The following is a 144179-nucleotide window of genomic DNA, read 5'->3' on the forward strand; positions in this document are numbered from 1 at the left end:
GTATGGGTGCACATGTGCACCCTTGTACACTGGCACACTACGAAGGTGGGTGTGTGGAAGCCAGAGGACAACTTTTTTTGAGTTTGTTCTCTCCTTTGACCATGTGGGTCCTGGAGGTTAGTGGTTAGGCTTGTTGGCAACTGCCTGTAGTTACCGGACCATCCTTCCAGTCCTCAAAGCTCAAAAATATTATAAAAATATATATACTTATAGGCATATGTATATGTGTTATATGAACAGAGAAACAGAAAAAGAAAACGGTGTTGCTAGGTCCTTGAATGATAACATGACCCTTGTATTACTTCAAGTTTTTCACTGAAAGGATATGATTTTTCCACCTGGGAGAAATTAATTTTACATGTGGAGAGGAATGGAAAGCTAAGGTAATATAAACCCATCTAACACTGAAATATTCATGGAAGTCTAGAAAGAAGAAAAATAAAGATTTCGTGTTCTCTCTCGTACATGAGCTTGCCTGTGAGGTTTGTATGTATTTGTGGGTGTAAGTGTGGAGTGGATATAGACTCTGAGATCAGAAATAAAATGAAAAGCGAAAAGGTGTTGAGGGGAAGGGTGATTAGACACATGGGGCATGAAAATAGAAAGGAAGTTAGGTAGGAGGTGAGAGGAAAAGTTCAAAGTAGGGAGGGATGGGGAAGAGAGAGTCGATAGGAATGGCAACAAGAAACAAGTTTTGTTTGAATGTCCCATAATGAAACTTAATCAGGTATGCTAATTAAAAAACAAAAAGAACTTAATATGCATCCAGAATCTATTATGTGTTGGGTTTGTCTTAGATAAGAACTAGACATTTAACTGACTTCAGATAATGTGATGGTTTGAATAAAAATGGTCCCTATAGGCTTATAGAGAGCGGCATTATTTGAAAGCATTAGGACATGTGGCCTTGCTGTATTGAAGTGGCCTTGTTGGAGGAAGTGTGTCACTAGGGGTGGGCTTTGAGGTTTCAGAATTTCAAACCTAGGCCCAGTGGCTCTGGCTCTCTTCCTGCTGCCTGCTAACCCAGATGTACAGCTCTCAGCTCCTTCTCCAGCACCATGTCTGCCTGCATGCTGCCATGCTCCCTGCTGGGATGATCATAGACTAGACCTCTGAGCTGTCAGCCAGCTCCAATGAAATATTTTCCTTCATAAGAGTTGTCATGGTCATGGTGCCTCTCCACATCAACAGAAACTCTAACTAAGACAGATCAATTAAGATGTTCACATCTTTAGAAAATAGGATAAGAAGAAAATGTCTGATGGGATTACCAGAGGTCTACTGGGTCATCTGTGTGACCCCAGACCTGGAACGATCAACCTATGGCATGTGACCCACTTCCCTTGGTCCTGGACACCAGTGAATTCTGTTCTTTAGTGGAAACTGGCTATTTATGGAATTTCTCATCCTCTGAGCCCCCCTGCGCTGCAGCCCCCTCAGCCCAGCTTCCTCTCTGGCTCTGTTTTCCTCTCATTTCTCTCAGTGCCACAGGCGCTGGGGAGCTCTATTAGCACTGCTCTTAAGCATTTTTCCCAGCAGCCTTGGCTTTTACCCTCCTTTATCCATCCAGAAAATTCGTTCAATTTTCTGCCGTCATTCGTTCCCGAAGTCAGAGGTGGCAGAGGCGACCTATCTTGCCTCACTCATTTCACAAGGTTTATTTGATACATTTGACCTAATCAGATCCCGGATTGCTCTTCATTTCCCCTAAACTAATGCTGGCTGAGCCTTCACGGGCTGAACACTCTGCCCGGGGCAGGAGTGCAAAGATGAACAGCTCACCGTCTCCTGGAGACAAAGAAGACAGGTGCTCCTAGCCAGACGGTTCATCACTGGGACTTGTACGATACACGGTGTCCACAACTTAAAACTAGATTTAAGTGTTTGGAATTTAGTTATGTGTAAGCGTTACTCACTTTGGCTAAGTTGGGTTGTTTGTAACCTGACAGTATTCTGTTTTCCCTTCTGAACAAAAGAGTGGATTTTTTTTTAAAGCAAAAGCTGGGGTTAGAACCTGGAATAATCAACTCACCAAGTTCTAAGACTTCCCTCTTGGTGCCGCTCCTTCTGTAGAGTGACCCTTGCCCTTCCCTCTCCTGATTGGACTTTCCCCAGGGCACCTCTTCCTCTCAGTCTACCAGCCACCTCAATACCGGAGTAGGTTTTCTTTTTTCTTTTTCTTCCCAATAATCTTTTTATTGATTGTTTCGTAGTTTCCCATAATGCTCTCTGAACACATTCCCTTCCCATTCTTCCCAGGTTCACCCCTCTTCCCTTGTGACCTCAACCAAAGAAAAGCAGGAGAAAATAAAAATTAAAAAAAATTACAAAGTCCAATTTGTATTGCCAATATACTCAGTGGAGCATGCTCAAACCCTCAGTGGCCAGTCCCTTAGAGAAAACTGAGTTCTTCCCCATCCCCCGCCTCACCCCTGAAGCCATCAACTACATGGAGCTAACTTCAGAACCCCATCACAATTTTTAAGAGTACTCTTCAATGGCTTCCTGTCTAGACTGTTTCTCTTTGGGGAGATGGGGATGGTAGTGGTGGTTTATGTTGTCACCTGAGTCCATATCTCTATTGCTATGACCTCTAGAGATCTAGAGTCTATGACTTCTAGTGCTGCTAAGGGCCACGACGGTGTCTATGGTTCTTGCTGCAACCAAAGGCCATATTGATGTCTTTGGTCTGTACTGCCACCAAAGACCATGCTGGGGTCCATGGCTGATACCGGAGGTCATGTGGATATCCATGGTTCATACTGCCACCAGAAACCAAGTGGAAGTCCATGATCCATGCTGCCACTGACTGTAGAGGGGCAAGGGAGCTTCTTTGGCAGTGGTATTGATGACTTCAGACTCGCCGTGGAGAATGAGAGACAGAGTGGATTATCTTAACTGCAGTTCTCATGGTGGCTCCTACTATAGTGTACATTTGATTGGTGGCTACCCATTGGACTTCCTGTAAGCCTGACAGTTTAGAACACGATTTACAAGGCCCTGTGTGATATGGCTTTGCCACTCACAGTGGTTGTCTGTCACTCTGTGTTGATGCTCACTGGGTCAGCCACGCCTACACTGTTGCTGTACATCCTCTTAGGCCTGGGTCTTTTTCCAGGCATTTGCTGCGATCAGCTCACAGGCTGTCTTCCTTGACGGCATTCTTCTGTTGAATTCACCTCTGTCTTTCTGCTGTGTCCTATTTGAACATTCTCCTGAAGACCTCGTTATCCTTGATTCATTGTAAGCCCCCCATTTCTTTCCATCTCTTGCTCTCTGCCCCCTTTGTGTGTGTGAGGGTGTGTGTGTGTATGGGTGATTGTGTGTGTGTGTGTGTATATGTATGTGTGAGTGTATATGTGTGAATGTGTATGTGCACACACACACGTGTGTGCCTGTGGAGGGCAGAGGCTAAGATCAGGTATCTTCCTCAATTGCACTATGTCTTACTTTTTGAGACAGGGTCTCTCATTAGATACTCCTGATTTGGCTGGAGTGTCTAGTGAGCCCCAGAAGACCCTCCTATCTCCACCTCCCTTGCTTGTGATTACAGATATGTGTCACCATAACTGACTTTCTTACATGGGTGCTAGGAATCAAACTCAGGTCCCTGTGCTTGTGTAGTGAGCACTTTATCAGCTGAGCCATTTTCCCGTCTCTAATCATCTCCCTTTCATGTTTGACTGGAAGCTATCTGAGAGCATCTTTGACAATGAGTATCTGGTCATAGGCAATGAATAATTTTCTAATAAATAATTATTGAATAACAAAGTGCTACAGTTTTAGATAGTTATCTGAGAAAAATAATTAAGGAGCTGGGTCACTGTTTCTTGGGAGATGTTTGACATGTCTAAGAATCCATATATGTATTCCTTGGCATCAATGCAGCATCAATTAACTAACCAACTAACTAACCAATAAATTGATCTACATGTATTATTCTTCAAGACTTAATTAGAAATTCTCTGGCCTTAGGTAATTTTAGTGGCATTTTTTTAATATGCTAATGGAGAAGAGTCACACTCAGGTTCCTAGGGAATGGGCAGGCCTGATGCCTTTACTGCTGCTTTACTTCAGACACCAAAACAGTCTTGCTTTTGGAGCTGGTTGTCATGGAGAAGAAACACTAACATTAATTCAGTTCAAAGCTGTATGACTGTGTTTTATAAAGAATTATTAACTATCTTTCCTTCACTGAAGACTGCCAGAAGACAAAATGTCAGGTGCTGTCGTTGTGGTCTTCCTTTGGTCCAGCAGTCATTGTGTCTGACTCTGCGATTGTGTTCCTTGATGCTGTCTGGACAGAGTGGTCTGGTGCGTGGGGTGCTCATCTCTTCTGCTACTTCCTGTGTTGACTTCATGGGAGGCTCTGTACTGGCCCGCGACTCATAAAGCATTTATCGCCTAGTTCTTACGTGATTATAACAGTCACTGTTTTAGGCCCCTGTCTTTAAGAAGCCTATGTTACCTTTCCTTTCTCTGGGCTGTGAAATGAGCCCAGGGATGTGGTTGTAGTTATGGTGAAGCGAGAAGCTTGGTTCTCATGTCAGATCACATGAAAGGATGTGAAACCGAACTGGCAGTTTCGTGTTGTAGGTGACATCAGCACGAACCCAAACTGAAGTGATGGAGCCAGCACTGCTCTCTATGAGTCTGATACACAGACCAGGCCCTGGAGAGTAGGTCATGCATCTACTCCCACAGGACCTCAGTTAGGAAGACTCCATGGGCCACTAGAGATAGGTTAATGGGCAGGGTGGGAGGTGCTTGCTACTTACCACTGGAAAACATCTGTTCCTTTGGCATCTGTCACAGGAGACCATCTCGGGTCCCAAATTCTCAGTACTTAGATGGGACAGTTGAGATGCGCTGAAAAGGGCAGTGTGATTTTTGAGGAAAGTATGTTAGGTACAGCTGGAGGTGTGCCTAGAGCAAGCCCATTTTATATTCAAGAGAGAACTGAGGCTACTCCCTAGGTGGGCTGAAGTTTAGTGCCAGTTAATCTCAGGGGAGTTTTTACCCAACAAATGTACCAATTTCAGAGCAATAATTGCACTGGGGTAGCTTTTAGATTGCTTAGCATCACCGATCTCCTTTTCCAGTGGAAGCATTTTGCAGTCCAGAGGAATCCAGCAGCAGGAGACCTTCCAGATGCTTGTCAGCTCACCCTTCTTACTACAACCATCGCAGGAAGCAAAGATAGATATACGACATAATGTTTTGATTGCTTTGTGCCAGACGTTAGGCTAGGTACTAGACTTTGAGCGTAATATGTCTACAAGAACACTGGTTCTGCCTTGAAGTCTTGGGCAGAGGCTCAGCCTGACTGTCAGGAGCCAATTATGAGCCAAAGTATTTTTAGTAGGGCCATCATGGTTACTCAGGTTGTCCAAGGTCTACGCTGTAGGCGGTGAGGCTGAGTGTGATGTACTGTTAGTTTCAGCTAGAACAAAATGAGGCTTCGACAAAGGCAGCAGTAGTATAATTGTATACAGATGGATGGGAAGCTAACCAGACCCTGAGAGGCAACCTGGCCAGGGCAGTGAGGAGGCACATGTGTGGGATGGAAGAAAGGCCGCAGAAGTGACTCACAGTTCTGGGTTGGATCTCGGGTGGGCAGACTTACTATAACACACGTCCCTGTGAGCCACACGGAGTGATAAACCTTTACATCATGATACCAATTTCAGAGGCCTCAGTCATACATGCTGACAAGATTGGAGACTGAAGCAAAGTAGCACACAGATGAGCAAAAGACCTGGTCTGACCCACTAGTTCTAAGTGACCTGTGAGTTAGCCACAGAGGTGAGGTTCCTCATCTGTGAAACAGAGGGCAGAACGGGACATGCCAACAAGGACCTTGGGAGGTCATATATAGCAGCCATTCCAATGATGACAAAGAAAGACGAAGTTAAGATACGTAAAGAGCTTATTAATGGCCTTGTGAAGCCAGAGAAGTCTTCACATAGAAGTGGTGCTTGACGGGGTCTCAAAAGATTAGCTTCACCAGGAGAGGCAGTGGAAGGAAAGGCATTTACAGAGCTGAGTTGTCAAAGCACTTGAGATTCTTCAGGATATAGAAACAATTAGGGTTTTAGGAGAGAAAGGAGGTATTTGGTGGTATGACCAGAAGAGTCCCTAGGTTGGCGTTTCAATTGTAATTTAAAGATAGATTACTATAAATGAAATCTGTAACAAGCACGTGGCTCTGAGTTCTCACTCAGCAACACTCTAGTTTCCTTCAGGTAAATATCAACGGTAGACAAGAGAAACAGAAAGACAAGGAGTTACCGTTAGAACCAAAGACTGGTTAACTCGAAAGGTAGTAGGGATTACTGAAGCCAAGGGCCTGCTGGGCACCTGGGCGGCGAGCTGAAAAAAGCTTGTGTCTATGGCAGGTTCAGAAGGGGAGAGAAACAGTCAGTAAATGTGGGGCAAGTGGGATTTGTTCAATCACTGGTGACAGCGGCAAACAGAGGCTCCCTCTGTATGGAAAGGGCTGTGGATGGAGAAAAAAAAAAAGAACACATTTGGCCATTTTAGAGAGGAAGGAAATGCAGGCAGTCTCAAAACCAGGAACTAAAGAGGTTTGTCAACTGGCTGAGTAGCTGGGTATGCAAGATTCCTAACCAGGATTTCAAGAGATTGTAGGGCTAGCTTTCATTAAGGAGAGGCAATCTGAAGTCACCCGAGGGGAAGGAGAGAGATGCGGACATGAAGGAGGAGAAGGGGGAGGGGAATTTTACAAACATACTTTTTTTTTTTTTGGTTTTTCGAGACAGGGTTTCTCTGTGGCTTTGGAGCCTGTCCTGGAGCTAGCTCTTGTAGACCAGGCTGGTCTCTAACTCACAGAGATCCGCCTGCCTCTGCCTCCCGAGTGCTGGGATTAAAGGCGTGCGCCACCACCGCCCGGCTAAACATACATTTTTTTAATGGACAATATGTGTATATCCTCTCTCTGCCACATTTTCATGCCGAAGTCCCAGTCTAGTTCAAGATGGGATGCTGTTCAGAGATGTGCTGAGAGATTATAGGTCCTGAGGGTGGTGCCCTTATCAGCCCTTATCTGAGAAAGATGGATTTCTTATTGGCCGTGTGAGAATATATTAAGATCATGGCTGTCTGTAAGTCAGGAAGAGGTCATCACCATTGTTAGCAACTTGACCTTACCTATCCCAGGTTCTAGAACCAAATAACATTTTGTTTTATTTTTTTAAGTCACCCAGTCTGTGGTTTTCTGTTATAACAGTCCATGCTGAGTAAAGAAAAATTTCAAAACACATTTAAAATAATGCCAAGAAAGATAGGATCTGCAATAAAAATAGGAGATATACTTTTGAAATAAGAATTCTTTCTTTCTTTTTTCCTTTTTGGGTTTCTGAGACTGGGTTCTCTGTGTATCCTTGGCTTTCTTGGAACTTACTCTGTAGACCAGGCTGACCTCAAACTCACAGATATCTGCCTGCCTCTGCCTCCCAAGTGCTGGGATTAAAGGTGTGTGCCACCACCACCCAATGAGTTAGGAATTTTAAACTCTAATGAACAAATCAAGGATGGGGTACTAAGAATATTTTTTAATGTTTTGTAGTCTTTCAAAACCTTGATCCAAATGGAAAAGTAAATGGATCTTGAAATTATTTAGTAATATTAAAAAAAATAATTCTTGAAATAGAAAGCTTAATATATGAGATAAAGTCAATATTGAACTGTGTATGTGTGTGCGCTCGTGCGTGTGGAAGCCACCCTTGAGTGTTTGACCATAGGAATTGTCCAGGATATCCAATTGGCCTGGATCTCACCAAGTAGGCCTGCTTCATTATCAACAAGCCTCAGATACCTTTCTATCTCCCTCTCCACAGGACTGACGTGATAGGCACATGCTACCATGCCAGAGTTTTACATGGATGGTGTCAGTCAAGCTGAGGGTCCCATGCTTAGGAAGTAAACTTTTCATAGACTGAGTTCTCTCCTCATCCAAGCATTAGACACTTGCTACCAAACCCAACAATTGGAGTTTCGTTCCTGGAACCCACATGGTGGAGAAGAAAACTGACTCCTGCAAGTTGTCCTCGTTTACACACACACACACACACACACACACACACACACACACACACTAAATAAATAAACATACTAAGAAGTTTAAAAATTGTATGTTTCATGAGGTATTATAAATGGGCACTGAAAGCACTTTGAAAATAGCTAAATACTTGAAGAGACACCTGTCTATCGCCATGCAATTCCAGTTCATATTAATACTAAGCCCAGAGTAACATGCATGTATACCTACAATGTATATGCATACATTTACACAGAGTTGTTAATTGCCTATTTATAGCTGATAGCACAAACTGTCAAAGCATAAACACTCATTATTAAACAATTGGATAAAGAAATCACAGAACATTTTTAATTGCCACACTGTAAATGAAGTATAGCTACATGCATCAACATGGAAAAAATATTAGAGTGAAGTAAGGGGAAATGTCCACACTATTGCTATTGTATAACTATCACAGTCACTAACATGCAACATGAAAACATGCTCATGTTAGAGCAAGCTGGGGCGACGAAGAGAGAAATGGATTAGGGGAGGAACTTAGAGATACTGCAGTATTTATATTTTATTTTCTTCAAAATGGTCCAAAATAAGAAAAGGATAAAGAATAATATGACATTCAATACCTCAGGATACGGTGTAGCCCAAACACCTCAAACTGTCCTGCCAAAATCTGCTGTCAAGTGTGCATCATCCCCTGAGCACAATGAGTTTAGCTAGAAAGCTTGGCTTGAGAGAAAGCAGGTAGTTTTATCCATCACGACCTTGAGCTCGCTTGGTACTGTCCTGTCTCCTCTTTCCAGTCATCATCAATATTGTGCATCCTTCCTTAGTTCCCACTCATCCTAGAACCTGCTGGAATGTGTCTTGTAGCTCCAAACAGTATTAGGACTATGTAGCCAAGATTTCCGTGCTGGTCTAAATCTGAAAAGTCCCATACAGACTTGTGTGCTTGAACACATGGTCCCCAGCTGGTCACAGTTTGGTGAGGTTGTAGAATTCTTGAGGCCCAAGACCTACCCACTCTCAGTAGGCCACTAGGGGTTAACCCCGAGGGTGATGGCCTACTTCCTGTGGCAGATCTTTGTTTTCTGGCCTAAAGTGACAGTCTTAAGCTCCTGTTGCCCAAGACCTAGCTGTTGCATGTATGTTTCTCTGTCATGATGTATTTCCTGAAACTGTGTGAGCCCAAATAACCCCTCCTGGTTAAGTTCCTCTTATCAGATAGTGTGTCATGGTGGTGAGAAAAATAATAACACAGAAAAGCTCCAACAAACCTTCCCCTTTAAAGCAACAGAATTTGGTGGCTTGGACCAACGTTTCTCTGAAGTTTCTCCCTCCCTTTCATGATACTCTTTTCTTGAGTTTGACCCTGGGTATTCTTATTTAGTTTTCTTTAGGGGGACCTTTTCATCTTTTCTTTGCTTTGTCGTTTATGTACTGGTCTCTCTCTGAGTTCTTTTTTTTTTTGTTTGTTTGTTTTTTGAGACAGGGATTCCCTGTAGCTTTTGGAGTCTGTCCTGAACTAGCTCTTGTAGACCAAGCTGGCCTCAAGCTCACAGAGATCTGCGTGCCTCTGCCTCACGAGTGCTGGGATTAAAGGCATGTGCCACTGCTGCCCGGCTTCTCTGAGTTCTTATCTAAGGTTAAGTCCTTTGCCATTCTATAGCTTTTCCAAGAAATCATACCCCAGCTCAGACTCTCACTACCCATCCCCACTGTTCACTACCAGAGAGAGATTTTCATCCATATTTTGGTATTGCATGATGTCTAAGTAGTTAGTGTCCTGAAAAAGCTAAGCACAGTTTTAAGTGTATTATCACGGGTAAGTTTTTGTTGATCAAGTGCCTTACAATTACTTCTAAAAAGTTAAGTTTTGTTTTCCAACAATATAGAAAAATACTTGTGGAAATGTCAAGTATCTGTGCAGAATCCCCAGACTCCAAGGATTTGGTCGCTTAGTTAATAAGTAATGGTAGTTTATATTGCCGGGAAGGTAAGGAATATACCACCCAAAGTGGCAGATGTTGCAAGCCAGTGTGCCTGCAACTGAAGAACCACGTGTCTACTTCATTGCTTAGCTTTAACTGCCAACTTAATACAGTTATCTGGGAAGAGAATCTCAGTCAGGGATTGTCTACTTAGGGCAGGCCTGGAGCATGTATGTGGGGGATTGCCTTCAGTAAACTGATGTGGAAAAACCCAGCCCACCGTGGGCAGCACCATTCTCTAGGCTGGGTTCCTGATCTCTAGAAGAGTACGCTGAGCACAAGGAAGCAAGTGAGCATGTCTGCACTTATTTCTTTCTACTCTTGGCTGTAGATATGATGCGACCAACTGCTTTATGCTCCTGCAACTGCGACCTCCTTCACAGTGATGGCTTACACTTGAATTACAAGTTCAAATACACCCCTCTCCCTGAAGCTCCTTTTGACCATGTTGTTTTTACAACAGCAGACATGAAACTAGAATATCAACATATCACTATATAATTTTTTTTTTTTGCTAAAGACCAGGATCACTGAACATGCATGGGTGTATATGCATGTATATGTGCATAGATGTATAGGTGGAGGTCAGAGGTCAACTTCAGGTAGTATTCCTCCAGAAGAATACATCTTGTTATTTGAGTCTTTCATTGGCCTGAAACTCGCTGAGTAGGCTTAACCTGGTTGCTTAGCAAGCTCCAGAGATCTGCCTGTTTCTGCTTCCCTATAGCTGACATTATAAATACACCACCATACCTGGCTCTTTAACATGGTTTCTGGGCATCTAACTGAGGTCATTATGCTTGTACGGCAAGCACTTTTTTGACTGAGCCATCTACTTGGTCCTCAAATGAAACATTTGAGCCATCTTCCCAAAGCCAAAGGAAAAGTACACTTTTCTTCAATAAAAATTATCTATGTGATTTCAATCTTCCAAAGATTTTTTTTCCTCTGAAACATACCTATTATTATAATGTATTCAGTCTACCTAGATTCTTTCAATGTTCATAACTTTTAATAAAAATGTATACTCTTTAAAATCAAAAAAACTATGTATTTCCAACAAGAATCCCCCCCCCCAATTTTAGATCTATTTTAGGGAAAATTTATAGTTTTAAAATAAATGGTTAGTTTTCTCTATAACATCCAAACAGGAAGAAAATAAGTTGGGAGGAATTTCTTATTTAACTCTAAATGTCCGTGACGGTGGTTAGAATCGTCCCATAAAACACTCAAGCGGCTGTTAATGTTTTCACCTACTCAGTGAGAAAGCCACATGAAGGTCTTGAAACTGACTAGTTCATGGGTTCCACTTCCTGTTGTGAGGAGGAAAATGTGTCTTAGACTCAGTAATCTTCTCAGAGGTTGTTTTTATTCCTTCTTGTAGAGCAGTTGGGGTTTCAAACGCACATCTATCAAGTGAAACCGAAACCCTCGGTAATTTGTTATTTCTCTAATGTGCAGCCTGCTTCTGCCTAAGGGAAAACACTTGAACAGCCAGTTTGCTTGGTGGGAGGACTATCAGGGCAGGCTTGAATCACAAGGATCTTGATGGGAGGGATGGAACACTTTGCTGGGTGGAGGCTGTGTTGACCTGATATGGATTCCTAACTCTCAACCCAGGCTAGGCGCAAGAATCCAGCTGTAGATCTCAGGCTGGTCTTTGGAGAAATAAATACACATTTTGACTTGGGGATTTACCTGGAAGCCACTGTAGGCTTGGTGGCTTGATGGAGGAGATGAAGAGCTATCAGTGTGTGTGTGTGGGGGGGGGAGGGGGAGGTAACAAGTTCCCAGTGGAGAGGCTCAGTTCCCTGTTCCATGGCTAGGAGCCAAGGAATGAAAGTTGCTTCTGCCCTTCCCTTTTAGGACTGCATAACTGACCCCCGGGCATTGGCTCCCATTTTGTTGTTCTTTTTTAAGAGCTGTTGTTGTTTGAAGTGATGCAGTTTTATCTTGTTTACCTGGGGCTCCAGCCTTCTAGGAATAAGCTTGGACACCTCTGCTTTCTTCCCTTTCCGGTCCTCAGTTACTGCATTGTTCTTTGGGGTCCTAGATTTCCCAAACCTTACTATAAAACCTTTACTCTATCTTTAGCCCTAGCTCTCAATTTGAAGGGTATTATATAGCCAGTAGGTGCTAATTGGGTTTACTGATCTCAGGATTTTGGCATACAAAGAAAAAAAAGAAAGCCCAGAAACCAAGGAATAGTCAGGATCTTAGGCCAAGGAGCTGGCAGTGTGGAAAATATTTGGGAAATGGAGGGAGATGAGCTCCTTAATATAATAATGTTTAGACTTAACTAGTATGTCATGACTGACACATATTGAGTTTGCTTAAACATTATCCTCAGAGAGATCAATCAATGATCCAAGGGAAGAAAGGTTGATCATAAAATAAAAAGCCAGGTTAGGATTGCACTGGTTTTGTATCCCTGAAGAAAAACACAATTTAACCTTAACTCTCTCCTCCCTGCTGAGGGAAACACAAGTCATGCTTACTCTACAATGGGGAGTTTTATACATTGAGTGTTTGCTTATCTTTGCATATCTCCATGATGCACTGATATGTGATTATGCACAGAAACATGATTTTTTTTTCCCCAAATAAATCTTGGCAGATCTCCTTGAGTCTTATGGGATTACAATTCACACACACACATACACACACACACACACATATTAGAATTCACACACACACACACATATATATACACACACGCCTACACACATATGTATATCCACATATGTGCACACATGCACACACACATATTGCTCTATAGTCCTTTCCACCCTTAGTCAAGCGAGAATCCTCCTATCTCAGCCTCCTGAGGATTTTCTGTAAGTCTCTTGATTTTGCAAATGAAGAGGTAGGTCTAGAGTGACTTTCTTGGGTAATATAGCTCCTTGTTAATTCTGGACCTGTGGCTTTAAAAACTCTATCCTACTGTAGGTCGTATTCTCTGGCCAAACATACAGCAGAATTACATTTACTATTCACCAGTAGTTAGAGATGTGGACTCCAAGCGTGCTGCGTCTAGAGACCATAGAATTCACGAGATTACCTATCGGCTTTTAGGGCTACTTTTATTGCATGTTCAAATGTTAAAGTCTCTGCTTGCTAACAATAAATGAAAATGATCTAAACCTTAGATGCTGTAGAGAAAAATAAAATTTTTAAAACTAAAGTTCTCTGTAATATTTGCAGCAGAGAGAAACAGAGAGGAGAGAGAGAGAGAGAGAGAGAGAGAGAGAGAGAGAGAGAGAGAGGGGAGAGAGGAGAGAAAACAGAGAGAGACATTTGTAAGCATATTTTTTTCTTTGAGTTTTCCAGTTTTGTCTGGGAATCCGATTTTACATGACGGTGAAAATGTGTTGTAGAAAATGTGTGTATTTTATATGGATCATCATGTCTGATTTGAATATTTGAATATTTATTGTCTATAAAGCATGAGAAATATTCAGAGATAAAGATAGAATGAGATATGTAAATTTGGCTGTAAATAAGAAATTCCCAATCGGGAGGCTTAGAATCCCTGAGGTCACACAAGAAGAGAGAAGGAATTTCTTTTCCCAGGCTATTTAATTTTCGTGGTGTAGCTAGAACCCTCCATGAAATTAGTCTGATGTGAGCATTTAACAGCTTGAGATAGAAACAATTATTTAGAAATCAAGAGAGAAAAGAAATATTGTTTCTTCTTTCACAAAAATGTGTAGGTAAAGTATTTCATGATTTTCTAAAACTTCATCAAGCACGGTGCCGTGCCCTCACTAACGCAAGTAGTAGCGAGAGTTGCTTGTGGGAGGAAACAGGAAGCTTGACAGATAAATGCCCTGTTACCTTTTTCCAGGTTCACTCAATGCACATCGATTCTAATTAGCACATTCTGTGCCTCAGCTCGTAACTCCCCTTGAGCTCTGCTTGGAGAGTTTCTTTCTTTTCTTTCTTTCTTCTTTTTCTTTTTTTTAGAATCCACCCCGCTCATAAACACTGCCACCCCCTCCCTCCTTCTCTCTTTACAAATGTTACAACACAATCAGAAATTGCCTCTTTTCTTTCCTTCCTGCATTTCCAGCAGGTTCCCTTGCGTCAGAAGCCGAGGAAGAAAACTCAAGGTAATTAGATCCCTTTTGTTCCTTTATCCCTTTTCCCTGCCTGTGAGTGTGAATTTCTTATTTTTTCTTCCTTTCTACTGGATGCCTTCTTGGGGGTGGGGGGAGGATCAGAGTCTTGTCTGTCTGAATTTAATATCAGGAGATGGACGGCAGATTAAAATTTTGGCTGCTTTGGGATTGATTTTAAGAAAGAATGACATGCTGTTCATTTGGACCAGTCCCTCGTGCTTTGTCCTCAGAGCTTAGAGAAGCTGGCAGAGCCAGGAAGTCCCTGGTGTCCTAGGTGGGCTTTAACCCTTCCGTGTCTGTTGCATAACTGCCGCTGTTACTATGGGAAGGACCCGTGTGTCTGTCACAATGTGCTGGCTAGACCAGAGAGTCTACCGTTTTCAACTTACTCTTTTTGACTAAGGTTTTCCGACCCATGCTTGCATATCAGTCTCACTGTTTCTTTGCCTGGGTATTCTAGGCACCAAATGAATGTTTAAAAATAGAACAGATACATGGGAGTTTTCTTCTTTCTTTCTTTCTTTCTTTCTTTCTTTCTTTCTTTCTTTCTTATGGGGCTACTTCCTTCCTTACTGCAGTACGGACATTAATTCCTTCATTTCCTCTTTCTTTCTTTATTTCTTTCTTTATTTTTTCTTTCTTTAGTTATGTCCTCTCTCTCTCTCTCTCTCTCTCTCTCTCTCTCTCTTTCTCTTTCCCTTCCTTCCTTCCTTCCTTCCTTCCTTCCTTCCTTCCTTCCTTCCTTCCTTCCTTCTTTTACACTTACTTTGCATGAATGTAAATACCCAACCAATGCCGTGCAAACAACTAACCATTGCCTTTTGTTTTGTCCCCTGAGTTCGGAGCACACTTACCCGATCGTATCACTGTTGCAGGTTTTTTCACCATGAGTCGGAGGAGGATATCGTGTAAAGATCTGGGCCACGCTGACTGCCAGGGTTGGCTGTACAAGAAAAAGGAAAAGGGAACTTTTCTAAGCAACAAATGGAAAAAGTTCTGGGTGGTGCTGAAGGGGTCGTCGCTGTACTGGTACAGCAACCAAATGGTGAGTGGTCCCTCCTCCTGCCCCGGCCTTTTTTACCAGAGTGGCCTCCAGAGCACAGAGCAGGCGATCCTCCTGGGGAAGTTGATCCCCATCTCTGGGAGTTGGAGCAGAGCAAACCAGCAGATTTGATTGAGGGCTCATTTCTGCTCCAGGAACTATGTAGGTTAGCAAGCTGTGCTGCTCGGAGAAGCAGCCATCTGGCTTTACTATTCTGATTGGAGAGGAAGAAAAGGGGCCCCAATTATATCCTTGCTTAAGGAAGAAGCTGTTTGGGTTCTTCCGATGTCGTTTATTCTGTGAGATCCTAGTTGTTCCAGGATCTGTCTGGATTGCAATCGCTGTGGGAACTTTGCCTAGCTAAGGTCCTATTAAAAGTTGCCCTCTACTGAGGGCACAAATCCATCAGTTCAGAGACATGCTATCCATCCCTTCTCCCACTGTCTCCTCTCCTCCAGAACTTTGCCAGGTGGGTTGGTTTGGGATTGCTAACCCCTATAGCAGCCTTGTGTAGGGACTGGTGACATTGTTCCATGATGACATTAAATAAACACCCTGAGGACAACACTCACTGAAGTAGTTGGTGATTTTGTCCTTTGATGGCCACACTCTACTGTGGTCAGCTCCACGTTTTGACTGTGGGGAAAAAGAGCTGGAAATTAAATTATTGTATTGTCTTTTGTGGCTGGAGATACTTTGAGAGGGACATTGGTGTTGTTGAAAATAATTTGTAGAGATTTGCAGATAGATATTCTGCTGCTGACTCTGGGGAAATGATCTGGGGAGAACTGGGGTCCCTTTGTGCTGGAAAAAGGACCAATAGAGTCGATTTGTTTAATCATTTAAAGGAATAGCACTAAATTAAGCCAACCTGGGACTGGGTGGTTTCCCAAACAAACACAGCTTCCTTAAGGAGAGTTAATGCTCATTTAAGTACTTCATATTTTCTGTTTATTTTTAATTATTGAATTACATTTATTTATTCATTGTGTGTGTGTGTGTGTGTGTGTGTGTGTGTGTGCGCCTGTGTGTTTGGGTATATATGTGTCACCACTCATGTGTGGAAGTCAGAGTACAACTTACAAGAGGAATTGCTTCTTTCATTCCATCATGTGGGTTCCTGGGTTCTAACTCAAGTGGTCAGCCATGGCAACAAGCCCCTGACCAGCTGAGCCACCTCACCAGCTTCCATTTCCTATTATTTTAGGCTGTGGCATTTTGGCAATTATCACTGGTAATTGTCACCTGTATCTTTCTTAAGTTGAGCTGGTCTGAGTTACCCTATAAACAGTCCTGAGGAATTTCTTGATCCTGTTGGATAGACTGGGTATTGCTGGAACATGATACATCTATGGGATGCAGGAGGGCTCACAATTAAGCAGTCACTCATCTCCTCATTCGGCCAGAAGGTGCTGTCCCTGTCTTGGAATAATGGGAAAGAAGTTTCTGGAGTCACACAATTGCCATTTGGCTCATTTGGCCTCTCCAGCTTCTCTTTTGCTTAGGAGAATGGATTCGGTTACTTTTAGGCATCAGACCTTCCTATTTTTAGGCATCAGGAATCTCCCTCCTCTGCATGGAGCAGCCATGTTGGCTTGGCCTAGAGAGAGGAAAGGGTGGAGTCTTAAATGCCTGTAGGTTCCCCATCCCTGAGTGCTTTCATCAGAGACAGACTCGAGGATTTTAGAAGCAGTAAATTAGTAACATCAGTCTGAGAATAAGCTTGGTTGGGCAGGGAAGTAGAGGGTTACTTTTGTTCACAAAAGAAGAGTTTCCCACAGACGACTTCTCATGTCCCTTTGCTTTCTCTTTCCCACCCTCATTCCTGACACCCTAATTGTATGTTTGTTGTGGGTAGACCTCAAGGAAGATTTATTTAGCAGTCATATTCCTGCTATCTGTAAAGTAACAGTCAAACACGCCCTCACAGAGAAATATGCACTTACTGTCTCTACTTCAAGAATTTAGATTTAAGAGCTAAGGCGCCTAAGGCTTGACTAATTTCTTCTCCTTTCTCTATTCCTTTTTCTTCCTGATTTGTGTATAGCAGGATGGCCTACCCCATGGGACATCAGTTGTATGCCAAGGAATGTTCTAGGTACTCTGCACACAGGTTCTTACCTATTCTTCAAAACAACCTCTAGCTGGGTGTGTTGGCACAGGCTTATAGTCTTAGCCACTCAGGAGGCTGAGGCCGAAAGATCGCACTTTCAAAGCCTTTCTGGGCTAAAGAGTGAGTCTGAAGACAGTCTTGTCAACTCAGCGAATCACTGTCTCAAAATGAAAAAGAAATATAAAAGGTTGGAGGGCATTGCTTGGTGGTAGAGTGCTTGCCTAGCATGTATGAGGTCCAGGATTCAATCTCTGGAGGGAGCTAGAGACAGAGACAGACAGAGACAGACAGAGACAATAGACAGAGATGGAGGGCCTCAGACCTCTGAAGCATGTTTTTTTTTTTTTTTTTTGGTTTTTCGAGACAGGGTTTCCCTGTAGTTTCTAGAGCCTGTCCTGGAACTAGCTCTTGTAGACCAGGCTGGCCTCGAACTCAGAGATCCGCCTGCCTCTGCCTCCCGAGTGCTGGGATTAAAGGCGTGCGCCACCGCCGCCCGGCTGAAGCGTGTTTTAAAACTTGGAAAGATTTAGACTCAGAGTAAACTTCGCAGTCATACATGAATGACAAAAAGTGCTTCGCTCCCAGGCCGCTTTGATTCCTAAGTCCGTACTGATTGATATGCCATCCTGAAACTTCCTGGGGAGCAGATAAATGATACCATTATATTACATTGTTTCCAGAAGGAGACAGAGAGAACATCTCCAGAGGGGCGATTCTTCTGAGAATGTACAAGCTATCCCCTTAGACCCCTTTGCTCATTCCTGTTGCTGTCAGTATTGTCCGAGGACTTTGCCATCTTCTCCTCTTTGCCTGTCTGTTGTTGGTACCTGGCAACCGGTGAATGACTCACCTCGTTTCTGCTCACGTTGCTTCTCCCAGCACCACTACCCAGACTTCCTTAGGAAGTCATTTTTCAGGTAGCATTTCCTTGGTATGGAAGGTTCCAGCACAAGTAGCTTCATGCCACTTCTTACAGAACCATACATAAGCCATGAAATTAGTGAGTGAAAAATCTGGACTTAGACACTACCCTCTCACTTTCCTGTGCCCTGAGGATAATACTCAAACCCACCCCCTGGCTCAGGGCATCATCTTCACTGGTACCCTCTCTTTCTTCTCACTACTCCCCATCTTAACCCAACCTAAGCCTTGGCGATGGAGCTTTGATTCCTATTGATGTGTTCCAGCTCTCTGTGCACCCACCTTTGTCTAGATACATTCCCTGCTCAGAAAAGGCTGTTCCTAGAGCCTTTTCTCCTGCCCATTGCAGCAAGCCTCCCCCTCTTCGTAAGGTCACATTTGAATTTGATAGCACATTTTCTGTGTGGACTTACCATATCCTCCGAGCTAAACTTACCTACTCAGTCATCTTCCTTTTATATTATTTTATAATAGTTTGATTGTCACACACATCCTTCTTTTTGAATGCATGTCAGACTCCTGTCTTTCATAATTATTTCATCATTATGTCTACATAGAAAGATCATAGGTTTTTATTTTTAGTATTTTAGTGTCTGGTGTTTAATAAGTGCTCGATTAATATTTGTTGATTCCTCAAGTAAATGAGAAGGATGAATCATTGATGCTTGCTTTGCCTAGGGGATTCTGAGAATTGAAATCTTATTCAAGTATTTCTCTTGACAGGAAATAATTTCCCAGGAATGGGATTTCTACTTCTATGCTAAAAAATGCAATTAAATTTGGGGTTTACTAGAAAGGATCCCTATACTGTAATATATCCCACACAGCTGTTCCCAATTTTGCTTAGCACCTTTTTTGATGCTTTTGGGAGTAGAAGATAGGGGTTGGGTCAGCATCTGAGTCAGAGGTCAAATGTGAATGAAGGCTAGATAGTATGAGTGAGTGGAACCAGCATGGTACTGTAGAGATGATGTCTAATTTTCATATAACCACCCAACATTGATTTTACTACTCCCATTTTTTTTTCAAGTGAGTTTACTGAAAGCTAAGAGCTGAAGGAACAGGCTCAGAGCCTCTGAAGAGGTAAATGGCAGAGCTGGGATTAACCCCGAGATAGTCCAACACCAGAGCCGGGCTCTTTTCTGTAGACGGTGTGACTCCTCCTTTGATAGGTGGCCTGGGTCCAGTAAATAGGGAACTCAGACACACTGTTCACAAATGGGTAGGACTAGCAGTCAGGAGGGGACTAAAGCAGGGTCTCAGGTTGGTAGGGAGACGGACCTGTGATGATATGAACATAGCAGCAACGGACTGTGAAGGGGGTGTGTTGCTGAAGCCTGGTTAAGAGATGGTCAGAGAATGCAAGGGTTCCGATGTGGCCCCTGGCAGTGAGAACTGGAACACATCACACTGATGAAGAGGAGCAGCGCAGAGAGAATACGGGACATAGCGGTTGAGGCTAAGGTGAGACTGACCTCCAAGCCTTAGTGCCTGGGTAAATACCATGGAAACTGAGAAAGAATTTGTGGGTAAAATGTAGCGTTTTGTATCAACTCTTTGTCAGCTACGTGTTTGGTTTATTTTTGTGTTATCCATTATTTGTCTAAAACCTACTAGAGACCCGAGGGGGTTTGCTGTGTAAATAAACCGATATTGATGACATTAATGTTGCTGCAGCAACAGTTCAGGAGAGCTGCGGGGCTGCTGGGTAAACCATCTGACCTTGTTTCATGGCAATTTCAGGTCAGCTCATGCCTCCTGCAGGGCAGTGTCTGACTTAACATGCACCTTGCAGAGTTCTTGGTCCTTTGAGGCTCCTCCTTATCTCTGCAAACGTGACTGTGTTTCCTTCCATCGTCAACACAGTTGCATGACAATGCCTCGTGGTAACTGTGTCACTTGTGAACAAAATGTGACTCTCAGAGCAGCTTAAATGTGGACGGTGCTTTTCTTGGGAGCAGTTTGATGAGCAGCTTTCCTATTTAACCTTTAATCACTTGGTAGAACAGAATTGACCCTTCTAGAAAATCTTACTTGAAAGCCAGAATTTCTCTATTTATAAGAGAACTGTCTTGAGTGTTTCGGCAAAAATGGGGAGCCTTTCTTTCAGCTAAAGAGAGATGAAGAGGGGTTAGCTTCTCACCGGAAAGAAGGCGACTTCCTGGCCTTGAGTCCTGCACCTTTCATGAGCAATCTGATCTAAGCCTGAACTGTGAGAAAATAGCTTAGGGAATTTGTCATAGCTTGGTAATTTTTTTTTCATTGACACACTCTTTACTTATGTGGCTTGGTTTTTAAAAAAATATTTTTATTTGTTATTGTGTGCATGTGTATATGTATGTGTGTGTGTTTATGTGTGTGTGTATTGTGTGTGTGTGTTTATGTGTGTGTGTATGTGTGTGTGTGTAGTCTGGGTGCATGACACGGGACATGTGAAAGATGACAGCTGTGTGGAATTGGTTCTCTGCTTTTTTATAGGCTCCAGAGTTTGAATTCAAGTTGTCAGGATTTTGTGGCAAGCACCTTTACTGGATGAACCATCTTCTTTGTCCTTTTCTGTAATTTAAACTGTCTCTTTAGACTCTGGTAAAAGATACAGAGTAGATATCACTATTTTGGGGGGAAATCATTTAGTTTTTACTTTATGTTACTTATCAATGAGTCATAAATTTTTCTCACATCTTCACTGACAATATTTCATTTCAAGGAGAATTATATGTGTCTCATTTAGCAGAAGGCTGTATTTACTGTCTTAGCTGAAATCCCATTTCTGAATGTATCTCAAAGAGAACTCCAGTGTATGGGAGTGTTTCTAAAGGAAAGTAAGCAAGTGACATGAACCTGGTGGATTTTAGGCCAGCCTAGAATTTGTGTTTGAGTAGAGAAGAAGTAATGTCGATTGTCCGTGAAGGCGACATAGGACATGTTAGTGACCAGGTGACCTTACAATAATATATTTATAAATATTAATGTATATTAATGTATGCATCAGATTTATCAGCAGGGAGATCATTGAAGTAACTCTATGTGAATCCATTTTTTTTTCTGTTAATAAACAGACCAATAACAGTATCTGTACTTTGAGCTAATTGAGAGCTTTGAATGCAGATAAAAAGCACTGCACAGACACAAAAGGAGCACATACAGAGAATGACACTTTCATGCATTCCTTAGCAGACATACACTTGCTTGGGGATTGCGGATTTAGCATGCAGGACTCTGCTAAGGAGTTTTGGGCACCAGAAATAGTTCCTCATGGTGACTGCATCCTGTCCTGAAAAGACGCCTACTGACTCCCATGAAGGTTAATTCTAAGCCACTTGACTTGTGGGTAGAGTGGAAAACTCAGGTGTTCTTGCACAGGGTAACCTGTGGTTGGAGCGGGGAATGGATGTGGGCATAAGTGTGTTTCTTAGATGGCAGAAGTGACCTGTGGAAGCTGAACTTGTGCTCTGATGTGAGGATTCTTTACAAATCTTGCCTTGAAGATTTGTCAGGAGTCCCTTTAAGGAACAGGGCCAGCTGATTCCACAGACAGCCTTGCGGATAAGCTCATCAGTCATTGGGCTCTGTGTTTAATCTTCTGCACTGCATATTTCAGAAGGAAGCTATGCAAGGAAAAAAAAAGAACCTTAGATTGGATATATTTAAGGGATCAGAATTTCAGGAACACTATTTGAAGCAGTGTCTTCAGACAGGATGCAAGGAAGTAGGATGCTGGGGAAGAAGATGGCCCTGAGCTCAAAGTCAGGGGACAGGTCACACCATGATGCTGCACACAACCTCTCTGGGGGCTCAGCTCCTTCCTCTGCTACAGAGAAGCACAGGCAAGACCTGATCCCTGGTAAAGAGATAGGGAGATAGATAGTGTCCATCATCAGCCCATGGTCCTCTCTTGAGTTTCCCCACTCTGAGTCATTCTCTACTAAAGAATAATGAAGACTATAGAGTTATAAAAACAAATAAAGTCTTTAAAGAGACAGTAAAAGTAATATAAAAGAACACAGTCAGTCACATATTAAAAGAGTAAAGAAAAGCCATGTAAAGATGAAATATCACAGAGAGTCTGGATTATGTATATTATTGTGGTTTTTTTTAAAAATTTTTTGACTGTAAATGAGCTAAATACAGAGAGACATTTCATCGTATGGGCTGCTAAGGTAAACCAATACACACACACACACACACACACACACACACACACATATATTAAAGGTATATTGACTTCAAAATTTGAGTCTAAGGATATGTTGCTTTGATAAAGAGGTTCTTCTTTTGTTTTTACAAAAGATAAAAACCTGTGGATTCCTTCTAGGCTAATGTTTACAGGACCAAGACCCCCCAATAGGTCTCTGCAAACCCCCAAATAATTTGCCCAACAAAATGCAGAAAGCAGTTTGAAAAAAACTACACACAAATTTCCAAATGTTGCTTTAAAATGTTTGTTTCCATTCAAAGGGAGATATGCCATAGAGATTTGCATTGGTATGGATCTTGGTTTATTGATACAAATTTAAGGTAAATTTTGATATATGTATATTTCTGCTCTTGTTTAAGGTATTGTGTTTGTGCAGCTCATTTAAAAATGTAATGTATAATAAAAATACAGGTTAATAGAAAGTCAAATATAATAGTCAAGCTTATAGTCATGTTAGTTAGGTTTTCTACATATTTGGAGATATATTTCAATTAGATAGATTGTCTTCAACACTTTCAAAGACCTACAAAATATGGCATTTAAAATGTTTTAAGAACTTAGGACTTTTCGTGACAATGAGACACATCTACTCCTGGCAAAACCAATCTACTTGAAGAGGATGATGGACATTGAAGAGTCTCCTTCTGGAGTTTGTTAGCCATTTGGGCAAGAAACTGCTCTTGCCTAGACTGCTTAATGGGATTCTGTATGAACTGGACATGCAGGACTTACAGAAAAATGACTGCTAAACTTGCCTAAAGGTGAGATGGTTCTTCTCGGGGTTCCTGATTCATGAAAGAGTCTGGCAGACATTCTGCGGGACACAGAAAAAGTAACTGACAAACTGCCAATATAGGCAAAGCTGTCTTTAAAATTTCCTGCTTCGTGAAAAAGTCTGCTGAATACTATGGGCCTGTAGGCTAAAGATGGGTGTTCCAATGTAACAAAAATCTTTAGGTAACTGTCCAGGAAGCAAGACGTCTCTGTCAATTCTAGAGGTTTCAAAGTTGCTTACAATGCACTTCCTGTTTACTTAGGTTATATTATATCCTTCTGGAGTCTTTAATGGAGTTAAAAAATAGTTATAGCTTTCCTTAGTTATAATAAAAGATGAAGTAGGTATAAATATTATACCTGTAATTCTTGCTTTTTATCTATTTTGTTATATGTAATTTTACTATGTTAAAGTTAAATCTTCCTTTTCATTTAGACAGAGAGGGGAAATGGTGTGGGAAATCCTTCTGTATATGTGTTGCTTCTATTGGTTAATTAATAAAGCTTTCTCAGCCAGTGGCTTAGCAGACTATAGCAAGGCAGGAATTCCAAGCAGATAGAGGAAGAAAAAAGGCAGAGTCAGGGAGAAGCCATGTAGCCACCACATGAGACAGATGCACCGGAACCTTGCCGGTAAATCACGAGCCTTGTGGTGATACATAAATTAATAGAAATGGGTTAATTTAAGATATAAGAGCTAGCCAATAAAAAAAAAACTAGGGCTAATAGGTCAAGCAGTGGTTTAATTAATACAGTTTCTGTATGGTTATTTCAGGTCTGGCTGGCTGGGAATGAATGAACAGCCTCCACCTACATAAAATAGTGGGTATAAATCTTTAAAGTTATTGTTTTAAAGTATTAACTATACATGTATTTATATACATACAAACACAGACATAAAAGTTTCTTGAGTATTTTAAAGGGTGCATTTCTGTGGCATTAAATATATCCCCATTATTGTACAGCTGTCCCCACTTTTCACCTCCTGATCTCTTTTCATCTTACCAAATTAAAACTCGCCCCCACTACCCCACTCTGTGAATCCCTTCTCTGATTGTCCCTTGCGGCTACCAAACATTTTCTCTGTGTGTGAATTTGACTACTGCATATCTACCTAGTAAGTATAGTTATATTTATTCTTCTGTGGTTGGCTTGTTTCACAATGCACGACATCTTCAAGTTCAATTTCCATTCTTCTTAGGGACATCCTAGTGTATCCACATGTTGCATTTGGTTATCCAGTTATGTCCACTGATGAACACGCATGTTACTCTTACCTTTTGTCCACTGTCAAATGTTCCTAGTATAAGGACCTGCAAAGATTTCTTTGATGGTCTGCTTTGAATTCTGGGTATAGATGCAGAAGTGCAATTACAGGGTAACCATAATTTTAGTTGTTTCAGGAACGGTTTCCTATAGCAACTGCTCTCTTCCCTTCCTCTTGATGGTGCACAGGGCTTACAGCTTTTCTAGAACTCTCTCAGGATTTGCTTTCTGGTTTATTTTTGGTACTCACCCTCTTAATGAGTGTGAGGCGATAAGCATCTCATTCTGGTTAGGTTCCATTTCCGTAATGCCCAGTGACTATGAGCGCCCTTCCCTTGCACTTATTGGCCATTTGTGTATTGTCTTTAAAATGTTTATTCTATTTTCATTTAAAGCAGAGGTATTGTTCCTGCTGCTTGGCCTCCAATAGTATCTTAATGATATCTTAATGATGTTCATTCATGGAGCTCAGGGTAACAGTCTAGAGAGACTGGAAAGCTCCTTAAAGATTTAATATACATTGGGTTATGGCAGATTATGTGCTGTCTCCTAACTGTGCTATCTCAAGGATTTCCATTTATTATTATTACTTAATTTTTATTTCTCCTAAATCTCTAGCATTGACATATGTCATTTAAATCTCATATGTTGTTCCTTTTCTTCTTCTGCTATTCTTTCAAATGTGAACATGAATTCATTTAAATTTTATCTTTAGGTAATATTTGGATTAATTATTTGAGAATTGCATATATGCAAACAATATATATTGAACACATTTGTTCTCACTCCTCCTCCTAAATTTTTCATATATCATGCTCTCTTTTCCTAACTTTGTCTTAAATATATACATTTATAATTTATAAATATATAATTAATTAAATAAATTATAAATACATATATTATTAAATACATACACCAGTCCCATCAAGTCCAATTTATGTTAGCCACAGACTCATGGGTTTGTGGCTCACTCATCAGAGGCCACATCCTTAAAGAAAGCAGATTCTTCCTCCCCTAGAAGCCAGCAATTGTCAATAACTCCTCAGCTAGAAGCGAGATCTTCTGACTTTCTCCCTTGTCCAAGCTGCAGTAGTGACTGGATGTCTCTTCTGTGGGCAACTATGTCACTCTTCTTGCTTTAACTATGGACGGCACATCCAGTTTATTAGCTATCATGATCTATTATTCATTCTATAATAATGAAAGTCAATCAGATTTCTCTAAAACTTCCTTTTCATCTCTGTTTCTTTGCTTTTGTTGGGCTCTTCTGGTGAAGAAGTTGGGCAGCACTGATGAAAAGGAAAAGCCTCCCTGGGCTAAGAGGCTTCCAATAGAGTGCGTGAGGCTGGCCAGGAGGTAACTCATGCCAGGACACATGTGCTGAGATTGTTTCATTGTAGAGAAAAGTCACCAATCTTTTAAATAAGGAAGGCTCCATCTAAATGGTTTTGGGGGATAATGTTTCAGAAATGAGTCTCTTTGTAAGAGTAACATAATTTCACTTATTACACCACTCCATGGGAGAGAGTGTGTGTGAGCTAAGACTGGCCAGGAAAGCTGACTTACAGACATGGGACAGGACACCAGCTGTCTCATGGTCTCCTCTCCAGGAAGACCTGCTGTGGCAGTGAGGGGGCTGTGTCCCTGGGTATTTCTCAGGAGGTGATAATGAGGAAGGATTGTAAAGATAATTGTGTTTTCACAATCGGTCACTGTAAGTGAGAATTTTTTTCTCCCAGGTTAAAGACAGATTGGCTTAGGTTTCTCAGAAGTAGACTCCCAGAAGATTTGTCTGTGAATGGTTTATTTGAGAAGGTATGCAGGAAATGGTTTGTGAGGTGTTAGGTCCAGAACTCCCCATTTGAATGTAATCTATACACACCTTCCTTTATTCCTTAAATTATCTCTGCCTTACTTACAATATGAACATTAAGCAAGTTATTGCTACTGCACTGTCTTGAGAACAATGACGTGAACATTTTGTGTTTGCTTGGTAGAGACACCTTTGTGTGCATTTATCATTGGTGCTCTATTCAATCTGTGCTTGCAGCCCTTCAGAACTAGAGCTGCAACTATCTTGTGCAGCACCCCGCCCCCCCCCCCCCCCCCCCCCCCCCCCCGTCTGCACTCTATGCGCTAGAATCCAGTTCATAAGCTTCGGGTAAGGGGCTGGAGGTTGAGGAAACACACGCAGAGACAAACCGACACATGGGCCTCCAGTCGCTGGTACAAAAGCCCTTCTTTAATAGCACCATGGAGGCTTAAATACCCTGCAATCAATGGCCAACAGGTGAAAATCCCATCCTCTGATCCTCTAGGCAAAGCACAGCTTTTAGTCACTTCAATTAGAAGGCTCTAGACAGGGAAGAGCAGCTGAAGGCCAGGACTCAATTAGTCCCAACAATCTTGGAAGGATAATGACAGACGAGAAGGCAGAGAGAAGCTGCAGATAACTTAAGTTTAGGCAACCTGGGGAACTCAGTACTCTAGAAAAATACAAAATCCAGAGTGAGTATGCCAAGGGACAACGGCTGGATTATTTATGTATCAAACCTCAGTTATGTGCAGGAGCCCATTCTAGGGGCTTGATTTGCAAATCTCTTTGCAAGGCAGAAGTGTAGATTCAGGGCCCAGAAGACTTTTCTGGTGAAGAGATGCAGCTGCTGGCAGTAGGAAGTCTGGCTGGGGTTCCCTGAGTCACCAGCAGCACCAACTGCATGTATCTGCCAACCCCAGAGCTCTTGATCCTCTCTCTTGCTGGGGCCTCAGCATCCCAGAACTATGGTGGCTTTCTGGTACCACCTCAGTCCACATTTAGAATTATAATACATTGAGAATCTCTGGATCCTGTAAGAAATTGTGGCTTTTGTTTAATAGCCAAGACATCTACCAATTGTTTTCTGTATTCTGTATAGAATACATATTTCTAGGCACCTGTAAAAAGAAGCCCTCTAGGGATCAAAATCTAATTATATTTATAGGACAATATCATATAAACCGAAATGCAATAATACTTTTAATAAAACACATCCCAAATAATATACAGACAGATTATAAAGCTTGCAACCATAATTATGCTCTCAGTAATTTAATTTTTTTCCTCACAGCCATTAATCTGATGCAAAAATGACAAGGGAAAACTGGGACAGTCACAGCTGCTCCAGGTATCAGCAAAAGCTGCTCCAGGTATCAGATGGAGTCGAGAGGCTTGCTTGACATCAGTTTTCTCCTGCCAAGTTATTCTTTTTCCTTTCTTATGGATGAATGATAACAATCTCTTAACTCTCTATGTCCTGTACTATCTTACTGCGTTAGATATGCATGTTGATCTTATTTCTCTTGAAGACACTGGTTCCGTCTGCTTTTTCACTGGGAAATAGTGGTTTCAGGGTACTCCTCTGCTCTGCCTAAGATCAGTCAGTAAGTGGCTTGCAGGCAGGTGTCCTATTCAAGTCGGGATTCTTTCTCCTGGGCCATGTGTTAACTGGAGTCATCTCCTCTTTCTTTTAGCTCTCTTTGCAAGGCAGAGGAAACCCATCTGTCTCCTGTTAGAATGACTCGCTTCTGAGTCCTGTTCTTTGTTTCGGAAATTTATGAATGCTGTGCAATTTCTTCATGGGACAACAGCATCAGTTGGGTGTTGTGGGTTAAAAGTCACCTGCCTCGTCAGTTCTGATACTGAGAATAGGATTAATTTTACCCAAAAGGTAGAGAATGGTATTCTTCTTATGCTCAGTGCTCAGTCAGTGTTGGTGTTAGCTGTTTCTGTCAAGCACATTTCTGAGGTATCCCAGCCACACTCACTGTGAGAACTGCTTCTTATAACTAGAAGAACAAGGAGGGAGGATAGGGAAGAAGGGATAAAGGGGGAGGAGGTAGAAAGACGGACAACCAAGCCAAACACACGTTGTCTTGCATCCTGAAGTGCTTGCTGTCCCCCACGACTGGTCGATGCAGCTCTCTGCTCACCGACCCAGGTGAGGCTTGCAGACTGGAAGGTGCTTGGTGTGTCCATTTCTGTGTTCCTTTCTGAAAGAAAGGAGAGGATTAGTTACTCACGAGAACCAAACACCGTCATCAGCTTCACTGCAGGGAGAGAAGAGGGGAGGCTATAGAGTCTGCCATTTGCAGGCATGGGGACTATGTAAGTAACTGAAATGCAGCAGTCACATCATTGTGGAAAATGCTAGCACTGTCTCTTCGTAGACTAGATTTCACTATCAATAAATAAACTTCTATGTTACAGGTCTGGGGTCCCAACCTTAGGCTTAGGCTTAATGGGTGATGGAGTGGAGCAGGAGCCAAGAGATAAGCATAATGAAGCAACCCGGAATGAAGCGTGGTCTGTTCATCATTGTCCCCTCTTTCTGCTTCTGCATGTGGTCCCCAAGAAGTCTTTCTGACTGTCATAGCTGGAGAGGATTAATGAAGGTCTCAGGACATGGTCACCCATCATGGAGAGTCCTCCTCATGGGAGAGGTGTGTGTCGGGGGCCAGATCTTTTCTTGTAAAGATCTACTGTTTCTGGTATACGAAGTACCTGAAAGTTAGGTCAGCTTTATCTCTGTGCCTTCAGCCTTGAAGGGGGATGAGATTAGGTTAGGTGGACACTCCTTCAGCGATGACTATTCCAACCTGAAGAGGTAAGCAAGTTGCCTGTGATAAAGGAGACAGCAGCAGAATGGAGGTAGTGATGCCAAGCTTTCAGTGCGTTTCAGTTGTAGGCTTAAGTGAGGGGTCAGTGCTTTGTGGAAAAGAAGCTTCCAGGTGCCTGTTTCATGTGTGTTCTTTAAAATCATGTGTGAATATAAATTGTGCCACATGTTATCATATGAAGCCTCAGAGATGTACGTAGGACAGGCCCCAGGATTGGGGTTTCTGCTGAGAGGACACACTTCTGTAGTTCTGTCCTTTGGTCTGAATTTAATTTCCACTTTTGCGTGCAAAGGCCTCTGCACAGCTTGAATGTTCCAGGGCATCTTGTCTCATCTCTCCTCCAATCTTCGTACCCCTCTAGCTTATATTTTAGAAAAAGGGGTTCAGATTATAGTACTGGTCTCAAGTCGATGTGCTCTTTGAGATCCAGCCTCTATGTGTGCAGGGAGAATTTAACCTCCATGTGTGAGTTCTGTAGGAGAATCCAATCTCTTTGTGTGCTCTAGAATCTGGCCTCTGTGTGCTCTAGTAGAATCTGGCCTTCGGGTGTAGTCTAGGAGAATCAGCCTTCCATGTGTGTGTACTCTAGGAGAATCCAGTCTCTGTTGTTCTGTACTGCCTGGGAAGGGACAACTGGCTTCCCATATTCAGCTTCATTTCCAGTGTGTGTGGGGTATGTCAGGGCACAACTGAGAAAACAGAGGTGTCCTTGGAGAAACAGGGAGTTTTGCAGTCTCTTTAGACTGTGATGGGCACTGGGCAGCCTCACATGCATGGCTTAAAGTGAGTCAGAGACTTAGAAATTCATTTCTGCTCATGAACATGAATGTAGATTACAGAGAAATCTTTGCTTTCCTGAGCTATTTTTTTTTTTTTTTTGGTTTTTCGAGACAGGGTTTCTCTGCAGCTTTAGAGCCTGTCCTGGAGCTAGCTCTTGTAGACCAGGCTGGTCTCGAACTCACAGAGATCTGCCTGCCTCTGCCTCCCGAGTGCTAGGATTAAAGGCGTGCGCCACCACCACCCGGTTTCCTGAGCTATTTTCTTTAAAATCAGATTCTATTTAAGAGAACCATAATTTTTATTTTCCACTATGAAACTACACAATATCACCCTGTATCCCCTTTCATTTTCTTCTTGTTTGCTCACCCTTGACTTATGTAGTTGTAGAAGTTGGTTTTGTAGGTAGGGTTTCTATCTTTTTTAGTATTTCTTCTTTTGTTATGTTGTCTAATTTGGAAGGTACCTGACACTCATGTTTCCATCTAGAAGCTAAAATTAGATGTCTTTAATTTTTGTTACTGGGGATTGAGCATAGACAAGCACAGTACCACTAATCTGCACCCCATTCTTATCTTCTGCTTTGAGATAGGGTCTCACTATGTTGTCCAGGATGGCCTTGAGCTCACTCTTGCCCAACTACGCTTGACCTTAAAATCCTTCTGCATCAGCTTCTCATTGTTTTAGTTACTTCCCAGGCTTCATTTTAAGAGAATTTAGAGTGTTCTAGTAAAGAATGATTAGTGGGTTCACAGAGGTTTCCAGTTACTTCTGGCGTCTACACAGACACAGACACTCCTGCCCAGCCTTCTGCATCAACATTCTCAGTGGAGAGGCACGTTTGTTACAGTTGACAAATCTATCATGACGTGTCATTAGATGCATGGCCACAGAAGCTATAGTTAATATTAGTGTTGATTCTCAATAGTGCTGACCATATTGTGGATTAGAAATTTGTTCTCTATTATACAAATATAAATTATTTCACTGGCCCCCTCCCCGAAGCTTCTGTGGTCTTCAACTTAAATACCAGGATTTGATAACCTGTTTTGGTTAACTTTTAAAGTATGGCAAACTTTATGTAAAATATTTATATGTCAGATCCCTGCAATCCAAACTTGACTACATAGTTCACCTTTAATGCAGAGGGCATGGGCTCAGTATTGTGATAACATTTGAACCAGTTGTACTCAGTTCCAGTGGGTCCTCGGGGATCTTGGATTGCACCTTCTGAGTTTCATGCTAACCACATATGAGGGATTTTAGTCACAGTATGTAGACTCCAGACTTGTGCTCCATCTCATGTTTTTAACTTATTCGAGATGTGTTTATTATATCATAATACCCACTCCATTTACATCCACTCACTGATGCAACCATTATAACAAACTGATTTTAGGTCAGTTGTTTAGGACCAGAGTGACTCCTTGTGTCCATTTACCCTTAACCCTACATTCCCACCTCAAGCCAAGCCTTTCTACCTTCATGAACTTCATAAAAATGGAGACATAGAGTAACATATTGTCTCTTGTGTTGTCAATAAGTATGATGCTGCCAAGGCTTATGCACGGTTTAGCAGGAGGTGCTTGTTTCTTTCTAATGTTGATAGTCTTCTATCATGTGAGCAGGAATATATTATGCTCTTTAGTTACCCACCAATAGACATTTAGGTTGTTTCCTGCTTAAGATACTATGACTAATGTACCTATAAATATTTGCTTGCGACTCTTTTCATGGGTATGAGTTTTCAATGGCGGGGGTGGGTAGGTACCTAGGAGTGGAATTACTGGGTTGTGCAGAAATTACATGCTTGCAATCTTCAGAAAATGCTGAAATATTTTTCAAAATAGTTTCCACATCTTATTTTAACATTTTCTTTATTGTCAAAGGGAAAAAATGTTCCGTCACTCAGTCATTCATAACACATGTATAGCTTTTCCACGCAGAATGGACAATTGCCTTATAAATCAAAAATATATGAAATGAAACCGTTACTTCCTTCAAAATACTCTGGTCTGTAGGAGAGTCAGACCAACAACCAGGACACACCACCATGAGAGGACTGTCAAGGTAGCCCACTTCTTGCTCTGAAGACAAACAGGAGGGAGCCTGTCCCAGACTGGTAGAAACAGATTGTACCCATCATGACTCTTGGCAACTCACTTAAGAGGGTCAGGGAGAGGGGTTTAGTGTCACCAGGGAGCAGCAGGCATCCTGCCCTGCTTGTATACTCCAGCTCCGGTATGGTGCTCTCCTACTCAGCCTCGCATTACACGTCCACAAGATGCTGCCTAAGTCCATGGTTCATGTTGAGCTCATTGTCCCGTTTCTCTCAATAGGTGAGGTCTCTACTTTGTTCACTACTATGTTCTCACACCGGGGACACAGTAAGGACTTGACTGAATAAATGCATGGAAGCTTTTAGTGAGAGAGAAAAGAGAGTTTAAGGGAGAGATGAACACAGATGATTGACACGGGAGGAGCTTCACTCCTGTCCTTGATGTTTGAACTCTGCCAGTTTTGACATAGTAAGACTTTGGTTCTACCTAATCATAAGTTCTGCTGGGGGTGGAGGCAGGGAGTCAGAGGTGCCTGGGAAAGTGGGTTTGTAGTTACAGAACACCCTATGACTGAGGGCCCAGTGCTGTGGGCTGCTGCACTTAAGACTGGTGAGTTTGTACAGTGGCTGGAGGATACTTTTAAAGATCACGTTAGGGTTTCTGGAGGAATTATCAGATACCAATACATAACTGTCAAGTGACATTTTAGAAAGTTAGGAATCCTTAAAGGGAAGGATACCATTCAAGTCAGTTATTTTAGTTAATGGATCAGGCAGGGGCATATCTGAAAGGGTAGGAGGAGGAGGAGGAGAAGAAGAAAACTGTCATTCCATGAGAAGCTGCCCATTGTGAGTGCCACTTCTGTGGCTTTTTTTTGCAGGTTAAATAAGCAAGGTACATTTTTGACACAGCTGATGTGACTTTGAATGCAGCTCAGACGTATTTAGAATAATGACAAGAGCTGTTGTGTATGAAAAGGAGGGTTCCTAGGGAAACTTTTTGCAGTGGCTCTGCTCAGGTTTCTTTGGATCTCTAGTTGAAAGAGCTTCAGCCTTTTCAGTTTTGTGGAAAGGAAACCAGTGAAATAAACCCAGTGAACCAAAGATATGTAATTTATCTTTCATTCATTTAATAATTTGTATTGTTTATTGGGGGCATATCACAGTGTGCTGGTGGAGGCCGGAGGGCCAGTTTCAGGATTTCAGGTATCCATTCTTCCCTTGCACTACATTTTCGGTCCTAGGGATAGAGTTCAGATTGTCAGCCTTGGTGGCAAGCACCTTTACCTCCTGAACCAGCTGACCAAAGCAATTATTAATTATTTCTAAATGCATGCAAACACTAGTAAGAGTAACACTTGTATGTTTTGTTTTTGTGTGGTGGTGGTGGTGGTGGTGGTGGTGGTGGTGGTGGTGGTGGTGGTGGTGGTGTGTGTGTGTGTGTGTGTGTGTGTGTGTGTATGTGTGTGTATACATGCTTACAGTGGCTAGAGGTCAATGCTGGGCATCTTCCTCAATTGCTTCCCATCCTACTTTTTCCGAAAGGGTCTCCCAACAAACCTGGAATTCCCTGACCATGTTAGATGTGCTGGTCTGCAAGGCCCAGGGATCTTCCTGTCTCTGCTTTCCCAGTGCTTGGGTTATAGGTGTGAGTCATTTTGGTCAGCTCTTTTCATGGGTTCTTGGGATTGAACTTGAATACCTATGCTTATGTGGCAAGATCTTTACCAACTGAACCATTTTCTCGGTCTGTGTATGTTTCATTTTCAATTAATTTTTTATGTTATTGTCACATGAATGAGATTATGATACTGCAGAGAGGTGTATGTCATGACATGAATTGGGTGTCTAACTTAGCTCCAGAAGAACATGGTTTTCTTTGTTTTACAAATTTTTTCAGTTTGATTTTGGTTGAGCAGAGAACAGGAATACAGGAGAACGTGAAATTGTAGAATTCATTAGGGCTCAGCCATGAAGGGTGTTCTGCTGAGGTACTAAGGCTTCATCCAACAAGCACCTGGGAACCGTGCAGGGTTTTAATTAGAGGAGTGACATGAGACATGTTCATGATGGACAGAATTGCTATGGGATGTCATTTGGATGCTATATTGAGTTAAAGGAGAGAATTAGAAAGAGGGGAACTGGCTTTGGAGGATTTCTCAGTAATTTAACGAAAAGCTAATGGTGATAGACAGGACATGACTTGGTAGGAATAGATGAATGAACCATCTGTTAAAGATGCAACTATAACATAACTTTGTGTTTACCTGCATGAATGTTGGGAAGGGTTGTCTTAGTTCATTTTCTATAACAAAATACTGAAGGCTAGGTGGCTCAAAAAGAAGGTGGATGCTTATTTAGTTCAAATTCTGAAGGCTGGTGCTGGGACCTACTTAGTTTCCAGCAAGGACCACATATGGTTTATATGATGGAGAAGCGGGAGGCATAGTGATTGTGTGCAAAGAGGTCCCAGCATGTGAGGTGCCTTTTTACAACCACCTCTTCTCTCAGCAGGCAAATCAGCCTCCAGAATTCACTCTCGTGAGAAAAACCTTAGATTCCCACTGACCTATTTAACATATTCATTCAATTGTTCATCATGTGTTTGTGGTGAGTGGAGTCCCATATGAGTGCATGGAGACCAAAAGCATCATCTCTGCTGGCCTGCTTAGTCATCCTCCACTGTATTCTCTTGATTCAGGGTTTCTTCCAGAACCTAGGGCTGGGCTGACTGCCAGATAACCCCAGAGTACTAGTGTATAGGTATGCATGGCACTATGCCTACCATTTTATGTGTGTGTTTGAGATTTGAAATTATGTGGCCATGTTGGCACAGTAAATGTTCTTATCTGTTAAGCCATCTCTGTAACCATGACATACTTAGCATTTACTTAATTTTTTTAAAAAAGATCTGATTTTCTTTGAGAATACCATAAAATTTATTTTGATTATATTTACCTATACTCCTTCTCTCTCTCCTCTAAGATACATCCCCTATTTCACCATCCCCACACACTTCCTGCTCTCTTTTACTTATTCTTAATAACCCAAATTTTTTACAGTGCATATACTCAGGGTAAGAGACCATTCACTGGGGGAGTGGTTAACTGACTAGGGGACACACCCTTAGAGAAGACTGACTTTCCTTCCCAGATAAGCCATCAGTTATAAAAACTTTCCCAGTTAGGGGTGGGAGCTCACAAGGCCATCTCATCTCCATGCTATAATGCTGACTGGCTTCTTCTTGTACTGGTCTCGTGTAGGCAACCACAGCTCTGGGTGCATAAGTGAAGTTGCTCTGTCATGTTTGGAAGACACTTTTGCTGCAGTCCATGACCTCTGACTCTTACAGGCTTTCTGTTTGTTTTCTATGAGGATCTCCGAGTCATCTGTGTATGTGTGCATGTGTGTGTGTGTGTGCATATGATATAGATGTTTCATTTGTGATGCTTATTCACTTACTCTAACTTGCTCAACTGTAAATTTCTATTACACGTAGAGGCCTCTCTGACGAGGTTTGATGGCTGTATTAATCTATGGGTATAGAGGTTGCCTTAGTTAGGGTGTCTATTACTGTAATAAAACAGCATGACCAAAAACAGCTTATAAAAGTAGACATTTGATTGGGCTTCCAACTTTAGAATCTATGATGGGGTGGAGTATAGTGGCAAGAATAGCTGAGTGCTCACATCTTGAGTCACAAGTAGAAGGCAGAGGGAGAGAGAAAGCCTGGCATAGGGAGTCGAGTCCTTTAAAACTGCAAAGCCCACCCCCAGTGACACATCTACTCTAACAAGGCCACACCTCCCAACCCCTCCAAATAGTTCCGGCAGTTGGAAATCAAACATTCAAAACTGTGAGTCTGTTTGGGCCATTTTCATCCAGGCCACCCAGAGGTATTAATTTAGAGGTAGATTTGACACTGTTCATTTAGCAGACCAATTCACTTAAGTTTTAAAGACTTCAGTCTTTCTCATCATAGACCAAGCCTCAGCATGTATTTTTATGGTGACAGACAGTATCCACACAGGGATAGCTGGGGCAGGAGAACTAGAAATGTCTCTTTTGTCCACCATTCTCTCTTTCTTTATTCTTCTCTCTCTCCTTCTCTACCCTCCTTTTCTCTTATGAAGTCTTGATAGATAGTGTCCTCTTATTCACTGAAGCAGAGAACACAGAAGAGGAGAAGGCATAGAGTAAGATGATCTTAGTTTGGGTCATTCTTCAGGAGCTCATTATTCATCCATGTGAATAAAGATACTGGGCCATTATACATCTAGACAAGGAGCTCTCCAGGGATGAATCTCAATTCAAGTTATAGATTTTGAATGTGTGTGTGTGTGTGTGTGTGTGTGTGTGTAGTGATGATATGTGAATTTATGGGAATTTCACAGGTCACTCGTCCATAGTGCTGGAATGGAGAGAGTAAAGGTTTATGGATTGAACTCTGAGGTACTCTGATATTGGAGAGATAGCAGAAGACCTTGTGAAAACTTTAGAAGAGGAGGTAATGAGAGGGAAGCTAGGAGGCACACGGGTGGATCGGATTGGGCTAATGTTCACTAGAGTCTAACTCAGGATATATGGAAGAGTTGGATGGAATTTCTCAATGGAAGTATTTAGGCTTCTTAGAATATGGAACAGTTGGCATAGAAATGTATGTTAGGGAGACGTGGCAACAAATGCTTGATATAATGATTGTTTTTCTCAAAACTAGTTATGGGAATTTATATGAAAATGTCTTAATATAACAGTGATGTTACATATATATATTACATATACATTATATAGCTGCTCAATATGGCCATATTACATAAGATCAACCATTTTAAAGTGAGTACTTGAATAAAAATCTCATACATTCACAAAGCTGTACACTCATCTCTATCTAGTTTCAAAACATTTTCAAGACAAAACTTCACTTCCTTTAAGTAGTTATGCCCAATTCTTCCCCCAGGGCCTGGATCTGTGTTTTTTCTTTATGTATTTTTTATTCTGAATATTTCATATACATGGAACCAAATAGTGCATGATCTTTTGTGACTAAAATCTTTCATTTAGCATAGTATTCACAAAGTTTATCTATTTAGCATATGCCAGTCTTTCATGGAGTCTGTGATTTTACATATTTATCTATATGGATTTATCACAGTTTGTTTTTTGATGATCAGTTTGTGTTTTGGTCTGCTGCTGGTTGTGAACAGTGTACTGTTACCATACATATACACCTGAACATCTGTATTTGCTTTGGGTAGGTTTTTAGCAATGGACCTAGGTTTTCCAAAATTACATTTCTGCATATAATTGTAAATGAAAATCATAGGAAACATTGTGTGTTATAGAAAATATCAACTCATGTTGTAGGAGGCTGCTTGTTCATTCCTGGCTGCCCAGACTCAAAATAACCACACAGAAACAGTATTGATTAAACCACTGCTTGGACTATTAGTGCTAGCTTCTTATTGGCTAGCTCTTACATCTTAATTTAACCTATTTCTATTAATCTGTGTATCACCACGTGGCTGTGGCTTACTGGCAAGGTTCTGTCCAGTGTCTGTCTCTGGCGGGGCTCTATGGCTTCTCCTTGACTCTGCCTTCTTTCTCCCAACATTCAGTCTAGTTTTCCCTGCCTACCTCTATTCTGCCCTGCCAGGTCCCAGACAGATTCTTTATTAACCAATGGTATTCACAGCATGAAGAAGGGAATCCCACATCAAACTCATGTATACTTTATTTGTCTTTTGTGTTTAAAGATGAGATTGGTGAAACCACTGTGTGGTAACTAAAAAGCCTATAAATAAATGAGGTATCTATGTGTGCACTCAGTGTATATGTGTGTGTGTATGTGTGTGTGTGTGTGTGTGTGTGTGTGTGTGTGTGTGTGTGTATGTATTCTAGAAGGAGAAGTTCTCACTAGAATTGAGTTTTAATTCTTCCAAGGGAGAGCATGCAGGCACATACTTGCATGAACAGAGATATCTAGGAGATAGAGGCTGGGAATGGAGTTGACTAATTTTTTCTGAAGAAAAGATGAGTTGCTCTCTCAATGATATGAAAAAGAGACAGAATAATGAAGTCAACTAAGGTCATCCTGGAACAAATTTAACATCTAGCTGATTTTAAAATTAAGATTGTCTTTTCAAAATCAATTTTTAATTCATCTTTTAATATTGCCAATTCATTTACATTTTTAAAAAATGCATTTTTCTACTGAGGGATATGAAAGAAGGTGTGAGCTCTGTTTATGACAAATGACCCAACTTCTCTGTAGATCATTTTAGCTTTTATTTATACGTTATAGATCAACTGGTTCATAGAGAGGGGCACCTTGATTCTATTTCTTGTGAAGCTTTTATTGATTTAAAGCAACACTCATCCTGTGCTATCCACAGCATCATTCTTTCTTGGGGACTTTCTTTTACAAGTGTCAACCATGGCAGTAGGATTTTGCAAGATGTGACTCTGACCAAACACTCCAAACACTTCCTACAGCCTCAGGAACGAAGTGGTTATTGCTGAGTGTCTGTTAAGGGCTGTTAATCTGGGCTCTCTCCAGTCCTAACAGACAGCAAGATGTGTATCTGTGGGTTTGCCAACTTCAAGGCCTGGGTTCTGTCTACTGTCTCTAGGCTGCTAATGAGGTTTTGTCTCCTGTGCTTGTGGCTCGCCACAGTTGTCAGGGGAGAATGAGGCTGAGCATGCCTCTGGGTTCAGCAGGAAGCAGGACATAGATGGGTTAACTCTGTGGGTTTCATGAGGACAGAAGGAGAGCAGGGGCAGGCCCAGACAGAACCTGCTGTATACTTATCATCCCTAATCTGCATTATATCACATCTCTTTCTGTTGGAGGAAGGGTCACTTGTTAGTTCCCAGCTGCTCGGCTAGTTTAGACCCGAAATAATCACACAGAAACTGTATTAATTAAAACACTGTTTGGCCCATTAGCTCTAGCTTCTTATTGGCTAACTCTTACATATTAATTTAACCCATTTCTATTAATCTATGTATGGCCATGTGGCTGTGGCTTACTAGTTAAAGTCCCAGCATCTGTCTCCGGCGGGGCTACATGGCATCTCTCTGAGTCTGCCTTCTTTCTTCCAGCATGCCATTTAGTTCTCCCTGCCTAGCTAAGTTCTTCCCTGCTATAGATCCAAATCAGTTTCTTTATTCATTAATAGTAATCACAGCATATAGCGGTAAATCCCGTATCACCTCCCCTTTTCTGTTTAAATAAAAACAATGGTGTGGGAGGTCCCTCTGTCTATGTGTTTGTTGGTTAATGAATAAAGAAAACTGTCTTGGCCTATAGCATGGGAGGAGGAAGGCAGAGTTAGAGAGACACCATGGAACCCCTGCCAGAGTCAGACATGCCAAAACTTTGCCGGTAAGTCACTACCACATGATGATACACAGATTGGTAGAAATGGGTTAAATTAATATGTAAGAAATTAGCCAATAAGAAGCTAGAGCTAATGGGCTAAGCAGTGATTTAACTGGTATGGTTTCTGTGTGACTATTTTGGGTCTAAGCTAGCTGGGCAGCAAGGCACCAACAAGTGGCCCTTCTCCAACATCTATCTTTCTTTTTCTTCCTTCCTTCCTTTTTGAAGAAAGGGTTTCTCTGTGTAGCCCAGGCTGTCCTGGAACTCACTATATAGACCAGGCTGGCCTTGAACTCACAGAGGTTCTCCTGCCTCTGTTCCCCCCACCCACTGAGAACTGGGTTTAAAGGCATGAGCCACCACTGCCACTCTGCTCTCATGTCACTTCTTATGAAATGTTTCTGTTTCTGTTGTTAAGAATACTAATATCTTTTAAAAACAGTGTATCTAAGCCCATGGCTAGTTAATGCTGTTTCATGGACATTCCTGTCGTTCTGCCTCATTTAACTAATGTCCTCTCTAGTTCATGTTGTCAGTGTGTCAAAGCCTGGCAGCACAGCATTTATGACTATGTGTTTGTTTCAGGCAGAGAAAGCTGATGGATTTGTCAACCTGCCAGATTTCACAGTGGAAAGAGCCTCTGAATGCAAGAAAAAACAGTGAGTCTTTTTTCCATCCCCAAATCCATTTTCAATGTTCGCCAAGTGATGGGATGATTTAGAAGTGGAGGAAGATATGATTAAAATATCTGGGAATTTTGAGTGTTGTGAGTTGGCACTGTACAAATATACATTTCATAGAAAATGGACATAGAAATATTAACTTCTCATTTTCTGGTATTTCAACCCATGGGGTAGATGGGTATTAACTCTCCCATTCCCTGTGCCAAACACACACTCAGGCAAGGGAATCAATGACAAGGTTTTGACTTTGTAAAGAACAAATAGCAAAGCAGGGGTCACCACATAGAGTTGTAGACCTAACAGCAAGACCAGGTCATCTTAGTTCATGGTATTAGTGTCAGCCTTGCCATTCGATGCTCTGATGCATTTCGGTTGGGATTGTATTTTGCTATAGAATAAGAATGAACAGTGATAGGGTGAAGGAGGTTCTGCTAAGAAGGACAGAGCCTGGAGGGTCTGGGAACAGTCAAGAGCTCCCTAGAGAGCTGAGTATATACTCTGGTCACATGATCCTTTCAAGAGAACACCCTACTGTGACTTACTTTTATGTCATCTTTGTTCTTTCTCTTATTCTTTCTTCAACATCTTTTCCTTTATTATTTGAAAGGAACATTTTTTTTCATTGATAAGCAATGAATTCCTTTCTTGGGAACCAGTGTTAGCTTTTGTTATTTGCTATATTGGTATAATAGCTGTGTCTTGTTCTGTATTGATGCTTATGGCTTTTGATTGCTTATTAAAAAAATAACTCTGTCCTGTTCTGGTGTGATTGGTAAGTGGAAACATTTTACTTGCTATCACTGATGGGCAATAAACTTCCTTAAACTAATATCTAATTTGTTCCTTTTCCTTTACCAATACAGAGCCCCTTATCTATGGCTTCTGAAGAGTTATGTGGTGTTGAAGTGGCATACCTGATTATTTTCATATAACTCTACCGTATAGTTGACTGAATTTAAATAATACTGTGCTTGAATGAGTTGATCTGAATCCTGTAAAGTAACAACCCAGGGACTCTCAACTTGAATGTATTGTCTCTACACCTTTAAATAGTTAGCAGGTGGAAACAGCACACCTTTATAAATTTAAATGGAAGCTAGGGAGTGGCTAAGATGCAGTTCTGCAGGATAAAACTGAAATAGGGACCAGATAATAGGTGTTTAACAAAGTTACTTTAAAAACTCTAACACATGTGCTTTTCTCCTTTCCAGTGCATTTAAGATCAACCACCCAGAGATCAAAGCCTTCTACTTTGCAGCAGAGAATTTACAGGAAATGAACATGTAAGTAGAGACTGCTGCATCCAGCTCCTGAGAGAATGAACTTACTTAGGTCAGGCATCAGAGTTTTAAGCCAATGGTCATGTCACTTATTGTCCTATTTATTTTTGTTACTTAAGTTTGTTCTGTTAATTCCTTTAGCCATTATAAAAGCATCTCACTTTCTTCTCTAGCATGTGTAGTCATTTGTGGACATAAACTTGTCTTAATGACTGTTTTAGGGAGTAGTTGTAAGATTCTTCTGAAGGAGCCACTGAGAGGAGAGAGCAGACAGAAGGAGATGTGATGTGATGAGAATTCACACCACAAGGAGAAAGACCCATCGCCACTCAGGCTCTGCAGCCTCTAGCGTGTGCTGTGGGATTATCACAAAGGCTCACAGACTTATCGCCTGCTTTTCCTTGTATCACCCTGAACATTTACTTCTGGTGCACCCAACTTTAAAATATATCCTAGCGCTGTTTTCAGCTTGCTCTCTTAGGTCAATGCACTCAATTCCCACTTTGCTCCTGGTTTAGACAAACATGCACAGCACTAGCTATAATTTGAATGAAGCGGTCTGTGAGGTGCTGCCCCGAGGCACCAGAAGACAGCCTATTTACTTAGAAAGACTGTTCTTGATATCTGTAAGACCATCATATAATAATTTAGTATTTATGGAACATCTATAGTATGTCCCATTGACAAAGACCGTGGGCAGTAACAATCAAACCCTCCCACCCCACCCCCATTATTCTTCCATTCATAGAGTTTAACCTGAAATGCTACTATCTACTGGACATGGTAATTTCATTGCTTATCTTCCATACATATTCCATCTTTGCCTTCTTGTTTCAGAAAGCTAAATAAAATAGATGCTATCTTCCCTCATGTACCTCCACCCCCCTTCAGGTCACCTCTTCTGCAGCACAGTCTAGCTAGGAGCCTTCTTGTTTGCTACACACACTTAGCTTACCCTCACCTCATCTCTCCAGATGAGGACAAATCACTCACAGGGAGTTGGGAAACCATGGGTTAGCTGTCAGGGAAGCAACTGACAACAGTGTCTTCAAACATGTCTTTGATAGACAAAGAGAGTGTCTGTTTCACACACTTTCTGATTGTAGCTTTCGCTCCTCCCTTGCCTTTCTCAAGCACCTGAAGGGGAAATAAAGAACAGACACTTCAGAAGACAGGGTGTGTACCCTTCAAAGGTCAAAACTTGTCTCTGTATGGCACAGGTGACACAATCCAGCTCCTCTGCAGTCACATGCTTTGCAAGTGTTCAGAAGGTAGTGCTCTTGCCTAGAAGTAGTTAGAACCCAGAGATGGTGACTGCCAGTCTGCTGCTGAGCCACCATTGCGGTTCTCAGGGCTGCCTCTAGTCTGTAGTGGCAGGGAGGCAGGGTTGCCCACCATTCCACTCTGGTAGCTTCTCGAGCAGCATCGTGGGCATCGCATGTCTTTGGCTTTATCCCTGTTACCATCTTTCCCACCTATTTTGGGACTGATCCTTACAAAAAAGTTTTCATCTTCCCAACGAGGGCTTAGTGAAAGAAATAATTCTCTTGAGTGCCATGTTACTTAGTGAGTGTCTCCTACTCAGAAAAGCACATTTTCAGTCAAGAGGAGGTTAGACTCTTATGAAATTATTGGACTCCATTGTACTTCTGGCATTCTAACACACACATCCAGACTATGTAGCTAACTGTCCCTGGCTGCCACCAGCTCAGCCTTGGTTTCCATCTTCAGTCTTCAGAGTCAGGCTCTCTTTCCCATTTGCAGATTCCTCTTTAAGGGTAGGTCTTGTATGAGTTGTAGCTTAGATATCTTTTCCACTGTTGGCTATTAACACTTGTCACCACAGTCAAGGTTAAATCTTATTGCCACTCTGTGTTGTGAGGAACATTAACTTACTTGAAATTCTGCTAGTGTATCCTTTTCCAACTTATAAACAAGCTATAAATTGGAATTTGAATTTCCAGTGTCCTGGGCTCTGATTTTGAATCTCTCTAGTTATATTAATACTTCAAAGGATGATTTTAATCATGCTCCTTCAATTGGTCATCTTGCTATTCATGATTATGTAGCCCATTTTGCCTGTGCCTGGATACATGGCAATTTCTTCTATCTGTAATATCATTGCCCTAGTTTCATTTCTACTTCTGTCATAAAATGTCCTGACCAAAAGCAACTTAAGGAAGAATGTTTATTACACTTAAAATTCTAGGTTCCTGTCTGTTATTGTTGGGAAGTCAAAGCAGGAACTTCAAGCATCGTATCCATAGTCAAGAGCAGAGAAAAAACAAGTGCCTGGATCCTTGCTTGCTTGCTGTCTTATGCTAAGCTCTCTTTCCTCATTCTTATACAGTTCAGGACCCCAGCCAAGGGAATGGTACTTCCCACAATGGGATGGGTCTTCCTACATCAGTAATAATCAAGACAATGAGAAACATGTCCACAAGCCAACTTAATGTAGGCAGTGCCCTCACTGAGATACTCTGCTGCTCTGGTATTTCTAGGCTGTGCCAACTTCACAAAGCTAATCATCAGAACCATTCCTGAGTTTTCTTATTATGACAGTTCTTCCAGTAGCCTACAAAGGAGAACCTCTCTGGACTACCAAGTTTGTTCTTTCTCCTACAAGACTGTGCAGATGATACCTAGAGGTTTATTGACAAATGGCACCTGAAACTCTTTCTTTTTCTCTTGATGGAGCCTGTTTAAACTATTCAATAATGAATCTAGGAATAATTTAGGGGTGGGGAAGAAAGGGGAGGAAGAGGTAGACGTTTCAGTTTTCAGTCCAGTGATGCAACTCTTTGGCTAACTGTATTGTTTAGGGGGGTGACATTTCTCTCAAGGGTGACAAACAGAGAAGTCAGTTTAGTAGAAACCTCTCATACTTTGCCATGACTCTCAATTCCCAGATGTTGGAGCAAGTCATTAAGAGTAATGGAAGAGTCAGTTCTAAACAAAGATGGAGGCTTGTTGCTTTTCTCAGGTGGTGTTTGTGGGAAGAATGCTCTTGTTTGGGCATCTGTTTTCTAACACTTGTACTCATCCAACACACACATTCCTAACAAGTTAGTACACAATAGGCTCCCAGGAAACACCTGCCATCTTTCATTCTAGTATAAAGTCTATTGTGTACACATGTATTCAGTTGGAAATGGAGGTTCTCAGGTGTTCCATGAGGTTTACAGAAGGTTTTTAGTGAAGGAGGCGTAAGCAGAAGTAGAAACCATTGTTAGGTTATCACAGCTAGTAATTCACAAGGAAAGGAAGGGACTTGGGTTTTGGGGTTGGATGGAGTTTCCATTTTAATGTATGTTCACACTCTGGAATGGAGTTTAGAAAAGCCTTTGCTTGCTTCAGTTACTTTCAACTCAAAACTCTTCATTGTCTTTTTATCTCTTTGATATTTTACTTTTAGAGTCTTTTAGTTTGTGGAAGGGAAGGGCCAGCTTTATATACTTATAAAATCGGATATAAACTAAAAACTGTTTGTCCTTTTTAAAGTGAATGATGAAATAAATTTTATTTTATCTGATTTAGAAAATGTGCTTAAATTTTTGGGTGCCTTCCTCCGTTTGCTATGCCTTATTTTTTTAGACATTATTCATCACTGGACATGGAAATCATCATTTTGGCCAAATTTTCTAGCTGGCGGGACACATGGACACATCTGTCTCTGCCTACACCCTAGTGCTGAGGCTACAAATGAGTGTCACTGTCCACCTCTTTATGTGGGTACTGGGAATCCAAAATCAGGTCCTCAGGATTGTGTGGCAAGCTCTTTATCCACTGAACCATTCCCCAACTTCCTACTATATACTTTAAATGTTAGTTAAGTACTATATTAAACATCATGTAAAAATTAAATGACACAAAAATATAGAAAACACATGAGATTTCTGACTTCCCCCACCTTCCATTCAGCTCCCTAGGGGTTATCCACATCCTATAGAATAGTTCTTCTCCTTCTTCATGCACAGGTATAAATGTATCAGTTACACTATGCATACACTATACATATATCAGGACAGACAAAACCTATGGCTCTGTCCTTTTCTACTAACAGTATGCTGTAGGATTTTTTTCCTGAGTCATTACAAATCTGCTTGTGAATTTTTTTATTAGTTTCATTATAACATTGTATTCATATAATCTAGATCGTTATCTATCTGATTTCTTGTTAATGAACAATTACTAACTCAGGGTCTTTTTTTCTGCTGTCACAAGCATTGTTGACAACATTTTTCTACACACTTTTTTTTCCAAATTGATAGTAACAATTGCAATTATTGAGCAAAGAAAGGTGAGTGTTTAATTTTTTAAATAATTTAAGTAAATTGCTTGCTCAAAACTGACTATATCAATTTTCATGTTTGGCTCAACACTTGATTCAAATGCATATTTTTCTATTCTCACCACAGACACCAGTAGCATTTTCAGTGTTACCATCCATGGGTCTAGACGATGCAGTTCCCGAATGACCAGTATGCATGTTCCAAATTAGAGGATTTTTCCCCACATGTGCATTAGCTCTGTGTGTTCTGCCCCCATTCTTTTGACCCATTTGTCATGGTTCAGGGACTAGATGAACACGCCTGCTTCCTATAGCAGATACATCAATAGGAGAGAGAAACTCATTCATTTTTGCCTTTCATGAAGATTTTAAAAATTAAAAATTTCCACTTTTTAGGAATACCTTTTATGTTTTATTCAGCTCTTCTACTGAGTGGTGCAAAAATTTTTCTGGCTTAAAAATGAGTGGTATGGATTTTTTTTTTTCCTGAAACCAATTGACCTTATTAAAACAATAGAGGGTTGGAGAGGCTCAGTGGGAAAATAGCTTCCCAGGCAAGACTGATGCCCTGGAACCCCTGGATCCCATTTATAGGCACAAAGAGAGAACTGACTTCCCAAAGTTGTCTCCTGGTCTCCAAATGTATAATGCATGAGTATAAGGACAATAAATTTGAAAAATTTTTAAGAATGATATCTTTGATGGTCAAGTGACTGAATTCGATATGCTGTGATGGTGGCTAAAGGTTAAAATATTTAATTAATAAAGAAGACATATTTGTTCATCTAGTTAGAATATCTCATTTAGCTTCTTAGCCACTGGATAAAGCCTCCCCCTGCTCCTCTTAAAAGTGTAGACCCCTGGACAGCCAAGTATTGTGAAACCAGACATCTTAGGTCTCCATGTTTCAAACTCATGATGCTTTAGGAAATACTCAGGGTAAGTGAGGAGGTAGGACTGAACTTTATTGTAAAGCCTGAGACAGGAAGCAGGCTCAGGGTCTAAGGGGGAAAGTGAGTGGATGAGGGGCCCAGCTGTGTGGTCAGACAATGACTTTCCGTTTGAACCTTAGGTGGTTAAGCAAACTTGGATTTGCAGTAATCCACCAGGAGTCCACTACAAAGGATGAAGGTATGTTCTGCTTTCCATTTCTGAAACTTTAGCAAGAACATTAGAACCGAATGAGTCAGGAGGAAAAAAGAGACAATTGAGCTTCTATGTATAGGCTGATCCTGGGGAAAAGTGGTTTGACATTTGAAGTGATCTAAAAGGTACAGACAGCCGTCTTCACACAGACTCAGCATGGAGCCGAGCCTCCCTGCCAACTCGAAGCGACTTCACACTTCTCCCACACTTGAGCAGCTGCGGGCCCCACCAATACTCAAACAATTGCCAATGCAAATGTTTTAGTACCCTCCTTACAGAGTTCTTACTCATGGGCCTGAATGTGTCACGATCTAGTCAGATAACTTACATCCCACCATTTCCTCTGACAGTTTCACCTCTCTGCCAGGTGTGTGTTGGCATTCATTACCTTGAAATTGTTCTTGGAACCTGAAGATCGGGTTGGAGACACATCATGTTCAGGCCCCACAAAGTCATATTCATATCTTCATAATATTACTAACCTTTAGAGTGGGGAGCAGAGAACTGAATCAGATTGGTGCTGAAATGCTTAGATTATAGGACACTTGGGCACTGTAAGGAGAAAGATACACATTTGATTTTAAAATCTTAAGGTTAGAAATGGAAAAGTGTCAAGTGTGAACCAATAAGGGAATTCATTACAATGCTGTGAAGTCAGCATCTAACTACCATGTTGGTCCTCTTTTCTGTAAGGTAAGCACCCATTGGTTATTCACTAGGGAAAAGAAACGTGTAGGAGGACTGATCCTGGTGTTTAAGACCTTTTGTGATTTTGCTCCTAAACTTCTAAAGCCCATCTTCCAGGATCTCCCTTGGGGACCTCCAGTTTTGTAGCTTGACCCATTTGCTCAGCCTGGTTCCCTTCTTGCTGTTTTGGGGTACCAACCATGGCTGAGTTATCAGTCAGATGCAGCTCCCACAGCTCATTTGATTCCCATCTCCACCGCTGATGGTGTCATAACTATCACACATTTATTTATTTATTTATTTAAAAATTTCTGCCTCCTCCCTGCCATTTACCTCCGCCCCCTCCACTCCCCCCCTCCTGCCCGAAGAGCAGTAAGGGTTCCCTGCCCTGTGGGAAGTCCAAGTTCCTCCCCCCTCCATCCAGGTCTAGGAAGGTGAGCATCCAAACAGGCTAGCCCCCCCCCCCCCCCCACCAAAGCCAGTATGCGTAGTAGGATCCAAATCCAGTGCCATTGTCCTTGGCTTCTCAGCAGCCCTCATTGTCTGCCATGTTCAGGGAGTCCAGTTTTATCCTGACTATCACACATTTTTAAGGAATTCTTTCCTTTTTTTTTTTTCCTGAGTCACAATAGCCTCCATCTTGCATCTTAGATGCTCTCTGGCAGGAGAAACTGCCATGCGGGAACGCTTGTTTCTCCCATTCTTGAGTCTCTTTTCATCAGGGAGTGCCATAGATTTCTTGTTGTCTAATTCCCTCCCCCGCCCCCCTTTTGGATGCTTCCTTCTTAAATGAGATTGAAATCACAATGTGTGGATGGAGAAAAACCTTTGCTCATACATTATGGAATAACTGACGAGAGCCTGTTTCTTCCCATTACAGAATGTTACAGTGAGAGTGAGCAGGAAGATCCTGAAACAGCCTCAGAGACGCCACCCCCTCCGTATGCTTCCGCAACTTCCTCTCCTGTGGTACGTGTAGATGTGAGTAGTCTGTTGGTCACTAATCCTACTATGTGAGTATGTCACTCCTTCCCATTATACATAGACTACCATGGCCAATACCATTTTAGAATTGACTGAATTAAGGTGCTTCCCAAAGAGCAAGTGAAATTCTCAGGGTACTGACTCAGGATGCTGACTTAGAGCCTTCTCCATAGCAACCCACAGGGATGACAGTCTTGATGTGTTTGTTCATAGCCCACAGATGGACTGTATCACAATCTAAGGATGCATGGAAATGCAAAGCGTTTTTGAGTGGCGGGCCAATGCCTGCAGAGGTTCATTTTGCAGTGTGGCGTCTTATGCCCTAATTATTTTCTTTCTTTTTTTAAAAAAATATTTTATTTATTTATTATGTATACAATATTCTGTCTGTGTGTATGCCTGCAGGGCAGAAGAGGGCACCAGACCCCATTACAGATGGTTGTGAGTCACCATGTGGTTGCTGGGAATTGAACTCAGGACCTTTGGAAGAGCAGGCAATGGTCTTAACCTCTGAGCCATCTCTCCAGCCCTGCTCTACTTATTTTCTGAAGCAATGTCAAGTGCCTTGCCTAGGTGCATGTGATACAACAATGCAAAATGAATTTTAAAATGATATAAAAAGGGGAGCATGAAAAGAGAGACAGAGACAGCAGCTGGGGGTCATCCCATTAAGACTGCATATGGGCCAGTGTGGTGTGTTCCCAAAGAAGGGTCCAAGTTGCATCCTAAGCTTTGGAAGTCCAGGTCTTCATGGATGCTAAGACTTTGGAGAATTACTTCATGTTTGGATGTGGTCCCTAGCAAGGGTCACACTGGGGTCAGTTATTATTATTAGATCATCATCATCATCATCATCATCATTATTATTTTTGTTTTGGGGTATATGGTTTAAACTTAAGACCTCCTACATGCTAACACATGACCCACACCACTATCCAGATTTACAACTTTTATGTTTATCATGTTCCCAGATGCTGTAAATGCATAATCAATTAATCTTCCAACAACCCTGAAAAACAGTAGTATTTTATTTGCCCTTTACTGATCACACAAGGCCAAACCCCTTTCTATGGTTAGTGCCATTTGTATTTTCTATTGTGTCTGTTGGATGTTTTTAGCCTCTACCCCCTTTCCTATTCCTCTTCTTCATTCTTGTTGACTGATGGGATGTCTCAGCTTGTTCCACTCTATATTTGACATAGCATGTGTTTGTTGTGCGAGGTTGTCAGCTGTAAGTGAGCCATTCTCACTTATTATTTTTTTAAACACTTTCATGACTTCTTTTTATAAATGTCTGTGAGTTTAATGGCTGAGCTTTATCCATCACTTTTATTGAACTTAGTGCCCTTTAATTTTTCTGGTTTTAAAAAATTGCTTCCTCTCCCAAGGCCATGAGCACAACTGAGCTGCTGGTCCAGTCCTTAAATTTTCTTAAGTAGTTGTGAATCAGGTGGAGGTGGTGGCGCACGCCTTTAATCCCAGTACTCTAGAGACAGAGGCAAGAGGATCTCTAAATTCAAGGCCAGCCTGGTCTACAAAGCTAGTTCCAGAATAGCAAGGACTAGATAAAGAAACACTATCCGGTAAAACAAAAACAAAACAAACAAACAAAAGTTATAACTTACTCACTTTTAACAGATATTTTCTAAAGTAATACAAGATAAAATTGTCAGATAAATATCTTGTCAGTGTTTTGTCAATTTAAGACAAACTCCTCTTCTCTGAGAAGAGGATCCTCAAATCAGGAAAATACATCATATATCAGATTGTTTGAAGGCAATTTGGGGGGACATTTTGTCGATTAATGGTTGATGTCGGAGGGTCCAGCCCACCGTACCATCTCTAGGAAGGTAGCCTAGCTGGTATAAGAAAGCAGGCTGAGCAAGCCACAAGGAGAGCAAGCCAGTAAACGGTGCTCCTTTTTGGCCTCTGCCTCAGTTTCCACTTCTACGCTCTCGCCTTGAGTTTCTGCCTTGGCTTCCCCTGATGATGGGCTGTGACCTGTAAACCAAGCAAGTCACCCCCTCCCCGAATTGTTTTTGGTCATGGTGTTCATTACAGCAACAACAAACAAGGACAAATGTTGAATAGTTAGATTGTTTTTTTCCTTTTAGTAATAGAGTATGCTCCTTCTGCTCACATATTTCCCAGGCAGATTTTGTTTTTGTTTTCTCTTGTTTCTGGAAAAAAGAAAAAAAAAAACAGACATGTAAGACACTTGGTTAAAATAGCATTAGGCTTACTATTTAAACAGATGAAATGAAAGAAAAAAATCTGGGAAACTTTTATCCAGGGCATGAATCAAGTTATTGTTTCACTCAATATGAGATAGCCTAGCCATGAATCATATATTCAAGCCTAGGGTGAAAATAAATTTTTTCCTATTTTTTTTTTCTTTAGTAGTTGAGGGATGACTTCATTACATGAAGCTGAACCCAACAGAATAACATAATATTGTTCTGGAAAGTTGTCTCAAAAACTTGCAAGATTTGGAATAACTAACTCAATGTCTAGCCTTTTTTACTGCTGGAGAGTAGAGATAATCTCAGTTTTCATTGCTCAAGAGTTTGGACTTCAGCTTCTAGTGGGCTGAATCCCACAAGAGAATGTAGTGCCTTGTAGGGTCTTGAGCCAGTGAAGGCAAGTTCCTGGTTCTGGTCTTTCAAACTGTAAGACCTCATATGAATGACAGCGGGGGGACATCCACTTGTCCCTTTGTGTGCATATGTGTAGCACATGTCCATGTATATACTAAGGTCAACCCCAAATGCCATTCTTGAGGAGCCAGCCTCAGGATTCCTCATGGGAGTCTAGGACTCTCTGATACCCTAGAGTGGCTAACCAGGGAGCTCGACGGTCTCCCAGTGCTGGTGATATATGCGTTTGCTTGCCACTGTGCCCGGCATTTCATGTGGATGATCCTGGAACTTGAATGGCAAGCACTTTGTTCATCACACCATCTCAGCAGCCCCAACATGACCTGATTCTTAAAGAAACGATAGAGAGTTTTGTTTTCCCCAGGCTTATTATAAAAGTTTAAAATAGACGAGGGCTCTGTCCTTTTCATTTTGAAAGATAATTTGTAGATCTCATTGTTCAGATTTCTTCAAAGAGTATAAAAGGAACCAACTTCTCAAGTGTCAGAATGTCCTGAGTTACTAAGTGTTTTTAAGAACTATTAATAGCACTAAAGCTTTCACCACACATTTTCTTCTTCCAAGTTTAATTTTAAAGGCACTGCCTGATAACCTGGTCTGTTATGCTGATTCACTTAAATTATGAATCCTCTTCCTGTTCAAAGAGATGAACGCAGATGACCATCCTAGGCAGGAGGTCTACTATGGCAGAAGTAGAGAAGGATGGATGAGGAGACCAGGCGAGATGGGGATAGAGAGTAGGCTGTGGCAACCAATATGCGTGGATTGTTGAGATCTGAGCTTAGGTCTGTGGCGGCACTATGAGTCAGGGGGGAGACCCACTGCAAAGGAATTTCCCACCAGAGAAAACAGAGTCAAGGTCTCATTGGTGAGAAGTGAGGCCAAAATGTCCCTGGAGCAGGAGCTCATGAACCTGAATGAGACAGGATGTAAAGCCAGCATACCAGTAGCCATCCTATACAGGGCTTGTGGGCCAGCTAAGGCTTTTGATGCTCAATTCTGAGTGATTTGGGGAGCACTTGGAAGATATGAGTGGAAGGGTTGTGATGTCAATTTTGAATTTAGAAGGAGACCCAGGCTGGTCTATGGAAGCAACCCAGTGCATCAGGGAGAAGCACATTTTCACAGAAGGCAGCAAAGTGTGCATTGTTCCGTGGTGTGATGTAGTGGTGGGTTTTCCTGGACAGCTCTCAGGCCCTTCAAGAAGGGAGATGGCGGGGACTTGAGTGTGCTTGAGCAGAGACCATCGAGAGCTGGATCGGGTAGGAGAAGGGGGATGAATATTTACAACCCCAGCTTCATGCAGCTCAGCACATAATTCAGAGTATTATAACAGAAAGGTCCAGGCATCCTCACATTTCGATGCTTTTCAGGACACTTCCTTTTTGTCTCCGAGAATGTTGAAACAAGCCTTCTAAAGCAAACCAAAGCAGCAGGGAGTAAAAATAAACCCTGAAAAGAGGCTCACTGGCCGGGGATAGAGGAGGAAGTTGGAAACTGAAGAAACAAGGATAATTTTAGAAATATAGATTCATTTTAATAGGCGATGTCTTGAATAGCTGTCTCCCAAATGTCACTCGGTCATTCAACATCCATTCTACAAAGTGGTGTGGATGCTTGCAAGTGGGTAATTGTAGGAAGACTTACCACATGTGAACTTAGCGCATGATTCTGAACCTAGAAAATATATACATGCAGGAAATAGAGATAAGGAAAACTGCCTTTCTACTCAGGATATAAGAAATAATAAGCTTTATGTTTGGAAATTGAACTGATTTTCAAACTTTGCTATAACTTGGTGTTATGTATTTTTGTCTCTTGATTTAGCAGTTTCTTTCCACAGCCAGCTAGCATGGCGGCTGTCCCACCCTCCCTTCCTGCCTTCTGCTTCCGCTGGCCAACTCCCACCCCCTCATTAGTTCCTGCCTGAGTCATTGGAAAAACAGGCTCTTTCTTTCCCTGCTTCTAGTCTATCTTTCCTTTCAAAAGTCCCCGAAAAGGTGCTTTTAATAAGCTCAATTTGCCTAGAACTCACCATTTTTACCAGGTTGGCCTTGAACTCACAGAGCTCTGCCTACGTCTGCCTCCCAAGTGCTAAGATTAAAGGCACTACCACACCTGGCCCTACTCTTTAGTCTTTTATTCAAGGCTATTGAGTCACATTTGTCGCTACCTTTTTTCCACTAATCCCTCCTCTGGCATCAGCCCTGAAAACAAACAAACAAAAACAAACAAACAAACAAACAAACAAAACAAACAAAAACACCTGCTTTGCCCTGAGTCTTCCAAACTAGCTCTCTGCTTCTGCAGGAAGAAAGTTTCTTAACCTGTAGGAAACTCTGGTTCGAACGCCACCCCAGTTCTCATTCATGGCGTCTTTTCGTCTGCTTCAAGCATAAATTCCTCTGCTGAAGCCATTCCCGGTCTTCTAAGCCAGGGCAAATTTGCTGTTTTAGTTTTTTGTTTGTTTCTATTCATCCCTTTAGTTGGCAATCATGTATCCATAGTAATGGGTTTCACTGTTCTATTCTTTCTTTTATTAATATTTTATTTTATGTTTTATTCATTTTACATATGAACCACAGTTCCCCTCCGTCCTCTTTTCCCCTTTCCCCCACCTTCCTTCAACCCAGCTCCATCCACTCCTCAGAAAGGGTAAGGCCTTCCATGGGGCGTCAACAAAGTCTGGCACATTCAGTTGAGGCAGGACCAAGCCCACACCCCCTCCACCATCAAGGCTGAGCAATGCATTTCACCATATGGAATGGATTTCAAAGAGCCAGCTCATGCACTATGGATATAGATTCTGATCCCACTGCCAGGGGCCCATCACAGATTAGGCTATAAAACTGTCACCCACATGTAGAGGGCCTGGTTTGGTCCCATGCAGGATCCCCAGCTGTTGGTCTAGAGTCTGTAAGCTCTTCAAAGTTTGGGTCAACTGTCTCTGAGTTTCCCTGTCATGATCTTGACTCCCCTTGCACATGTAATCCTTCCTGCTTCTCTTTGAGTGGATTCCCACAGCTTGGCCTGGTCTTGGATGTGGATCACTGCATCTGCTTCCATCAGTTACTGGATGAAGGTTCTATGATGATACTTAGGGCAGTCACCAATCTGATTACAGGGAAGGCCAGTTTAGGTGTCCTCTTCACTGTTGCTAGGGTCTTAGTTTGGGTCATCCTTGTGGATTTCTGGGAACTTTCCTAGTGTCAGGTTTCTCCCTAACCCCACAATGGCTTCCTTTATTATAAAGATAACTTTCTTTGCTGTCCCACCTCATCCCTCCTCCAACTTGATCCTGTTCCCTCATGTCCTCATCCCCATCCTCTCCCATTGACCACCCCTACCGCCAGTTTACCCAGGAGATCTCATCTATTTCCCCTTCCCAGGGTGATCCATGGGTCCCTCTTAGGGTCCTCCTTGTTAATCTGTTCTGGTCTGGTTATCATTTGCTTTACATCTAGTATCCACTTATGAGTACATACTGTGTTTGTCTTTCTGGGTCTGGGTTACCTCACTCAGAATGATTATTTTCTAGTTCCATCCATTTGCCTGCAAATTTTATGATTATTTTCAATCTGTGTAATATGGTATTGTGTGAATGCACCACATTTTCTTTATCTATTCTTCAGGTGAGGGGCATCTAGGTTTTTTTTTTCAGGTTCTGCCTATTATGAATAATGCTGCTATGAACATAGCTTAGCAAGTGTTCTTGTGGTATAGTTGAGCATCCTTTGGGTATATGTCCAAGAGTGCTATTGCTGGGTCTTGAGGTAGATTGATTCCCAATTTTCTGAGAAACCACTATACTGATTTCCAAAGTGACTGGATAAGTTTGCACTCCCACCAGCAGTGGAGGAGTGTTCCCTTTACTCCATATCCTCTCCAACATGACCTGTCATCAGTGCTTTTGATCTTAGCCATCCTGACAGGTGTAAGATGCTATCTTAGGGTTGTTTTGATTTGCATTTACTTGATGACTAAGAATGTTGAGCAATTCCTTAAAAGTTGAGATTTAAGAAATTTGAGATTTCAGCCATTTGAGATTCTTCTGTTGATAATTATCTGTTTAGAGCTGTAACACCCCCCCCCATATTGGATTATTTGGTATTTTGATGTCTAGTTTCTTGAGTTCTTTATATATTTTGGAGATCAACCCTATGTCAGATGTAGAGTTACTGAAGACCTTTTCCTATTCTGTAGGCTGTTATTTTGTCTTATTTACTGTGTACTTTGCTTTAGAGAAGCTATCCAGCTTCAGGAGGTCTCATTTATTGATTGTTGCTCTCAGTTTTTGTGCTGCTAGTGTTTATGTAGAAAGTGGTCTCCTATGCCTCATTATGGTTAATTTTCATACATGTATATCATTCTTCTTTGTTCTTATTCTGAATTCTCTCTGCATTTCTGGAACACTTCTTAAAATGCCTTTTCATGCTGTTACTGTAATTGACCTTGTACTTGGAACTTTATATGTCTGTGTTATTGATATAATTACTATATCCATTTAAAAGTACATTTAAAATTCTTATGTGTATGTATGGGTGCCTGAGTGTGTGTATGCACAGCACATGCACAAAGTATCCTATGGAGGTTATATGGGTGCTGACAACCAAACCTGGGCTCTCTGTAAGAGAAGTTTAAACTCTCAACCTCTGAGCCATCTCTCTAGACCCCAATTACCAAATTATTTAAGCCAAAAGACACATTCAGTGTGTTTTGTTTTTGTTTATTGCTGATGTTTATAAGTGTCTAATTCATGTTTTAACTGAGTGCATGGGTAGGTAGAAAAGTGGATGGCTATTATGGCTTCATCCACACTCTCCGAGAATATTTCCGTAGGCAATTTAAAATTATGAAAATTATGGGCCAGGCATGGTGGTGCACACCTTTAATCTCAGTATCTAGGAGGCAGAAGCAAGTGGATCTCTGTGAGTTTAAGGTAAGCCTGGTCTTCAGAGTGAGTTTCAGGACAGCCAGAGCTACATAATAAAGAGACCTTGTCCCAAGAAAAAAATTTGAAAAAGAGATTTATTTGTACACATAAGTGGATTACTCTTGCAGACCAGAAGAGGGCATCTGATCTCCTGGAACTGGAGTTACAAGAGGTTGTGAGCCATCTGGTCTGAATGTTGGGAACCAAAGTCCATTCCTATGCAAGACCAATGCCTTCTCTTTCCTGCTGAGTCATTTCTCTATCACAGGGAATGGTTCTCCCTCCAGCACACGGAATGGTGTTCCCTTATGAAGAGATTCTACACATCCTTTAAGAAGGATAATTTCATCTGACTCTTAGGAAACCATTTAGTTTTACAGATGAGGAAACCAAGTTCCAAAGAAGTAAATCTGACTATATTGTAGGTAGAAATTTTCAGATGTTTATATTTTACCAAGAATATTGTTTCAGTCTAAGCATGGTGTCTCATACCCATAAGCCCAGCTGTCAGGCACAGAGGCAAGAGGACTCCAAGACTGAGGCCAATCTAGGCTACACAGAGAGATCATATCTTAGAAAAAAAAAAACAAATCAGCAGAAACATATTCCTTCATGTTGTATGGTTTGCTCCTATTGATGCACCTGCCAGTTGGGTGGCTGATGACATAATGTTGTGCACTTGTCACCTGCTAGGTCTTGTTGAGGACACTGTCCTGCTTCTTTGATCATCAGTATCATTAAGTGGTTTAAGAGGGAGAGCAAGCGGGGCGGTGGTGGCGCACGCCTTTAATCCCAGCACTCCGGAGGCAGAGGCAGACGGATCTCTGTGAGTTCGAGGCCAGCCTGGTCTACAAGAGCTAGTTCCAGGACAGGCTCCAAAGCCACAGAGAAACTCTGTCTCGAAAAACAAAAAAAACAAAAAAAAACAAAAACAAAAAAAAAGAGGGAGAGCAAATCAATAATTCAAACAATTGTATTCAAGTAGTGATAAATATCATAAAGACAAAACTGAAGTGCTCAGGAAAGTTGATGAGATTGGGGGCAGCTTAACTCGGATTCTAAATTCCTTCTTTCTTCCTTCCTTCCTTCCTTCCTTCCTTTCTTCCTTTCTTTCTTTTTTTTATAAAAAGGACTGTAGAGCTAAGTAGCATTCTCTTTAAAGTTTCTAGCAATAAAATATCCTACAGAGAAAATAAAAAAATCTATTTTAGTAGTTGAATTCAGTCATGTCAGCAATTAAAACTATAATCAGTGATCAGTGAGATGTCTCAGTAGGTTAAGGTGCTTGTCACCAAGTTTGATAACCTGAGCTTGATCCCAAAGACTCACATGGGAGGAAGATGGAGCTGTTTCCCTTTGAGCGCTGCTCTCTAACCTCTTCGTGTGTGTGTGTGTGTGTGTGTGTGTGTGTGTGTGTACTTAGGCCCACAGAGACACAAATAGGTATGTGTAATAGGTAAAAGCTGCAATCATTTATATGATTTCAATTTTCTCATTGAAAATATTTCCAACTCAAACATCTAGAAATGACTTAAATTACCTGCTGTCAACAATTCTCTCACTAAAGGAAGCCATGTTTTTGAGCTTGTCCATGCTCCATGGGTCTATCCTTTCTCTAGTAATTCTTTTCTATCTTGAAGTTAGCAGTTCCAGCCAGCAAGTTGCTGGAGATCTGAGGAAGCTCCTCAATAAGAGACCAAACTGCTGTGCTGAGATTGTCTTCACAGAGCTGGTTCTCTGCTCCATCCTTTCCTGGCAGTAATTTATTATCAACTCTGTGTTGGGCACAGATGCAAGAAAAAATGGAAGTGTAAAAACGACTAAAAAAAGCCTGTTCTCAAGTAGCTCACCAAAAAAGACTTAGCAGTCAATCAGCACTAGCAATATAAGTTGTCAAATAAAATGTTCTTCATCTGGTATGGTAGAGGAAGGCACCAGGTATTGTACCCTCACAGTCTGATGCTATCAGGGAGACTTCACACAGAACCAAGCATGTGAACTGGCTCTGAAGGAGCAAGGTTGGGGAGGAGAAAAGGGGACCTATACCCTGCCACCTTCATTTCCTTTGCTGTCTTGTGAGTATATGATAAAGATAGTTCACAGAAGGCCAGGATTCTATAGCTGCAGAATATTAGAAATAATAAACCACATTTTATTATTTGGCACTATGTCATTTACAAAAGAGAGTCCCAGATGGAATCTTCTGAAATGAACCCCAGTTCGATTTGTTCCACATGACTCACTTTCTAGTTCATTGATCTCCAGCATCTAACACCCTTGCTTTTTTTTTCCTCATTTTTTTCTCTTTCCCTAATTATTTTTATTTTTTTCCTTTCTACTTTATTAGTCACTTTCATTTTCTTTTTATTTTTAAAATAAAGTCCAGGGCAGGGGAGATGGCTCTGTTGGTAAAGTCCTTGGTTTGTAAGCATAAGGGCCTGAGTCTGATCCTCAGAACCATTTAAAAATCCTGGTGTAGCTGTGGTGGCACATGCCTTTAATCCCAACACTCGGGAGGCAGACAGGAAGGTGTCTGTGAGTTCGAAGCCAGCCTGGTCTACAAATTGAGTTCTAGGACAGGCTCCAAAGCTAAGAAGAACCCTGTTCTGAAAAACAAAGAAACAAACAAAAAACCCAACAAAATAAAACAAAACAAAAAAATAAATAAAAATCCTGATGTGGCAATGTGTTTATAATTCTGGCACTGGGAAGGCAGAGATGGGATTATCCCAGGGACTCCCGGGCAGCCAGTCTAGCCTCATTAGCTAGCTATAGCTCTAGGACATTGGCAGATCTTGTCTCTAAAAGCAAGGTGGTCTGTGTTTGTGGGAAAGATACTAGAGGTCATCAGCCAGTGCCCACCAGCACACACACACACGCACGCACACACACACACACACACACACACACACACACACATACATGCACGCATAGAGGCCATCAGCCAGTGCCCATCAGCACACACACACACACACACACACACACACACACACACACACACACACACACACGCACACACACACAGGCACTGAAAAGAAAAAAGATAAGTAAGAAATCAAGTCTACAAATGTTATGTGGTGTCTTGAGAACATGGACTAAAGCATTTTTGCTAAATAATAACCAACAAGAAAATACACTTCACAGATATGACCAGCGCTTACTTAAGAAGCCCTTCCCTAGTCCTTTAAGAAGAGTTTGGAGGATCAATAAATACAGGAAGTATAGCTCCTACTGAGTATACAGTCTTTTTCTCAAATATCCCATTTTCTCTAACCCAATTAAAGCCCCATGGCAGGAGTGACAGAACTCGGGCTCCGTCTCTGTAACAAAGGCAAGTTTCACCAGAGTAATTAATTGATAATAGGAGACTGTGCTAGGATTGGGGTGACATGTGTGTTTTTGTTAACAGTTATTTTGTAGCTATGTCTAATGAATAAAATATCCCTGCATTTATTTGGATACTGTGGAGCCTGTATATTCCTCTCCTGGAGAAGAACAACTTACAGATCTTGGATCTCTTAGTTGTTAATTGGTCTAGGTGACTTAAAGTGTCAAGCTATTTGACAGTTTGCTGAATGAAACGTTTTCATGCCTGGGGTCATTTCCTATCTTACTAGGCATGTTACTGTCAGGCTAATATTCAAAGTAGGTTTGTTTCTGGGCTGAAGAGAAGGATCCATGGTTACCATGTTTGCCATTAAAGTATGGAGACAAGAGTTTAGATCCCAGATCCCGAGTAAATGCTGTGTGGTCCTGGTGACTTGTAATTCCAGTTTTAGAAGGTGGAGACTGGTCATGTCACGGGGACTGACTGAGAGACCCTGTCTCAAAGATAAGGTGGAAGAGTGACTGAGGTAATTCCCAACATTACCCTTGGGCTCCCAGGAGGAGTACACACGGAAACACACATTACACGCATGCACAACACATACATATGAAAATGGGATTCAGTAGACTTATTGATCATTATACAGCCTTATTCGCTGAGCATCCAAGAAGACACATGTTAGTTAATTTCAGGTTTTCCCATTAAAAGTTCAGAGCACAGGGCCTTTAAAATTCATAGTGATGTATTGAGTTTGCACATAGGTAAGCATTCTGACTTGGGTTGCCATGTTTCTGAGGTTTTGAAGAGAATTCAAATGTTTTCTTCAGTTTTCTATTTTTAATAATCGCCATCATGCCACTTTTCCTAATTAATAGGATTAATCAAAAGGATGATGACATGAAACTGAACCATAAACTCCCTTCTCTGTCTTACCCCAGGCTAACCCAGAGAACAATGAGTCTATATGTTTGGATTTTTTTTTTTGCTGAATCATGTTAAAAATGGAATATGTTGCTAGATCTTTCATTTGATATGAACTTCATTCAAAATCTTAAACTCCCCTGAAATAAAGGCTTACATATTTTACCATTTGTCAAAATTCTCAAAATATTGCAACACTGAAATGTAACTTATAGAAAATCTCAGCATTAATAATGTCTGCCTCAAAAAAAGTACTTATTGGTGTTGTGGCCTTGGACTATGTCTGTGGATTGATGGCGTTTCCTTCAAGTTCCAACTTGCTCTTGGAGAACAGGCTAGGAAGCTGCTGTCAGAGGATCCAAAAAACTTGCCTGTTCCTATCAGTTGGGCAGCCTTGGCTTCTCTCACACAAATTCAGAGGCTATTAATATATTCCTTTTTCTTTTTTTTATTGATTTTATTGAGATACATTTTTCTCTGGTCCCCTCCCTTCTTTTCCCCTCCCCTTCAACCCTCTCCCATGATCCTCATGCTCCCAATTTGCTCAGGAGATATTTTCCTTTTCTACTTTCCATGTAGATTAGATCCATGTATGTCTCTCTTAGGTTCCTCATTATTGTCTAGTTCTCTGGGATTGTAAATTGTAGGCTGATTTTCTTTGCTTTATGTCTAAAAGCCACTTTTGAGTGAGTACATATGATATTTGTCTTTCTGGGTCTGGGTTACTTCACTTAATATGACACTTTCTAGATCCATCCATTTGCTGCACATTTCAAGATGTCATTATTTTTGCTGATGTGTAGTACTCCATTGTGTAAATGTACCACATTTTCCTTATCCATTCTTTATATAAAGGGGCATTTAGGTTGTTTTCATGTTCTGGCTATGACAAAAAAATGCTGATATGAACGTAGTTGAGAACATGTCCTTGTGGTACAATTGAGCATCCTTTGGGTATATACCTCAAAGTGGTATTACTGGGTCTTGAGGAAGGTTGTTTCCTAATTTTCTAAGAAATCACCACAGTGACATTCAAAGAAGCTGTATCAGCTTTTATTCCCACCAGCAATGCAGGAGTGTTCCCTTTATCCCACAATATCTCCTGCATAAGTTGTCATCAGTGTTTTTGATCTTGGCCATTCTTACAGATGTAAGATGCAATTTCAGAGTTGTTTTGATTTGTATTTCTCTGATGGTTAAGGATGTTGAACATTTCCTTAAGTGTCTTTCAGCTATTTTAAATTCCTCAGTTGAGAGTTCTCTGTTTAGGTCTGTACTCTGTTTTTTAATTGGATTATTTGTTCTTTTGATGACCAATTTCTTGAGTTCTTTGTCTATTTTGGAGATCAGACGTCTGTCTGATGTAGAGTTGGTGAAAATCTTTTCCCATTCTGTAGGCTGTCGTTTTGTCTTGTTGACTGTGTCCTTTGCTTTACAGAGGCTTTTCAGTTTCAGGAGGTCCCATTTGTTAATTGTTTCTCTCAGTGTCTGTGCTACTGGGTTATATTTAGGAAATGGTCTCCTGTGCCAATGCATTCAAGTGTACTTCCCACTTTCTCTTCTATGAGGTTCAGTGTGGTTGACTTTATGTTGAGGACTCTGATCCATTTGGACTTGAGTTTTGTGCATGGTGATAGATATGGGTCTATTTTCATTACATGTTGATATCCAGTTATGCCAGCAAAATTTGTTAACTGTTCTTCCTTTTTTGCATTTTATATTTTTTGCTTCTTTGTCAAAAATCAGGTGTTCATAGGTGTGTGGATTAATATCTGGGCCTTCAGTTTGGTTCCATTGGTTCTCCTGTCTGTTTCTATGCCAATGCCAGGCTGTTTTCAGTACTGTAGCTCTGTAGTAGAGTTTGAAGTCAGGGATTGTGATGAGAGGCTATTAACATATTCTTGTCTCACTCAGTGAAACTATGTTAAAATTTGAAAGTGATTGGGCCTGGCAAGATGGCTCCACAGGTGAGGATGCTTGCTGCTATGCCTGATGATCTGAGTTCCATACACGGAAGCTCCACGGAGGAAGGAGGGGATGGACCCCCTGACCGCTAACACATGCTGCGGCATCTGCTCTCCCCCTCAGTCATAAAATAATAGCATGAAAAATTGTAATTAAAATGTTTTTATGCCATTTATGTATAGGCTTTTTTAGCCTGGATAGTTATGGATAGATAGTTGATTGTGTGCTAAGGAATAGGTAACGGTTACTCAGAGGTCTCATACCTTGTTTGAAGTATGCTACTGGGCTACACCCCAGACCTTTGCTTTTTTTCTTTCAATTGCCTTCCTCAGTTGATTTTGCTCATTTCATTTTAAATTCAATAAGAGATGACAAGGTATCATTATACTGTAAGCATTCTAGAACAATTACTCTAAGAGAGTCTTTAAATGGTTGGAGAGGTTTAAGTTTTTGAGTCAAAATTTTTGATATGGAGATTTTTCAGATCTTATTTGGCAAATTCAAAATTACCCAAATCGTTTCTAGAGAATGTTCCCTGGTGGCTGCCATACAATAATAAGTATCATATATTTGTCCTTTGACTTTTTTTATTCCTGGCCATTTTTTCAAATAATTCCAGGAGAATTTTAATAAAAACAAAGTGAAGAGAATGATGATTTATTCACAATGTTTCCCCTCCTCTTCTTCCTCCTGATTTTATTTGTGGAATACAGGTTGCGCGGCGGGCGTCGTCTTCTTCACCTAAACTGAGAGACTCCTCGTGCTCTTTCTCCTCTCTGGAGACTGCAGGAAAGGCATCCAGCCGGGTTTCTTCCTCAGGATCTAAGGAAAGACAGTCCTGGCTCGACATAGTCAACAATGCGCCTGCTGCTGAAGATGTGGGACATCCCCTGACACTCACTGTACAGGTTCACACACCTTCAGAGGCAAGCAATTGCCCGGCCCCAGAAAACAGCTCCGTCACTTCAGAAAGTGGTTTTTTGAACTCTTTATCTAGTGATGACACGTCTTCCTTGAACAACAATCAAAACCATCTGACAGTTCCAGACAGAGCTGCCGGCTCGAGGATGGTGGACAGAGGTAAACCCTGAAACTGCTTGCCCTTCTTTACATGGTGAATATTTGTTGGGAGTATTAGGGAACTCTGATATAAATTTGTAACTAAAATGTTTAAACACATGAACAGCAATTTGATAATTAGTTACATGGGGCTTAGCCTCCAGCTCCTTCTGTAGGGCTTGCCGGTGGCAGCTCCTCTTGCTAGGTCATGAATTACCTGCTATAAGGTCAGTAATCAAATGCTTTAGACTGGTGGTTCTCAACCTTCCTAATGTCCCCGTCCTTTAATACAGTTCCGTATTTTGTGGAGATCTCAACCATAAAGTTTTTCTCGTTGCTGCTTCACAACTGTAATTTTGCTACTGTTATGAATCATAATGGAAACATCTGTGTTTTCCAGTGTCTTAGGCGACCCCTGTGAAAGGGTCCTTTGACCCACAAAGGGGTCATGACCCACGGGTTGAGAACCACTGCTTTAGACTATGAGGCAGGTAGTTATGTGACCATAATGCAACACTTTTCCATCAATTTGAGAATGACCTCCTCCTTTTTTGTTTGTTCTGTAGTTTGTGCTCTGTGGGTTTGTGGTAATGAAGCCCCAGGGATTTGTGGGATGGATTTATATTGCTTGGATATTGTCACATGGGTTTAGAGCAGCCATTGCAGAGGGCCAATGAGTTGTTTCCTAAGATTATCTGCGTGGTTAATAGAAGGCAAAATCTTCACATGCATTTTGGAGGGCAGCACCTTAATACAGAGGAGGCAGCAGCTTTTATTCCTGGAGAGCAACTTTCTCTTAACAAAGTTGTGTGTAGAAATCAATAATGTTTCTCTAAATATTCTGTGATAATACTCATTTTTGATTCATGACATTCATGACAAGTCTTTTCTAATTATGCCTCATTTATTCTGGTGTAAAACAAGCTTATCTGGTATGTCCGTGAGCCAGTGGAGAATGATGGATTTGCACCATAGGTTTTCAGTATACTGCTAAAAGTTAGCTTGCTAAATTCCAGCACGAACTTGCAGGAGTTGCCCAATGATATGAATGACAGCTCTTTCTCCCCTACTCTAAGGAGGGAGGTTGTCCTTAAGTTCTCGAATTTGGGGGCTGGAACAATGGCTCAGTAGTTTAGAGCAATTGTTGTTCCTTTGGGAGAAGAGTTCAGTTCCTAGAACCCACATTTGGTGGCTCACAATCTCCTGCACCTCCAGCCCAAGGGGTCTTATATTCTCCTCTGGCATCACACACACACACACACACACACACACACACCACACCACACAGAGAGGGGGGGGGGGATAGACGATAAAATCCATTCTTTAATGAAGAATCCATTTTTCAGATATACTCTACTAATTTAATTTTTCAAAGAGAATAATTTAGGCCAGGGATTACAGCTGTAGTCCAGGGTGTAAGTGTGTATGTGTTATTTTAATATATGTGAATTTGAGCATCCAGGCTAGTAGCTCATTCTCAAAGTCACCCCACTTGTTGCTCTCTAGAGATTTTTCTGTGGGTGTTTTACATTAAATAGTATTTTATGTTGATAACTCCAATCTGGGCCAACTACTCGCTTTTCATTAGGAAACCTTCACTAAAGAATGAAGTGATTGGCAAGCCAAACAATTTTTAGAGGTGGACAAGTAGGTAGGATAGGTAAGAGACAGGAAGCATTACCATTGAAAAAGAAGGCAGAGATGAGGATTGTTCTATGAGGGATGGAAGGAATGTGATCCATCTGCCCACAAATACATGAGGGGATTGTGTGCAAACAAAGTACTGGGCGTGACTGTTTCTCCCCAAGCTTATACAACAGAAGCCAGCAGTACAATCAAGTGTTCTGTAGTGAGCTGTGGGCTGCATTCCCGCCGCCCTGCTTTCGGCCTCCTGACTAGCTTATACCCTGAAATAACAACACACAAACTGTATTCTATTAAATACTGCCTGGCCCATTATTTTCAGCCTCTTACTCACATCTTGACTAACCCATATCGAATAATGTATGTAACACCACAAAGGGTGTCTTACCGGGAAAGATTCAGCACATCTGACCTGGTGGCTGGCTTCATCGCATCTGGCATCTCTCTGAGGAGAGGCACAGCGGTCTGCCTAACTTAGGAGAGGCGTAGCATCTGACTGATCCTTCTACCTCACTTCCTCTTCCTGTTCTGTCTACTCCACCCACCTAAGGGGCGGTCTATCAAATGGGCCAGGCAGTTTCTTTATTAGCCAATGAAATCAACTCAAACAGAAGACTCTCCCACATCATTTCCCCTTTTTCTGTTTAAACAATAAAAGAAAGGCTTTAACTTTAACATAGTAAAATTACATATAACAAAATAGTTATCAAGTAAGAATTAGTTACAATATTATATCCATTTTATCTTTTATCATAACAAAGGAAAACTTTAACTATCTATCCATTCTTCAACTCCATCAAAGACTCCAGAAAGATATAATACTACCTAAGTAAACAAGAAATAATCAAATTCCAAACTCTAGAAATCACAGAGACATCTTGCTACCTGGACAGTCACCCAAAGTTCTTTTGTACTGTTGGGGCATCCGTCTTCGGCCTACAGGCCCATAAGTATCCAGCAGACATTTCTATGCAGCAGAAAATTTCGAAGGCAATTCAGTCCCTATCTGCTGTGTCCTTCAGAATGTCTCGCAGACTCTTTCTTGAATCAGGAAACCCCAAAAGATCATCTCACATTTAGACAAGTTCAGCAGTTCTCTCTCTGTGGGTTCTTTGTGCCCAGTCAATGCATCTGTCCAGGCAAGAGCAGTTTCTTGCCCAAATGGCTATCAAACTCAATATGGAGCTTCTTCAATGCCCATCTTCCTTTTGAAGTAGTTTGGTGCTGCCAGGAGCAGACGTGTCTCATTGTCATGAAAAACCCTAAGTTATTAAGACATTTAAAATGCAATATTCTATAGTCTTTGGAAGATATGAAGTATGCCTATCTAACTGAAATATATCTCTATATATCTAGAAAATCTAACATAACTACAAGCTTGACTATTATCAATGATTATCCATTAACAACCTATATTTCCTAATTATACATTACATTTTAAAATGAACTACACATTCACAATACCTTAATCATTATTAGAAATACATACACATATAACAAAATTGTATCACTAAAGCAAAATCCATATCAATGCAAATTATTCATATCTATATCATATCCCCCTTTAAATGTAAAAGAACATTTATAAACAATATTTGGGAATATGGGTGCAGTTATTTCTCTCCAAACTGCTTCCTGCTGAATGGGGACGCTGTTAATCAGATCTTTCATGGTGTAACCTGTGTGCCAGGTTCATCTCAGTCATCAGTTGAGCGAAGTAATTTTTTGAGGGTGTTCATAGCAACCTTTCAGGAGGTCGTGGTCTATCATACCATATTGGGATAGAAGCAATCCAATGGGTCTCATTTTCTGTAAAAATAAAAGAAGAATCTCTTTTCCAAAGTATCATATCCTTAGATCCAAATTCTGAAGTCAAGGTATTTCCAAGATATCTTTCTTGGATTAGTTCAGCAGCATTTATAAACAAGTATCTTTTAGCAGCTGTTGCTCCTTCCTCAGCATTCAAACAATTCAAAGAGAGCATAATAGTATATAGTATCAAGATTCTCTGTGTATTTTCCATCTTTGTGCAGCTTTATTTTAACCTCTATTTCGTTTATTTTTACTTTTATTTTTTGAGACAGGTTCTCTGTATATCTTTGTCCTGGAATAACTCTGTAGACCAGGCTGTCCTTGAACTCTCAGAAATCCGTCTGTCTCTGCCTCCCCAGTGCTGGGGTTAAAGGTGTGTGCTACAACACCTTGAACTCACAGAGATCTTTCCGTCTCTGCCTCCCAGGCATTCGGATTAAAGGTGTGTCCTGCCACACTTTGAAGTCACAGAGGTCAATCTACCTCTGCCTCCCAAGTGTTGGGATTAAAGGTGTATACCACAACAAACTACTTCCTTTTTCTTTCTTTCTTTCTCTTTTTTTTAACTGTAAGAACTTTAACTTTTAGCCTGCATGTATTTTTAACTCACTGCAAACCATTTAGAGGTTTTCTTTGTCTTTGAATCTCTCTTTACTGTATATCTCTCTTTTTCTGACCACACGAGTCTTTAATTTACCAAGCAATATAGGTAGGATTAAAGCCGTGGCTTTGACAGCTAGATCCAGCCCATTCCTTAGCTTTCCTGCCTCATGGCAGAGGTACCGGCTATAGCCTTGTTTCTCACCACAACTCTGTGGCGGTTCAAGGTCCCTGCCAGCAAGCAAGCTGCAACAGTGTTAAACAACACTCAAAAGCTCCATAGTCAGGACCGCCTGCTTGAAAGAGTCAGAGTTTGCCCTGGTGGGACGGCCCAGAAAGCTGGCATTTTAAAATGGCACAGCTTTTTTCCTGCTACGGCTGAAAACCGAAAAACAAACGTTCAGCTTTTCATCAACACCATTTAAGTGTTTCATGGCAGGACCTCTTAAAAGAGCTGCAAGATTTTGCAGCTAAAGCTGAGTCAGGAAGCCTCTCTTAAATGAGAGTGCTTTCTTACCTCTAGCAAGCAAAGCCAAACCTGAGAAATAACTGCTACCAAGAAAACATGCTTTACTCTATTCTTTCCCAAGCTTTCTCAGGCTTTCTGTGGATTCAATTATCCACGTGGGCGCCATTCTGTAGTGAGCTGTGGGCTGCATTCCCGCCGCCCTGCTTTCGGCCTCCTGACTAGCTTATACCCTGAAATAACAACACACAAACTGTATTCTATTAAATACTGCCTGGCCCATTATTTTCAGCCTCTTACTCACATCTTGACTAACCCATATCGAATAATGTATGTAACACCACAAAGGGTGTCTTACCGGGAAAGATTCAGCACATCTGACCTGGTGGCTGGCTTCATCGCATCTGGCATCTCTCTGAGGAGAGGCACAGCGGTCTGCCTAACTTAGGAGAGGCGTAGCATCTGACTGATCCTTCTACCTCACTTCTTCTTCCTGTTCTGTCTACTCCACCCACCTAAGGGGCGGTCTATCAAATGGGCCAGGCAGTTTCTTTATTAGCCAATGAAATCAACTCAAACAGAAGACTCTCCCACATCACAAGTGGGATGTGTAAACATGAGTTAAGAAACATTTTTTTTGAAGTTATGAGCTGTTCAAAGTTAAGGTGACTTGTACCTGTGTGTCGTCATCATTTGAAGATGGCCATTTTCATTGAGAGTAGAGTGTGTATTATGGAGTGATAGCATTTTTGTTCTTGTGACAACACAAGAAATCTCCAAGAGTTGATCTTAAGTGACCTTTGGTTTGGTGCTTACAAGGTGCAGATATATGGCCTTGCATACAGCCAAGAATAAATGGGCAGCACAAATTAGATTAAAGGTTTGTTTGTTTTTAAAGGACATGAAGTTGGGAGGGTAGGGATGAGGATGTGGAGCTTGAAAGAGCTGTGGAAGAGGAAGTGAACATGATCAAAACACGGTACAAAGCTCTCATAAAAATAAATAAACAAATGTGAATAACTGTGAAAAAGAAGATACTGATGTTAAGAATGGGGAAACCAAGCCAACCGTTGTTTCCCCTTTAAGAATTTACTTATTTGATTAGGAAAAGAAGCAAAAAGAAGGGGTTGGCAAGATGGCCCAGCAGGTGAAGCACTTGCTATATAAGCTTAAGAACCCACGTTTGAGCCCCTGGCCAAACATAAAGGTAGAAGAAAAGAGTTGACTCTAAGAAGCTGTTCTTTTAATCTGCACATATATTGTGGCACATATGTGCACACCCACACCTCCTACGCATGCAATAATAGTAAATAAATAAGTTTAATAAGAGGTAGAAATAACCCTCTCCTCTTTGTGACAATCAAGACTTCCAAAACTTCAGAGATGCTAAAATTCCATTTACGTTCTTTCCCAAGAGATAACCCTACAGATTGAGTTTCCCTTTAGGATTAACAAACAGAGTCACGAGAAGATGCTTGTGTTTCTCTTCCCTGCCTAAGTGCCATCCTGGGAATTCATGTGCTGAGAAATCCAGCTGGGAGCCAACAGCTCTTTTAATCTAAGAATAAAGAGACCTGGTAGTAATCAGTTTTGAATTACACACAGAATGACCAACAAAATTTAGGTGATTTTTCAAACAGCTTGATGGAAAGGTATTTCTCCTGGTAGAGAGGAAGAGAAAATGAAGGTATTTTCCCTCACTAGTTTGATGGCAGTTGCCATATGTTAGAGAATTCTTGCTGCTGATTTTCTCCTGCTGCTGGGGATTTGGTTTCATTCCCAGAAGAGCTGAACCACATCAAGTCATCTCCATGGAAACGGCAGCCCAATCTTCCCCTGTGATTGCTGTGACTTGATGTTGAGTAATCAACTTGGGTGTTGCGCATGTCTGTGTTTGCCCGTTGGAGAAGAAGGTAGCTTTTTTGTGTGACTTCGAAAAATTGTTGTTTTACCTTTCCAGTGTGGGGAGAAGTCTCTGAAATTCTGGTGTCTAAAATGCTGTGCTGAGCAGAACGGTTTCAGAGCAGGCTTGGAGTTTCAGTGTCATCCATGAGAGGAGTTATAGTGTTAGAAGACTAGGATCTAGTCTTGAGACACATTTTCCGGGAAGGAGGCTTTTATCCTAGAAAAGAATCTTAAAGGTTAATAACCGAGTTCTGAAAAGAGCAGACAGCATGTATTATAGCCTTTCTTTTATCTAGACAATGGAAGAAATATTCTGCAGTTGGTATGCAATTAAAATTGTGGTTGCTAGAATTTTATTCTGAATTCAGATATCCTTTGAGCCATGTCTCTCTGTAGTGTAAGCCATTAGAAACAGGGGAGGGGATGTTAATGGCATGGGCTTGCCTTTGTCTACTGCAGCTTTCAGACTGCAACGACTCTAGGGATTCTCCACCAAGTCGTTCAACAAAGCCTAGCTGGAGAAAGGTGGTGGGGTTACTGGCATGCTCAACTCATCTCTGTTTTCCTATGGGCGCTTCCTTTCTTTGGGGGGTGACTTTCTGGCCATTGCTGTGAAATGTAAGATTTAAAAGTCGATTAAAAAGAAACTAAGTCTGCTACTGAACTCAACTGAATTTAGCGTTGCCGTTATGATTATGAAGATGGTTCTAACATGTACTCATGTACTAACACAACTCGAAAGTGTAAAGATGAGTGTGCTAAAACTCCTTCACATCTAAGTGGGGTGAGTGGGAGGATAAGACATGATTAACAAAAGAAAGCCAGGCAGAAAAGTGTCACAGAGGAGATATACAAGGCTTTACTAATACACAGAATATCATCCCATCCAAGGGAGTCTTGTGCATGGAGGTGGGACATGGGAAAGGGAGGAAGAGAGGCCATCGGGTCAATATTGAATGATGGGCGAGGCATCACTATTCAACAGATAATACATTTGTAATTGAGGTGATGATATACAGGGACCTGTAGTTTCAAACACTCCTTTAGTCTTAGACCAGAGGCTTTCATAGGATAAAGGGAAGCCGGAACTAAGGGGGTTAGGAAGCCTCTGAGGTGCTCAGGGTAAAGGTAGAGATTGGAAACAAAGGAGAGATGGAGGAGTCTGTGTTCTGTCTCATCTCAGTCACTGTGTGCTTAGAATTTCATTTAGTTCAGAGAGTATTTCCCAGTGATCTTATTTTGGAGTAGAATGAGAAATGATTTTAACGTGGTGATAAATATTTACTAATAGGAACATCTTGTATATGTGACAGTGGGCTGTCATGGCTTAGATCTCAAACATGGATAGCTGACTCACTATGTCTTTCATTGCTCCCCATTATGTGCCAAAGATCTCTCTCAATTACCATAAAACAAACTGACTAGGTTGTCTGCAAATCCACCCATGCCCTATAACTAGGTCGTCCGTGGTACTTATATTTTAGTTGGCTTTTTTATCCCTTCTTAGTTCTATACTTTCTACTGGGACTGAGGAAGTAGGAGTGGGAGGCTGTGCCAACTCACTGGAGCAGGAGTTCTGGAGCTGGTGACAGTGGAATCTAGATTCAAGGAGTAGGAATGGGTGACAGCTGGAAAGAAGTAGAAGCCAGAGTTAGAGGTCACAGCTCATGGTGGAAGATGGGCGTGCAAAGCGGAAAGCACGTATTCGGTGAAGGCGCAGGAGAATGCCCTGTGTTGAGAAGGGCATCTTCAGGGGAAGGTTTTTACATAAACACATTCATAAACTGAAAAAGTGCTTTAAAAGAAGTCTGCTCTGGGGGCCAACTACACCAGATACACCCCTGCACAAGGCTGTGACTCCTCAGATTAGAACACTCAGTTTGTTCTTGAGAGAAGAGAGGCCCCTGATGTGTGTCATTTTGGAAACTTCTCTGAAGGCCCTGCTACCAGGATTGTGCTTTATCAACTAGTCTTGAGCATTTCCTGTTTTCTTTTATATGCTTAGAGTTTAGAAGAACACACTGGAAGGAAAGTTAGGGGACATTTTGCTATCTGATGGTAGAGTCATTTCTGAGCTCACCGTTAGGCTATCAATTATGCAGAAGTTCGTATTGGCTCATCGTAAGGTCTAGTGGGTGGGAGCGGATTTGAGAATCACCACAATGGTCTTCAGTCATTTCCGTTTCTTTCTTATAACTCCTTTCTGTTTATAGATACGTGTTTGGTTTTTCTGGTTCTTTCCATGTCTGTCTGCACGTTTCGATCTTTAGTGTTTCTTTATGGAGGATAATTTGTTAGGGTGAAAAGCATCATTTGCATGGACTAACATCACACACACACACACACACACACACACACACACACACACACACAGAGTAGCCACCTTCCTAGCTTTCCTCTCCACCGTTGCTGAAATTTGTTCCTTTCCATTGCTTTCTGGCACTCCATTGTTTGACAACACCATGAGAAGCCTTATCTGTTGGTGAACACAGTCCCCACAGCTTTGGGCTACTGCGTGAAATGTTGATAGAAGCAAACACTTCAAATTCACAGGCTTAGCTTTTAAACAAGGCTGGACTTGTAGAGAGCCTGAGCAGCAAGCACTCTCTCCTCCCTGCCCCACAATATTTCACATGTGTGTGGTTCACTTCTCACAACCCGAAACAGATATGGAGGTATTCCTTCTGAGTAGCCTCCACTCCATCTCAAATTCATGGCCTCTTTTCTTTTAGTTATTCTTGTTGCACTTTATATATCCACACATATGTATATACACAGCATGTAAATACACACACACACACACACACACACACACACACGTCTATATACAACCTACTGAGTCCCTGGAGAAAATAGATTCTTTTTACCTTAGCAGCTATTGACTGTCTTCATCGAGGGATAGGGCCTTAAGACATCCATGCTGGCATGTCACTTGGTGTCATCTGTGCAAATCTTGTTTAGGCAACCATGTCGTTAAGATTTCATAGATACAGTTCCCTCCCCTATGTAAAGGACACTGTCTCGCCATAGACATCTTGGATCTCTCATGCTTGCAATCTTTGTCTTCCTTTTCTGGAGTGCGCTTTGGGCTGCAGGCATGGGGGTTGCATTGTAGATGTATCCACTGGGGCTGTGCACCCCACAGAAATACATATACGTTCTTATGGATTGAAGCCTGTAGTTGGGAGTTTCCTTTTGGCAGGAAAGCTTTGCGCATCTGATTATATGTGATGTCGTGTATCCCCAAACTAGTCTCATAGAAGTCTGCCGTGTTAGGCATGCCCTGTGCTTCTTCTTCGCCTGCTCCTCTCCAAGCATCAGACAACTACTAATCTTTTCCAAGAATGCTGGAATTACGGGCATGTGCCACAATTCCTGGCCAATCTTTTTACTATCTCTTTGTTGTTATCTTTTCTGATATCATGTGCCTTTTCAGATGGACATTTTTTTCCATCTGGTATAGAAACAAGATTTTCCCATGGCTTGATGCATTTATTTTATGGTTTTTTTGAGACAGAGTTTTTCTGTAGCTTTGGAACCTGTCCTGGAACTAGCTCTTATAGACGAGGTTGGCCTCAAACTCACAGAGATCTACCCGCCTCTGCCTCCCGAGTGTTGGGATTAAAGGCATGCGTCACCACCACCTGGCATGATACACATTTTTTAAACAATTACTGAACAGTATTACATTGGGTAAATTGATCTCATTTTGTCTGTTCAACTATGAATGACCTCAGAGCTATTTCTAAGTTTTTAGAATGAGAGTTAAGCCTTCAGGTGACCCCTATATGCAGCTGTGAATAGCTGCACGTTGCCAGCTCCTTTGGGTAAACACCAAGGTGGGCCATTGCTGAGTTGCATAAGAATGCATTTCACTTTGTAGGAAATCATAGGCTATTTTGCAACATCTCTGATGTTCTACACTCTCACTAGCAATGGCTTTGAGTTCCCACTGTTCCTCAGGCTCAGTACTGTTTGCTGTTGTCAGGCATCATGGTTTGGATATCTTTCCCCCAGAAACCTATGTGCTAAAGCTTAGTCTCCAGCCTGTGACAATACTGTGAGGTGTGGACCCTTGGAGATGAGGGCAGCTGGTGGGAGGAAATTGCTTACTGGGGGCCTATAGCACCTTAAAAGGACTTTTGATTAATACCACTTTTGCATCTTAAGTAAGAAACTCCTTCCCACACTGATTTTATGTGTTGGTGATATTTGTATGTGGTTTTATTATTCTCTCTCTCTTTCTATCTCTCTCATTCTCTCTCTGTGTGAATGTGCACATGCACTCATGTGTGCACATGTGTGAGGAAGCCAGAGTTTTATGTTCAGTCTCTCTTTTGAACTTTTGAAACAGAGCCCTTTCTTGAACCTGGATCTCTGCTTTCCTAGGCTGTCCCCTGACCAATGATCTTCAGTGATTCCCCCTCTCTCCACCCCATTCTGGGGTTATAGATGCTTGTCTTGCACTGCAGACCTAGCTTTTCATGTGGGTTCTGCCAGTCTAAACTTGGGTTTTCGTACTTGCTCATCTGGCACTTTACCTTCTGAATCGTCTCCACAGCTCTTGCACTGATCTTATGAGCCTATTGTTTCCTGCTGTATGAATGGTTTGAAGTCACTTCTCCATGCTTCATCAACAAGATGCAATCACGCCTGGCTTTATCTACAAGTGTAACCCCTTCCCTCGCCCCATATCTTCTATTTTAAACACACTCTTTCTCCTAGATGGTCTCCTAAATCCTCAGGGGCTTCTTTTCTTATCAGTCTATTTCTCCCAACCGTAGACATCCATCTCATCTAGTCAATAGTCTACTGTTTTTCTGCCCTGCCTCACACTATTCTTTAAGTTTTTATTAAAATCTTATTATCTAGGAAAGTATTTTTTTTTTTACCTTGTTCTATTTAAAGGGTGTTTGGTATGTTATTGATCATTTTAATTTCCAGATACTTTCTATACTTGTTTGTGGTTTGTGTACACACACATTCCAACACACATACACAGATACACAAACACACACATTCTTGGGTTTGGATTGCATTGTGTCTTTAGAATCAACCAGAGGGAAGTATAAATTGTTATGATTTAATATTTTTTCAATTTATAAAATTATTCTTTTAACCTGTTATAGTTTATCTGTTTTATTATATCTTGTAATAAAATTTTGTGATTTCTCGTCTTCTCTATAGAAGATCTATTTTGTTAATTTCTACAAGTTATATTTTAAATGCTACTTTAAGATATATATTTATTTTATTTGTAATATTTCATCACAGTAGTGTGAGCTGCGGGCAGGCCTGCTTTTCAACCTGCCCGGCTCCCGCATGGTTAGCTTTTTACCTGAAATAACAACACACAAACTGTATTCATTTAAACACTGCCTGGCCCATTAGTTTCAGCCTCTTATTGTCTAATTCTCACCTCCTGATTAACCCATTTCTAATAATCTGTGTAGCACCACAAAGTAGTGTCTTACCGGGAAAGATTTAGCATGTCTGACCTGGTGGCTGGCTTCAATGGCGACTGTCGCAGAGAGGAGAGGCAGGGCAATTGCCCGAGGCATCTGCCTCATTCCCAGCATCCTGTTCTGTCTACTCCACCCACCTATGTTCTGACCTATCAGGACAAGCAGTTTCTTTATTAAATAACCAATGAAATCATCATCAGATAGATAGAAGACACACCTACATCATTTATATACATATATGTACATATATATATATACCTATATATATATATATATATATATATATATGTATTTGGAATTAAGCTTTTGGTTTCCCTTGCTCATGTGTTGTCCTGCTAATGACTGAACCCAGAGCCTTTCATATTCTAACCAGGTGGCTGTCACTGAGGCACGCTCATCTGTGGTTATGTAAGTGCACTTGAAACGAAGTATATTTGTAAAAAATTTTAACTTTTTTCTTTAACTCTCATATATATTTATGTCTTTATAGATATATTTATAAATATATCACATATATTTATATCTTATATTATTTTAATATATTAATTAGTATATTTATATTTTATTATATGAATATATACATATATTCATGCCTCTGTAAATAAGGCAGTTTTGCTATTTTATCTCCAGGCAGTTTATGTCTTATTTATTTTTCATGTTTTGGGACAGCTATGCAGCCCATATGTCTATGAATGGTATAGCGGGCACTTTATAGTATGGTTGGTATCATAAACAATGTTTCTCCATCACCACAAAGCTAGAAAGAGATTTTTATTTTTACTTTCTCTTTATGAATGAAGAAAGCAGAATTTAAGATGATAGGGTAAATTGCTTCAAATCATAATGTAAGTATTTAAGGTGGGAATCCCCCAGGGAATGTACTTTTGTTTCAGCCTTGTTCTGAGCTCCGGGGTGTCCCCAGCAGTGTTTATACTGCATAGGACCCCAGGACTTTTGGAAGAAATGAAAGGTCAGAAGCTACAGGATAAGTGAAGAAAGGTGTTAGTGTGTCTAGCTAGACAGACTAAGGGTTGGAAAGAGGTGTATAAGGAACTTGATTCTCTGTGTCTGTAAAAAACACCTGAAATATCCTGGATCAAAATACCAAGCCAATCAGGAACAATTTTATGTCCATATTTATTGAGACTTTACATGTTGTCCAACCAAATAAGTGAGCTCTTAAACCACACGACTCTACTCTGGAAAGGCATTCAATGCTTGTGGCTGGGTGGTAACACTGGGGACCTGCTGCAATCCAGACCTTCACGTTTGGGCCTGAAAACGCAAAGTGACCGTTGGGATTATTCTCAGACATTTGAAAGGGGTCTACAACTTCCTGTGTAGGAATAAGCACAGTAGGAAATAAACACTAGAAACTTGAGCATCCTCATCCATCCCAGGGCTGCACCTGTAGGGAGGCCAGTGCTACCGCCCCCAGCTTACGTTACCAGGTGTGTACCCCCAGGGCTCTCTTTTCTACATGGTCTCAGGAGCCATCTCAGGTCCTCTCGCTTGTGAGACAAGCTCCTTGTTTACCAAGTCACTCGCTCAGCACTCTCGTTCCTATTTCTAACCACTCACGCCTTTATTATATTCATATCTCCTGCTCTCACACACAGGCTATGTACACAACTCACTCAACGGAGAATGGAAGGGCTTCCGTTATCTGTCTGGTTCAGACTGAGGGGTCCTAGATCTCTGGTCATCCTCTGATTTTCCCATCCTTTAAGCAGGAAACATGGGCACCTCAGCATGCCCAGCTCTGGGTAGACCCTTTGCAGAAGTAGCAAAAACAGGGATCTGAATAGTCAGCTGGTTGCTGCTGATACAGTATCTGTAGACTGTCGGGTTCAAGGGTCTCTGTTGAGCTTTATGAAAATTGAACTACACTGCCCAGACTGTATTCACAGGATATCATAATATAGGAATGATAACCTTGGGTATAAAACCCATGTTTGTACCATGTTGTGTTTATAGGATGTTGTAGCATAGGGAATGATAGCCTTCTGTTTATACCCTGTTTGTCTCTTCGTGCCTTTGTCAAGCTCTGTGATCTTCCATTATGTTGACATTCTTTTCTGGAAGCCAGTGCTGACGAGGCTCCCTTCCAGGACTGTGGGAAGATTTTGAAGGACTGATGGTAGATGCATCGCCCGACAAAGAAGGAAAAGAGCGCATGGCATCTGCTCCACTTGCAGTGGCAGAGTCTGGAGACTTGTCCATCGGCATGATGCTCTCCTTATGTGCTTGATCAGAAGTACTTTTAGATTCAAATTAGCTGTCTAGATTTGTTTTTATTTGAGGAATTGAAGTCTGCATAATTCAAGTCTTGCTGTGTTGTCGGATTGCCTAATTACCACATAAAGAATGAGTATAAGAGCCTTTTGATCTCTAGGCATCAGCTGTTATATATTAAATATTATTTTTTAGGATATGCAGTGTGTACATATCACCATTTTCTTGTTGGCCTTGTTGGTGACAGGTGTCTACTGTGGCTTTTCTTTTCTTGAGCACTGGAACATTGCATGTGAAACTTGTAGTGCTTTTTTTCTCCCTAGTACTTTCCAAATGTTTTACATTTGAAGATTAAAATGATCTCTCTTAGGATATTATTTGGACTTTTCAACTCTCTAAAAGGTTTCTTTTTCAAACCCGGGCATAAAATCTGGTGCATGAATTTATCTCCTGTCTTCTGAAGCCAGCTTTTATGTTTTAAATAGAAAACAAACAGCCACATTCTAGAAAGCACAAGCAAGACCAAAAATAAGATAGTGGGGGAGGCAGAGTTGAAAATACAGCATTTCAAGAGATAATCTGCATACAGTGTTCCCGACAGGCAAATTCTGGGCCTTGGGAGCTGTCCTGTCCTGCCAGAAGCAGACAATAGGATAGCACGTAGGAGGAGGAAGCCACACATTCACTTTGCACAGTCTTGGGAAGGAGAGAACTTCTAAGCATTAGTTAAAATGCTGGTATGTTTCCAATCTTGCTATAAGGGACCTATGTTGTAGTTACCTTTTTCTTTAGATCTATATACTTCATTTCATATGTATAAGTGTTTTGCATGCACGTATGTATGTGTGCCACATGTGCCTAGTGCTGCAGAGATCAGAAGGTTTTCTGGTACCGGAGAGCCTGTAACTGGAGTTCCAGATGGCTGGGTGTCACCATATGGGTGCTGGGAATTGAATCTAGGTCCTCTCTAAAAGCAACAAGTGCTCTTAACCACTGAGTGAACGCTCCAGCCCCAAGGACCTTGGGATATGCATTCTATCCCTTTTCCATTCTAACTGACTCAAATCTGGAGAAAGTTTACTAGTCTTTGACATATTCTGAGTTAGTCTAGCTGACGTCTAGTAAAAACAGTTATTTCAGGTTCCTTTCTATTCACCCTGTGGTGTAGTGGTGCTTACCAGCCCTGATTTGAGGTGTACTTCATTTGAATAGAGCTGGATTGCTTTCCTTTTCTCTTTGATTAGGGTATGTCCCAGAGACAGCCAGTGTGGCGTTGTGACTAGTCTCGGTTTTCTAGTTGTCATTCAAGTCCGTTTGCCCTCCTGAGAATCCAGTCCGGTTAATTTTACCAATAGGTGGTCCAACCCTGCTACTGAAAGTATATCAGTGGACCTATGAACTCACCAAAAATCTAGAAGGTCTAGAAGGGCTGTGGAAATAACTATGTAAATACAAAGACTTGGATTTGATCCCTAGTGTCCATGTGAACATCCGTTTGTCCTGGTTTGTTTGTAGTCCCGATGCTGAAGAGGTAGAGAGGCATCCTGGAATTCACCAGCCACCCTAGGCTACCCCATGAGTCTCAGATCCCTATGAGAGACTTGGAATCCAAAACCAATATGGATGTGGTCTGAGGAATGACAATCAAGATTGACACCAGGCCTCTACATGCAGGCATGCAAATGTGCATGTGCATCAGTTTATGCAGGAACATGCACATGTGTACACACATACACATATACACATGCATTCATCTACACACATGTTGCACATCCACATCCACTCATTCATACACATACATAGGCACACACTCTTGCACGCTGGTGTACATGCGTACACACACACACACACACACACACACACACACACACACACACACACACACGCTTAGATCAGCACCATCCCAGATGGACTTGAAGCAGAACCTGCATTTTCCTGAGTTCCCCGGGAGACTGTTGCCCTGTTCAAATTTGTGAAGAATGGTCTAGAAATACATGGGCCTCCACATAATGGAGCTTTTATTTTTAGTGCCCACCACTAATTGGCAGCAGAGGGAAAAAAAAAATCACTGACTGTTTTTCAAGACTCTACTTTCCCTGTCTATAAGATAACGCTTCCAACCTTGACAAACACCAGTCAGATGAAGGGCGATAGACCATCAGGCACCCGTGTATCGGTGGGAATTCAAGTCCTGTCCCACAGGGAAGACTGTGATACACACTTGGGAGGGAACACTTCACTGTCAGACAAAAGTCACTTGTTTTGTCTCGGGAGAAAAGGGAGGTGGGAATAACTCACATGGCTTCTGTTTCCAATGGGGGAGAGATGAGGGATCGCTCCTGCCAACCCTCTCATCTTTAACTTTGCAATCTGGTAAGACGAGAAAGATAAATTCGTGCTTTCTAGAATGAAATTATAATTCAGAAAAGAGCTGCATGTATACAAAAAGGGATGTTAAATTTATTTTACTACAAGGCTAACCTAGAGGGGCTGAGAGATGCTCGGTGGTTCAGAGTACCCCTTGTTGCTCTTGCAGAGGTCCTTGGTAGGCTTTCAGCATCAACATGGGGACTCACAACTGTCTGCAACTCCAGATCCAGAGGATCTGATGCCTCTTCTGACCTCCGCTGGCACCAGGCATACATGCACATGGTGCATATACAGACATGCAGGCAAAACACTCACATCCACAGAATAAAATAAATATTAGGAAGATATTGAAAGGCTAATTCAGAGAGGCTTACCTGGCAGGGCCTGAGCTCCTACAGCAACCCATCATGGTACAGCTGTGCTTGGAGAGGGTGACCCAGCAGCACTACAGCAGATACACCATTCAGAAGGACTCCTCTCTCCTCTACTTCATGGTCAGAGGCAAGCTGTATTGTCATACATATGTACCTGTGGATCCCCCTTTATCCAATGTTTCCATTATCACCTGCTTCTGTTATTACTAGATGTTCATGTTATGGTCCCGCAACGACCTAAGCACCAGCCACTAACAGCAGTAAAAACAATATATATCCCCTGTCTTGGTGTGGACGTGGATGAGTCACAGACAAGTCCCCTGGGTGTCTGGTAGCACGCCACACCTCTCCTAGAATAGGACTCAGTAGGAAGTCATTGAAGGCTTTTTCTTTACTCCTGACGGTACTGTCTGCTCTTTCATTTTCTATGAGTTTGTGGAGCATTTGAGAATTGTATTATTAGAGGTCTGACATTAGTTTTTCAGGTTCTGGTTTCTGCTGAGGGAGAAGAATCAGATGACTGATTTGTTTTTGTCAGTTGGTCTTTAACTGGACACACCCAGTCCTTGCCAGGATGGGATCTTGCTCCTGGATGGGCTGAAGCAAAAGTCCTTATCTTTCAAGCATTGCAGATGGCTTACAGAGAACTGAGTATTAACTTTTACACACGCACACACACACAAACACACACACACACATTCATACATACACATGCATGCACGTACATGCACACATGCCTTGTACATTTCAAGCATTGCAGACGGCTTACAGAGAACTGAGTATTAACTTTTACACACGCACACACACACAAACACACACACACACTCATACATACACATGCATGCACGTACATGCACACATGCCTTGTACACACACGTGCACACACACAGACATGCATACACACATGCACACTCACACGCTCACACATGCACATGCATGCACACACACTCACACACATGCCCATGCTCATACACACACACACACACAAAACATGTGTGCACACACATGCACACAGACATGCATGCACACACGCTAATTAATATCTTCATGACTAACAACCCAAAGTTTAAACTAGGTAAAGAGGAAACTGTGTATGTGTCAGTGAGGGAGTGTGCAGATATAACTTCTGATATTTTTAACATAAACATTATTAATTTTACATCAGTATATTACGCATAAAAAATTATCCAAAAGAAGAAATCCTATTCATTTTTTTTTAATTTGGAGAACATACTCTGTTCCTTCTCATCCCAAACCTCTAAGTTTATTTTTATCATGACTGATTTATTATCTGTTGAGCCAGATGAATTATGTTGCTATAGTTTTACCCTGGCATAATTATACATGTAATGTATTAGTGAAAAACAAATTACGCTTTTATCTCTGTCCTTAGTAACTACTGCTTGGTGAGCACGAGGCATCTCAGTGAAACAGTTCTTTATTTAGCTTTTTTCATACGTTTGCTTATTTCTTAAAGCTTGTTCTGCGGATGTTACTTATGAAATAAATACAGCAAGGGGTTTTTAGATATAGTGTTACATGGTTGACTATGAAAAAGAGAGCATCGTGGGTTCTGTGTCCTTGTGCTTGTGACAAGTTCTCAATGCTAATGGGTCTTTATGAGCTGTTTGTCTTTGCTTTTGTTTCTGTGAAATAAGATCTTCCACAGAGCCCCGGCTGACCTTGAACTGGATGGCTTCCTGTCTCTACTTCCCAACCACCCCCTAGGATCACAGGGTCTGGCTCCATTTGCTGTAGTTGCTTAAGAAAGACTATTCTAGGACTTGGGGTTTCTCTGTGAACATGGCACCTGCTATCATGATGCCTTCTAAGAACCCACTTTAGCTTTTTCGGCTGCAGTGACATACTTCACACAGCCTCAGATTTATTGTTGGTGGGCTGTAGTTTGCTCGCAGAGCTGGACAGCTATCACCACAGCATGATTCGAGAACATTCAGCCCCACAGAAAGAAAACCCTATGCATGGCAGGCATTCCTCACTTCCATCTGTGCCCTTGGCTTCCCAGGAGCTTTCTGTCTCCATGAGTTGGCTTGTTCTGGATATTTCATATGCTAGAACCTGCGGTCTTTTGTGACTGTTTTTTTTTTTTTTCCAATAATTATGATCCCAAGTTGAATCCAGGTTGTAACGTGGTGGGAGATTTAACACTTCATTAAGTTTTTGCTGAGGGCTCTAATGTGCATATATCACATTCCCTTCATCCACTTAAGCACTGATAAAAGATGTGTTCATCTCCTTTTTTCTTCTAAATTACGCTGTTATGAGTAGCTATGTACAACTGATGTGGGAACATGTTTCTCTTTCTCTTTAATATAAATGCAGAGTTGGAACTGCAGGGTGCTATTGTCATTGTAACTTCTTGCAGACCATCAACCTGCTTTCTGCAATGGTGGCTCGTTTTTCTTTTTTTTTGTATTCATTAGAATGGTTGTATTCTCATTTGATAATTTTATAATTAAATTGTATAAACTCAAGATTATTAGAATATCAATGAATATATATATTGTTATTATTATTTTTTTATTAAAAATTTCTGCCTCCTCCCCGCCTCCCATTGCCCTCCCTCTCCTCCCGCTCCCCTCCCCCTCCCTCTCCAGTCCGAAGAGCAGTAAGGGTTCCCTGCCCTGTGTGAAGTCCAAGGTCCTCCCCCGTCCATCCAGGTCTAGGAAGGTGAGCAACCAAACAGTCTAGGCTCCCCCCCCACCAAGCCAGTACATGCAGTAGGATCAAAACCCAGTGCCATTGTCCTTGGCTTCTCAGCAGCCCTCTTTGTCTGCCATGTTCAGGGAGTCCAGTTTTATCGCATGCTTTTTCAGTCCCAGTCCAGCTGGCCTTGGTGAGCTCCCATTAGATCAGCCCCACCATCTTGGTGGCTCGCTTTTCATTTCGACTGGTAGTAAAGGAGAGCCTCCATCTCTCCTCATCCCTGACTACACCTAATGACTGTTTGTCTTCGTTATATCAACCATCCAGACAAGTATGGCCCAGCATCCCTTAGGCTTTGGGTTTTCATTTTCCTAGTGATTAACAACGAGGATTTCTTTTCTTGAGTTGATTGACATAAGTTGACTTTTGATGGCTGCACAATGTACAAGGTCAAAGGTCTATTTTCAGATATATTTTTACACAGTTTCCTTCCTTTTTTGATACCATTTGATTAGGAGACAAAGTAGTTGCTTTGGGTCAGGAGTGGTGGTGCACACCTTTAATCTCAGTACTCAGAAGGTAGAAATAATCTGATCTCTGTGAGTTCTGGGACAGTCTGGTTGACATCAACATCGCCAGTTCCAGCTTGCTGAGGCTACACAGTGAGACATTGTCTCAAACAAAAGAAAAAAAATGCTGTTCTGGCTAACACTTTAAGCCAGCTGTTAGAAAGATTTTGTTTTGTATTGAGGCAAGTATTGAGCATAACTCATAATGACTCTCTGAGGTAAATGAGCAGAAACTCATTTTTAAGCATTTCTAATCACAGAAGAATAACTATGATGTGAGGCGAGTCCCTGTGTTCTGGTATTCCTCCACTGTCCTATGTATCTATCTCAGAGCCCATTTTGTTCAGTCTGGCTGTGTGATCATACTGTCCATATGGCTCTCTCTGAATCTTCTTTCTCAGCACAGGAGGGGAGACAAAAACATTGAGGGCTTCATGAGGGAAAGAAACCTCATTGTGTTTATTTCCCAAGATTGTTTTCAGGAAACAAAGGAACAAGGAATTGAAATGCTCTATGAGAAACAGAAGCCATGCAGAGTCAATATTTTCTTCAGGTGCTGCTGCTGTCATTTAAGGTCCCCATGGATACCTGTGATTGAAAGCCATACCCACTGTAGCCTCACAAGGGGAATATACTGGCTCCTTATGTCTAGAGGCTCCTAGAAGGCACTGGCTCCATTCTGATTCTTGGGACGACTCCTGGAAACTTTTAGCTCATATATTTACTTTTTTTTTTAAAGTAGAAAGCATCCCTGACACCCCCAAACAAATGTCTCAGGACTGAGTCTTTGTAGTGCCCACTCTATCCCTTAGTGGTCTGCAGAGGCACCTTGCTCTCTAGACTCTGGTGGGCTGAGGCAGATAGGTGTAGTTAAAAGGAGGGGGGCTACTGTAGTGTGGGGTGGCGTGAGAAATGATATCTACCACCAGCAAACAGGCAAACTTGTTCCTCAGAAAACTCTGGGAGGCACCAGGAAATAGGTGTTCAGACTTTGTGGTAAACGTTAGCTTGCAGGGCTTGCCTGTCAAACAATTTATCTACTTCACAGGTTCAGAAATGGACAGACGAACCCAGATAAATTATCTCCTAGCCTAACTCTTAGCCTGATTTGGATGTGAGATGGATCTTGGAGTCGCTATTCAAATGATTTAAGATTTTAGGAGGTATTGAAATCATTTGTGTGAGAGAAGGATATAAATTTTAAGGGGTTAGAAGTGGATTGAAATGTCTCCCACAAACTTTTGGAAAATTGAAGTACTATACCATACTCTCAAAGTCTCCAAGCAATAGGTCAGTGTGTGGCCTTACTAGGACATGCTATAGTTATGCATCAATAAGTGGTTCGTGGTTTCCTGAGTAGCAAAATAGCACGGTATGAGTGGCCAGACAACAGAGCATTACTGCTTTGCATGTCTGGAGACGGGCAATCTGAGAGGAAGGTCTGAACAGAACTGTTTGAGAAACACGCTCTCTGATGTCCATGCGTTGGTTTTAATTGGATTTGTGAACACTGTTCTGTTTTAAACAGAAGAAACAAAAGTGTCTGAAGATGATGAGATGGAGAAACTCTATAAATCGTTGGAGCAAGCTAGCCTGTCTCCTCTTGGGGACCGACGGCCTTCAACCAAGAAGGAACTGAGAAAGTCTTTTGTCAAGCGGTGCAAAAACCCATCCGTAAATGAGAAGCTCCACAAGATCAGAACCTTGAATAGCACATTAAAGGTAAGGCAGTCTCGAACTATGAAACCTGGGGGGCGGGAGGGAAGGTAGGCAGAGAATGGCTGGCTGCAGAGAGATTCATAGCCAGCTCAGAGTGCTTCCGTGGGAGGAGGAAAGAGCAGAGCAGGTAGCATCCTCATAGTGGGATGACTCTGGCCTTTGAGAAGCTCTGGGTCGCTCACACAGCAGCATCTGTACACAACAGGCTTCAGTTTTACATACAGTCTGATTCAGTGTTTGAATTCACAAATCCCAAATGGCAAGGACCGTGTGTAATTTGGTTCTGTAATTTTGTGTCTAGCACAATACTTGGCTTTAAAAACTTTTTATTGTTTGAGAATTTCATACATGCATGTAATATATTTTGATAAAAATCCACCCTTTTCCTTCCCTTCTTCCTCTCCCACCACCGCTTTCCCCACTCAACTTTGTGTGCTCTTTCTATCCCTTATTTTTAAACCCAGAAAGTGTACTTAGTGCTGCCTGTATGTGCATGGGGCAGGACTGGAGCATGGGTAGCTGCTCAGGGCCCATTTCCCTGAAGTAAACTTACTCTCCCTCCCCCCTCAGCAATCAGTCTTTTCAGCTAGGGATGGAATGTATGAGCCCCCTTATGAGTCCATAAAGGGATCTGGGCTGAGCTTGATCATGTTTGGGTCTTATGCATAGAGTTCAGTCACTGTTAGCTTATGTGTTCATGTTCAGAAAGTACTATTCCTCTGCAGACATCCACCATCACTGGCTCTTATAATCTTTTGCTGTTTAGCAACATAGAACATATTTAGCAAAAATAAACAGTAATAGAAATAAAGGTTTCCCCTGATTCCATGTGTGCTACTAGAGAATCTTCTTCTTCTTCTTCTTCTTCTTCTTCTTCTTCTTCTTCTTCTTCTTCTTCTTCTTCTTCTTCTTCTTCTTCTTCTTCTTCTTCTTCTTCTTCTTCTTCTTCTTCTTCTCCTCCTCCTCCTCCTCCTCCTCTTCCTCCTCCTCCTCCTTCTCCTCTTCCTCCTCTCTCTCTCTCTCTCTCTCTCTCTCTCTCTCTCTCTCTCTCTCTCTCTCCTCTCTTTCTCTCTTTTGTAACAGGTTTTCTCTGTGTAGCCCTGGCTATCCTGGAACTCATTCTATAAGACCAGACTGGCCTTGAACTCAGAGATTTGCCTGCCTCTGCCCCCCCCCTCCCACCCCAGTTCTGTGATTAAAGGCATGTGCCACCACTGCTTGGCCATGGGACTATTTACTAATTGCCAACTGTAGGCACTATAGCCAAGAAACATGGTGAAAACCAGGCAGTGGAAGGCACACATTCTGTGGTATTAAACCAACAGTTGTTGTCACGTGGGAATAGGGGACAGGATGCAGGATTGCACTGAAGCTATTTCCAGAGCTTTCCCTAACAAAGGCTTGCTCACAATAGGAGCATCTTACTTTTACATTTAGACTATAATATTGGCAGGCAGAGGGCAGGGCACTCTGTAGTCATCTTAAATTATCAGAAGATTCATAGGCTCTGAAAAGTCTCACTGGAGCCTGCGATTTAATTTTGAAGTGTGCATGTCTTTTCTTGTTAAAAATATTGAGTCCCTTTTCCAGGAAGAAATGTCACCAATCACAAGTATAATACTGAGATAGCTGAGTGGGTTATTGGTAGTCAGATGTCACAATTAGTCAAGAGAAAACCAAGCACCACAAAAGGCTGCAAAACATAATGCTCAAAAGGACAAGGAGAAGAATGTTTTAGTTCTACAAAGGAACACCTTGTTCAGAGAAATTCTCTGATAGTTAATGATGAAAAGCCTTCACTAGCCCTCATTTCATGGTGTGTGCAAAGCTGATGAATGTGTTGGGTTCTTCAGTGCAATCTGCGAGAGAAAGTTGGGATTTTACCATCTTGTAGGATGAATGACTTCATTATTGGAGAGTAATATTTCCTGAATTTTACTGTGTACCAGGTACGAGACTAGGTCACTGTGACCATGGAGTGGGATGCTCAGGACAATGGAGACAGGAAAACGGATGGCTAGAATACAGCACAATAAATAACGTTGTCGGTACAAGCTTTGAGGGCCTTCATAGCCCAGAGGATTGAATGGACTGAGCGTCTAGTGAATAGACTGAGTATTTAGCAGGCAGCTGGTCAATCAGTAAGAAGTTTAGAATATGGGGGAAATGAGGGAAAGACCTTCAGGAAGGTGACCATCTACTGAGGGATGATCTGTTTGGTTCAGGTTGGGACCAGCAGAAAGCAGAAGCCAGTGGGGTTATGGGTAGTTCAGGACATGATGGAAGAATATTGCAACTCCAGATTCCATAGAGCAACAGACTGAGGATTCTAGACTTTGACAATACACTGTGTGCTCTAACAAAAGCATCAAAGGCATTTACCAGCCTCTCTGGTTTTCCATGAATTCTTGCTCTTCATAGTTAGGCCATGCGATGGATGACCTCAGTGACTTCTTTTCTCCCAGTAGAATAGACCTCATGGTTAATGAATGGCCCTGAAGCTTGAGAGCTTCAAGCAAAAACCATTTATTCCATTAGAATTTCTGTGGATCTATGGTCTGCGCATGGCTTGGGTATGGGATTCTATCATTAACACTTGTGTAAGTGTGTGATCAAGGTGTCCTCTAGGCTGGTCATTTCTCCACTGGGGGATGTCTGCTTCTCAGTCCCCATGTTAGAATTTGGCAGCATCCAGTTCCTTACAGCCTATGGCTCTGAGCATGTCTGCTGCTGTCTGTCAGATGAGTGGAGGCTGACTGCAGGTTCTTGTTAAGAAGACTACATGGGGCAGCTCACAGCTGAGAAAGCTGACCTATACGAGCAAGTGTGAAGACAGTGACAGCGAGTGAGCAAAGTGAGCACTAACCCAGTCCCCATCGCTAAACCACCTTACTTCTGCGACGTTTCCTTCCACAGAAACAGGCTATCAGTCAGCCAATAATCTGGAAGAGGATTCCATAGACAGATGAATCTCAGGAAGCAGGGAATGGTAGGGGCCTTCTCAAGGGTTATCTCATGACCAATCTAATTGTTCTCTGCTCTGTAGAAATTCATTTCCATGGATCACCTAGGCCTCAGAGAAGTACAGTGCTGGCGACCCATGAACTGTAGCTCATGTTAGGATGTAGGATGCCCAGAGATCATCAGCAGGTGGCAAGCCTCTGTTATATGTAAACTCACCATGTTAAAGAATAACAACAAGGGCTAGGAAAATAACTCTATGGTAGAGTGTTTGTATAGCATGCAACAAAACTTTGAGTTTAAGCCCCTACTATTACAAAGCAAACAAAAATGACAACAAGAGCAACAACAAAAATACCATAGCTCCCTATAACAGGAAACAAAAATAAGTCATAAATTATTGAGTGGATAGTGTGTATATGTTTAGTCATGATCAAAGCTATCATAATTATTTCTTAGCTATTGGGAAGGCACACAAGAGGAGCTTACGAGGTGGGCACTGGACAAGGGTCTTTTCTTGACTTTGGAGTTGGTTATGAAAGTGTGTTCATTATGAGATAATTTCTCAAGAACAAACATTTTTGTTTGTGCAGTTTTCTTTACATATGCTGTACTTTGATGAAATGTTTACCTAGAAACACTTGAAATCTAGAGTGTGGACATCTAAAGGCATCAGGCAGTAAAATGACCTCGGGTTTACACCTGTTGTATTTGACTTGACAATTAGCTATTTAAGCAAAGCTAATGGTAAATTTAAATGAACAACTATGTTTCAGGAGGTATAAGTCTAGGATCATAAGCTTGTAGGAGTATGGAAGTAGAAGAGATTATAGCAGGTCACCAAGAGAGATAATACACAGAGAACATAGGCACAGACAAAGACAGGTACGTGAACACTGCAGTTTCAAGAGTTTGGGTAATGAGGAACCAGGGACAAGGGACAAGGAAAGTCAAGAAAGTGTCTTATAGAAGCAATCAGGTAGACACGTCCAAGGTGGGACAGTGGCCAGCAGTTTTAGGACTTGCATCGTAGAAGAAATAACATGGCGCATGAGCATCAGCGAGGATTGCCCCAGTGGAGAGGGGAGATTGCTGAGTCATAGGGGAGTGTCCTGAGTATGAGAGCAGAAGCCATGGTGCCCGAGGAGAGAGGGCAGCCTATTCTGGGAGATCTTTCATCTGCACAAACAGGAAGGAAGGCAGTGTGTGTTCTTGCTGGTGTGGGCAGTGGGTACGAGAAGTTTGGAAATGCTTTTCTGGTTGCTTTCATTTCTTCCAAAAGTACAGAACAAAGTTATCGGCAATGAGTGATGAGGAGGAGGTCTGAAATAGAATGAGAAGAGCTTTCTTCTTTTCTAATTGTTGTGTGTGAGAACATGTTTGTGTGTTTGAGTGTGAGCGTGTGTACAACAGTGCCTATGTAGAGGTCAGAGAACCTGTTTGAGACAGGTCTCTGCTCATTTTTGTCTCTTCTGGCTAGCTGGCCTGCTGGCTTCCGGGGACTCACTGTAGAATACCAATGTTATGGCTACATGCTCCCGTGTCTGGCCCTTTATGGGCCTCAGGGTCCAAACTCAGGTCCTAACGCTTTTGTGACTGGCACAGGTTTCCTTACACGCTGAGCCTTCTTCCAGCCCAAGGGAGTTTTAAATATTCATTTAGCAAGGTGGAAAGAGAAAGAAGGTGGAGTGTGATTCCTGGTTAACTCTTGGTGACTGTCCTTTCAATCCTTCTCTCCTTGGAGATTAGCAGTAGAGGTATGGAGGATAGCTTTATTATTATTAACACATATTAATTAACACCTCACGATTCTGTACTATGTTATATTCTTCACATCCAAACACTATGCATTCACCATGGATGTCCACCTTTCTATTCTTGTTTCCTGATGGCCTTCTGTTCCCAGTCCTTAGCAATTGTTTGTTGACTTTCATGTTGATTTCTTAAAGGTTTTTCCATCTGAGGGAGGTCATGGGATGGTTGTGTTTATTTGGTTTGTTCTCATTTAATCCAATGCCTTCGAGTCTTGTGCCTCAAATGACAGTATCCCATTCTTCATTATGGCCTGACATAGTCAGGCATTCCGTAAGTATTAAGAGAGTGTGTACTGTGTGCCAGTCATTCTCTCAGGCATGGGAGGTCAGTGGTCCTACCAGACAAACATGTTGGTCCTCATGGGGCTTTCAGTTCAGAAGAGGAAGACAGAGCGTGATCCCACTGACATTTTAGGATGAGAATGATGATTGGTGGTCTTGAACTTGAGATGAGAGCAGTGAGCATGACTGTGAGTGACATTTGAGCTGTGCATGCATATGCTTCCATGGGGGTGGGCAGAGATGGGTCCAGTGGTGGAAAGGTACTTACTGTCAACATGACGCTTGGCACTGTGTTATGAGCCAAGACTATACGAAGGGAGGAAATGTATTTTCGGTCATCTTTTTAAGGCTTCGTTAGTGAATTAACCAATTGTGTGTGTGTGTGTGTGTGTGTGTGTGTGTGTGTGTGTGTCTGTGCATGGTTCATGCATGTGAATATGTTGTCACTCATGCATATACATGTGGAGGCCAGAGGAAGAGGTGATATGTTCTTGTCTATCTGTTTCCAACATTTTGCCCCGAGTCTAGGCCATTCATTGAGTCCGAAGGGACCTTTCTGGGAGGCTGACTGTCCCAGGAGCCCTCTGGATCCTCCTGTCTCTGCCCCCACTGCAGTTCTGAAATTACAGGCACACGCAACTATCCTGGCCTTTTATGTGGGTGCTAGTGGTTCAGACTCAGAGTGTCCTAGTTAGGGTTACTATTGCTGTGATGCAACACTATGATATCGGTTGAGGCTCCCTCCTTTTCTGATAACTCTGCTTTGTATCACATTGTCACTAAACTAGCTAATGCACAAACCCTCAGGATTGCACAGCAAGGTGCCATTACCAGTGGCGCCATCTCTCCAGCCTCTTTTAGGCTTTGGGGACAGATGTCTGGGGGCACTGAATTCTGGGCTCTACATTGGATGGCAGGAGAGCATGAACATAAGACTGTGTGGTTCAAGCTGGGGGCTCACAGTTTTCCACTGAACATGCTAGCTGGCACTAAGTCTAAGCTAAGGAAGGTGCTCTGGAGTTGGAAGTGTGAACCAGCATTGTGTGGGTGAGCAAATTTGGGGCAGGCGCTGGGTCTGTGTGACTTATTGGACTGCACATGCTCAGTTAGCACCGTGGTTGCAGAGATGGAAAAAAGCCATTTGGGATCAAATTATTCTAAGAATGCAGTGTTAGGCCCAATCCTCTGCTCAGGCTTCTTCTTGCAGATACCGACAGACACTCTACCCAAACATTGTGAGGCCCTGGCTAATAGACAGGATATCTTACCTGAGAAATAAATTAACATTGAAGTGGGCGTTAGCAATACTGAGGGTATTGGTGCTGTACACATGCTATTAGCTACCCCTTCACTGCCTTCTGCCTGGGATTTAGACCTACAGCCTCCTGCTGAGAACTCCCCTGTCCTCAGAGAGCTACAAAAAGAGAATTCCACTTCTCCCACATAGGCTCTGGTTTCCTTCAGTGAACCCTCCAAACTGTCTCTGGTGGTGCCAGAATCCCTACAGTGCAGTCTGTCTGTCTGTCCATGGTATTGTAACTCTCCCAATAAACTCCCTAGTCCCTAGTAATCTGTCTCAGTGTCATCGTGAAACACCCAGACCCCGAGCAAACCTAACAATTGCCAGGGATGAGTGATCCACCTTTTTACTGATCCTGATTATATTTTGACTCTGTTCTCTTACTTAAAATGTGAATGAATGATCGCCAGTGAAATGAGGACCCCGCACTGATATTTTATCCTTGCACACATCCATGCACACATAGTGTTTTGGTGGAAGTTAGGCATCTCATCTTTGAATAAAAAAGGAAACCATATTTTTATATAAAATATGCATGTTAATAGAATATGACTTACTAAAATAATTTTAAAAAAATCTACAAAATTTAAAAACATATATCTTGTGACCTTATGCCTCAGGTAAACTGCTGTGTTCCAGTTTTACTTAGTGAAGTCGGGATGATCAGTGAAGAGCCAGTGTGTACAACTAACTAAACTTCAGGGTGTGCCAGCACCCGGTGAAACCTTAGCTGGAGTCACCTTCAGTGTGGAGTAACAGATGGGTCAGGGAGGACCAGCCTAGAAGACAGACTGTCTGGCTCTTTCACTAACTTGGTGGTGAATATATACAGCTTCTTGGTGGCTCCCATGGGCGAAGAGATATTGTGTCAGACCTCAGTTGTGTTGAGAGATTAGAATATTAATGGGCAAAACCACTTCAGTTGTGCTGCGGCACATAGGGCCATGTCTCTGTGAAAGGGCTGAGGAAGTTGACTCACCGAAGTTCAGATACGCATGTCCTCACTGATGCCCCTTTCCTTCCTGTTTTCTTCCTGGCCAGTGCAAAGAACATGATCTGGCCATGATTAACCAACTGCTGGATGATCCAAAGCTGACAGCCAGGAAGTACAGGGAGTGGAAGGTCATGAACACACTGCTGATCCAGGACATCTATCACCAGCAGCAGGTACCTCAGGACCCTGAAGACACCCCCCAGGAACTCAAGAACCCCAGCTCTTCTGACTGTGTTGAAAAGTCTCTTTGAGCAGAAGACAGGACTGCTTCCTTCCTTGTTCCTGTGCCATTCTACAAGACACTGCCAGGGCAGACATTTTGCTTACAAGGAAACCCCAAACCCAGTTCCTGAGGCATCCTCCCTCTCTTCTGAGGATGCGACCAGGGTGAAGCCAGTTCTGAAGCAGTGGGAGTCCTGGCTTCCGTGTGTTGCATCCATCGATATTGGAGTTACGGAGTTCATCTGAGCAGGCGTATCTTCTGTGCTCCTTCTGGGAGCTGCTAGGAACAAATGGCTCTAGGGGAGATGTGGAAGGGGTAACCCCTCTTTTGCTTTCAAGAGAATTGCAACCTACCATAAATAAGAGGCCCGATTTTACTATGGATAATAACTCATAGGGACATTCCGTTTACAAAGAAACGTGGAGGACCCCCTTTGGTGGGCAGCAAAATTTGAGTGGAGGGGTCTCTTCCGCAGTAGCTGCTGGAACTGGACATGTGTTGGCATTTGTGGAACACAAGGCTCTTCTTACCTTTGGTACAGAGAGCAGTGCCTTTTCGATTTGTTGAGTGCTTATTTGAAGAGTATGGCCTGGTGGGGTGGAGAGTGTGGAGCCCATAGAGAAAGCAAGCTTTCTGTTCCACTCAGAGGACAATTTCAAATGTTCATACTTTGCCTAGGGTGTGTGTGTGGGATCTGATTAAGGTGTCCCTTTCTCCCAAAGTCTAGGAGACAGACCATCACAAGACATTTGGAGACCTTTGTCCTTCACCCCCAGCTTCTTGGAACAGTGGCAGGAGACTGTAATACTCACTGCCAGGAATGTTATACTGTGTTCATCCCAGGCTGTGGTATGAATTTATATCCAGCTTTCCTGGGATCCAAATTTGCAAGATTATTTCTGAATTGTCCTGAACTTGGAAAAGAACTTAGACCCACAAAACAACAAGACAGTTAAGCAGGATTGCTTTATTTTTGTAAGGTTTTGTGTCATATAGTGTGAGATGTGAATAGCTATCTATGTTTCTTATTTAAATATATTTATAGAAGTGCAAGTCATAGTGTTTTAAAAGACTACTATTATGTGTTGTTCAATATATATATATATATATATATTCAAGAGGCATATCGTTTTTGCTTGAGAAAAATAGGCATACTAGTGACTTACTGAAGTTGTGTTGCACTTTGATTCGTGAGGAATGCTCAGGAAATCTCATGAGAAAACTATGGGAGCATGTATTGATATTCATTTCTGAATAATGAATATCATTTTCTGAATGCTTTCTTTCTATTACTGTCCCCCCAGCCAGCTCCAGAGCTCTTAAATTTCAATGTTTCTTACACATCATTTTCTTAACTTGCACCTTAGACTAGCTCATCTCCTCATAACGTTCAAGTTTTATGACATTTATGCCATACATTGCAGACACAAAGGAACATATCTCATGAAATCTTGACCCACATGAAATATAAGCAATACAATTACCAACTAAATATTAATAGAAATCAAGGTTTGTTGTTAAAGAAATCTCATGGAGGAACAATTTATTAGTCACAATGACATCTTCTCATAAAAATAACCATTATTTGAGTCCAGATATAAAATAAATAAATAAATTACATAACGTAACCACAGTTCACTAAGAACCCATCTAAGTCTCACCTGCCCTTTGCAAATTGTTGACAAACATATTACTATCATAGCACCAAATGTGGCTTGACAGATTCAAACAGAAGTGGTCACCCAATCTATATCCACAAATTAAATGTAAAGAATCATTTCATATTTCCCTGTAAATTATCAAGACTTTTTGTATACCAGAATGAAAAAAATAATCCTTGCCTCAAGGAAGGAAAAGTTAATCAAGAAGCAAAGAAGAGCTAGAAGATTCTCTAAGTTGTGAGACAAAGTCTCAGGATGAGATGGAAAAGGACACCCTGGGTCCTCCACCTGGATAATGTACAGAGAGGCCAATGCCTCAACCTTAGGGCACCACTGCTAATTCTTCCTGTGGCTAGCAGCTGTTAGGAGGGCAGTGCTTTGGGACTTGCAGTGTGTGGAGTCATCGAAGAAAAGCAAATGGAGCAAATGTTAACCTGGGAAAAATATTCATCCACGCCTTCTATTTACAACATTAATCTACACATTTTCATCCACCCCTGCTCCCCACCCCTGCCACAAGTTGAAGCTCCAAAACCTTTTTATCAGGGCTGATTGCCATATTAAATGCTTTACTTTGGCTTCTCATCAATATGTATTTAACTGACCTTTGAATGCAAATTCCTTTAGTAACATTCAGATCTAAAGGCAAAATTAGTCCATGAAGTCCCTTGACCAATCTGTAGGGTTGTTTTTCAAAGTAACTTCAAGAAGGCCAGAGGAGAAATTTCTGCTTTGATAGTTAACCCCGACCTGTAGAATGTTTCCCAGTCATTCTCAATTGTGTCCTGGTCTCCCAGACATGAATCAACCACTCCCTGTTTCTAATTTTGTAAATAAATACCTTTTCACTTTGTACTGGGTTAGTTAGAAAGTAGGGAATGTGTGCTTCTATGGGTACACAGTCTGAGCTGTGGTCAGGAGAGGAAGGTGAGGACAGAGGGAAGGAAGTAGAAGAGCCATGAATGATGCTTTGATGCTTCTAGAGGCCCCCCCCCCCCCAAGTGCAGAAGAAACCATGAGGAGCTCTCCCTTGGCTTCAAATCTCTTCTCTGGTTCAAGAGATTTGGGAAAAGCAGATCTCCTTCAGTTAATTGCTGGGAAATGGATTATAGATAGTTAATGGGGCCCCAGGGGAGGCTGTTGGTCTGTGTCCGTGGAATGTACCAGAATCATGGCTGCTCAGGACACCAGTGGTGGATCTTCGAGCACAAGTCTTTCCAAACCTGTAGCACTGGTTAAGGGTTAAGTTTCTCCAGAGGAGGAGGATTTTTCTCAGTCCTTTTCTGAAGATCCAGGCAAGAGCCTGGGGGGAAACTCTCACTAGTCGAGATGTTGCTAACATACATGGATCCCATATTTTTCCAGCATTTGGAGGATGCCCGTTGTTTAGAATAACTCTTAGTTTTGCCAGTAGCTTTAATCTGATACTGGAATCAGAGTCCCAGAAAGATCCCAGAGCAAACAATTGCTAGGATTCCGACGAGCTGGTTGAGAAAGAGGTCAGGTTCGGAGTCAGATGTGGTGTGAACCCAAGCCTTATGTTTACATAGCATTTTGTGGTTTGTAAATTGTGTGATCCAGACCCCCTTCCCCGCACCCTGCCACCCACCCCACAGGCTCATCAGGATGACTGTGAACTATGGGCAGAGTGAAATGCCTGGCTCAAAGCCTCACGTGGTACAGCCAGACTCTTGAGTTGGAACTCTGGCTCTGTCAGCCTTTACTGTTGAGGAAATCATTGTCAGAGCACAGCCTGCTGGGGAACAGCGGTCTGAGGAGGCTCCTGCGTCCATCACACCAGGCTAGGCACACACTGGCTCTGATGGCAATGGTGCAATGGCTTTTGCTGAATCCCCAGGGGCTCTGCTATGAGCACTCCCTCCCGAAAGGTCCTGTCGTCTTGCCTTTGGGTTCTCCAAGGATTGGGGATGACCTGACTGTTGTGCTTCTTTTATTCCCATCGACACTAGGTTACTACTGTGAGAACTTTAGAACCGGAGGAAAGAGGAATCTTTAAAGAGATAAAAAGGGCTTTATTTTTTATTTTTTATTTTTTTCCCTTTGAGCCCAATCATGTCAGCTATCAGGGAGTTAGTGTTTAGGAGTATGTCCCCTGTCTCAGTTCTCACTTTCTTCTCAGCTCTTGTATTATAGTGATGCTTATTTCCTCAGGGAGACTTCGATCATATTGTCATAGAGATGAAACAAATCAAAAGAAAAATATTTTTAAGTCTTTTGAGGAGAGGCCCTCTGTCAGTGAAAGCCATAGTTAATTTTATGGACACAGACTTCTCTGTAAAAAAAAAAAAGAAAATATTTTGATATAGCAATACAAATAATTTAGGCACAGAGGGTAGCTGTCCAAATGTCACATTATATTGAAGAGTTGCTGTATCCAAATGCACTTTTAGAATGTATTTTTGTTTCCGGCTAACAGAATGGGATATATGAAGGAGATTTCCAATTTATTTCCCCTCAAACACTTCTGTATATTCACCCCCAAGAGAAATTCAGTCCTAGATGTATGGACTGGCTACCTGCCTAAGGGTTTGTGACACATAACAGTAAAAGCCCCTTATACTAGATTTTTTTTTTTTTTTTTTTTTTTTTTTTTTTTTTTTTTTTTTTTTTTTTTTTGTCTCTGTGAAATGGGTAGGGGAGGGAATTCACAGAAAGCCAGGTCACACAAGGTCATGCAGTAGAGCACATTAAAATGGATTTTGCATTTAAAAAAGTTTTCCATATCTCCCATTGTGAAGAAACATAATTGCTCTGTGCTGTTGTCTCTTTAGCTTTAGTCCAAAGGGAAGCATGCCCCGTGGAGACATTTAACATCCTGTGATAAAAACCATGGTTGAGGTTACCACATGTTCTGATGTTTGCATGGTGGGGATGGGGTTCAACAGTGCATGGTTGTGGGGCCAGATGTTGATGTGGGGTTGATATCTTAACTGTCATTGTGCTTTTGGTCCTTGTCGTCAATCTGTTTTGACTAAACTGAGAACACAGGCATGCCTCATTTCTCCTGTCCCCGGCTCCCCGGGATAACTTGTAAGATAACGATAAAAGCAAACCGTCTAGTAAAATAGTATGGATCAAGACAAGCTGCACTACTGTTGTTGATTTTCTGCCGTGCATTATCGCCTCCTCTTTGAAAACTAAAAGAAAGTAAACAATCCCAAACCCACCAGACACACTAACAGCAATGCAGAATGCTACCCCCGAAGCTGGGCTTTGCTCTTCAACAAAGGTAATTGCGCCCTCTGGTGACCATGATAAAGATAACAGATTCCGGAGTTGATGGGATTTTAAAACGAAAGATAATTTTATGTTGGGGACTTATTTCTACATGAACGTTTGTGGTCTTTGTCAATGCCTTTCATTTTACAGGCCTATTAGTATAACTATTTAAAAATTTGTCACTGCCCATGAAATTTGGCTTGTCTATTCGATAACATTATTGACCATACACATTATTTAGAGAATTTTTTAAAACACAGATTTACAAGACTTACAAGCTTATTAAAATACAAACAAAGAACATATTGAAAATAGGACAGATTGAGTTCCCCTTTTCCCCACCGGCTCCAGGAAGCTGGCCTGCATTTCTGCCTGTTTCACACATCCACACATCCGGGGGTGCAGTGTCCACAGATGGTGTCGTTTCCCGTTTCACTTCCCCTCCTGCAGTTCTTTCCTTTTCCAGATGAGTTCCATTCTTCCTCAGCTCCATCCTAAGTATTTCTAAGCATTTTTTCCCCAGCCCCACACAACCAGAAACAGTAAAGTTATTTTTAGTTCAAAAGGACCTCTACTGGGGATGTAACTCACAGGTAGAGTGTTTGCTCATCAGGTGTGAGGGCCTGGGTCTGATTCCCCTGCATAAAGTGGGCATGAGGGGGGACACACATGATGATGGGAGGCTCAGGAGTTCTTTGCTATCCTTTGCGTTGGATTAGAGCCTCGATCACATGAAACCCCGGCTCCACGAAAAGAAAAAAAAAAAAGGTATTAGCAAAAGGCGTAGGAAAAGGATTAGCCAATGGCATAGTTACACTGATGCTTCTAGAACAACCTCTGAGTTTCCGATTGCCGCTGTAGCAGAGCGTCAGCATTAATGGCTCACACATGTTTGTTCCCTTACAGTTCTGAGGTTGGGACACTACCACGGGGATTCCTGGCTAACATCAGGCACTGGAAGGGTGGCACGTTTTATGGAGGCTGGCAGGAGTTATTCCCGACAACTTTCAGAAGTCACTCATGTCTGTTGCCTCGCTTTGTGCTTCCCCTGTCTTCAAAGTCAGCACTGTCCTATTTCCTTGTGCCTTTTAAACCACATCTGCCTCAGCCTGACATTTGTCAGTTGCCGTGTGGTCCCAGTGGATCTTTTGGAATCACCCAGGACAGCCTGTCTATACATCTTGCTCATTTGTCTTGAGTTCCCCGTATAGCCTGCTCACAGGTTCCAGATCATGGCGCTTCCCACAAATGTCCATTTCAAATATCTGGTGGAGTACCCCATACGTCATCAATATCAGCCAGAAAGTCTGGGGTTTCAAAGCTGTTAACAAGCTTGAAAGTCCTTTGCTAGGATCTGAATTTGATTTCATCAGAATGTGTTCCTGGTTGGGAATACCCCTGGCTTTACCATCGCAGGTATACAGATGCAAAGGCAAAACCCTGCTCAGTAACCATATCAGGTGTTCACAGTGTCTGCAAGCAAGGACAGGAAGGTCAGCATGGCTGGCTTTTGACAGGTGTGAATGGGGAGTAGCAGCTGAGTGCCCCTGGGTGCCATTGATGCACTGCAGAGAGAAACAGGCCTGAGTTCATTCACAGTTTACTGTGAAGCCTTAGAGTAAGGTTGTTTTGCAGTCTTCAAGGAAACAGAGGGCAGGAGGAGTTGAAAGCCAGGCTCAGGACTATTGGAAGCATGACAGAACTTCAAAGAAGACAAAAATCTTCCCAGAGAAGGAACAAGATCCCACAACTTGAGGTAAGGATGCGCAAGGTTTTCAGAAGCATAGGGCTCTGCAGGAAGTGTCTGCTCCCTTGGTGGTTGGTAGAAACCCCCGCTCTTTACATCAAAGACTTTTCAGATTATGTTTTTACACGAGGCAGGTGCCACATAGGGCAATGGTGTCCTTCCTGGAAGGAGATGGCAAGGGAATTGCTAGGCCCTTTGAAACTGCTGGAGGTCGGAACTGTCCCCAGAGGCTGCCACAAAGCAAATGCACTGTTTAGTAGCAGTGTGGAGGATAGGCCTCCAGAACAGTAGGGGAGGTCAGATGGCCACATTTAACAATCTAAGCAATAAGTCGGAATTGCTGTAATGGCAACCGGGTTGGAAACGGTGGCCAGGGTCAAGGTGGTCATGGATTGTGGTCTTGCGAAACTGCCAGGACAATAGGGGATGGTGGGACCCAAGGGACTCTAGCCATCAGGATGAGAATGTAGAGACTAAGATTAGGCACCTCACCTCAGAGAATGAGTGCTGTGAAAATTCAGGAGTCCATTAATTATGTGAAACATTTGAGTCCAGTGCAATGGGGCAAGTTAGGATCTGTCACTCCAAGTAAGGGACAAATTTTACTGCACCTTGCATTTCTGCTAGGAAGAATGAAGCACGATGCTTGGTGAAGCCTGTCAAAGCTTTCATGGAAGCGTATTTCATACTGGAGAGCTTTCTGACTTTGTTAGACAGTATGAAAAGATTCTACTTCTGAACAGGAATGAGCTGTGCGGCAGGCGCAAGCCATGGATGTCTCAGATCATCTAGTAGGGTGGTGTGGGACAATTCTATATTCTGCCAATTATATTTTAAATAAACACTGATTGGCCGATAGCCAGGCAAAAAGTATAGGTGGGAAAACGAGGCAGGAAGTAGAGGTGCGGCAATGAGAACAGGAGTATTCTGGGAAGAAGGAAGCTCTTTCCCCAGTCCTGCCCAGATCACGAAAGAAACAAGATGTGACCTGCCCTGCTGAAAAATGTATCTAGCCATGTGGCTAACATAGATAAGAATAATGGGTTAATATACGTTATAAGAGCTAATACGAAGCCTGAGCTAATGGGCCAATCAGTTTATAACTTATGGAGACCTCTGTGTGATTTTCTTTGGGGCTAAATGGCTGCAGGAACTGGGCAGGACAGAAACCCCGACAAGCCGGCCCTCATGTTACAGTAGGGGAGATATACACAGTATAGGAAGCCACAGTGTGGATTCTCTGGAAGTCCGGCTTAAAAATGAGAGCCACAACACACATAGCTAAGGTTGTCGAGTGAGATGACATCATCCAGAAAGAAAGGGCAACCACTAAAAAATATTTCTGGCCTGTTACTTAGTCCTGGTCCAGTGTCCAGTCACAGGTGCCAGTCACTCTGCAGCCAGAAACCTCAAGCTTTAAGTTCTATTCAACAGTAATCTGAGGTAGCCCAGAAGCTTTAAGTTCTATTCAACAGTAATCTGAGGTAGCCCAGAAGCTCTAAGTTCTATTCAACTGTAATTTGAGGTGGCCCAGAAGCCATTCCTTGTGAAGTGAAAATGGCCCATTCAGTATTGGCTTAGGTATCTAAGAGGGCACAAGGAAATTGGGTGAACATGTGGCCCAGGCATCTCTGTGACTCACGACTCCTGCACACTCACCTCTAATTCAGTTTATGTGTATGACTTCATAGGGCACTTCTCGGGAACACATTCTTTTCAGGACTGCCAGCGTACAAGTAATGGCATGGGGTCTTTTTATTAATTATGAAAACCTGGCATTTAGCTTAGCCTTATTTCTAACTAGCTCTTATAACTTAATCAACCCATGTTTATAAGTCGACATTCTGCCACGTGGCTTGGCTGCCTCTCCTCATTATGGAACATCTGACTTGCTCTCCGTCTGCTGGCAAACAAATCCCCACCCTGTTCCTTCCCAGGGCTCTCTGCCTCTCTCTGGAAATCCTGCCTATTCTCTCTGTCTAGCTATCAGCCATTTAGCTCTTTCTTAAACCAATCACAGTGACACATCTTCAAAAAGGGTAAACAAATATTCTGCAACATTTCTCAGTGTTTGGCAGATGAAGAAAATGCTAATGCTCGATTCTCTAATGGCTGGCTTGCTGTATGATGGGTGAGTATTGCCTTACAGACTTCTCTATGGACTTGAAAGTCGGTGGTAGAAGACAACCTCCCAGGGGGAATAGAGCCTTGAGTACCACATCTGACCATCCTTTCTCTATGGAAAAAGAAGTGGGCCAAGGGACACTGGCATTCTAAGGGGAGAGACTTAAGCATGAATCTGTGGCCATGGTACCATGCGTAAGGAACCCATCTGAGTGCTTTGCATTCCAGAAGAAGACACCAGACAGTGTGCATTCCAGAAGAAGTGCTCAGAAGTCAAGTGCTCAGAAGGAGTCAGCCTAGGAAGGTCTCTTAGCTTGAGTAGATGACCACCTCAGAGCCTGGGCATCATGCTCATGAACAGAGGGACCTCAGCAGTAGAGAGAGAGTCTCCCATATATGTCCCCAAGCATGTACATGCCAGCAGGGGCAGAAAAGTCCTGTAACTGCTGCACCTCATCTGCATGGAACAATTACAAAATGTCTGAGCTCCAGTAGTGTATTTTATTTTTGGGAAAAAAAAATCTGCCATTTGCCCCAAGTTGATTAGAAAGGCACCTCTTATCTAAAAAAAAGAGGCAGGATTTTACTTGACAAGTAGAATCCTGACTTTGTGTAAGTCCTTTCTTTGAGTAGTGTCTCAGTCAATACCGCTGTTGAAAGGCTTGCAGGACTTCTGGTTCACGCACGGAATTCCATGCAATGTCAGTTTGGACCAGCAGCCTAGAGCAGGGCAAGAAAGTGAGGCCTAGAGCACACGTCTGTCCATGAGAACCAGGCACATTTCTGTACTATTCTGGAATTGCTGGCCTGGAAGAGCCCGGCAAAGGTCTCTTAAGGTCCAGCAGAAGGATTTTCACTGGATGATCTTTAACGCTGATGGAGCTCCATCCTTCAAGACAGATTTTATTTTATTTTTAAAATTGCTATTTGCTTTTTACTTCTTCTTATGTGTATGGGAATGTCTGTTCAAGTGGTTTGGGCACTCATGTGATTGTGGGAGCGTGTGCAAAAATGATTTTGTTGAGCTCAGAGGTCAGCCATGGATAGCTGTCTTCAGGTGCTGTCTGCTTTGTTTCTTTGAGAGTGCCTTTCATTGGCTCAGAACTCTGTGATTTGGCTAGGCTGCCTGGCCAGTGAGCTCAGAGGATCTGCCTGTTTTCTCCCCAGCTGTGGGATTACAAGCATGTGTCACACCAGGGTACTGGGGATTGAACTCAAGTCCTTGGTCTTGCACAGAAAGCAGTCTATCAACTGAGCTGCCTCTTCAGCCCCAAATAGAGAATGTTTAACAAGTGGCCACTATAGGCTATCCTGTTCACAAAGGCTGACTTGCGCAGTTTAAGTAACTGAAAGGTGCACATGGGACTAGCTCAGTTTGCCAGTACTCCACAGAATCCACTTAAGGATTTATGACTTCTCTCCTCAAAAATTTAGACCCTATGCACTCACACGGATCCTGCTTCTACCACAGGATACGGTAAGAATCTTTATTAATCTAAAGTGAAGTCTACTATCTAGGCAGTTGGGTTCCTCAAACTAGGAGAACAGGAGACACCAAAAGTAGGTACCTTAAGAATGACATTGATGCTAATGGTAGCAAGAAGGGAGCATGGCTGCTTCCTTGCAGAAGAGTGGCCAATGTGACAGATTTTCTGGGGAATCTCTTGGTGCTCTCAGGCCCTGTCATAACTATTTATCCAGTTAAAGAGAAGCACAGTCACCAGGCTGGTAAGTAATGATAACCAGGGGCTTAGTTGTGCCAGGGTGAAGGTCTGAGACCCAAAGGGAAGCCAGCGTGTGTGGAAGTAGAGGGAGATGATGTGCCTTCAATGCCTTAAGATCAGTTAAACAGCAAGGGTGCCCTGTCATCCCTCACTTGCCCCTTGTGGTTGTTCAGAGGTTGTGATTGTGGGCAAACGGCTTGCACTTGTACAGCAAACTCGATATGAGAAGGTAAGAGGACGTAAGGTAGCTCCACTGGATGTGAGTGTTCTGTATGGGTCTCTTTATTCAGGCAGATGGACCAAATGCCCAGCAAACGATGCCTACAAACAGCACACCCCCTTTCCTTTAGTCTAGAGCTTTGCCTGTGGCTGAGGAACAGGTGCCTTTCTGGAAATGGCACCCATCATCTCTCCTAGCCCATTCTACCTCCAGCAGTAGGTGACCGGAAATTGATTCCTGTAGGGTGTTTTCTTTGCCTTAGGATTGAACCAGTTCAGAGACTAAGTGCCCTACCTGAACTCCAGTGCGTCCTAGAGATCTCATTTGAAGGTGGTTTCTGTCTATCTCGCCCTGTCAGTTTTGCTTTCTTCCTCTGTGCTGTCCTGTGTATCCTCTGCCCATTCCTCAAACCCCCACACCTGACCTAGGACAGTTAAATGCCTTTGCATGGCTCTTCCATGCAGGGGATCCTTTCTGTCCCATGTTTTATGAATGTGCCTCGGGAATAACGGCACAATGAAGGTGACGTCACATTCCTTCTTGTTCCATAGTTTTTCAGCCCTGAAAATGAAATCATGGTGCAGACTCTCCCTTTTCCCAGCTTATCCTGTGAATGATCCTGTGAGTGAATTTCAGAGTCTCTGCCCAACAATTAGATGCACACTGTAACATTTATTTTAGATATCATGTACAAAATGCTTGATTAAGCACTCAGAGGCTTTTTGTCAGAATTGAAGACACTCAAGTTAAGCAAACACCTCTCCAAAGAGTCGCTGGCTTGCAGGAATGCTGCTTTTAATAGTTAACTCGACACAAGTAAGGGTAATCTGTGAAGAAGGAGCCTTAATTGAGGGATTGCATCCATCTGTTTGACCTGTAGGTATGTCTGTGCAGTCATTTTCTTTATTAATGATTATGTGGGAGGTCCCAGGCCATGATGGGTAGTGCCACTCCTGGGAAGGTGGTCCTAGGTGGTATGAGAAAACAGACCAAGCAGGCTGGGCAAGCCATGTGGAGCCAGGCTATAAGCATTGTTTCTCAGCAGTGTCTGCTTCGGCTCCTGCCTCCCGGTTGGTTCTTGCCTTGAGCTCCTCTCCCGACTTCCGACTTCCGGCCGTGATGGACTGGGATGCGCAACTCAAATGAACTTTTCCTTCCACTAAGTTGGTTTTGGTCAGAGCTTATTACAGCAACAGAGAAAGCAAACTAGGACCCCGGAGAAGAGGGGATTTCATTTGAGGAGAACAGTTGAGCAAGTCTGAGGAAGCAAGCCTTTCTCCATGCCCTCTGCTTCAGTTCCTGTCTTGGGCTCCCTCCAGGATCCACTAGCACCAGTAAAATGAAAAAAAGAAAAACATCCTCCCTTACCCCTAAGCTGCTTCTGGTCAATGTTTTGTAATGGTAACAGAGAAACAAACTAGAGCACCTATCCTAACACTGTCTTGGAATAGGTGATTTTATCAAGGGACGTGCAATGTTCCATGTAAGGTGTGACGTTCCTGGCTATTACGACTCATGGTTCTTGTTCTTATGCACGTGAATGGCCAATCACTCCAATGTCGTTTGTTGACAATGCTCACCTTTCTCACTGAGTCTCCTTTGAGCCTTTGTCAAAAACAAGGCCGGCTTGCTGGTGAGTCTGTTTCTGGTTTTCTATTCCAGTCATTTGATCCACAGTGCTATTTATTTGTTTGTCACTACCAGAATCTTTGATGGTTGAAGCTATCTATATAAATAATTGTCAAAATAAGTCAATTGCTTCCTCTCACATTTTTCTTCCTTTTCAAAAGGCCTTAGCTATTTCACTCCCTTGTGTTTAAATGTGTAGTTTAGAAAACTCTCTTCTATATTTATTTATAAAGCAGACCTTGCTGAGAGTTTGACGGGAACAACATAACAACTATTTTAGGGAGATCTGACGTCTTCAATATATTGGGTCTATAAACAAATATGTCTTTCAAGTTGTTCAGGGCTCTTTGACTTTTGTCATAAATGATTTATATTTTAAGCATATATGGTCTATGTATTTTTGGTATATTAATGTTGAAACATATTTTTGAGCTGCTAAATAGAATTGTATATTTAATTTTGGTATCTGCATGTCCATTGCAAATATCTAGAAATACAATCATCTGGGGAATATTTTATCTAGAGTCAGTCTTTGATTTTTTTAAAAAAAGACTCTTATCAATGATAGGATACTATTTTTTTAATTATAAAAATTTTCTACACAGCTGTCTAATTTACAAATAGGGGAGTTAACTTTTTTCTTATCTAAGCTGATGCCTTTTAGACCTAGCCACTTGTTTTGTCCTGCTGCCTTGGCTATCATTTCCAACACCTGTTTAGTCAGAGTGTTTAGCGTGGACTTCTGCTGCTCCCAGTCCTAGAAATAAAATGCTCAGCTTTTCAGCAGTAAGTGAAAAGGCAGGGATGGACATTTGGCGAATATTTCTTATCAAGTTGAATAATTTTCTTCTTTTCTTATTATTTTGAACATTCTAGTTATGAGCCGATATTGAACTTGGTAAAATGAAATTTTAGTATCAAAAGGTATAGTCATAACTTTTCTTTGGCTGCTGATATGATGGATTTTTTTTTTTTTAGAATTTGGTTTTGAATATCATACTTACTTTGGTCTTGGTGTAATGATTGTGTTATGTATTGCTTATCTAATTGGCTAATATGTTGTTAAAAATTTTAACTTCTACATTCATGAGAGGTGTTGGTTGGTGATTTTATTTTGTCTATGTTTGTCTGGTTTTGTCATTGATATAAGAGTTACTTTAGGAAATTGAGGTCTCTTCTCTCGGTTCTTGGAAAGACTGTGTAGAATTGATTTGATTCCTTAACTATGTGGTAGAATTCCATAGTAAAAAATCTGGTATGATAATACCTGTTTTGGAGAAGATTTAAATAAGAAATCTTACTTATTTAGGATATTTGTATTATCTATTTTACATTTTCTAATTTGTGATACTTTATGATCTTTTATAGTCAGTGATAGTTTTAATATAAAAACAAGAAAGCAAATATTAATGATATACAATAAGTAATATGAATGAAAGCTGATGAATAAGTGCAAAACAATACAATGCGAGACCGTCATGACTTTTTGTCAAATATTAACACGAATAAATATGTAGTATTAGATCCTACCACTTCATTTTCTTCTGAGATATCAGAATTCAGTTCAATAATAAAAAAGATGACTGCATATTAAAATCAGAATAACTTTCACTTACAGATTAAAATGATTTTTCATTTGGAATAATTTGGAAGGATTTCTTTTTCTTGACAATTTCAAAGCTATTGGTACTTTTACACATGCAGCTGTCATGAACCATTCCCAGATCCAGCCCATGACCCTTGTCACCATGACTGTTAGTTTTGGTAACATGTAAATCAAGAAATTGAGAGGCTCTAAAATGAGACACAAATGTCATTGTACCCTGCCATCAACATATGGCTTGTCAGTTTTGAACATGAAGCTTGTGAGCATGTGTCCATCCATACAGTATAACCACAGGGGACGGATCAATCACCTTCTAAAGAGAGGTTTAATGGGGCAGGGGCTGAAATGGCAGAAGTACTTCACATTTCAGGTCTGACAAGCTTGTCTCTCAGAGAAGGTGGCTTGGGAATCCATTGGTCTGTGGATGAGCTTAAGCTGAGGTGTGATGGTGTTAATGAGGATGGCCTCCATAGGCGCATGCATTTGAATGGGATATTTAATGATCTTTAAGGAGTTTTCCCAGTTCACTGAAGTTGTGACATTTAAGTTTGTTTTTTTTTTATGTAATTATGATGTTTTTATGTCTGTGGGATCTGTAGTGGCAAACCTTGTTTAATCACAGATTTCAGGAATGAGTGTCTTTATTCTTCTCTCTTCTTTTCAGTCTTGCTAGAGACCAGCAGATTACTGTTAACACTACAACCCTTTTATGTTCATTGATTTTATATATTGTGTTTGTTCTCAGCTTTTAGTTGCATTTTGTGGGAGAATGAGGGAAAAGCAGTATATCTGTGTCATCTTCCCAGGAACAGAGTTTTCTGAGACTTTATTTTGCTCAAATAACTTTATTATGCACAACTCTTTCTGCTTTCAAGGATCCAAAATTGTGGGGAGTAACTCTCTAGAAAGGAAACTTCTAATTTATTGTGCTAAGTGTCATGCTTGGAAAAAGTATAGGATGCTTTGGGGGAACATGAGGCAGGGCCTAATATCTTGGAGTGGTATCTAGAGGTGATAATACCATGCTTACATATATGAAAAAGACATTTGAGAGCAGGAAACACATGGCATGTGAGAAAAATAACAAGTAATTTTTGTGGCCGAAGCAAATAGTCTGTGCTGTAAGATGATAAGGAGTGGGTTTGTGGCTTTAATCAGGGACCAGACAATGAAAAACACCACAGGTCGTGTGAAAGAGTCTGAATTAAAGGGCCAAAGTGGGAACCACTGAGCTTTTGAGCTGAAGAACAGCAGATTTAATGATCACAAGCCTTGAAGCAGGGAAGCAGTTTAAAGGTCTTGGTAATGGTCTTATAGACATAGCGATGGGTGTGTGGCAGAGATAATGGGGTGGACAGTGCTGGGTGAATTTAAGCACCTCAAAGTCATGGGAGCTGTACTGGGTGAGTTTGTGTGACAACTTGACACAAGCTAGAGTCATCAGAGGACTCACCTGAGGAAATGCCTCCTTGAGATCCAACCATATTGCAATTTCTCAATTAGTGATCAATGGCAGAGGACCCAGCCCATGGTGGGTGGTGCCATCCCTGGGCTGGTGGTCCAGGTTCTATAAGAAGGTAGGCTAAGGAAGCCATGAAAAGCAAACCAATAAGTAGCACCACTCCATGGTCTTTGCAGCCGCTCCTGCATCCAGGATCCTGCCCTGTCTGAGTTCCTGCCCTGACTTCCTTCAGCGATGAACAGCAATGCTGAAGTGTAAGCCAAAGAAACCCTTACCTCCACAACTTGCTCGTTGATCATTGAGTTTCATCACAGCAAGAGAAGCCCTAACTAAGACAGAAACCTTAGAATCTGGTGAGTATTATATACATGGAGGGGGAGAACTCAAGAACTTTGTGGGTAGTCTATACAACAGGGCAAAGTGGATTTATTGATTATGAAAACAGAGGAGAAAGTTTTAAGCAGAGTTTGGTTTGGGAAAACATGCCCTGGGGAGGAGGTGTGTGTGTGTGTGGTGTGTGTGTGTGTGTGTGTGTGTGTGTGTGTGATTATCTGGACCACAGGCTGTGAGTCAGCTTCCTGAGTCAGATTCTCCTCTTCCATTTTAATGCTAGGTGATCTAAAAAAGTCATTTAACTTTGCTGTGTGTAAGACTTCATCAAAACGACCATTGTGTTGTTGGGGAAAATAAGTTGGCATCTACTTTCAGAGAGAAGGGGGAGGCAGGTGATTGCTATGAGTGCTATTTTGACTGGTTTATAAATGACCGAGGTTGCTTTATCAGATAAATAAGGATTAAAGACGATTTGTGAGATTTTTAAAGCCAATGTAAGATTTATTTAATCTAGAGATTGTTTAGAGATAGTATAAGAAATGTTTCTTTCAAAGCCACCTTGTGGCAGAGTAGAGTAAAACCACGAATGCCCAACTTCTAATTATCATCCCATTGTATTGATTTTACACTCAGACTATGTGCCCTGTGGTTGTATGGTAGAGTGAAGCTGAGACCCTAATTCTTTTCTCTACTGTAGTGTAATTGCTTCACTGTAAGAGGAATATGTTCAGCACCTTGGTATGGGCATTGGCCATATGGCTTACTTCAATGTATGGCAGAGAAACCATGCCTCATGTTCTTTCTTCCTCTGGCTAGTTAGTTAGCAGGTGCAAGTAGGTTTGCTATGTAGCAGAGGTGATGGGTAGACCTGCAGTAAGAAGCAGAACCAACCAGCGCACAGAATCCCAGTCTACCTGCACCTCTGTAAATGCACCAATAGAACTGTAGGCTACTGAGAGCCTCGTATTTGTTGAGCAGCATTATGGTGGAACTAGCTGATACAAACATCTGATAGGACATGCTTATTCTTAATGAACAGCTTGCCTTTCCAAGAGACTCCTGATCTATTGATATTCTTCTAGGAGTGGGAAACCACACACACACACACACACACACACACACACACACAAACACATACACACACAGATCATTATGCTAAGTTCTCTCAGACTCAACTGTCAATCACCTATCTGTTTAAAAAGAAATTCTTATTATATTAGTCCATTGTGTTGCTACAACAAAAAAAGCACAGAGTGGGCAATTTATAATAAATGGAAATTTATTGCCTCACTATTCTGGAGCATTAGAAGTCCAGGATGAGGATGCTGGATCTGGAGAAGTTCTAGCGATAGAACAAGGTCTGGACTTGCTCTTTTGCTGTGACACTGAGCCTACCCACAAGGCAGGAGTCCTCACAGCTCTATCATCTTCTAGGAGCCCCATTTCCCAGCACTGCTACAATATAACTTAGACCTAAACTTGAGTTTTGGAGGGAAGACAGTCAAACCATAGAACCCCACACTCTTCCCATTCTTCTTCCCCATAACTTATGTGGGAGTGTGATTTATGCTCTTATGTGGCTACCTACACTTTTATTACTCTTTCCTGATCATTTCTCATGTTGTGGAAAAGGCAAATTCATTTATCAAACTAAATCACCAACATTTGAAATATATACAGATGAAGAAAACTGTGTGTTGGAGGGGGTAGTTAAGGAAGGCTTCATGGAAGAGAGATCTAAGTTGGGCTTTGAGATGTTGATAGAGATGCAGGAAGAAGGAGAAAAGAATGATACAATGGAAAGAGAGGAGGCCAACTCAGGAAAGTACAGGAGGGGCTCCTCCTCATGACCTCATCTCATCCTACGTGACCCCCAGTGTGGTTCCACCTTAGAGTATCACTGACATGCCACATGATATGGGGGATGAGGTTTCTGACACATGAACTTTGAGGAGACATATTAAAAATATAGCAGTACAGAATACTGGACTAAGAAAAATAAATATTCATCAAGAAAAACATAAACAGGTTGACTTTGCATGGGAATTGATTGAAATGATGTCAAGCATGTTTTACTGACCATATTTTGTATCCGTGCAATCGTGTGCATATGAGTGTTTTTCCATGCATGATTTTATTTCTGATTTATGATGAGATGCTTTTAATTTGGCTCCAATTTATCTACTCTGGGTAGAGAATGGTCAAGGAATTCAAGCCAATATCAGACTGTCAAAGAACCTAGGAAAGAAAGACCTGGTGCATGGTGCGAGTTCAGAGCTAGAGAAGCAACAGAGTGTGGGTTATAAGACCGGAAGTCCCTAGAGACGGCTACAAGTTGAGAGAGGCAGATCACAGGGGCAAAACAACAGCAAGTAAGGAGGAACACTAGCATTTCCCCTGTGTTTTCAATGCCTGAACATGCTGCAAAGAAGAGAAGGTTAGTATTTCAGATGCCACAGTTTACATGGCTTCCTTCAAGGTCCTGGAGCTTGGCTGAGGGAAGGTAGCAAGGGATCAGCAGGCTTGGAAAACTCTGTGATGCTCTGGACAGACACCAGATTACAGGGTTGCCTGGAATGCCACTCTCACCGAGGCCCACCAAAAGGCAATAATTCGGGTGGGAATGTATAGAAAAAGCTGGACTTTTGTACACTAAGGATCTGGGGAAAGAACACTAAGACTTAATGGTAAGGGTATTTTACTACCGGCTGACAAAGAGCAGACTGAGCTCTTAACTTCTAACTCCTGTATGTGTTGCCCATGTATCATTATGTGCAAGGGAGCACGCTTTCTGGACACAATCTCTATTTCACGTGAGGTATAATTTTTATGATTTTGTCAAATAAGAAAGCTGAACTAAGTCTCAGATTGAGTTCTTTACTTCCACCAGCATTGAAGATAGATGTGGCTAGGGTTACACTGTACTAGATTGATTGTGTCCTAATCAGGAGACTGGGAACTGCCTTGGGCTGCCTTCCTCAGTTTGTGGACAAACTGAAAGCCTATGGCTGAAGAGAGTCAGGTCCATGGGCAGATGATTTCTATGAGTATCTGGTACGGGTTCATATCTGGCACCTGGCAAGTAATCATCACATTGGATTTGATCACTTGAAAATGCAGTCTGCATAGCGAAGGAAGGAAGCTTGCAGGAAGGGTGCTGTCATGGTGAGCTTTTATTGACACAAACTAGGAGCATTTGGGAAGAGTACCTCAGTGAAGAATTGTTGACGTCGGGTTGGCCTATGAGCATATCTGTGGGACATTCTCTAAAAAATGTGTGATGACTCCATCCACGGTGGGCAGCCCCCTTCCTTAGTCAGGGGTTCTGAGCTGTATTGGTGGAGAAATCAAGCAGCACAGAGCAAGCAGGGCAGTTAACAAGCAAGTATGCCTTCATGAATCATGTTTTCCTTTTCTCTTGATTGTGGATATAGTGTGATGAACTGTTCAAAGTTCCCACTTTGACTTTTCCCCAGGGACGGACTGCAACCCTTCCTCTTCTAGGTTACTTTTCCTCAGAGTATTTTTTTAAAAGATTTATTTATTTAATATGCCACAACAACAGAAATGAAACTATAACAGGTACCCGCCTAGGAGTGAGCCCATGGGAGTGGTGTCGCCTGGCGCCCTCTGTGGGCAGTTGACTCAGTGCCTCTATGTTCCCTAGTCTCTGCCAACACTCTGAGCTCCATGGGAATCTTGGGAGGTGCACCTGCAAGCAGCTCCTCAAATAGAAATGGCTGAACTTTATATTATTTTTAAGGTTGATGATGAAATAAATCATAGGTCTGGGAAGTGTGTGAGCCCGAAAGTTGAGGAGTTCTTAAAGTCTTCCTTCCTCGGAGAGGATAAAAGCTGTAGTTCTTTTGTGTGATAATGACAGACTGTCAGCGTCTGTCTGTTTGCCTGACTCCCAGTCACTGAATAAATGCTGGTAATTGCTAATTGCCTGGAGAAGAAAACTGACTCACAGCCCCAAAGTGCCTTGCATCTTGAGCTGGTTTTATGTCTAAATCAGGGCATGGCTTGCTGGAGTCTGCTTCCTCAACTGTTTTGGGGTTAGATTAATTCAAGTTTGAATTTCTGTCAATGACACCTCACTGGGAACTTAGAGGAATCCTATACCTTTACCTTTCTTTGTAAATACAATAAAGAAGCAAAAAGAATTTGATGAAATTTCTTGCAAGTTGGTTGCATGCTTGGTAGTGGTTGACTGACGTGACTATTACTCACACTTGCCAGAGTCCTTTAAGTGTCTTGTACTCTGATTGCTTCTCTGAAAATATATGAACTATCATGGATTTGTGGCTGCATAAATAGCAACCACAACATTTCCTTTTTACCATAAAGATAATTGTGAACTTTATATGGAACCCTCAGGGTCCACATATCAGAGGGTCACTTGAGTGAGGATGGGAGTGTGACCAAGGTGCCACTCAGTAAGCCACTGATATTGATTATTCAGCTTCTGTGATATGACTGTAGATTTTCTGGATATCAGCGTGTTCCAGGTTATAATAAAGTTTAAAAGGAAAGAGATTTTAAGGAGATGATTCAGAGTTTGAGATGCAGCATAGAGGGGAACCATTTTCAAATATCCAAAGGGAAAGAATGCAGCTCTCCTTGGGACCTCTCCAATGTCTGCTAAATGTCTGACATCCATTTGATATTTTCTGTTGGGGCCATAAGCCAGCAATAAGCGCCTGGAGTCACTAGTTCTGTGAGGCCCAGTGTGATTGTCCTCCTCTCTCCAAGGTTACTAAGTACGTCTACATGAAAACCAAAGGGCATGAGGGGGTCATCCAACAGCCTTGATAATAAGGTCCTGTCTCCAGAGGCTTAAATGATAATCGTTATCTAGAGCAGGGCTTAGGCAATAGTACTTTGTATTTTAAAGTAATTGGGTGGCTTTAATAAGTAGCAGGGATGAGAACCCCTTCTGTACAAAGGCTTATCATTAGCAAAATCTCTGTAAGCTCTTTTTGACTGAAATATTTAATAGTAGTGCTTGATTCAATCCACATGCTGATTATTAGTGTTTTTGCAGTGGTAGAAATATGCTCTGAAAGGTTCAAAATATCCTGGAAGGTAAAAATAAGGGTGAGTTCCAGGTGTCTTAGTTACTTTTCTATTGCTATACAATACACCATGACCAAAAACTAAGTTGGGAAGGAAAGGGTTTATTTGGCTTACATTTTCATATTGCTGTTCATCATTGAAAGAAGTCAGGACAGAAATTCAAGCAGGGGCAAGATCCTGGAGACAGGAGACCACGAAGGGGAGCTACTTACTGGCTTCCTTTTCAAGGCTTGCTCAGCCACCTTCTTATAGAACACAGGACCAGCTGCCCAAGGATGGCAACATTCACCAAGAACTGGGCCCTCTCCCATTGATCACTAAATGAGAAAATGCCTTAGAGTTGAATCTCATGGAGATAGTTCTTCAACTGAGGCTCCTTCCTCTGATGACTCTAACTTGTTTCAAGTTGACATGTAAAACCAGTTAGTATACAACTTAGAAAATATTAATTCCACTTATGTAGTAGGAGGCCGCTTGTTTGTTTCCTGGCCACCTGGACTCCCAAAATAACCACACAGAAGCTGTATTAGTTAAATTACTGCTTAACCCATTAGCTCTAGCTTCTTATTGGCTAACTCTTACATCTTAATCTAACCCATTTCTATTCATCTGTGTATTGCCATGTGGCTGTTGCTTACCAGGTAAAGTTCCAGCGTCTATGTCTCTGGCTGAGCTACATGGCCTCTCTTCACTCTGCCTTCCTTCTCCTAGCAGTCAGTTTTCCCCACCTAACTCTATTCTTTTTCCCTATCACAGGCCAAGACAGTTTCTTTATTAACCAATGGCAATCACAGCATACAGCACTTCCCCTTTTCCATTTAAATAAAAAGGAAGGTTTTAACTTTAACACAGAAAAATTACATATGGCAAAACATTATCAAGCAAGAATTACAGTTACAATTTTATATCTACTTTATATTTATAATAACTAAGGAAAACTATAACTATAAGTATCTATTCTTCAACTCCATCAGAGACTCCAGAAGGATATACTATTACCTAAGTACACAGGAAGTGCATTATAAAACACTTCCAAAACTCTGGAGTTGATAGAGACTTCTTACTGCCTGGAAAATCACTCAAAGTTCTGCTGTACTGCTGGGGCATCCATCTTCAACCTACAGGGCCATAGTATCCAGCAAACTTTTCCACAAAGCAGAAAATTTCAAAGCAGTTAGCTTCACTTATATTGGCAGTTTGTCAGTCCTGCAGAATGTCTTGCAGACTCTTGCATGTAGCAGGAACCCTAAAGGACCATCTCACCTTCTTTATGCAACTTCATCAGTCATTTTTCCGTGGGTACTGCATGTCCAGTTCACATAGCATACCATCAAGCAGTACAGGCAAGAACAATGTTTTGCCCATATGGCTAACCAACTCATAAGGAGTCTTTTCATTTCCTGCCATCCTCTTGAAGTAGATTGGTGCTGCCAGGAGCAGATGTGTCTCATTGTCATGAAAAATCCTTAGTTATTAAAAAATTTTAAATGCCATATTCTGTAGTCTTTGAAAGGTTTGAAAAACGCCTATCCATCTGAAATATATCTCTGTATCTAGAAAATCTAACATAACTATAAGCTTGATGATTATCTTTTAACCTATATTTCTTAATTATACATTACAGTTTTTAAATGAGCTGCACAAACACAATACCTTAATCAAGAGCAGAAATATATATATAACAAAACTGACCTCAAATTTGTATCAATATAGCAAGATCTATACCAATGCAAACATCTATATAATATCCCACTTTAAATGTAAACAAACATTTATAGACAATATTTGGAAATATGAGCATAATTCTCTACAAACTGCTTCCTGATTTTTGTTGGCTGAAGTATTTCTGGGGGTGTTCATGGCAGCCTTTCAGGGGGTCTTGGTCCATACAACACATGTATGGTTTCAAAGGGTTGAAGTCTATGATGGCTGAGCAAAGGTATGGCAGCAGGAACATCTGAGAGCTCATTATTTGTTCCACAAATAGGAGGCAGAAAAGACTAACACAAATGGCATGAGTCTTTTGAAACCTTAAAGACTACCTACAGAGATATCTTTCTGCAAGGCCACATGTCCTAATCCTTCCCAAACAGTTCCACCAACTGGGACCAAGTGCTCAAACATATGAGCCTGTGGGACCCATTTTTATTCAAACCTCTACATTCTACTTCTAGGCCCTATAGACTTGTGATCATATTATAATGCAAAATTCATTTAGTCCAGCTTCAGAACTCCCTACATTCTTTCACAGTCTCAGCACCATGTTAAAGTTCAAAGTTCAAAATCTCTTCTGAGACTCAAAACAAACTTTTGTTTTGGTTGTAATCACCTGTAAAATCAAAAAGCACTTACACACTTCCAACATACATTGACACAGACTATCCATTATCATTTTTAAATGGAGAAGTTGGGGTATAGTGAGTAACTATTGGACCAAAGCAAGACTGAAACTTGGCAGTGAAATCTCTAAATCTTGTAGTTCCATGTCTAGTATCAGAGGGCTCAAATGGACCCATCCTTCCAGCTTTGGAAAACTGCAATGTACTTCTATCTCTTGGGCTAGTTCCACTTCCTGTGTGCAGCTCTCCTTGGTAGATATCCCATGGTTCTGGGACATCTAGCATCTTGGGTTCTCCAACACAATTCTGTTTTCATTTTTATAGCTTCTTGTAATGGCCTTTCAGGGTCTCCACACTCCTTGTCACAGTGGCTTTCCTTAAGCACAGAGAAAGATTCTACAGCCCCTTTATATGTAAATCCTTCATGACTAAAGCCTGGACTACGTGGAGGACATGGCCAAGTTTGACTACCAACTTGGAGTGAACCCTGGCACCCTTGAATCACATTTGTAGCAGCTTTTATTTGTTGTTGCTTTTTGAGAGAATAAAGTTCATCAGGTCTTTGCTTTTCACAGGTTGGAAGATTATCTAGGCAGGGTTGTAACTGGAGGCTGTACTTTTGTGTCCTGGCTGCCCAGTCCCAAGTAAGCACACAGAAACTTACATTAATTACAAACTCTTTGGCCAATGGTTCAGGTGTATCCCTAGCTAGCTTTTATATCTTAAATTAACACATTTCTATTAGTTTATATTTTATCACAAGGCTCATGGGCTTATGTCTTGTTACCTCACATCTTGCTTTCCTGACAGTTTGTGGCCTTTCTCTCCAACCCAACCTTCTTTCTCTATCTCTGCTTGAATTTCCCACCTAGCTATATTCTGCCTAGCTATTGGCTAAATCAGTTTCTTTGTTAACCAATGATAATAAGACATATTCACAGCATACAGAAGAACATCCCATATAATATGATCTTTCACTAAGGGTGCCCTTCCCATTATCCTTTTATGTAGATCAGGGTCCTTGATCCTCTTATCTTTTCAGCACAAACTTTGGCTCCAACATTAAGTTCCCTGGTGATTTTCATCTCTTAAAAATGTACATTTGTATTTCTTTTTTCTCCCCTTGTTCTTTTTCATTAGAGACCTGCATAAGAATGGTTACTAATAACTATGTGATAGAGTCAATCTTAGGCTGTCTTGAAGTCTCTTCCACCAAAGAAATTCTTCTATTACTTTTATATTTAGCTTCAGGCAAATTCTTAAGACAAGGGCAGAAGGCAGCCATATTTTTGCCAAAATATTACAAGAATAGTCTCTAGTACAGTTGACAATATCATTTCCCTCTACAATCTCTTGATTTAGGCTTCCATAATCTGTATAGTTCTTAGCACTACTATCTTCCAAGATCATGCTAAGATGATCTTTTAAGTTCTGCTTTCAGTATTCAACTGTGTTCCTAGCCCATAGTCCCAAGATCTTTCACATTTCCCCCCCAAACCACTGGGTCAGGCCTGTCACAACAATACCCTACTCCGGTTACCAAATTCTGTCTTAGTTACTTTCCTATTGTTGTGACAGAATACCATGACCAAAGCAATTTATTAAAGAAAACATTTATTGGACTTACATTTTCCGAGGGTTAGAGTCTGTGATGTCTGAGCAAAGGCATGACAGCAAGAACAACTGAGAGATCATATCTTGACCCACAAATATAAGGCAGAGAGGACTAACTCAAAATAGCATGAATATTTTTAAAACTCAAAGTTCACCTTCAGTGACATACTTCCTTTAGTAAGGTCATTCCTCCTAATCCTTTCTAAACAGTTCTACCAACTGGAGACCAAGCATTTAAACAAATGAACCTATAAGGGCCATTATCATTCAAAGCACCATACCAGGTCAATGTGAGTATAAAGCTCAGAATTTTAACCCTTGTTGATCTTGTTTGTGATTTTATGTTGGGCTCTGAACTCCTTAAAGAAGAAGATCATGTGTTTTTTTTAAACTTTGTTTTTCATGCTTATCATCATATCTCTAATGAAAATGAATAAATACTGAACATTTTTGAATATAAGGATCTCCTCCTCCAGTAGAGAGTTAGGTTTCAGTTTGAGTTCTGTATCTTCTACTCCTCCTGTTTCCAACTCAGGTAAGAGCTTCTTCCTCTTTGTCCTTCTTATTCTTATCCAATGAACTCCACTTTTATTTACTTATTTCACTTGTGAATTTTTCTATTTTAACTTTCACCATTATTATTCGTTGACATCTTATGTTCATAAAAGATTATAATTATTATGTATACACATATATGTAACACACATATATATTTTATATATATGTATATTGAACTTGAATAGATCTCTATCACCTTTTTGTTTTATATTAAGGACCATTTTCATGCGAATCTGTTATAATTACTTGGAGCAAAATTGGAATATGATCACTATCTTTGATTTTAAAATTTCAGTTTTTGCCAGTATGGCTACCAGTATAGAATATTTACAATTAAATTGATGTTTAATTTATTGTGTCCAAACTATATTTATAGTTTATGAATGAAATTAGCATCAAAAGAATTTAGTATATAACTCTTACATAATTCAATTTGAAAAACAGAAAGGTATTTATATTTTGTGATTTTTTTTATACTTTGAGAATATCAGGGACAATTCTGATGTATTATTTATTTTTCTGAAGCAGGAGAAAATAAAGGTAACAATTAATAATTAAGAAAAATCATTTGTTGCCCATGTATTAGGCATGAGTAGACAACAAGCAAAGTCAGAGAAATGGAGGAAGATATAAAACTTACCCTTTTGGTTGTGTACTATACCACCAGCTGGCCTCTAGATTTATTTCTCCAATTATGTACTGCTGTTGTATTGCAGTGACATATCACCCTTTGTTGTGTAGCAGTTTCCTCGCAGACAAAGCCTTACATCATGGATGGAAGCTCATCAAGGTGTAGGGTGTTCTTACTGGAGATAAAACATCCCATCTTTGCATGGAAGCCTATTTGCATTGAACTCAAGAAGTAAACACCAAACTGACCGGATTCACTGGAGGCTCTCCCTCTCCAAGTTTATATAAGTTGTAAAAACTGCTGAGAGCCACTCTCCCATCAGCCTCGTGGCTTGGAAGAGGCAGGGACCAGACTGAAGAAGGAAGCTTAAAAGAAATCCCACATTAACCCAGAATTGAGTATAATAGAGGGTTATTTATTTAGGAATAGACTCACGGATCACAGTCCTCTGCTGGAATAAGGAACAACAACTGAATCCCACAGCTGAAAAAGAGGTTGGATTATACATCAGCATAATAGTATAAGAGGCCACGCCCAGGTGGGTGGGTAACTTAAAGGATACTGGCCATAGGAATTCCTACAGCACCAGGCAAGCTGCCTGGAAGAGGCTCAGACAATGCACAACTCAGTCACTTGGAAAATATCCTTTGCAACCTGTTGAACTGCCTGCAGGCTGTGTGGTGTGCTTTATGTTTACAGCTTTTGTAAGATGTCACCCATGCTGGCCTGAGCTTTGTTGATGTAACTGTTGTTGAATCATTTCAGCCCTCAAAACCCCCATGCATGTTCTTGTAAGAAACCCCAATAAAACTCACTCTTTCACTAAGTTTGACCTTGGTGGTATCTTTACTTTGGTCTGTTGTTAGTTCTGGGATGAGTAGACACTTTTCTTTCCACATCTCTCCTGAAATACGGTTACACAGCACCTTGTATGCTTTGGAAATGATTTTATTAAAAGTGCTACCAATCTCAGCCTTGACTTCTTTGTATGTAAAATGGGATTCTAGTAGTGTCACCTGACAAAGTTGTGAAGATTGGATGAAATAATAACCATAAAGAACCTAGGGGTAGACTGCAGATGGCTCACAATTGACACACACTTACAGGATTAGTACTGTTATTAAGTGGGCCATTAAGTGTGCTGTGAAGGTACTTTGTATTCTCAAATGGTAATAGGGGAGCTTTCCTTTGGCAGGCAGAGTGAGCATCTACTTATTTTTTGCTTGGTTCCCTCTTCTACCCTTCCATACAAGCAGCGTATTGGAATCCTTTCTAATCAACAGCCCTACCCACACTTTATGATACAGTATAGAAGGCAGCCTTAGACGCTATCTCCAACCAGTATGTTCATATTATGGCTTTAGAGAACATTTAATATCATGTTCTTTTAATTTTTTTCCTTTGTATTGAAGTGTTAGATTACTTGCTTTGAGTTTTCTCTTAGAAAACTTGTACTTCTTTTCAATAAGAAACAGCAATAAGTGCCAGGCTCCAATGGGGAAGTTTTGAGTGGTGTCCCCATCTGCTGACTTCATTCTTCGAGGACTCCAGGTCTCTGGAGGGTTGGGAAAGGTCTATACTTCAGAACCTCAGTCTTAAGTAGATGAGAGAGGCCAGTTGGGACTGCTCAGTTCTGGTTAAGGATTCTGTAACTTGGGTGAAGATAAAAGTAATAACAGCTAACGTTGCTCTGTACGTAGACAGAAATTAAGTGTATCAGTATTTACAGGCATGGGTATCCAGCCTTACTAATAGGAGGGATACTGTGGCTCTCTTATGCATTCTATTATTCTAACTTATTTTGTCTTTTCAAAAGACATCTCCAGTTAATTGTATGCATTGATAAAGGAAGCAGTGAACCAAAGGTCTTATCAAGTCCAGGGTTTAGTTGACCACCAGCCTGCCCCCGGGAGTCCTATGACCCCATTAAAAGTGTTGGATAAATAAAAAGCTCATGTTCTCTTCCCAACATGAGCTCTCATTTCAATAAGCCATTTCTGTCACCTATTTTTGATAACTGGGTTAGCTATTCTTCTCATTTTCACTTCTTGAATAGCATTTCTCTTTGACTCTACCCTGAAAATGCATATAAATTTTTAAATAAGCTCCTCAGCTGGCCAGTTTCTGGAAGGGGATGTTTCTGCAGGATGACCTGATTACTCCTGCTATCTGGGTCAGCAGAATAGGGAGGGAGCTTCTGAATCATGGCTGACATCTAACATGTTGCTGTCCTGAATGCAATTTGTCATTCTTGGTGCAGTGCTGGGTGTGTTTCATCTCCAGCATTTTCAGTGCCTAGGGTGTTACCTTTCTCAGCGACTCCTTGAGGGAGCAGGAGAGTTCCAGTGGCTGAGGGTAAGTTATTCAGGGACATTATATCTGCTGCCATTATCATACATACCTTACAGATCTGAGCTCTTTCCATCTGGATAGCACTCACACACAAAGGCTTGGGTTGAATGTTGGTGCCTTAGAAACCATGTTGACAGTATTGACTCTATTCCATGAGGCTCTTCCCAGATCCTTTGGATGAAACAACTCAGCTTCATGCCTCAAAGGGTAGCTCATTCCTAGTCTCTGGGTAACAACAGAACTCTACATTTTCAATAGATATCTGAGTAGAATTAAGTGATGTATCCCTATTCTGCACCTACACATGTGCACAGTTATATATCCAAGTGTGTATTTGTGTATATCTCCAGTGAAGGATTTGTATTCAGAAAAGATAAAGAACTATAACCCAATTGAGTGTAATGTATAACCTAATAAAGAATAGATAGAATAAAGAATAATTTGTACAGGCATATTATAAAAGGAAGTATCCAAATGTCTTTAAGGGAATGATAAGATACTTATCATCACTTCTTTACTGTATAAGTTATCATTACATAACACCAAAGGCTAAGACTGCTAAAAAGCTGGCTCTCTCCAATGCTGACCTGAATAAAGTGCACCAGGACTCTCCCAGATTGCAGGAGGAGAGGGAAAGCAGTGCAGTCACTTAGAGAACCATTGGGAATTACATACGCAATTGGTCTGTACTGAGATTTACACCTATGATCTCTGGGGAAAGTAGGGCATCCGATGCTATGTCTCTGAAATACACTTCCCCATCCCTAAGGTTCTTGTCAAGTAAAGAACTATGAGAACAGACCGAGACTGGAATATGCAGATAAAAGTCCACCTACTCCTTACACATACCAGGAATCAGGGCATCAGCTTTGTCTGCAAAGGCGATACGCTTTCCTGCACCTATGCTTGGCTTGGAAGCTGTGGTACAAGGACAAAGTGAGCAAATGATGCACTGTTCAGGCGTTCTAGCTTATGAAGCCCCTTCCTCTATAGTAAACAGTCCAGCACTGAGCATTATGGGGAGGAGAGGTGCTTTTTGTCCAGCTTGCCCCAACTGGTGGAGTTTTTGAAGTGTTCCATTGGCCACATACAATCTTCATGGACCTAGTGAATAGCAGCACTGTTATCCCATTGTAGTGGCCTTTCGCTTGTATTTTAGTAAATAAAGCTTGCCTGAAGATCAGAAAAGTAAGACAACCACGCTGACCAGCCTTACAGACCAGGCAGCAATGACACCTTTAATGACACCTTTAATCCCAGTAGTCACCCTAGCTTACCAGAGAAACCAGGTAGTAGTTGTGCATGTCCTTAATCCCAGAACTAGAGAGAAATATAATATGGGAGGAGACAGTTCTCAGTCTCAGTCTCCTTCTGAGGTTTCCTGGAGGCAGGATCACCATTTTTGGACTGAGGTCAAGGTAAGAGCCAGTGGCTGGCTGCTTTGCTTTTCTGGAGAAGCAAGCAAATATTAAAATACAAGTGAAATGCCACGATAGCCCAGGCATGTGCTTCTTGGGTTCTCCTTGTTAGTAAGCTTCCCTTGTTTCCCACCAGGTCTTAGCATGTTGTTTTCAGTGTCTACAACCCCTCTGACTGCTCTATCACACTATGGACATAACACTACTCAGGGAAAGCGTTGTATCATGTGAACCGGATGTGTACATATGGAAACTGCTTATGGTACTAAGATGAGGAACAGCCTATATGCCTATCGTTGTATATTTTCTATAAATATGAAGAGCATTGGAGGTCATGGGACAAGATTGGTCCTTAACTGTGAGCGAATGGAAGACCATTAAGGGACTGGACAGTAATGACTGCCTGTGTCAGGAAGCTGCATTTGGTGGTAGTCTATAGAATTCACACAGGAGCATTTAACAGTCTCTTTAAATAAAAAATACAAAGCTATCCAGATACTGAAGTAGGTTTTATTTCTCATTAAATGTATGAATGAAATGGTGAGGCATTGTCCCACTCAAAATAATACCTAACCAGTAAATGTGCTCTGTACCTCACCTGTTGAAACCTTTATTTCTTAAAAAGAATTTCATCACTTAAAGACAATCAATAGTATGCTTATCTTTGGAAAGTTTGTTAGCAATAACTGGAGTGATTCATATTTTCAACTCTGTAGCTTGCAACAGAGAAATTTTGTTGCTGTTTTGCTGTTTGGCTTGGCTGACCAATTAAGCCAATAAAACTAAACTTGCTGAGGTTTGGGGTTAGTTTGATTCTAAAATTAGAAACTGGAAAGAGAAAAGCCTCTTTCTTTCATTCTTATTGAATTACTACTTATTGAGTACCAGAGTTAATATTATTTTTATTTTTAGATAATTAATTGGTATATGATTATTATAACCCTTTAGCTTACAACATTTATCTGGAGAATATACAATATATCATTTGTGTGTGTGTGTACATGTTTGCCTGTATACAGGTACATGTGTATATGTAGATACGAATGCACATGGAGGCCAGAAGTCAACTTGGTTATAATTCCTCAGATGCTATCTACCTTATTTTTTAAGACATGATCTCTTACTAGGAACTAGAGCTTATGGATTAGGGTAGGAGGACTGGCTAGTGATCTGTGGGGATCCATCTGTCTTTACTTCCCTAACTGGGATTGCAAGTACATGCCACCATATTTGACATTTATTTATTTATTTATTTATTTATTTATTTATTTATTTATTTGCTTTAACATGGGTGCTGGAGAAAGAACTCAGGTCCTCGTGAGACTAATAACTTCAAACAGATGTAATAAGTGACAATAGAAAAACAAACTATATTTGCTTTACTAGTAGGTTTTCTTTATTAGTCATAGATAATCATACATCACATGCAAGAAAATCACAATACAGCCCAAAATGTTTATGGATTCTGGCACAACAACAGTAACACAATGCAAGAGTTTACATGTTGTTTTTTACATACAACTTCCATAAACGAGTCGAATAGAAATGCTGCAAAAAGAATTCAGCAACGTTCTTAATGCTCGGTATACTAGTCAATACTTTGATCTGTGTAAGAGTCATTATCATACAACAGATAATTGTTGGAAAAGCTACATTTGATCATCTTTTCCTACCTGGAAGTGTGCACAATATAGAATGATAGCTTAGTCTTTTCTGCAAGCAAGGGTGTTTGTTTCTGTAATAATAACATTATTGTAGGGCCAACATAATAAGTAAACAAATGACCAAACATTAAAGGAAGGACTCTCAGGAAAGAATGCTGTGTGCTTTGGACCATTCTCTGTGAATCATCACAACAAGCCAGAAAAATATTTTTGAAAGATGTGTGCATGCGCACACTTGTGTGTGTGTTTGTGTTAGGAAAGTTGTGAAAAATAACCTTGCTAGGCAGCATGCTGTGTTCATTGCTATGCCTGTGGATTTTACACACAGTTTTGGAAGATATGGTTGTGGTTTTATTTACATGGATATAAAAATCTGCAAAGCATGAACTATGTCACACTTCATTTATTCTTATTTTTTATATGCTACTTAATGGCATTTCTCCATCAATTAAAATGTTCTACTGTTATAGAATCTGACGTAATATGCTGACAAGCATGATTCCAGATTGACTTCACCCCTGAATTTTGAGGAAAGGGGCCAGTTTCAGTCTTCTCTCCTAGCCCAGAATGCAAGGAAGAGATGATTGGGTGGGAGGCTCGATGCTCTACTTAGAGTAGACTCAGTGCTATGGTCCAAAGAAGGACACTTCTGCCTCCTCTTCTGCAGCTGGAGAGAAACGCAACTCCCAGGCAATGGTCCACTTAAAACACTTGAACTTAACTACGTGAGAATCTAACCAGAATCATTACTATAGTTTGATTTTTTTTCTTCGCTGAAGCATTATGGGTTGTTTTTAAACAGTGTCATTGGTTAACAGATTTTCAGATGTAATTAAAACTGTGAAAGTGCATCTTTTTTTCCCTATTTTTCTAGCAGAACTTTTCTGGACATCAAGAGTGCATTGTTGGTGTTATGAAATATTTAATGACAAGCCTGATGCTTAGACTTATGCTTTTCCTTAAAAAAAAAAAAGAACACTTGTTTACTTTTTCCATTGGCTAGATGTTGTTCAATGTATTTTGGGAAGCTCCATTTGCAAACTCATTTGCTTGCATTTCGTGTATGAGATGAAAGCAAGACCACTGCACATTGAAAACTGTAACTATTAATTAGGTGAAAAGCTCAGGGAATGTCTTGCTAAGTGGAAACTGTCAGTTTATCTGATTTTAATTAAATTGAAATATCATTACCTACCTGTTCATATATTTTTTTCATATTGGTATGTGTGTTCCTAAAGGCATATAGAGTGACATATAATGGCACTGATAACATTATGATCTCTATATAATTGCCATGTAACAGGGATGTGTGTTAATGCTTTTGACAGTTCTGACTAGTTTTGTGATTGATTTTTCTCAAACTGTGTACTAAAATTCTAACTTTATTTCAATGTGTGGGGCTCTCCAACATTACTTGATGCTGACATGATGTTGCTTTGCTATAAAGTATTATGAAAGTGGAACTAGGTCTAAGCCCCTATGCTCTTTTATCATGGCAGAGTCAAACTGACTTTTCCATATAGAGCCAACCTATGATCATTTTCCTAAGTTTCTCTACAAATACTGAGCAAATGAGAGCCAGAATGATCACTTCTGATTGAAAATTTATATCCGAAATAGCCCAGTCATTCTCTGGCAGTTCCCACTCACTGGATTTCTCTTTTTCTTTCCTTTGATTCTGTAGTTAGCTCTTTTCTTCACGGTGTCGGTGGTTGATGGCTTCCAGCTGTCTCCTAGAAGCCAGGCTAGTTAGAGAACAGCCAGCAGGATGCTTCCTCTGTCTTCCAAATCAATAAGAAAACAGTAACGGAATTGATCTCTTAATGGTAGTGAGGCTTCAGTCTCACCGTTAGGAAATCAGCGCTCGAAAAGAGATACTGTGAGTTTATAAACACAGACATGCTGTCTTTCCCTGCAGATCACCACAGTGGGCGGTCCCAGTGCCTGGATTTTACTGGAATTTGTTGTATTGTACATTGTAGGGGATGGAGCATCTATGACTGGGAATTATTGTGTATAATTTAGTTTGTAGGTTATTTAAAATATTTGATTCATCATGAACGTGAGTAGGCATGTATCATTGGGATTAATGCCATTTCTGTTTGGTTCCTTCAATAAATGGATAGAGTTTATAAAAACAGTTGGAAACAGCCTGGTAGGGTAGCTCTTGACCATAACCCTGTCACGAGACTGAGGCAGAAAGATTGACAAGGGTTCAAGGTTAGCCATGGATACAGAGCGAGTGTCAGAATAACCTGGAATACAGAGTGAGACCCTATCTCAAAAAACATACAGAACAAAATAGCACCACCACCAACAGCAGCAGCAGCAACAACAACGAAACAAACAAAACCTCTCCGAAACAATGAACAAAACCTAACGAACGAAACCTAAAGCCCCTGACAGTTCTTCAGGCTAGCTCAGAATTTTCTTATTTTGCCCCATTCATGTCTAAGTTGAGTGACTGAGTCACAGACAAAGGGGACTCTGAGAACACTTGGCAGGTTACTATCAGCAGGGCTGGGATTATAAATCCCTAAAATAACTTGTCACTTGAATCTAATTTGTATAGATTCGGTAGCTGGCATGGAAAGAACCAGCTGGGTAGGAGGCTGTTGAGTTTCTCTATTCCCTTGAGAAATAAAGGCCCAGAATTTCCATAGAGCAAATGAGTTGTGAGTTAATTTAGCCCGATCAGTAGCAGTGCCCCACTGAGTAGGAGTAGGGGTGAGACTAGGGGCAGAAGGGAACAAATTGTATCATAGCGAAAGAGAGTAACCAGGGGCCTTGTTATGTTCTGGTTTTCTGTACAGACCCCTGCGGAGGCACGAGCAGGCAATGGGAATCAGGTTTGCCACCTGCAGAGATACAGGAGAACAAGAACCAGCTGATTGTGTTTCTTGGGTTGGTAGGATGGGCATTGGACATTAAATGCTAAATGGCTCTGTATTTAAAATGGTAAGAGCACAGCAAGCCATTAATAGACATGGATGGTGAAGGGGAGTGGCCAGCCAAGAAGTCAGGCTGGGAGCTCAGGTCTGTCAGTAGGAAGTGCGGATAGGGGCATTACAAAGGGAAACCCATTTAGGACAGAAGGCAGAGGGGGAGATGGTGGGTGTTGTTCTATGGAGAATGCATCTGTGCATTGACACAGGTTTCAGAGGGAAATGAAAGACCCTGAACACAACAAAAGATGAGCAATGACATGCAACATATCCCCCAATCAGAAAGCAAGCAAGCAAATAACAGTAGCCCAAGCTTCTTAGAAAGTAGGCAAAGGAAGACCCAGGCTTCACACACACCTGTGGGCTATTTTGCCCACATTTGCTCTCAATAGGACCTTCTCTCTTTTGAAAGTGTCTGGTAGACTCCTACGGGGATAAAATCCACTCATTTTGAAGTAGGAATGAAATTTTATCCACAGCAAAGGAAGAGCCACATATTTTGCGCTATATTTCAGCCCTGTGCTATGGAAAGAAAACCAATGCAAATGGCATATTCTTGATTGAGGAGCGTAAGCATTCTGCTGTCACTCAAGCTCCAACAGGATTCGTAGACTCACCTCTGCCTGGAGATCTTTGGAGAGTGTACTGAGAGCTGGCCGCCTGCACTGAGCTTTCCCGAGGACCCTGGCAGCTGAATCCATCCTATCTAGGCGCACCTGCAGCCTAGAGGAGAGAAGGCCCTGAATTTGAGACTTGGTTGTTTGGCTGCCACACGAAATGGTGACATTGCCACTGTACCAGATCTACAAAGTATTTCTGCAGACGAGGTGCCTGTCTCCAGAGGGAGCCAGGGCTTGGAAAGCAGCAGACACTGGATTCAAGCATCGTGAGGAATTGTGGTCCTTCTGCTCTCCTTGAAGTGGAGAAAATCCCAGAGTCCTCTACTTTGACATGTGTGAGAAATCATATCCCCAAAGTCAAGCAAACACAACCTTTGCCCTCTCTCTGGTATGTGTTAGGTAGCATGGTTTTAATGTGCTTAGATTACGCAGCTCACTGCTGCTGCTCCAGGTATGTGCCTCCGTTCAGTTCCCAGCAGAGTCTTAGGGAAACTACCACCGTCTCTATTTCTTCCCTTTCTCTGCTTGCATCTTCCGTAGCATAGACTCCTTCTCTTTGCGTTTCCATTTGGCATATAGTGACTTTGTAATCATGGAAAATTTCGCAACATTAGTCGAGGATGCCAATTAAATAAAACATTTCCATGTTTGAAGCAAAACAACAGAAGTTTCTTTCAAGAGGTTTGAAAGGCAATGGAATATCACAGCCTGGTTTTTGAGATTCAGTTCCTTTAAAAAAAATCGAATCGCAAGGTGGGAAGAAGGACCTGTGTCATAGACAGCCTTTAAACACTCTTTTCCTGAAAGATATTTTTGGCGGCTAAATATTCCTATTATGGTGTATGTGACAATGTTGAGATGAGAATGTGCTTTCTCTCACTGAAAGGGCTTCTGCGCTACCTCTCTGAAGCCGCGAAGGGAGCATGCACATTCTACGTAGGCGTTGCATATGTCGCCAAAAGCCTAATTGTTATTAGAGGAATTTTAAACAAATCTTAGATTTCTTGTGCTGTGAGAAGCAGACTCTATTCGTTCCAACTCTGCTCATTGAGAAACAACTTCTTTTGAGATGGAATTCATATTAATTTTCTTTTAAAACTACAGGTGTCATTTGATCCTTATAAATACGTCCATGTTTATGTTGAAACACGTAGGATTGCTCTGATTAATACTGGGTGATTTAGATGAATGAGTGAGTGGCACTATGTTTGAATTTTGTTTTCTTCTTCCAGGTGTGTGTGATGGTAACACCTGGAAACGCAGCCCGTAGGCTGAAGTAGGATGATCATAAGATCAAGGCAGCTGGGGTTATACTGTAAGCTGGAGGATAACCTAGGCTACAAAGTAGGAACTTGTCTTGGGAAGAAGGGAGAAATAAGACGGAAAAGAAAGAGGGCGCGGTTGTGTTTGCTGATGCTGTATCCTGTAGGATAATATCCAGTGAATACTGTATAAGCTGGGAAGCATTGAAGGAAACACACCTATCAGATATGAAAATAGGATATGTAAGATGCTTCTAGATGCTGGGCACAGTTTCTGAGAAAGAGCCATGTTTCAGGATTCTTCTCATTTTACGCTTAATAACAGACTTTTCCAAATCATTCTGCCCTTCCTATAAGCTTGTCCTGAGGACTTCAGCAAATCTGTACTTCCATCTGCACAGAGGAAGGCGGGAGGGGTCCTGCTTTCTCCTGCTGTGTCTCCCACCCGTGGCCCAGTGGCCCCACCCACTTTTTATATTTCTACTTCTAGGCCCCAGTTGTCTTCTGTTGGCAGTGTACAGCGTCTAAAACACAGCCGTGCTACTTACATTAAACAGGACCCCTCGCCCGCTGAAGCTGTGAGAGACCCCGGCCTCACTCCATGGCCGCCATCACACATTGTACACAAGCAGTTGTTGGCACCTGTGCCTCCTCACCCCCTGAACAGTGGGCCATCCCATAGCTCCTGGCACTTTTTGTGACAGCGGGGAGCAAAGACTATAGGGCGAAACTCTTTCTAGTGAAATTCAATTATCTCCTGTATGGAGATCACGAACTTGGGTCCTCTCGTGGGCTCCTGCCTTAGTGAGTGGCCAGAGGCCTTAGATACAGTCTGTACACCTGCTCTCTGGGTCATCTCCAAGTAGGGAACAAAGATGCGTTAGGTGGATACTTACAGCGACGTCCCTAAGCTTCCCGTGGTCACTGTTTTATTTGCTTCAGCACTGAAGTTTTCATTTACAATAGAAAACATTCAGTACATGACAGGCCAAAAATACTTTTTTCAAAACCTTGTACAATTTAATCCTGATCATTTCTTTTTGTTCATTTTCCTTATATTTAGACTGCAATGGAAAATTAACTCCGCCAGACTGAGGGCTCTCACTTCTCTATGTGGCTGAGCTGCAAGGTAGTTCTAGCACGCAGACATTGAAATTGGCTTTCTATGAAAAACACTGGCAATGCCTTTCTGGCTTTAGAATGCATTTTTAAAACGAACCCTTTTGTCGTGTATTTTTTTAAATAAGAGATGATATGGAAGAGCTTTGTGCACACATGTATGATGCTTACAGAAAAAAAAAAAAAAACATGGGTCAAGCCCTAAATCAAGTTTACTTTTCTCTCAGTCATACGCCAGGTAGTTCCCACCCAGAGTGGGTCATTGCACAGAAATGGTGAGAACTGAAAGGGGCACTGTGTGCAGAAACAACACTGTGCTACCCCCAAGAAAACGTGTGCCACACAGCACCCTGGAAGCGAGAACGTTCTATGTTCATCCTCCACACTTACATTCAGATACTTCACTCTCCCTAGTGAGTCTCATTTGCGTTATCCATTTTAAAACCCCGAGTCGTTTTTAAGATTTTGGTTTTAGTTCCTTCTATCAGAAAATGTAAAAACTGCGATACAAAGCCCATCTATCCTGGGATGTAACATCTGAGAAATGGAGGTTATTAGAGGCATCATTGAAATGAAACATTAAAACACTTATCTTGTTTTCTTTTCCTCCTCTAATGGATACATGGCCGGGTCCATGTAATTATAGCCAATCAGATCCGAGACAGTAAATCCAGTTATTCTGATCTATGACAGCTGTCTTCCAGAAACTGTGAAGCATATTGGTGTTTTGTTGGACAGATAAAGGGATACACATTTTACAGTAGTATCTGGCGGCTGCAGGCAGACTCTGGAACCCTTCTCAGGAGCAGGACCAAGGGTCTTGTTCTCTACTTCCATCTCCATAAAAGATGACAAAAGTTTAAAGTGGTGAACTTCCTTGCATGGGCCATCTGACTTGGCTGTTATTCCAGATCTAAAATTGGGCGACTGCCAAATCCCAACAGCATGTCATGTCAAAAAAGAATCTAGTCAGACAGGACTTTTCTTAGAGATGTTACATCGAAGACTGACATCTTCTCAAGGAAATCTTGATATTTAGTTAAGAACAAAAAAGACCACGATAATGATTATGACATTACAAAAAATGCAAATCTTTAGGGAAAGAGGTTTGGGTATTGTTAATATTTCATATTCAAGTAACTACATAGGATTGAGAAACAGATCACATCTTTTTCTATATGGTTGTCGGAGTCTGTCTGATAATTATGTTTATTGGGTCCATATTTTAAAAAATGCTTAAATTTTCCTCTCACCTAACAAAACATCTCTTGTTTTTATCATGCTGTTTCAGAAGGCATCAGAGAAAATAATCTAAAAGAAAGCATGCAGAATGGCAATATTACGGAGAAATAAAGGTAGCAATATTCATGGCTTCTGGCTTGGATGGCACGATGAGTTCACTAGGTAACTTCGTAAACTTAACTTGATAACACTTGGAGGACAGCAAGAGATTTAGGGAGGCCATCCCCATATTGTAACTCCCAGAAAGTCATTTCAGTGTGGGAATCAACCACTCTGCAGCTGACACCGTGTTTGGCATCCCTTTCATTTTCATTATGGAGCTAAGGAGAAAGATATGTTCTTTCAAACAATACAAAACCAAGAAATGGAGGTGGCCCTGATGTCTTAACTAGACAATGATTTCAAGGTGAACATTGTAGGTCAAACATAATATATTCCCTTACAAAAGACCAGAAAGACTGGAACTTTCCATAGAAGGTGACTGGGTCAGAGGTTAGAGGTAGCATTTACTTCAGGGTTTACTACAATGAACTCAACAATTGATAGTTTCTCTTTGATAAGGTCATATGTATTTTCTTGAAAATAGAAATTCTACACACAGAGAGGTCATCTTTTGTGATGACCCCAGCTCACATACCATAGAGTATTGTGCTCCACTTAGGATGTTTCTGGTGGTCCTGTATACGAACTGGATTCAGTAGTATCATGTAATATCTCCATTCTGAGTGCTTGGTACAGTAGGAATATCTCTCATGTGCAGAATGAAGTAGCCAGAGAGGGCAGGCTTTGAGTGATGCAGGACCAGGTGGTTTCCTAGGAATCCAGAGCCTCCTACACAACCCAACAGCAACCGGATTCCAAGTAGATGGTGGCTCTAAGCTCAGCAAAGCTCTGGATGGCATGGGAACCTAGTTAGGGCAATGGAGCAGTTTCTGCTTCCAGGTTTTCCAGCTGAAAGAAGAAAAAGAGCAAAGACAGTGAGTGCTTGGGGACTGGTCAGAGGGCACACTCATGATTATCTTCTCGATTTAAGAACTGTCATGTGCATCTTCATCTGCAACCCATTTTTGTTAGGTGCTCAGACATCGATCAATATTTTAGTTACGATAAATGTCTCGGGTCATTACAAATATTGTTTTACATGCACTTCCTTATAAAACAGCAATTGATAGTTTTCTTGAAAATTTTTATTTATGTTTCTTTATCTAGAATTATACTAAATAGCCAGGCTGAGCTTAGATTAGAGATCCTCCTGCTTCAGTTTCTTGAGTGCAAGGATTGCAGAAATGTGCCACTATAATAGGCCTTAGAAAATCCATCCTAAATAAAATTCTTTCTCTTTGTTTACATTTTCCTTTCCTTGATCTCATTAGTGACTGTACCAAAATCCCCCCAAAAGAAATTGAATGACTTTGTTTTACAACTTATTTCTAGATGAAAACTTTTTATTTTACATCCAATTCTTAAAATTTCTTTCTATTTTCCTCTCAAGTCGTGGGTGTGGAAGACATTGCCATTCAACTCCCAGTGTGAAAGCATGTCTCTTGAACAGTAGCATGAATTCTGTCCGGGTGTGTGAGAATGTTGTGTGGAATTTTCAAGTAAGCTAAGAGGATTATGAGAATGGGATGTCTTGCAATGAAACAAGTTATTTCTCCTGTCATAACTGGTGAGCTATGAGGGTGTCTGCATGGCAAGTATAAAAGGTTGCAAGGGATTTTTACAAAAATTAACTTATTTGAGTAAGTTTTGAGCTTGCAAGAGTTGAGTGGCACAAAAGATGGTTGTTCACTGCTTACACAGATCCCTCTGCTAACAATTATCCCACAGGCTTTCTCCCCTTTCGTCTCTTCTCATCCATTTGCATGTCTATGTGTGCACACACATTCATACATACATTTTTTTTAACCCATTTAATGTCATGCCAGTACGTATTTCCTAAGAGCAAAGACTGGAACAGATTGATTTCATCATCAGGGGGAACAGCTCATCAGGGACTGGAAGGCACTGAACACTGTTGCTGCTTGTGCCCTGAGCTGATGGTTCCTGTGACCTGTCATGTAGGCAGCTGCAGTGGCACAGACTAGCACAACCCTGAGCACTATGTCACTGCTTGTTCTTAACAAAGCTTTGGTTGTTTCTCCCTCGGGTGCTGAGACTTTGACTTTGGGTCTCCCAACTGTGACAGAAGCCACTGTGTGTGTAGCTGCCATCTGGTCTCTTTATATTACCCTGTGGGATCCATGGATAGAGGAAGTGGTACCAACATGCTCACGGTCTGTTGTTTGCTGCACCGTAGTGAACCGGAGTCTTATTATCTCCTCACTACAGTCTGTGGAGTGGCTGCCGGGAAGCCACCTGCCTGCTTAGTCATCTCCTTTGGAGTCTTGTTACCTTTTGCCATCTTTGAAGAAGGCGGGATGCAGTGCCAAAGTGGCATAAGATTCAGGATGTCAAGGTAGGCAAGGAACTTTGACAATAGAGAAAAGGCAAAAGTTCATGGCCCGTGTTCAGGCACCTTTGCAAGATTTTCTGTGGCTTGTAAAAATGTGGGAGCAGGCAATGAATTGTCCACCTCTGTCCTACCTCTAGATAAAAATGAGTTGGGAGAATGTATGGAGGCTGAGGAGAGAGGGGTAAAATTTAACAAGTGTTTATAGTTGCTGCCTGGGGTGGGGGCACATGCTATGAATCCTATCAGGGATTCCTAGACTTAAGTTGAAAGTAGAAACATCCAAAGGGCAGCATGTCCCCCAAAACAGTGTCACAGCACAAACCAGTATTGATAGGGAAAGGAATGGAGAATAGGAATTCTTTGATTAATAATTTATATGCTCTGAGCTGCTGGCTTCCCATCATTGTGAAGATGGCTGGCTCATAACAGACCCTATATTTAAGGAGAGAAACTATCATCAATACAGACTCACATCTCACAATGAGTATGACTATTTTTTCTTTTAGATTTTTATTTATTTATTTTTTATTTATTAAAAATTTCCACCTCCTCCCATCCCCCCATTTCCCTCTCACTTCCCTCACTTCCTCTCCCCCTTGCTCTCCAGTAATGAGGATGACTATGATGGCTATTCTGAATTTCTGTTTTAATCACTACCTATGACCAGCATGTGAAGATTTCTCTTCTTGATTCCATGGAGAAGCTATTCAAAATGTGAAAACTGGTAATTCTCTCAGTGCTGAATGGAAAGACTCTCTCTCCCTAGGAGAATAACTACTGAGTTTATAAAATTACCCTTCTGTCTGCAAGGTCAAATCCTTCACACACCCATCCTTGCTAGATCTTACGCTGACAATGTGCTTTCTTAGGGTCATAAGCTGCCCAGGAGAAAGGCTCCACTCTAAGTCATGGAATACCCCTGAAATCCCAAAACAGAACCCAGAATGGGAGCATCCAACCCATTCCCAAAACGCCCAAGACAAGATGGCTCTGCCCACGAGGACTGGGATACCCAAAGATGATTCAATTTGGACAATCACTAGAGAAGTTCAATCAAACATACACCATCACCCCCATTCTCTGAAAAAAGGAAGATGGTTGCCGCAGGTTAAAGCCTTGCTTATATGGGACATGGTTCTCTTTCGGAGATTACTAGAACAGTTACGTGTGTGACTGTCTTAGAGCAATTGCTTCCTTTTTCTTGCCTGATCTTGGTAGACTGGAGAACTCATCCCATGAAATGGAGATAGGCAAGAGGGGTTGGAGTGAATTTTAACTTCTATCTTTTTTTTTGAAATATGCCTTATTACTAAATATTGAGTTGTCTTGTAGGGCTAGGGCCATACATTTAACCAGACAGACTTTAAATAGTACGATAGGGCGTGGAGTAATTGGGAACATGAGTGAGGCTGATTGGACCCCTTGCAGCCACCACTGTCTCTTTTTCTACTGATAATTGACATGCTTGTCTTGTGAATGCTTGTGATTTTTAAGCAGGGAGATTTTCCCCTTCTGTGAGAACCATCTGTAGAGAGATGACCATGGGAGACATGCAAAGAGGTCATAGTTCATCTTTTGGTTCTCTTCTATGTTTTAAAAGGAAGCAATTTAGAATTTCTAGGAAGAGACTAGGAAACCACAGCCTTGATGAAAGGATACTAAGCCAACAAGACTATTGAAAAATGCAACATCTCAATATAGTCACCCTGTGTGGCCAGTGACAAAAGCTAATGGGATCCGGAGGCTTACAGTGGATAGTTGCCAACTGAATTCAGTTAACGTTACAGCACTGGCTGTTCCAGTCTGTAGCCTGCAGTCCTGTGCACTGTGATTGTAAATGAATCCACAAACAGTGATAGCACATGCTTCGGCGTGTTGGACTTATGTCTTAGTTACCTTTCTATTGCCGTGAAGAGACCTATAAAGAAAAGTGTTTATTGGGAGTTTAGTTATAGTATCAGAGGGTGAGTCCGTGACCATCATAACAGGAAGCATGGCAACAGGCAGGCAGGCATGGCAACGGAGAAGTAGCTGAGAGCTTACATCTGATCTACAAACAGGAAGCAAAGAGAAAGACACAGAGAGAGAGAGAGAGAGAGAGAGAGAGAGAGAGAGAGAGAGAGAGAGAGAGAGAGAGAGAGAGAGAGAGAGAGAGAGAGAGAGAGGGAGGGAGAGAGAGGGGGGAGAGAGAGGGGGGAGAGAGAGGGGGGGAGAGAGGGAGGGTAGAGAGAGGGGGGAGATTGGGCTTTTGTAAACTCAAAGACCACACCACACAAGGGAGACACCTCCTCCAAGACAACACCTTATAATTCTTCCCCCAAAACAGTTCTATAAATCAGGGACCAAGCAAATTCAAATATATGAACCTGTGGGGGCTGTTCTTATTCAAACCACTACAGTTTCCATATTGCATTCTCAAGCCTATTGACTCTTTCCCTTATTCAGTACTCCAGATCATGTTATTGTGATGCCAAAGCAGAAGAGTTATGGACATTCGTGAGTCACTCCATGTGTGTGCTGGGAACTGAACTGAGGTACTCTGCAGGTGCAGTAAGTACCTGGTCTTAGCAATCCAACCATCCTTTCAGCCCCTGAAGTACTGTTTGGATTCTCCTGCGGTTTGTCACTATATGAGAGAATCAAAACACAAGCCAACCCTTTTTACTCAAACCTGAGCTGGCACCATTATATTGATGGTTTTGTGTTCATAGGCTCCCCGTAAATGATCTTGGGAAGCTCATTAGGTCTGATAAGACACAATGATCAACCATTTATGTCAAAGCCCTTAGAGAAAAATATGGTCCAATCCTAGAGACATCAATGCAATCATTTATACCCTTGGCTTACCACGATCAGAAAAGAAGCCTGGTACTGAATGGGACTGTTCAGATGTTATCTGTGCATCCATTCTGTTGAATTAAATGGGAGTTTCATAAAATTTGGCTGGGAACTTAAGCAGCAGGGGTGACACTGGAAACTATCCCAATAGATCAGCCAGAAGCTTTTTTTTGAATTGCAGGTCTCTGGGAATGGCATCGGCCCCTAACCAGCATTACGTAACCTTTGGAATTGCAAGCCCATATGTCCTGACACCTGACATCAGCCACTTTGTCAGTGGAAGAAATGCCTTAGACCCTGAAGATACAGGGAGGACATAATAACATCCCTGTTCTCTCACAGCTTCGGTCTGGCCAAACACACTCATGACTCACCAGAAATAAGCAGTGACCTGCCAACTGTGCTATTGCTGCATTTACCGCCCCTGTCCACCTGCTGTGGGAGCAGAAGAACTGCTGTTGGCAGGCTTGGCTCTCAATGATCCTGCTGTGCCTGATGCTATTAGAGGCAGCTCCAGACAATGAATCCCTCACGCATGCGAACTCACAGAGAGTTACGTTTGTTATGCTCATGACCATGACCGTTCTTGTGCTTCTCTTGACACCTAATGTTATGTAATGTATAGTGCCTGGACTGCAGCCACTGGGTGACTGTGGCCATCTGGTTTAGCCAAACCAATGCAATGACAATCCAAATCAAGTATATCAGTGACTCCTGACAGGGGTTACCCACCCCATTCCGTTGTATGTTTATATGAAAGGCAGAGAATCCCATAGGGTTTCTTTCCAAGGGCAAGATTGCTCTTGGGCTCATTAATTTTTGTGTGTATATCCATGCACATAGAAGGCAGATTAGCATGGATTAATGTTCTCTATTGTTCTCCACCTTATTTTTAATACATGGAGTCTCACTGAATCCTAAGTTCAATGATCTGATTGAGCTGGCCAGCTGTGAACTCACCTGGTGTCTGTTCTCCACCCCTGTGATTACAGATGTTCCCCACCAGTCCTGGTTTTTAAACAGGTGCTGGAATCCAAACTCATGTCCTCATTTTGTCTGGCCAGCACTTTATACACTGAATAATCTCCCCAGACCCAAGCTCATTTTTAATGACCCACCATCAGTGATATTGGCACACCGTGTAGATTTTTTCTTTATTGAGACCCCAGGTAAAGAATACATGAATATATGATTTCCTTCTTCCATTCACATTGTGTGGACTGTCCCTGATATCAGAGCTCAGATTCCAGAGGTAGCTCAGGAATCTGTCTTTCACTCTACAGACAAAAGCCACGGGATGGAAAGAACCTCAGAAATAAGCAGTTGCATCAGAGCCAGCATCTTCTGATGATATCTGGGTCTCTGACTGGCCTCATCCCATAGTCTGGCTGAACAAAGTGGAGTTGATATGGCTTCCAAATGCTTTTGTTGATTTTGGATTAGTACCTACAATATGCTGGCACAATGTATGCTAACCGTGAGCAAGGATGCTAAGGGGTTATCTAAAATTAGACTTATTAGTCTTCCCTGGGATGTAGTTGAATCTGCCTGGTGTGGTGTGGCACATGGTTAATCTAAATACTACATGGCAACCTCATCCTTTCAATGACATTCGGTTGACAGTAATTCTAATCAAGTGTTGATTGAAATAAATGGGGACATCTTTGCCAGTAAGCCACTGCCATGTGGAGATATACAGATTAATAGAAATGGGCTAAATTAAGATGTAAGAGTTAGCCAATAAGAAGTTAGAGCTAATGAGCCAAGCAGTGATTTAATTAATACAATTTCTGTGTGTTTATTTTGGTTCTGGGTGGCCGGGACAAACAAGTGGGCCCTCCTCCTACAGATTGGAAGTAATTCTAGAAGATGATGTCTCCTCTCCCAACAAAGTTTGTCCTCAGGTTAGGGACATCATTTAGGGGTTTATTATAATTGGTATAGGGTTGGGGGTTGGGAGGTAAATTTTATAGTCTCAGGGACCTCTTTGAAAAAAAGGGAAAATTGGATGGGATAATAGATTAGTATGAGCTTACACTAATAATAATAGTGAGTAATAGAGTGAATACTTGTGAGTTATTATTTATAGGCAATTACATTGGTATAGATTCTTGTATATTGATACAAGGTTAAATTATATTGAATATTGTATGCATCCATGTACAGTTGTTTCTTGTATAATATTCTAATATGAAGTCTTTGTCTTTAAGTTATATAGGTATTAAGAATTGTAGATCAATAGTCATCTGTGTTTGTCATACTTATAGTTAGACTAATCAGGTTCTTTAGATACATAGAGATTATATCTGCATATATAGTTAATCTTCAGCCACTTCAAAGAGCTGTAGAATATGGCATTTAAATAACTTAGGGTTCTGTTGACGTGAGACACGATTGCTCCTGGCAGCACCCATCTATTCCCAAGAGAATGTTGAGCACCAAAGACACTCCACTTGGTTCTTATTTTCTTCTTGACAAAACTGGTCTTTGGGCAAAGAAATGCCCATGCCTCAACCACTGACAAGGTACATGGTATCCGGAAATGGATAAGCAGGACTGTCAAATCTTGCCAAGACAGGGTAAGACAGTTTTGAAAAATTTCCTGCCTCTGAAAATGGTCTGTCAGTTATTCTAGGCCTTAGCCAAAATTGGTTGCTTCAATGTTGCAAATGAGACTTTGGGTGATTGCCCAGGTAGCCAGTTGTCTCTGTCATTTGTTTCACGTTTTGGAAGTTGCTTGATTGCATTTCCTGCTTACTCAAGTAATATTATCTCCCTTCTCAGATCTTCAATGGGATTAAAGACTAGGTAGCTGTAGTTACTTTCATCTCATGACTTGACCAAGTTATCTATTATACAAGACTTAAACTAGTTAGGATAGGATAATTATTGGATATATTTATTCTAATTGTACATAATTTTGTATTAGGCTTAGAACTCTCTTATTTAAACAAAAGGGGGAGGTGCTGTAGGCAGTCTTACAGTCAGTGGTTACCCGTCCACTGGGGTGTGGCCTCTTATACTATTAAATGCCCATGTAGAGCATGCGTCCGGCCTCTTCTGGCTGCAGAATTTGGTTTCTGATCTCTGTTAAAGCAGAGGATTCTGATTTGTGAGTCTATCCCTAAATAAATAACTGTCTATTTCTCAATTCTGAGCTAGTATGGGATTTCTTTTAAGCACCCTTCTTTACCCTTTGCTGTGGGCTCCCAAGTTGTGGTACATCTCACTATGTGTGCCAGTGTTCTGGTCTCACCGAGTTATATGGTGAGGCACACGGCAAGGGAACTTCACTGCCTTGATTGTGCCTCTGCTGTCTTCTTGGATCTCCTGAGTTTATTCTTATTATCCTTGGATCTGTGGTAAGCTCTTGCTGAGACAGCAGCATCACAGCTCTATCATCAGGGCTTCTTTCTGACAAGAAGGACGTAGTCACACATGTCCACGGAGTTGGCAGCTGACATTAGATACTACCCTTAGATCCATACATTAGAAGCATAGATATAATTCTCTGTTAATTTTTTTATTTTATGTCAATAGTCTTTTAAACTGTAACTTTTCCAGGAAGTCAACTGGAAAATCCCCTTAAGCTCTGTTTTACTCTATTTTTTTTTTTAAATAAAATGTTTGAAAAGCTTTTAGGCTTCAAGGTGAAACTTATTTAAGGAATTTTAGTTCTTCTCCATATAAAGCATGAAGTATTTCCCGTAGTTTTAGGGCTGGAGAAAATGTAAGAGATTATGTTTTTCAACTTTTTCAATCTACACAAGGAAATATACCCTTGAAAAGTAAAGGGATGTGCACTTATGCATTAGATGAAAACGTTGATTTATTTAATATTTGATTTTGCAGCCCTCTTCTGCTCTTCCACTTTCTCTTCCCTATTTGCAAAGCCATCAAAAGTTGAAACTGAAGCCAGTAACTGAATCAGTTCCTTTGGAAGCTGATCAGTGTTTGCCCATAATAGACTTCAAAAACCCCATTCATTAGAGAAATCATAAAACCAGAATCAAACAAAAACCATTTAGAGTCGATGACTCATAGGCAAAGATCTCAGTGTTCCTAAGTAACAGGCGCTCGTCCTTTCTTCAAGGCTCATTGCCTGAGTCAGGCATAGTGGGATTTCAACTGATTCCTGATTATACAGTATAGGCCTCTTTCTGATGTGGGGACAAGATGCTTCATATAGTATTTCTAAAGCACACCGATACAGATGGGTTGTGCACAGGACATTCAATTCCAGGAGAGAAGTTTATATACATGGTGCATCTTTCCTCTAAGGTCCCTAGATTCGTTTTCACTATCACTCATTCCCCACTAGATCTAATGCAACTTGGGGCAAGAAAGTTGTTTAAGCACCCATGTCTGTCCATCTGTCTGTCTGTTCCTCCCTCCCTTCCTCCCTCCCTCCCTCCCTCCCTCCCTCCCTCCCTCCCTCCCTCCCTCCCTCTCTCCCTCCCTCCTTCCTCCCCTCTCTCTCTTGCTCTCTCTCACTCTCTCTCTCCTTGTGTAAGAACATTTTCACTTGCATGTGGAGCTCAGAGGGCAACTTTGGATGTCATGCCTCAGGTGCTACCCACTGTTCTTTGAGGCAGAGTCTCTCAGTGACCCTCAAGTCAAACTATTAGGTCAGAATGGATGGTTAGACATCCCCATGGACCCATCGGGCCACATTTCAGAATGCACACCACCATGTCCAGCCTTTTTGTGTGGGTTCTGGGGTCTGAACTCAGGTCTTCACGCTAGCAAAGTAAGCACATTACCAACTGAGTAGTTTTCCCAGTCCTTGTTATAAAATTTGTAATCATCAGTGATACAGACAGGCAAACAAATGCAGCAACATTTTTACAAAATGTGGTCAGTCAGTGGTGGAGAACCCTGTAGTTCAAAGGATCTTTGTGTGATATTCTGGATGCTTCCCCCTGCTTTTAATGTGGGATGAATTTTGTTCTTATACTACACCTTTTCTGCAACGGAAGAAATCTTAAGTGATCATGTGTTTTGTTCACTGAGAGACGCTGGCCCCAGACTCTGAATAATGTCATCAACTAAGTTCTAATTCTGGGGCAAATGAGGTCAATTAACTTCTGGTCATGAAGAGGTCCCTTCAACAGCCACCAGCATGGAATGTACTCAGTCTAAAGGTTGTCAGTGGGGTTGGCACCAGAAGCATGGCACCCGATTCCCATGCTTGCATTTGCCAGAAGGAGATATAGTATCTTTGGCATGCCTCTCCCAGCTCTGTGTATGTGCCTTTTCAAAACAAATCTATTTTCTGCAAAGATATTGTATCCAAAACAAAAAGAATGTGTCATTTATAAGGCTTACTCTTAGCAACATGCAATTTAATTAGACAAAAACATATCCTAAAGCTACACAGACTGTTTCCCTCATAATTACAGCCAGAGAGTGGTAGGCTTCAAAACAAAGCAAAACAAAAATAAAACCCCAAACAAAGAACAACCTGCTTGGCTTTCAGACAAATAAAGTTTACGATTTTGCTTGTATACAGATGTATTCAGAACACTTATTAAAATGCATGGGGATGAGAGTTTTCATAATCAATTTTAGAATTCTGGTGACTGTCTGGAATTCTGAGACATTGCTATTTATTTTCATGAGACATTGAATGGAAGATTTATTCACAGCTTCAGGCCTGATGGTCTCTGGTGGGCTTGTCAAATCTGAAAGAGCAAGGTGCCTCTCTGACTATGGGATGTGCACTGAAAATAAGTTACACGCTCTGACATTTGTCTGTTGAACTTTGTTTTTCCTTTTATTTGTTTTTATGGATGGTACTAACAGTTCACCATAATGGTGTTCCACAAGAAGCTGACAGATCAGAAAAACACACCATCTTAATTAGACCCTCATTCCCTTTGCTGCTCTAAATATGGAGTCTTAACATGAAGAGTCTATCACCGTTTCTTGAATGGAGGCATAATACGCAACCTCCCACCATTAGAAAGTCTAGGAACAAGGACATCACAGAGTTGCAAGACTTGGAAATGTTATTTTTTTCTAAACTCAACAAATTGTACATGTGAATCAGTTGCATTTTTTTGTCTCTCAATAACACTGCTATAAAAGTTTGTATTCTTAATTCTTTCTTTGGTTGTGTTGAAATAAATACCTCCCCTGTAACTTTCTTCTTGGCTTTATTAGTGCGGTGATACTGAATAGAGTCAATTCACTGCTCACAATATTCTAAGTAAATGGTAATTATTGAGTCCTTTGAAGCCATGTCTTTTCCTGGTTGGTGCGTTCCAGGTAACACATGAAGATATTCCAGGTAAACTACATGAAGGTATTTTGACTCCCTCCATCATTTTGCTCGCTTATCTGATTTGCTTATTCCATTACTGAAGTGTGAGGTCTGCCTGTGTGCAGCTAACATTTCTTTAGTCCCAGGTTCTAGAATTGTCTTTCTGATCTTGTCACCAAGGCTTAGGTGCCTTGGGTCATGCTGCCTGTCATGGGGGAGGGTGGAAGGGGGCAGGCAAGAGGCAGGGAGGGGAGCAGAGAAAAATGTAGAGCTCAATAAAAATCAATAAAAAAACCCTCTCTGGGGTCTTGAAATATCTACTCTCACACTCATTTTGTTTCTGTAATTTAATTTTTGGACTACACATTTTCTCTAGTAACCTCTATATTTCTTGTGTTGCATTCTAGTATTCTGGGAACCTTGTCCAATCAGTTGGGTTATTCATGCTATTTCTCTATTGACTGAGGCTCCTAAGAATACAATGAGATAAAATTTTATAAAGCTATGTCATGACATCATTAAGTTCAGATCAGAACTAAACACAGTATGAGGTTATAGATATTGGTAGAGGTTTTCAAATCGTATTAAAACACTAGCCATTGAGTTCACCCAGCTGTGCCATCTGGCAGTTGATTTCATTCTCTGTAACTTTGCCATAAGCAATCTTTCTTCTCCAGGCACCTGCTTCTTCTCTCTGTGCCCTAGGTTTTGGAACAAGCTTACAATGCTAGGTATCTGCTGAGTGCTCAGTTCTTTCTCATTAATCTTGGCACTCTTATTTCCCTGATACGCCAGAGACTCTTCTCCTTGGGTTATGATTTATGTTTCATGAACTGTTTTATCAAATGCTTCAAGGCTTTGCTATCACCAGGAGGTTTGGCCACATTCAGACCGTCCCAGTTTTAACAACACACCTTCTTGGTCCTTAATTCTTCCTGAATAATGGTTAAGGCTGTAGGTCATTTTCTCTGACAGAGAAACTCAAAGTAATATGAAGTTTATGGGATCTGAATGAGACTGTATTTAGTAATACTGAGGGAATTTTGAATGTGATGGCATTTTAGCTGAAATCATAATGAAGAAAGTACAGCAAGAAAGGTATTCTTAGCCGTAAGTTGTCACAGATGTTAAACAGTTCATTCTTTGTCAAATGCAGAAAAGTCATATCCCATTCTGTATTTATTAATTCTATAATTTATTAATTAGATTTGCTTGTTGTAAAATTTTTTTAAAAAGACTTTTTCTTAAGATATTATTTCTTAAAGCCATCTTCCATAAACTCTGCTGGCCTGTCACTTATCTTGAGGGCACCTAACTCATCACAAAGACCAGTCACCTGT

At 41.5% G+C, this 144179-nt stretch overlaps 1 protein-coding gene across 1 annotated transcript; it reads left to right on the top strand.

Moving 5' to 3' along the window:
• Nucleotides 1-14036: 14036 nt before the first annotated feature.
• On the top strand, nt 14037-94834 carry Ipcef1 (interaction protein for cytohesin exchange factors 1). Its single transcript, XM_038339173.1, has 9 exons — nt 14037-14162; nt 15047-15216; nt 39944-40017; nt 41253-41324; nt 46685-46743; nt 48326-48426; nt 62947-63313; nt 84928-85121; nt 92517-94834. The coding sequence occupies exons 2-9, from the start codon at nt 15058-15060 to the stop codon at nt 92718-92720; spliced, it is 1230 nt and encodes a 409-aa protein (XP_038195101.1). The 5' UTR covers nt 14037-14162; nt 15047-15057; the 3' UTR covers nt 92721-94834.
• The last annotated feature ends 49345 nt before the right edge of the window (nt 94835-144179 follow it).

This window comes from Arvicola amphibius, chromosome 8 (genome assembly GCF_903992535.2).
Source record: "Arvicola amphibius chromosome 8, mArvAmp1.2, whole genome shotgun sequence".
NCBI classification, from domain to species: domain Eukaryota; kingdom Metazoa; phylum Chordata; class Mammalia; order Rodentia; family Cricetidae; genus Arvicola; species Arvicola amphibius.

Bases quoted from the DNA above. Each gene is read 5' to 3' on its own strand.
- Ipcef1 (XM_038339173.1), top strand. From the start codon at position 15,058: ATGAGTCGGAGGAGGATATCGTGTAAAGATCTGGGCCACGCTGACTGC. The intron at 15,217-39,943 runs GTGAGTGGTCCC...TGTTTGTTTCAG, and splicing joins ACTGGTACAGCAACCAAATG to GCAGAGAAAGCTGATGGATT. The intron at 46,744-48,325 runs GTATGTTCTGCT...TTCCCATTACAG, and splicing joins GTCCACTACAAAGGATGAAG to AATGTTACAGTGAGAGTGAG.